Consider the following 110,170-nt stretch of genomic DNA (forward strand, 5'->3'; position numbering starts at 1 on the left):
CCCTGAGGGCGGGGATAGGGGGCACCGCCTCACAGCCCCTCCTGAGGGGGTTCGGATGGCTGCCCGCTGCCGCGGTCCCTCCATTCCAAGAAGAGGGCCAGTTGTTAAGCTCTGCTGGCTGGTATTTTTTGTATCTTTCGGCTTATATCCGCTCATAAAAGGTGTATTTGGGCCTTTGGGACGTGCTCTGGTGTGCTCTTGTGGTTTAGGGAACGTTTAGTGTCGTGTAGGTCCGTGTTGACCGGTAATACCTAAGTGAAGTAGGTCTGTTTTCAATCCCTATTGTTAATATTTCAGTCTCCCAGAAATGAATCACGTTATCTTAACAACAGCTACAGGCACTTCTCAAGCCAGTTGGGCTGGAGGCCTTGCAGTTTCAGCACTGCTCCTGAACTACCATCGAAACTTCCTGGGGGTCACAGCCATGCAGCTGCAGCATGGTACTTTGATGGGCACGCATCAGATGCACCAGAGTCAATAAAGAGTATGGGATTAGTTTGCGAGTCCTTCAATTTGTTATCAACATGTTGTGGCCCATTTTCCCCGTCTAGCACATGAAAGTCTCTCAAAGCCAAAGTACTTTTACGAAAGACTTCTTCCCCTCTCTTTAAGATTTAAATGCTCAACTGTGCTTATTAATAAGGCAGAGAATCCTAGAAATTTTAACTTAGGGACATGCAAATTCATCTTAATATGTTCCAGAGCTTTTAGCAATCTAGTTTTAAATATGTACTACCACAAAACTGTCACTTCATATTAGGCATTTACCTATTCAAGTTTGCTTATATTTCAAAGGGAAAGCTTATTATCCTTTTATTAATAATGGCATGATACACTAATCATGTATTTTACAAATGATATGTCTCCTTTTAAAAGTTCTGAATGGCCAACGTACCAAGGCTATTGCCTTCAAGATTAAATTTCACCACTTCCTCATTTCAGGTGTCCACTTGTTTTTTGACCACATCTAAATCAGCCAGCCACGAAGCCTCTAATAGGAATGAATTTGGGGTATATTAAGTTAAATAAAGTTTGGGGCATTTTGACTGCAGCTTGGTGTCCCTGTTACCGTGGAGACCGCTCACTCCCTGGCAGAAAACTCCATGTGTCTCAGTTGTTTTTGCTGGTGGGAAGTACTGAAAGAATGCGGACAATCTCTTCTAAGTGAAAAAAAAAAAACCCACAACTTCTCAGCATTTTCTTGGCATTTCATGTAAGTGACATCTTACTGGATGGGTTACCGTGTACAGCCATTTCTGGAGTACAAATGACTGCTGCTCTAGGATAGAGGAGCTGAACAGCTGCTCAGCTGGAAATGTTAACCTGTTCCAGCACTTAACAGCAGAAGGTCTCAAGGAAAACATACAAATTTGCCATCAGGTTTTTCACTTTATGACATGACATGAATAAAAGAGAAAATCAAAAAACCAAAAAGTATTCAATGTCTACATTATTATCTCTTATTAAACATCAGACATAGGAACTAAAGACTAATTTGGTTTTCTTGCTGACCCCTGCCTCTCTAAAAGAAATTAATGATCCTTTTCTTCCTTTGTTCCCCACGCGCTAATTGGGTATCAGAGTTCTCACTACCCCCTTGCCCACAGGTGCTAGCTGCTTTTTTCTCTCTGACAGTCTAGTCGTTCAGTATAATTAGGTTTTACTAAGAACAACTGTTTCTAACCTGTATGTGTCTTGGATTTTGCTGTGACTCGTGATAAAGTCTGAGCTGAATATTTTTATTTCTTTTGTAATAAGACAAGATTTACAAGGGAATACAATATTTTTATTAAATCAAGCAGTATATCTGATAACTTCAGGTATTCAAAAAAGAGTTTGCACACCTGAAAGCTTCTCATGGCTAAACCAAAACTAGTTATGCACCTCAGCACTCTCTGAAACGTTGCTTTTCTTGTATTGCAACAAGCAGAATCCTCACCAAGCAAACCCTTCAGTCAATCTCCCACTGTAAAAAGTTAGCTTTAGTTACTTTTAACCTTTAACACAATGTGTAATTCTATCAAGTTGGAACAGTTGGAGGGAATAAGCTGCCTCTCCCCTCCTCCAGGTAGGCACTGCCCCCAGCGAATTCCACCTTGTTTTAATTTCTTCCCCTTTCTCTCCCACAGTACTTGATTGCATTGTGCATTCAAAAGACATATCTCACTCATTTATCAGTAGCCATCGTTTGGATAAGTGTGGTAGAAGGAGAAGGACGATTAACATTTTAATTCCAATTTCTAGGATTGACAACTGTTCACAGCAAAGGGACAGCTTCTCACAGTTTTAATTTCTTTCTCTCGCCCCATACATATATAAATACCACTAATCCAAGTTAATGCCATATTTTAATTCACTTATTTTTAATGAAGATTTACTAAAGGATGGGAAGGAAGACCAGGCCCAGAACAATGTTTGTTATTTATCAGAGTATTTAGGTTTTTACTGCTTTATTGAATCAGTACCTTAGTACATAACCATTTAACTTTTAAACCTCATAAATAGAAACTTATTTTAGGATTATTTTACAAGAGTTACAGCATAATTTACAAAAAGCATTTGGCACAAATTCTGGTTAGAAAATTACTTTAATTGCAAATAATATGCTATTTGCCCTAAAGCTTTATACAGTTCCTATTAACACTGAGTTAGTTTCCTCACAAATGTCTTTTTGAAACCGTCACAAATCTGATGGATGAGGAATGAGGGCAGAGTCCTGCCAAGATTATGACATTTATTCCTTTGGCTAAATTTGAAAATGTGAAAGAGGTCTTTTTCTTACACGTTGTATTTTACAGCACTGCACCAGACAGTTGCTTTTCTTTTCCTTCTAAGTTATTTTAGGTAGCTGTAACACATAACTCCTTGATGTTTTTTAACTTCTGTTTCATTGGAATGCTAGCAAGCCCCAGCATATATATTCCTGGAGTGGGCTATTACTGCAGTTGTAATATACTTTAATAGAAGCATAAGCTTTTTTTGTCAGTGTAAATTTTACTATGGCCTGGAGCAGGAAAAGAGGGTATGTAGTATTTCTGCACTCTGACAGGTTTGATATGTAGGTAGTGGAAATACTTTAAAAGGAAGCAGACATCCTTTGAAGTGTAGACAAACGTCTCTGTAGAAAACCTAGACATAATACGATTGTAAATCTAATTATAGTAAGCTGTCTAGAAAGACTTCATTTCAGTCAATCAGTCCATTTTATTTTGGGTTTCATTCTATCAAGTAGCTGTAATGCCTGTTTAGTAGGATTCTCCTAACAAGGCATCCTAGTGCCTAAAGGGTCTTTTTTTCTTGAAAGGTGCTGTTTGGTCTTGTTCAGCTTTCTGCCTTACAAGAGTTGGAATCTTTTTTAATTATAAAGTTACAAAATCTGATATTGCTGGAATAAGCATTTGGGGGAACAGAATATTAATTGTAGAGAAAACATCATACAGAATTGCTTTCTTTTTTTTGTAAACCACTTTGAGACACGCATGCCACATGATTTTAACATGCAGATAGGCAATGAATGTGAAAAAGTGGATCCTGAAGCGTGTTGTCTTCACTTAGATGAGTATGAGTATCAACAATTTCACTGATGTAAACTGAATTAAATCAACTTTAAGCCAATATTGCTGAGCGCAGAGTGATTTAAAATGTGCGTAACGAAGCGTATAAAATCTCTTTGCTTGTTTTTCCCCTCATTACCTCCAGAACTATTGCTTTCTGCTCCCTCCGTATCTCACTCTAAAAACCTGGACCCTGTGTGACAAGGCCATACCTTTAATCACTGAGCGAAACGGCTGTTTTCTGGCAATACGGCTAACCCCCAGAGGGAAAGAGCAGATGGAAGTGGCTGAAAAAAGTGACACCGCAAAGGGTTGGTGGAAGAAGAGGTGAATGTCAGGAAACAGAAGGGAAGAAAGGACAGGAAGGAGGGAAGGGCCAAGGGAGATGGAAAATCCTGTCCTGCAGTACTGCGGTCTTTTGATGCTCCACTGTTACAGAATGCTTTCCCGTCTGCTTTTCAGGCAGACATTTTAAATGAATTCTGAAATGGCAGTATATCCTCCGCACATCTGTACAGCAGCAGTTACAGAGGTTTGGCATTTTTAGTGCTTCTGAAAGTGGCTACTGCCCCAACAACCTGGAAACCAAAGTTCCAACAACCTGGAAACCAAAGTTTTCTTTCCACAAGGATGTGAAGCACAAAGAGCTATGGAGCGGGCTTCCTTTCGTCACACCGCTGATGTCTCGGTCCTCACCGGAGGGCTCGGAAAAGTCGGAGACAGTCCCCTCTCAGTCACTGCTCAGTTTTTTATTTCTCTGCAAATATTGTCAGAAAATACTTGAATTTATGGTAGCTTCTGTGAAAGTCTTAGAGCGTGTTTCAGCATTGGAACCAAACAGGCATCAGACATCAAACTGTAAAGTCTTTGGTCATACCTGAACTGACCTAGACATTAACTGGAAGTTTACCAGGGAGGCTAAAGATTTTTATATCACATTACCTTTTGAATATTTAATAATTCTGGAAATAAATTACATATTGAGTGCAACAGAGGAGAATAAGATTTAATTTTTACTTTTCCTAGATTTAAATATTTAAAATACCTTAACTGTAGTTTGAAAAGTGGAAAGAGTCCACTCTTTCTTTAGGCTGTTCATACTTGGCTTTGAATTCCAGCTTATTCTGAGAATCCTAAAAGGCATCGATTTATCAAGCTCACATCCTTTTAATGTATAATCCAGCTGCTGTGAGCTGCTAACTAGCTTTTAAGTCAGGAAACTCTGGACTGTCAATGCCAATTATAGTTAACTTACGATGCTTCTGTGTTAACTTACTTTATATTTTTCCTGAGGCTTTAAGGATATAGTGCTATGCTTGGAGACACAATTAAGAAAGTCTGAAGCAATGTAACCTGTGGTTTTGTGTGTTTCTTTCATTTATATATATACCTATTTATATATGTATTTGTATATTATACACACAGAATCCCATGGCTTATCTTTGGGGTTTTTTATAGTATTCATAAAGTAGAGCTAACAATGATTTTTCTGGATCTAGCTATTGTCTTTCCTACAAAGCCTAGTGACACAACCAAAATTGCAGTGAACAACTAAAACGAGAACCACTACATTGTGGGCAACTATAAATAAAATCAGTGTTACACGGTTTAACTGTTCCTTCCTGATTTCTGGTTAGATGTTACAACAGTGAAACAGGATTCAAAATCAACATTTCTAAACCTACTGAGCAGTTACGTCATCTTAGTAAACATCTGATTTATTCTGTTCTTTAAATGCGAGTTTCATAGTTAACTGTTCCCAAGTTGCTGGAGATCTGCACAGTGCATTTTCCTGAATGTGAAGGAGCCACTAGGTGGGAGTATGTTATCTTAAAAGAAGGTTTGTCGATCCCGGCTGTTTTTATTTTGAAGGCGCTCTGCACCTCCCTTTTCCCAGCGTCCAGGAGATGCTGCAAAACCATCGACACCACGTCGAGTTGGTGATAGATTTGGGATTTTTCGATGCTCGTGTCCACACTGGACGCTGGGGAGACACTGCCAGCCTTGCTGCTCCTTCAGCCCAGGACGACTCAAGCTGGAGCAAAGCAGAAGTTACGCCCTCCAAAAAGCAGACCTCATATCCAAACAAGGACCACAAGCACTCTGCATAAGCTAGTTGTGTAGAAAGCCCCAAGGACCCAGGCTAAAAAAGATTCAGAGGACCATCTTACTAACATACAAGCTAATAATTAAAAAAGCGCCTTGTTAAAATATATCAAAAGCCAGGCATTTGCCAGAGAGAGAACTGACAGATGATATAGAAAGGGCCTTTTGAGGAAGACTAGACCATAGCAAAACTAAAAATATTTCCTTTTTTTTGCAGCAGTATTCAATATAAAAGTGATAGAGAAGTTTTCAAAGCAAGCCCATTCTTTTCTACAGGAAATACATCCTCACATTAGTCCTAAACTGAGGGGTCAATAAAAGGCATTTTAGGACTGATGAGTAAACTCAAAGAAACAAACTGACAAGGCTGTGTGTAAAGTGTAAAGAAACTCCAGGATGATATTGTTGGACTGAGAGGTGTAATGTGTAATAAATTTCTGAGGGCAGCCATGGTACTAGAAGGATGGTGCCAAATGAGCCGCTTTAAGAATTTCAGCACAAATTTGTGGAAACTGCAAAAAAATCTGATTTCCACACCAGGAATATCTGAGAGTTGTAAGACTGTAAGTGGAAAAACTGAACACAAAATGATTATTTACTGTCCCCTGTAGTACAAGAAGGGGAGGGACAGCTGATGTAATCATCAGGCAGCCAACTTAAAATAAAGTGCTATTTCATATGTCATAATTAATTTTGGCATAGAACCTTTTGGAGGCCAGACAGATAAGCTAAAAAAGGAGTAAGACAAGTTCACGTAGGGTGAGAGTATTAAACATGATGAAATGAATGCAAGCTTTAAAGCTGGAAGTCCGTGAATTGTTGCTTACAGAAATTTTTGAGAATGTGTCCAGACTCTCTCTGTACCGGTACCCTGTCCCTAAGTGCTCACTGTTGCTCATTGGTGGAGAATGATACGGGGCTGAACTGACCTTTGGATATTGCCAAGTTCATTCCTGTGTTCCTATGATGCTGAAAAATTTGGCCCTCGTCTATAAACTCAAGGGTCTTAAAGGTAGTTAGGTTGTTAACAGTGTCTGGTTGTCTTGCTGCAGGTCTGGATTGAGAGTCCAGTTTTCCTAAAGATTAATGGGAGTAGTTGTGTTCATAGAAAAAGATCTCAGAAGCCAGCTGAGGAGTGCATTGCCTAGACCAGGAAAAAAACTAGGTAGAAACACTGGTGGCAGCACAGAAGCAACCGTCTGTAGGCAGCTGTCTGAATAGATTTGAAGAACTACGAAAAAATAAGAAAGTTGCACCGTTTATGACCTGTAAGATTCTTCAAATCATAATTCAGTGTAAAGTTCATAGTGATCGGGGGTTCATTTCTGAACATCGTTATGAAATTTCCACAGGTACAAGATTTTGGGGAGGTCAGGGAATGCTTCATACTTAATCTTGCTCTCTATGAAGACAGTGACAAAGCTCCTGTTGATTTTAGCTGGAAGAAACATAACCCAATGATGCCGTTGCAATAAAGAAGCTTGGCGTACTATGTACTCAATTACTGAGAACCTGTCCTAATGGGTAATTTTTAAAGATCCAGTGCTAGTAAAGTGATTTGTTTTAAAGTAACTTCTCTTACTATTTTTTTTTTATTAGGATTAAATGTTTTTTTGTATAAACAGATGTCTTGCTCACATCCCGTGTTCCCTTCCTGCTCGATTATACAGTGAGCTCACAATTTATGTCACAAATCCAGTGTCTTTCCCATAAGAACGGACTGTTGTTGCAAGAACAAATTTGTATTTAATTTCAGGATTGAGTACTGTCTGTAAGAGAGCTTTTAACACAAACATTCCCCAAACTGAAAAACGCAAACTAGAAAGTTACTGAGGGAAAGTAATTTCTGTAACTGGTTTGGGTGGATATTTTCAGTTTGCTTGTAAAAAAACTCTTTGCAAGTCATAAAAACCTCCTTATAATTTTGAAACACATTTCATGACTATGCATCAGGTCTACTGCCTGTGCAATTCTCAATGCTTTAACAGTATTAGAGTTACTGGAATTGCTCAAAGACATCAGAAATAGAAACGCTCCGTTTCTCACTGGAATTTCAGTTCATTGGCCAAGCAGAATTACTGCTTTCTCCAGGCAAGTTTTTGAAAAGACATTATTCCCGGTCTACACCCTGTCTGTCAATACATGATCAAATTGTCATTCTAAAATAGTTACTTAGAACCACTCCGTTGTAGTTCTTACATACAGTGTGACCAAACCTACTTGCTGTCAGAAATTGGGAGTAATAACTAAAGGAAAAGAAAAAGCTGTCTTTACCACGTGATTGTCAGCACTAAATGGCTGATGTACTGGATGAAGAGATGTTACTTTTGCCTCTGTTTGTCAAGGCTGTGTCCTAGTTTATTACACATCTGGATTTCCAGAGGAGCTGAGTTTTGTGCACGTCCTGAGCTTGATGAAAGACTGAGGAATGGGACATGGTAATGTGACTGTGGATATCATGGGCTGCATCTTCACGTATACTTTAGGCATTGCAGCCTTACTCACTTGCCAATCTGAGGTGATTCTCAGCCCTGAGTGAGGCCTTCAGGCTCCTCTTCCAAAGCTTGGGAAGAGTTAGATACTTCGGGAAGGACTCCTCAGGAACCGGCAGAGCTGGAACCTGTGTAACCCGTGAATAAAACGAGGCTTGGGATGGAATTTAAACAGTCTGGGGCATATCTGCATGATTCAAAGCTCTTGCTTCAGGTGAGTTGGTATGACTGCAAAACAGGACAGGATCTTGCGGTGCTATCTGTTCAGGCTCCAAAAGCGACAGAGCTGCGATAGCATGATGCTGAACCAAACAGCCTTCTTCCCCTAGGGCTAAATGCAGTTCTTCACAGCCATGCTGTTTCTGGTTCTGGAGGCAACCAAGTCGTCGTTGGCGCCAGGCTACTTACACAGCGCACTACCACGTCGTTTAGACAGACTCGAAATGAATGTGGTTGAAACCAGGTGCCTCCCTCCTCCTGAGCATTCACTTGGAGCTACCTACAATCTTGTCTGCAAACAGAAATAGCAAAAGTTACTCTGTTAGATATCTAACTCTAATCTTTCCACCAGGGGTGCAGGAGACCTCTCATTATCTTCACACCCACATTTCTTCACTTTTGATTAGAATTAATTACTAACTTTTTACCTACTGTGTGGCAGTAGCAGACCCACCCCTCCCTGCGTTTCTGTGCAGTACTAAATGGAAATGTGCAGGTACTTTCTGCAAGATTGCAAGGAACACAGGTGCAAATCTGAGTCAGGTCTAAGACTATGCAGAAGCAGAAGGTAAGGTGGCTTGGCAAGTTTAGCAGAGCATAACCCTTCATTTGCGTGTATTCTTAATTATATAAAATAGTATACCTCCTTAGCCTCACAGAAAACTGGTTTCACAGGCAGGGAAGTTGCCTTCTGGTAAGGAACTATGCATTTTATTTATTTGGTATGTCCAATGCAAGGAACCCACAACCTTATGCAAATATTTACCGAGTCTTGCAGCTGGCCAGCAAACAGAGAAATTATTATTGTCCCAGTTATAGAAATGGGAAAGAATTAAAAAAGAGAAACTGTAGGCAATAGTTAGAGAGGTACAGTAGGTATCTGCTTTAACTAAAAGTGTGTGCTTTGACTGAAACAACACTGCAGCAAAGCAGCAAACCTTTGATCTAACCTGATAGTCTCTCCCTTATTTTTAAACCTGAAAGTTTTCTGAATGGCTGCAGTTTGTGTTGTGTCAAAGTCAGAAATGTCCCAATCTTAGCATTTCTAGTTCCTGGCTGCATCTAGGGATCTGGTTCCCACTCAGAACCTCACTGGGGCCCACAGACCATGAGAAGCGACACCCCCTCCTTGGAGGGGGCAAATACGCAGAGTCCAAACAGAGCCTGTTCCAACACAGAGTGGCCAGAGAGCCATTTTCTCCTTCTAATTCAAAGCCACAGGTGCTGCCTGACTTCATAAAAAAAATTCAATAATCACTGTCCTTACCATGAGATAAAATTAGAAAAGGTGAAGGGTAGCCACCTGTCCTGGTTTCAGCTGGAATAGAGTTCATTTTCTTCCTAGTAACTGGTACAGTGCTGTTTTGGATAGTGTGAGAATAATGTTGATACACACTGATGTTTAGCTGTCGCTAAGTAGCACTTAAGGATTTTTCAGTTTCCGATGCTCTGCCAGCAAGCAGGTGTACAAGAAGCTGGGAGGGAGCATAGCCAGGGCAGCTGACCCGAACTAGCCAAAGGGATATTCCATACCATAGAACGTCATGCCCAGTGTATAAACTGGGGGGAGTTGGCTGGGAGGGGCGGATCACTGCTCAGATATCGGTCAGTGGGTGGTGAGCAATTGCATCGTGCATCACTGGCTTTTTTCCTTGGGTTTTATGTCTTTTTTTCCCTCTCTTTTTTTGTTATATTCCTTTTCATTACAATTATTATTATTTATTATTATTATTGTTAGTATTTTATTTTACTTTAGCTATTAAACTGTTCTTACCTCAACCCATGAGTTTTACTTTTTTTTGATTCTCCTCCCCATCCCACCAGGAGGGGAGAGGAGTAAGCAAGCGGCTGCATGGTGCTTAGTTGCTGGCTGGGGTTAAACCACGACACCGCCTCACAGCCTTATCCAAAGTCTGGTGAGTCTCCTGCAGGATGGACTGAGAAGGTCCTAGGAACAGGTCTCCCAAATCCCCAGAAATGCTGTAACCGTCACATTTTTGCACTCTTTATAAAATAGTATTGCTATTTCCTTTCAAAGTGCTGCTCAATCAGGAAGGGACTCAAGGTTTTGGGTAACAAATGGCGATGTCTGCCTTAAAATTCTGGACAGGTTAATCAGCTAAACAAGGTCACAGAGTAGGTTTGTGTGTTTGTACATGGTCATCCACGTTTGCATGATGCCAGTTGCAGCCCCTGGTAACTAGTGGTCTCTTGGAGCGTGCCTTGGGACAAGGCAGGCCAGGGAGCACGACAAATAGCCACCACAGGTGAAGCTACGCTGTAGCGTTGAGGGAGTTTAGCTATATGGACAGGAGTCACAGTGTACCACCACATAGTCAGATGGACCCCAGCCCGTTTTATTTACTAGGTTACATTACAGCCTGTGGCATTAATGGCATACCTCTCAACTTAAGGGAAGGCAAGTTAATCCATTTAATCTCGGCCCTAACGTGCAATCCCGTCTCAAGCCCCCTAAACTCCAGCGGGGAACAGGAGAGCAGACACACCACTGTGCCCAGTGTGCCCAACTAAGCAGCATCTGAGTCTTCACAGGTACACACTTCTGCATTCACCAACTGGTCCTTCAGCACACTTAATGTGCCCTGCCCTTCCAAGTAAAGTAAAACTACGTTATCGTGCCTCCCGCACTTTCGCTGCCTTGTTCAGACCAAGCACCTCGTTGTAGGTGTTGTGACATAGTTGTAGGGGACCATGCAGCTGATTTGCTCCAAATCGCACGATCACAGAGCAGCCACCAACTGTCTTCCAATTCAGATATGCTATAGAGAAGAGGCAACTACTAAAACAAGGTCACAGGGCTAAATAAAGTTCACTAATAAACAGGGAAAACATTAAAAAGCTACAAAATGTCTTACAGAAAGTTTTCTACCCTATGAGACACAGAAACAGTAAACATAAATCACCAGTTTTGTCACAGAGAGAACTGTGGTACTGCAGTCAATATAATTCTGATTTAAGTCTCCTAAAGATCACCCCACTTCCCGCCCTTCTCCCACAGTCTCTGAGCACTCAGGACCATATCCTAAATGTTCCGTTGACTTCAGAAGCAAAGCTAAGCCACAAAACACAGCACAGAATTGATTTTTAAGAAATTATGCCAAAAATAGCCCTGAAATACTTTTAGTGATCTATTCCTACAGCAGAGGAGATGGTTTATTTTACCAGCACAGTGGTACAGACAGATTTCTGTAAGGCTTACGGGAAAGTGCAATGCACTACAGCAAAGAGCCTCAAAACTACTAAGCTTTTGTATCTTCGTTTCCCATCAGTAAGCCCATTCATGACAGTTAAGTGCTCAGAGGAATCGGGTCCTAAGCTATTACAAAGCATAAAGAGCAAATGGCTCCCAGAGTCACCTGAGAACTTTTTTTTTTTTAATTTCAGTGGATAAAGGAGATGCTAACTAATGACTGCCTAACACAGTTCTGTATCATTCAGTGGTGTGTGACGCTTTATTTAATGTGAGAACATGCAATAAATAATACAACACCATATCATTTCTGGAGATCACAGTTCTAATGTTTCTTGTTGCTGCAGCTTGCTTTCTAAAACCTGTCTGGACGATGTCAAGTCACACACAAGTTTAATTCCCTCTTCCCCACCCCCTCAGACTTTAACAAGTATTGCTATGATTTTGTTTTCATTAAAAGCCTCAATGGTATTTATATGTAGCATTCTCCTTCAGCACAGGAGGACCCAAAGGTGAAATCAAGCAGCAGATGACTGTTCACCACAAAATGAGTAATCATTTATGTTCCAAGCTAAAATAAATACAAACAGAAAGCTCACTGTTCTAATGTCTTCATTTAGCAACTTTTTTTTTTTCTTTTAAACACAGGTTTTGTAAAAACATTTCGAGCCTTGTGAATGGTCATTTTATTTTTGTTTGCTTTGGAAAGCCTGAAGTGAAACATCTATCCTTTTAACTTGATGTCTTCACTACTTGCCTTTCCCCGTGGCACAGGGGTGATGGTTATACTCCTCCATTACATACTCTGGTTTAACCACACAGCTTTTCAAAACAGCCCCACCACTAAAATGAGCTGCAGCTCTAGGTTTACACTCACCATCACCATCACTTACAGTTACCGATGAACAATTTCACTTCTAAGCACACACATTTCCGAACAGCTGAACTGCTCCACAGTTTTCTGTGTTTTTCTTATTATAACTAGCTCCTTCATTTCAATGGCATCACAGTTGAGCTCAAGTCTGAAATGCAATGCTCCACCTAGGGCAAGTGCTTATTTTTACTCAAGTAATTACAGAAAAAAGTTGACACTGACATTTACCAAAATATTTCAGAGCACAAACACCACCCGCTGAGCTGAACATCAGAATTCATGCCTGCTAGTCTTGTTTTTTCCCCTCAGCGTATGACTGATTTGACTTATGCCCGACTTTAACAAAATTTCCAGATCTCTGCTAGAATTATAGTTGGTAGGAAAAACTCCTAAACATGCAGCTGAATTTCTGTTCTCATGCCCACATTACTACTTGTCTTTGATGAAAGGATACAGCAAGACATTCTAGACCATTTCATAAGCTTAAAACTTTACGTGTTGAAGGAAAATTCTCTACTAATACATCTGGAAGTCTGCAAGGAACTTTCATTTCTTTCATAGACACCAATGAAAATCCCAGCTTAGTCCCACAGTCTAATCTGGATGCTTCTTGCTCAACAGCGTTAGCAAAGCAGGAGCATTGGTCCTTTGATATTGAAGCTAGAGCAGGAACATTTCTCTGCCTTCCAACAATCCCACTTATGATTTGGTTACTGGTCATGACCCCGTTGTTTATTGTATAAGTGAATCATAAGAATTACTGGAATTCTTATAAATCCCAAGTAAATAAAGGGGAAAAGAAAAGCCCACCTGTAATCAGACACCATGTAACTGCATGTTAATGGACTGTTCAGTGCCCTACTGGGATATGTTAGAGAAATGCTATGGCATTATACTCAATTTCAAGAGGCCGGTAGATGTTTTTAAATGAATAAATTCTATTTGTATAATTACAGTAATGACTACAGTTCATACCTTACGCACAGCAAGTAAAAAAACCACACTGGAACTTATGTAAATATTACTAACGTGTACACTATGAAAAAGCAATTCATGTTAATTAAAAAACACCTTAAGTTTAAAAGTTTACCAGAAACAGTTACACTAAGCATTGCAATCTTTGAAAGCAGAACAGAAGTTGTTTACAAGGATCCAACAGTAATTGATATCCAGCTGCTTGGAGCTGGGCTGCAGACTGAACGTGTACTGAAAGCTGGGCTGAAATCTCCTCTCGGTTGATGGCAGCAGCAGTCATGCTGCCGTTTCCTACGAGCCTGGAATTTCACCCCAGTCTTTACATTCTTCGTCGGTTATAGTGGAGCAGTGAGTAGAAGAAAGATGACTAGAGAGCAGCCAAGTAGACTCACAGTTCAAGAATCCAATCTTCAAGCAGCTGTAAGGTCTAGGGGAAGGAGAAGGGGGTTTATAGCACAGTTAAAATGAGTCTCTAAAAACTGGGAAAGTGGCCACTTCAGTAGCAGAGCTGATGACAGGATACTGAACACCACTCATAGAAAGAAGTAAATCTGAGGTTCAGTCCTTGGTGAAGACACCATCGTATTCGCCTTTGACTAGAAAGGAAGGCAAGCACAGCGTGTGAACGTGTAAGTGCATGTATCGCATGCAAGGCATTCCAGGAGCTGAACGACTTCTCTGCATACATCAAGACATTGCTAAGAAAAAAAATAGCAAAGTTTTTTAGCCCTCAAACAATTGGCTAGATGAACTTGATTTCAAATCCAACTTTACACATTCTTGATAAACAGAAAGGCCTCAACATTGAGGACGAAACATTTTTAGCACCAGCTGCTGGCTTGCAAGTGAATACTTATTCGCAAGAGACGAATATAGAAAGACACGTCGTCCTTCACCGAGAGGCATCTTGTTTTAAGGCAATATCAAAAATGACAATATAGCCACCACAGAAACTGCTCCAGTGATCCCTGATGCTTTATGGCACCCACACGGGTCCCATTGCTGAGGGAAGGTAGGAACTAAATTGGCGTCTGTCCTCCTCCTCCCCGCCATGTGCCCTGGAACGCTGGAAATTTCTGACATTTGTGTGTCACTAGTTGTCATAAAGCAAGCTAGTTTCTTCCTGTATCCTAAAACCCTCTGTAGCCGTTTATATTAGCCATACTAACCACCATCAGTAGCAAGGAAAACACTGAGGAATTGCTGTCTTTCCTTACCACTAACCCAATTAAAAAGTTGTTCAATACGGTAGCAAGTGTTTACGCAATTAATATGAATGAGAGATTTGTGAACATTTCCCACAAGGGAAATGACTGTAGCCAATCTGGCCAGATGTGCTCCTGCAGCACACAGCACCCAGCCTAGGGTTGGTTTTTCTTCTTTGCTATCAAAAAGACTCAGTTTACTTACTCTTTAGTGGAAATACAAGTATTTCAGGAATGGAGGCAGTAACTTCTGAATATACACGATATCTATCAAAGGAGGAGGTAAGCAGTTTGTTCTCAATATCCATCACTTTGTGGAACTCCATCACCCATTTTTATTAATAGTTACAGCACCTGGGTATGCAGCTAAGAAACTGAAGAACATGAAGGATATTACCAGAATCACTTATGGCTAAAGGCAAGGAGCAGAACTGCATCACAACCCTACTTTTTCATGATTTAAAGGTGTGTTAAAATGTACGAACTGAGATTTTCAGGAAATCTATTATTTGGCTTACACAGTAAGCTATGCCTTGTGCACTGTGTTCTAGACAAAGTTGTATTTAAAAATGGCACACAAGGTTAAGACACTTTACGCGACGCCGATGAGTAATCTGTGCTTTCATAAATACAGTAGTATACATCCTATATACAGATGCTGACCACGAGCCTCTGGGAAGGCTGTTAGCCAGCCATCCACAGAAAGAAGGGAATAAAGATAGTGGGGAGCGTGGTGGAGGGTGCCAAACCTAGGCAGACTATTGATGCTAATCCCACAAGCACTGAAGCAAGAACACTCCTCTGGTCCCGAATAATCATCTTCACAGTCTCACAGAACTGGAGGGGAAAAAAAAAAAAAAAAAGGAAAAGATCAGAGTTAAAGAGGAAAGCTGTAACCGGACGGCCGGAGATGCCCACTCTCTCCATTACAGACTAGGGGTTGCTGCCCCAGCTCTCACACGGGCTCCCTGGATCGCAGTACAGGGTGAAAAGCGAGCCTGGCACCGGCTCACGACCAGACCTTTAGCCCCAGCACTGCCTGCGGCTCCGAGTAGCTTCAGAGCATTTTAAGAGCATATTAATTGTCTTACGAATTCAGCTTCGCTCTCCTCGCCACCCGAAGCCAACAGAGGCCAGGCTACCCGCCTTTCCGAGCGGCTCCGCACCCGCGGCAGTGCCCGCTGCGGGGAGAACGGCCGTCAGGTGCGGCCGGGGGCGGCGGGGGGTACCGGGCAGCAGCTCCCGGGGGCCCGTGGCGGCGGCTGACCTAGTCCCGGGGAGCGGAGTGCCCGCCAGGGCCGGGGCCGGGGCCGGGGCCGGGGCCGGGGCCGGGGCCGGGGCCGGGGCGGGCAGCGCGGCCCCCGGCGCCGGCCGCCGCCTCTGCCGGCAGCTGCGCGCCTTGCCGGGCGGAGCGGCTCCCCGCGGGGCTCCCCAGCGCCGACGGCCGGGCCGTACCTTGTCGGTCTGGAAGCTGACCGGGGCTCCGTATCGGCAGTAGGTGACGAAGTGCTCGCAGTTGTTCCAGAGCAGGCTGTAGGCCGTGGCGCCCACCAGCTTCTCCGCCCGGCGGGCCGCCTCCTCGCTGCCCAGCACCTGGTCCTCGAAGAGCCGGTCCATGTGGTTGACCAGGATGCTGCCGCCGTAGGCGAAGTCCTCCACCGTGTCCACGCGGATGCTGGCCGTTTTGGTGATGACGCCCAGGATAAGCCGCTTGTTGGTCACCACCTGCTGGATCTGCCGGCGGTCGCCGGTGAAGGCGGGCAGGATGTCGGGCATCAGGTGGGCGACGCGGTTCTCGCCCAGGTAGATGCCGAAGTGGATGAAGAGGGTGCGGGGCACCTCCAGCAGGTCGCCCCGCTTGAAGCAGCTGGTGTCGTAGTAGCCGGGGGCCGCCGGCTGCGGCGGCGGCGGTTCCCCGCCGGAGCCCGCGGGCAGGGGCCGGACGTGGACGAGGAGCAGCAGCTTCTCCAGCAGCAGCGAGGCCGCCTGCGGCACCGGGTTCTTCATGGTCGGCGGGGGGAGCCCTCGCTGCCGCCGAGCAGCCCCCGCCGCCGCCCGGCCCCGCTTTTCTAGGCTACCGGGCGGGGCGGGCCGGGCACCCGGGCCAGCCCACCGGGTGAGCGGCGTGCGGGGAGCGCCCGCCCCGAGGAGCGGCCGGGCTTTATTGGGGAGCGCGGCGGGCGCAGTGAGCCCATCCGGCGTCCCCCGTCCCGGCCCCGGCGGCGGCTCGGCCCTCGGGATGGCGCGGTGCCCGCAGCCCGGACCCTGGGGCCGGCTGCCACCCGCAGCTCTCCCCCCGCCTCCTCCCGGCGCCGCCCAGGTAGAAGGGCCGGGAAAAGCGCGTTCAAAGCCCTTCACCGCCCCGGGGAGCACAGCGGAGAGCTCCCGGGGCCGCAGCCGCTTCGTTCGCCTTCCCCCGCCGATGGGACCTAAGGGGCTCTGGGCGCCCGCCCCGGCGGCCGCGCTGCCGCCCCGCTAACCGCGGGGCGAGGGGGGCAAGCGGCGGCCGGCTCGGAGGTGGGGGGGCTGCCGCGATGCTCGCTCGGCGGCGGGAGAGGGGAGGGGAGCGGAGCGGAGGCTCCTGAGCGCGCCTTTCTTCCTCGGAAGAAAACAGGTCTCCGAGGGAGAGAGGGAAGTCACATTTATGAATCAACTCGCCCGAAAGGTCCGCCAGCTAAGGCGGAGAGGCATTCCCGTCCGTTTTGTTTCATGCTAAGCCGTTATGTAAATGGATAAATCCTGGCAACAGAGCCCACAAAAGAGCAGCCCTGTCAGGTCAACAAAGCCGCCCCGTCTGAGGCCAGTAAGTTTCAGGAGCCGAGCAAATTCCCGCCCCCTCGGGGACTGCGGGATGATGGATGGGACAGACATTCATCTTACCTGGAAGAGTGGCAGGGGAAGGGGCCGCCCGCCCGCCCCCCTCAGCCGCCGCCGCGGCGGCTACAGCCTTTCACCGAGCCCCCGCCGCCGCCGCCTCGCCCCGACCCGCTGCCATTGACTTTTGTTCGTGCCGCAGGCGCTCCTGCTCCGGCGCTGGCGCTCCGGCTGCAGGGGGAAGCTTTCGCCTCTGTGGCGGGGGGAAAGCAACGCTGGAGGAGAAGTAGTTTGTTGGAGCATCTTGCCCCAAACTCAGGCTCTAAAGCTGCCAACGTGCCCGATCTGTCCTCCTGCAGGTTGGGGACGCTCAGGCAAACACCGCAACACACGCGACGCCAAGGGAAGCAAGAAGAGGAGCGCTAGTGCGTAACAGCTTGGCGCCTCTCCCCAGGCAAACTGTGTTGAAACAGCAAGTTATTTTTCCTTCCTCACTCACTTTAAACCCGGGAGCCTGTGGATCAAGAATGACATCCCTAGACCACCCTCGAGCTGTAGAACCCCTTTGGTCACACCAGCAAAAAAAAGAAAAGGTTCGCCATCTCTTTTCTTTCCATCAGGGAACAGCTCTGGTATGAATAGAAAGGCAAAGGGGATGTGAAGGACCCAGCAGGTTAGAGCCCCCTACCACCATGGATACTGAACCAAGGTTCAGGCAGGATCTCGTGCACAGGAAAGATCAGGCTTCTCAGTGACCCACAGCGAGTTTTCCACTCCTCAGCGAAGAAAATATTTCCGGGGAGCGGGTTACCTCACTGCTTGCCAACAAAAAATGATGGCCGATGTTGCCCTCCCATTTCCTCCTGCTTGGAGCAGAGAGCAGCTTCCTGGGAAACTGAAGATTATCCTCACCTTGCCTCATCTGCAAAGAGAGAGGCCCACCATAACCTCTTGTTTGGTTGCTGACTACAGGCCAGAGCCCCAGCACTTCTTACCAGCGTGATCAGGCATTTGGGATTTTCTCTGGAGAGTCTTGGCCAAATTTTTACGCAACAGAGGCTTAGCCCTCTCAAGCCCCCTACTTCAAATCACGTCACTTGCAAAACAGAAAATACCTTATAGATGTGGCTGGTGATGCTGGTAGCAACCCTGTGCATTAGCCACCAGGCACACGTAATTACATTATTAAACCAGCAACTTTTCAAATCCAGATGTTTAAATATATTTGGAAGGTTTGACGCTTTTGCTACCAGTAAGAACGGGTGGAGGAGGGGGAGCTTTTCTCATTTTTAAGTCGTGCGTTATTTTTAAGGGACAAGGGAAAAAGATTAAAACCCCTCATCATGATAAAGGGTCTCACCCGTTTGGTGATGGTCACAGTGGCTGGTCCAGAGCTGGAGCGTTGTGCCACAGCCAGAAGGCTATCAGAGACTCCACAGAACGTCCCGGCACAGAAAGGTTCCTGTCTCCCTCCTGCAAGGATAAGCACTGGTCCTGCCCTGTGCTGCCATCTCCAGAGCCCCCCTCCCCTTCCCCAAAGCTGTCAAGGGAGCGTCTGGATGGTCTTTGTTGAAATAGGTGTTAGAGATGCTTCAGTCCTACAGTTCAGATTGCTCTCCCCTGCCCAAAGGAACGTAGAGGAATTCAGCTGAACTCCCTGGCAGAAACAGACATTTCCCAATGGGATCTTTTACTTGGAAGCATCCTTTGTTTGCTTTCTTAATGCCAGTTAGCTTTAATCCCAAAATCACCAGGGTCGATTTCAAGTAAATCCGGAAAGGAAACCAGGATGAAACCGAAGAAGAGGAATCGCCACGAGGAGACTCAAAGTCTTACCGCATGGGAGGGTTTCAAAGAAATAAGGTGAGAGGTGTGACATTTCTGCAGTGTAATTTCCTCATACCTGAGGCACTAATGAGCCTCCTCTCTCCCTCCCCCCAAACCACTTGCTCGCTCTCAGGCCTGGAAACCCCAACCCCAACCGAACAAGCACAAAAGGCATTACACAGCAGAGAAGTCTGTGAAATGGCTTCGCTCCTCCAGCCAACACACACACCCAGTGGCAGCAAGTGAAATCCACCCAGGTAATGCTTCGCCAGTACCTTGCAACTGTTGTGAGCATTACTGTGTGCAAAGTACTCAATACAACATATCAAAGTCATTTCTGCATGAAACCATTCTGATTCTTGAAAGGCAACCTGCAACCCAACATTTGCTGCTTTCAAACCTTAGGGACTGCACTCCTATTGCTTTCAAACTGCCATGATGCAAAACAAAATTCAAAAGGTATACTTACAATTATTTTTCCTCTGCTCTGAAGGCGACAAAACCCCCATATTTTAGTGGAAAAATGGCTTCACTGGAGATGGCTAAACTGAAAATGCACTTTGTGCCTCAAACACTCTGGCACATCCTTTACCTTGGGTCACTTTTGTATAACTTTTGTACCCTTAATACACAAATTGCAGTGGGAAAATCACTTTGAAATATTAAACAGCAACCATTGACAAAGTATTTGTTTGGACTGTTAGCTGCTATAGAATAATTTAATGATAAACCCCATGATTTCTTTTCGAGAGTTAGGTGAGGTGCAGTTAGAAAGCTGCGAGAGGTAAGAGAATGCAGCCTTTGTTTTGTAGTGCAGATGAGCCACAGCACAAAAACTTCCTCCGTAAGAGGTGTGAGCCAGTTTCCATGACACTGAAACTCGTATATTAGATGGAACCTTATTTTATACTCTAGGCATTACTCTCTCTCTCCATCCTGCCGTCACAGCTAACGCAGTAGGGAAAAAGCAGGAAAGAAAGGCAATTGGAAGGGTAAGTTCTTGCCTATATGAGGAACAGCCCTGGTTTAACAAGCAGGCAAAAGGCATTTTTTAACTGACTGAAGTTAAACCAATGCTGACTGCATACATGCTCACCTTCGAGTACAATTTACGCTTTACCAAACCTTTCTCAATTACTCAGTCTCTACTGTAGATGAAGAAACAAATGCAGCTTTAACAAGCTTTCAGGTCAGCTGGGATTGCTGGAACAAGTACAGGTTCATGAATTCAAAACATGTTAAGGAGGTCAAGGAGAATAAAATCTTTGGATAGGGATTTTTGGAGGCTATAATTTGTGAGAAAAGTATCTGAAAAGCAATGCCACTTGGTTTAAGCTGGTGCACTGAAAGAAATAATGGACAGAAAACATGTTTGTGAAGGATGGTTTCACAGCATCCAAAAGGGCAATTCCAGAGATTAAAAGTAACGCCTTTGTATTCCCATATCCAATCCATTTGAACTGTAGCATTTTCAGCAAACTACAGCTTCCATTGTAGAGCTGTAAATGACCAGCTCTCTAGAAAACAGTATCATTTACTTTCTCAGTTTTTGTATTTAACAAAGACTAGGGACAGAACAGACAAAATCTGAAGGAAGAAGAGAACCGGCAAGACAATGCATGAAATTGCAGGCAAGTGAAACAACCCCAAAACAAAGAACCTTTGAACTAAGTATCACTCTCTTCCAGTAGAAGAAACAACATAAATGACTAAACCAAATTTATACTTTATAAATGTTTACTTTTATTCAAAAATTATTGCATACACATGTAGAGAGTCTCTTAAGCAGCATACTGAGTGAACTGCACATATTTACTGTAGCCTTTTTATCCTTGCAGGTTTGCTAGTGAGGTCTATCACTTTTTCTTTATTTCCTCTCAACACCTTTGTCTGTTTTGCTAAACTAATAGGCTTCCAAATTATTAACAAGAGTTTTCTAACAAACGATGACTGTAAACATAATAAAAGCAGCATGCCGTTTTCCCTTTGAAGTTAAGTTGGATATTTTTCTGCAATGAAGTAATGACTCATTTTTTACAACTAGACTGAATCATGCTGTATACACAGATAGTACTTACGACTTGCTAAGAGAATAGTATGTTTAGATGGATAAAGCGTTTGCTTATGACACCTTCAATTCACATGAACAAAACCACAGAAAAGGTGGGAACAATTCATTGTATAGTCCTCATTAGCAAGCAAGAGGCCAGGAAATTGATCATAGTGGTAGCACAGATTGAGATTTAGGAACAACTAACAGTTTTGGTGACAATTCAAAAAAAACTTATTTTCATCATTTTATCTGATATTAGTAATGTCTCATTTTGTCAGCACTAAACAATACAGTCCCCCCAAAATAAAGGAAAATATTCATTTCTGAATATAAAATGCCTGAACATGCGGAGTAATATTTCTATGGCTTCTGCAGAGGAGATACAGACATTTATTGGGCCAGAATTTCCACCTTGATTTTGTCCCAGGAAGTATGATACAGATTTTTAAGTCTCTGCTTAATCAGGTGAAGTAGTTTTGGAGTATCCTAATTTGAACATGCTAGTCATATTGTGCAGGAAGGGAGATGGGGAGGTGATAACTGCCAGTCAAAAGAGAGAAGGAGCACGCTGCATTCAACATGGTATTCCTTCACAGTACGAGACAGACCTTTCTGTGGGAAGTTTGTGGACCTTTCTGTGGGAAGGGCAATGCAAACAACAGTCAAATGAACTTAATCCAGGCAGGACTCTGCTGCACAAAACGAGGACTCAACAGCCCTGAAACAAAACAAGGTATCCCTCCACCACCCAGCTCCCCTTCCTCCCTGCCAGGACTGCACCATCACAAGATGGTGCCTGCTAGTGAGCAGGCACACTAGCTCACACCACTCTCCTTTCCTCACCTTCAAATTTATTCCCACGCCAAGATCTGCAATTTACTACTAGTCAGTGCTTTCAACCGATGGATTAATTAGTAAGAGATGTTGGAAATCTTAATAGCAAGGTCTGTCATTAATGGGACAGAGTGCTGGAAGTTTGGTGGATCACAACCAAAGGTCAGCATTTACTACCAGTCACTCTGTAACAGTAACAATTATTACTTTTCTTTATTGCCCAATGGGGAAAGCTGTTCCCCAGTACCAGACAGCGCTGACTTCACAGCAATGCGCAGCAGGTTACCCAGCCTCACTCTATGCACAGGACAAACACAGCTGACAGGAGCTCAACTATATCGGTCCATTGAATTTTCAAATAAAGATTGAGAGAAGGAAAAGAGAGATGGACTGAACAGGAGGTAATTTCCATCTTGGAACAAAGATTATCTTGTCTCAAAAGTTATGTTGCAATTTGATTAATTCTATTTTACAGGAAATAAATTAATTCTTCATCCAATGTATTATCTAGACAGGAAATGTTATCAGTCACAGACAAAGCTATTAGTCTGGTATTACTCAAAACATTTAGCTAAGCCTCTGAGAGATAACTGTCACTAATTTCTACTCTTTGACTTTAAAAAAAAAAAATCTCACTCAAGAAGCCAGTTCTTGCTTATAACATGTTTTTATACCACTCAGTGTTAAAAGCGTATGTATTAAACACCTGTTACTCTATCAGTGATTTTAAATCAGGAACATTTTTGATCTGGAAATCCAAAAGCATCTGTCCAAGTGCTTTGCCCTGTAAGAAAAAAAAAAAAAAACCCAAAACAAACCAACATTTCATTTTACTATCTAAATATACCACCTTTGTAAATTAAATTTTTAAAAATGGTTTAATAGGGTATTTTTCCTATAATCAGTGTAAGAATTCAGTGTTTTCTAAGTTTTGTGAGTATTTATCTCTACATATACTTATATATAAATTTTGGGTGAGTTTTATCAAGCCTTGGATTGTAGGTTATCCAAAGTTATATTTATCTTTTCCATTTATTTGGCTTTCTCACTTGTGAATCAATATAATTAAGTAAGGAAAACTATACAGTTGAGTTTTCAAGCATCTAAACCTGAACAGACTGAATAGTTTCTTCAATTTATTTGGTACCTAGTGCTAAAATAAATTTATTTTGGGTTCAGTTCTGCTATCTGATTCGTACATAGCATCATCTTATTTTGTGAACAGTCTTCTTGACTATGCTGAGGTTATTTGTACATGTAAGCGTTTCTCAGCCTATGGTGGCAGAACCGTGCTTTGCTGTAGCCATAGGATTGCCACATTAAGGGATCTCCAGGTTTAGATGTTTCAAATATTTAATACTCAAATTGTACACTTGCAAAAAAAAAAAAACACGTTAGTTTCAGATTCATGTAATGTTGTCAACACAAAAGATCTCCATCTATTTTTCTCTTTCAGATTTATATTAATTACCAGTATTTTAACTATAGGAGTCATAGGCTAAGCTAGAGGAGTTGTCGTACAGTTAATGGTTCCTGTATATACAACAAAACACGTAATCAGAATTGTCTAGTAAATCTGCATTCTCCAAAACGTGACAGCCTTTTTGAGAAGCTAACTTTGCTGGTGCATCTGAAAACACAGGTAGCACATCATAAAGAGCATAACTGATTTGAAGACTCTCTTAATAGTTTCTTGTACACATCTTTTTCACCAAATATTCTACATCAACTTTCTACTTCCCTATGTTGTTTTCAAACCTTAAAACAATTAAGTAGATAATGGGTGTTAACAGGAAATTAAAAGGAAATAAGGAGTCAAAACGAAAAGCTTACAGTTCCAGCCCAAAAGCTGGTTATAAAGAGACTGTGTAATACAGTTATAAAAGATAACTACATTAAAATCAATGCTTTGATACATACCTGTGGGTCACTTCTTAGGGATGCTATGCCACCACCACCAAGGGAATTCTTCAGAACAAAATTTAATCCATGGATTCCTGGCAACTCGTATCTGTAAAATAAAATCTACACATTGTTTCTCAGGAGATTTTGTAAGAAATACTTGTACAGGACATCAAGCAAAAGACAGTGTGGAAAAATTTCATGCTTCTGATGGCATCCCACTGCAGAGTCAAGCCTAAAAGTTAACTGAAGATTAACCCAGAGCCTTCCCTGCCTTCTTGTTCCTTCCCCTTACTCCAAATCAACAGTCCTTACTAGTTTTAAAGTAGGACCATAAAGTAATCATCCTCCTCTTATTCAACGTCAAAACTCATTCAATGGGGTTGTTTTCTACATTTTTTTTTTCCTAAGAGTTAAAGCCCATATAGAAAGCTCCGTAGGCAAGAGGCTGAAGATCCAATATGAAGTCAGAGAACACAGTGGGCAGAGAGAAGTATTTTTAATATTTCCTGGTTCTGATACTGAAAAATACAATCGCTTAATTCCTGGAACTCACTTTGCTAACAAAGGCCACCAGCTCATGTGGAAGGCATCCTCTTTATTACTGATAACTATGAGTCACTAGATCAAACTCTTATGATCAACTACAGGTAACTTTATAACAAATGAGAAGTAGAGCTACATTTCCACGCCTTCTTGGAGCCATGTACTTTGTTCAGATAAAATTTTACTTTATTGTGACAGACCTATTTTTCTGTTCCACTGCCACTGTAAGCATTTTTCCATCCTTGCTTTTGACTGGTGCAGTTCCAGTTTGGAAACTTTTGTAGAAGTTTGGCAAATGCCTCTGTGGTTTCCTAACAACGTTGTTTCAAATTCCATAAATAGGTCTACAGCAAATTTCCATTTGCCTCTCCTTGCACAGTTTTTCAGTGTTTTGTCATCTTCCTTGTATTCTTCTCGTTTTTCTTTGTTTTTGCTTTCCTCCAATATTTTCTCTAAGGACTCTATAGCTTTCCTTTTTTCCGTAGGAAACGATTTAATCAGAGCATCAGCAAGACATGAGGAATAACGGAGAAATACGATATCCAATTCTTGCTCTGTCTCCAGATGTCTGACTGCTGCAATTTAAATCATGCTTTCTCCAACACCACTTACTTTTCTTTAGTCACCTATCTGATCTTCATCTGTTTGGGACAGATTCTTCAAATCTGTCCTCTGAAATAGCTAGAATTTCTTGCAGTGTTCCTGTACTGACAACTTTGTCACTCTGAGGTTTATCTTTTTCAGGTCCTTTTTAGCATTGTGAAAATTATGGCTGTTGCTGATATTCACAGCTCTGTATGCCCTTGTACCTTGGGCGCATGACCCAAACCTGTCATGGAAGGAGATGATTCTGCTGAGCAGCCTTAGCAAACACTTTAGTTCTTGTTATGCTCTTGCAAGCTGTAGTCACGGAGTGTCTGCGCCTGTCTCCCAGGCAAGGAGTTTTCACTGTTCCTTCTACTCTTTCATTACCACACTCTACTTTAGTATTAACATTATTAGTTGTTATTAAGAAGACAACTGGTGTTAGCATTCTGTTGACCTTCCTTGAAAACTAGTTGCCAGGCAACATTATCATGCTTAAAGGTAAATCCATTGGGAAGGCAGGGAAGTTCAATTAATCCAACAGTGCTCTACTAGACAACAGGAATATGAAGAATAAAGCAATTTCCACAATAAGTCATCTACATAATTTACTAAATTTAATAGCATAATCAACTACATAGCAGGATCAGAGGACCCTACAAAATTTTCAACTAAAAAACTTAATACAAATTACCAATAACCATATACCATGAGAGCTAGAGGTCTACCAAAATACTACACTGTAAATTTTACTCTGAAAAACTGGCAAAGACTTCCAGGCAGCAAGCGATTTCAGAATTGGCAGATCTCTCCACAAGAACTAGACTAACGGAATATGTATTCCAGAAGCTAATACCTCAGCTCTCAAAAGAAGTTTCATGAAAATCAATCATTTGAACAAATAAGGAGAGAAACTGAAAAGCATACAAAAGCAGAAGCAAATGACAAAAAGGGTGGAAGAATTTCATTTCACTTTCTGCAGTAATTCTGGCAGAGGGTGTATGCAATACAAGCAACAGATCTTAATTTGGAACGTTACGGAATGGCACGCTCTGTCCTTTGAGGAAATTTTTACAGTGAGATACTCTAGCTAAAACTAGGATTACAAAATAATATACAAAGGTCAGCATTTTCTATATTTTAAGGCCTGTTTGAAGCATCTGAGCATCCAAAATATTTCTGCACAAAAAATACACTACCACAATAAAAAAAAGAAAAACCACTGTAACCTTCATAATAGTGTTAAGCAGCAACAATACATTAACCAAAATGTTGGCATGCATTTACCCAGCATAATTAAACAATTTAAGTTTAATTAACTGAGATCTAAAGGAAAAAAATATTATCTAATTGTACAATTCAATCAAAAGTTTTAAGAGCTGCTTTTAAAAAGCACAGAAAACAAATAAACCCTTCAAAGAATACTAAGTCTGTGACAGAAACCAGTAAAACAAGGAAAATTCACTGTTCTAGCCGAACTCCTATGCTTATGCACAATGGGGTGCCTACTTAACTACTTCCTTTAAAGTGCTGTCTGTACATATTCAAAGAAGTCAGGTTTCCCTGTGAATTTCCTGTTAAAATGCTTGGAAATAATAATGGTACAAAAATTACTTAATGCATTTAAATCAAGGAAAAGATAGGATTCCTCCCATCAGCGGAAAGCAGGAACTGAGTCCACAGGCTTAAAGAGGTGTTTGCATGAGATATACTGCAGAGAAGTATTTTTTTTTCCCCCAAAATAAAGATACGTACAAAAAAGCAATCTAGAAGCATCAGTATCCACATTTCTTGTTCTTCAGTTCTTACTAAAAATATCCCGTAAGAAGATACCAGCTGTCATATTTTTATTTCCAACCATATTTCAGAAGATAGAACTGGCAAATTCTCACAGGGTAATTTTACTATCCTTCTTAAATGACTGACCTAATACCATTGAATGAAAACTTTCTTATTCCATATCTTAAGATTATCAGATCTGTGAAGAATGTACTCTACATAGCGGGGGAAGCAATCACATAGGTTTGGGGTTTTGGGGTATGGAGGTGGTTTGAAAGACCATCTTTTGTTACTATGTTACCTGAAAATCTGGAAGTTTATGAGTTTTCAGTGTTCTCTGTCAAAATAATCCCTCCTTTTCTCTCTTTAGTACACCAATTTAATAGCTTTAATGAAAAAGAATGAAAGGCAACTGGCTGACAATCTCTGTTCTGTAGTGAGGCAGAGCCATGGTTGGTATGTTTTTAGTAGCAAAACTAATACATATTTTTTAACCACTCACAATTTAAATACAGGAAATGAAGGAAAATGAAAGAGTAAGATAGCTCTTTTTATGACAGTTAAAACTAAAAAAATAAACAAGTAATTTAAAAAGAAACTATACAATCTGAAGCACATGAGCATAATCCTTATAATCCTAAATATTTCCACAAAAGGATTTATTCTTTTTCCCCAGTAGTTTTTCAATTCACTCACAGAGCTCCATTATCACATCATTAAAGGAAGCCAAACTCAGGAACAGATAATCTAATTAATAAAAATAAATTGGCTTCATCGAGACACAGCAAATCTCAACTTTTATTTATGAACATAAACAGCATTAAGGAACAACAACGAATCAATTTCTAGAAGTATCATTAGGAGGCATGACATTTTTTATTTCTTCCCTTCTCTGCTCTGTTTCAGAGGAAATTCAATTAAATTTCTTGGTATCACAATTTATTAAATACGTAGATTTGTTAGCACTTATGAAACAGTGGGTGAGATCTGCACTGAGCCGCTTATGAAGACAAAGAACGGCACTTACAACTCAAAGATCAGGGGTTAAAATAACTCCAAGCGCTCTCTGAGCTTTGAGCTGCACCTTTCTGACTCAAGCTTTTTGAACAAGCAAAAAGACACTTAACAGTTTATCCGTTACCCATGGAAATACATGATGATTTTGGCAGAATCTCCGTATTTGCAGAATAATTGACTCTGTATCAAAACAGGTTTTAGAAGACTGAATGGTCTGTTGCAATATTAAGCTTTTGTTTGTTTTTAAAGAGAGAAAAAGATTTAAAATCTGTTGACTGTCTTATTGGACATCCTTAGGAGAATGAGCCCTATTACCTCATGCTGCAAGAACAGTATATGTCTCATTTGCCAGTCCCCAGGAAGGACCCTGAGCATCAGCCGAAGATACCATGAAAACAAAAATGTTATGTATGCTGTCTGCTGGCAGAGGATATTCTTTTGTAGATGAATACCAGGTAAAAATGTCCTGTTTAGGATGTATTCTCTTTCATATTTTAAAGAGGGAAATTAGCTGTGGTTTCTTCTTTAAAGTCTGGCTTGGTATATGGGGCAAAAAAGTGGGTGAGAGTAGGGTACTCAAAGGAATACTTTCTCTAAAGGGAGTGAATTTCACAAAGATTAAAACGTTTTGCAGAGATAGGGATAGGATGAGGCATGTTTCTGATGGACAATCAGGTAAGTTTGGGCTCCAGTCTATACTGGCCGTGTGAATGTCTTTCAGGTGGTGTTTTAGGGATTTCAAACTCCCAGTTCTGCAGTGGCTCTGAGGCTTGGGAAGCTTCAGTTACTAAGGCTCCTGCAGTCTCCAAATGGTTCAAAAACAATGGAAAGATACACTTCTCAAAGGACATTAGAAGTTATTTCTATTTTGTAGAGACATTCTGTACTGGAACAAAACAAAGAAATAGCCCCAACACTAATATGCTAATTCTGGGAATTTAAATGCCTTCACTAAACAGATGCACTGCCTTTGCCCAGCTTCAGGAGAGGCCCAAGTTCATGTTCTTTTTCAATGACTATTGCTCAAGTTGTTATTTAAAAAGGCAAAGAAAAATACATAAAAAATACTGAAGACAATACACACAGGTTTGCAATATTTATGTTAACATACTTTAAGATAACTTCTGATGCCATCATGTATCTACCGTACAACTGTGGACTGAGCAGCAAGCGACTCACCTTGTTACTAGTTCTTCTTCGGGTTTTTCTTGCTCTAAAATGTGTTGGAAGTAATTCTCCAAGGCTTGAGCAGTTAAAGTTTTCTTTAGGTATGGATAGTAGAGGGGATGCCGTGCTATCACACCTGTTAGGTATAACTGGTGTTAGTTGGAATAGGAGCTGTTAAAATCAATTTGTATTTATCCTTTCAAAACTGATTTAAGATCCTCCTCTTAATTGAAACTGTACATATGGATCCTCTTTAATGAGTTCCTGAATAAAAAACAACAGTATGACAGCTTTCCCTCTGTCAGTAGAGAGGTAGTGTGGAGCATGACATGAAAGAATGCTCCCAGACTAAGTGATTATTGGACTTTTTCTGGCTGCAAACAGTCCCTGCCACTGAAAGACATCTAAAGAACAACATCATCACAACAAACAACCCACAGGCAGTTCTCTTCCCCTAAATGGTTTGCAAGACTTGGATAAGTAATTGCAATTAACCATAACAAGGCACGATCAGTGACTGAAGGTTTGGTCCTTGCCCCACTCCTTGCATGAGATCCTGATGTAAGTGTGAGAAATCACAATTCCATTTTTATTGCTGTAAATATGCTTTCATAAGCTTTAGGTAACTTTATGCTGAAGCTGAGGTTCCACAGCAGGATTAGGAAAGCAGATTTGTGTCACAGGGATCTTTTTTGTGTGGACTTCAAAGCTAAATTAATCTTAGAGGTCAAGTTTGTTGTTGTTATTGTTCCTTAATAAAGCAGTAGTGTCTTTATATCTGAGGAAGTCTACTAGCTATGCATCATTCATGATTTGGCAATGCTACATTGAAAAAGTAGTCAACCATGGGGAAAGAAAAAAAAGAAAAAAGAAAAAAGAAAAAAAATCAACATTCCTTCATTCTTCAACCCAAAAAACAGTTTCACAAACAAGGACAAGAAAACTATATACCTAAATATAAATGAACAAAATTCATCAGTTTTAGCATGACAGCTAATAGCAAATCAAATCCCAAACGCACCTTTAATTCATACTGAGCTTTGAACACCACACGCTCTCATCTTCCAACAAGTAAGAGAGCCAATTGTTGCATGCAGAAGTAAGGAATAGAAGGAATTATTAAACAATGCAAGAAGCAGCACAATCAATGTAAAGAGACTGCACACTGAATTACACCATTTGGATTAACAATATAATAAAAACATTCTCTTACACGCAAGAACAACTTTGGTATTTCCTAACACTGTAAATGTTTTAGCCATATACATGTTACAAAATTAATGTATGGCAATATTATACATGATCAGACAACCAAGAGATTATATTACATAGCACATACACATGAAGGAGTAGCAACTAATGTGTAAAGGAAACCTTAAAAAGGCACTTCTTAACTTTGGGGAGCTCGACTTTGCAATCCTAAACAAAGATCTTTCTTCGTAGTATGACATGCGAGTATTTTTTCTTAGTACCTCAGATTTCAACAGCTGCTAAACAGAAAGCTACAGATATTTCATTAGGAAAATCCTTGGTTTATATGGATTATTTTTTGTTTCAGCACAGAGACAATTAAAAAAAAATAAAAAGTGATGTGAGAGATTTCAAAAAAATTAAGAAGAGCACTTGATACGTAACTTTTATGTGAAAATCTTACATCACTTCAGAAAGCAAGAAAAAGAAAAATACCTATGTTTGCAGAGTTGCCTTTGTCTCCACTTCTAGTATAGGCAAGATCTTCTAAGCAATAAGTGTGTGGGCCACTTGGCAGATCTATACAATATAAAAATGAATACATTTTAATGATAGCTACAAATAATAGTACATTTTGAAGAAGTAACTGTCATTTCAAATGTATACTTTCTGCATTGTTTGTAGTACTCTTGAGAACATTTCCAAAGCTTTCTTCCCACAGGAACACCTAGAGAACAAGAGGTGAGGCTGGGGGCCAAAATTATGAAATTGATCCCTCCTGCTCCGTCTCCCAAATCCCTTTTACCTTTCTACAGCCAAATGCTGTGCCAGGCATCCCCTCTTCCACCACCCTTGAATATGAAAATTCATCTTGGTCTTAGCAATGTATCTCTGAAGGAGGCATAGCAGCTACTTGTAATTTCTTGACTAGCTGACAACTTTTGTCCCTTTAACACACAGGTATCTCTGCTTCCAGTGCAGGTGGAAAATACACGTAGTTGCTACTGTCCTGATAACTCTGTAATGTCTGTTTATTCTGATAATGTCTGTAGAAAACAGTCAGAATTTAAAATTCCTTTTCAAGACAACACGTCTCTCACTTTCATACGCAGTGTTATAACAGTTACTTATTCAGCTGCATAGAAGAAACCCAAGACCTCTTTTTCAAATTACTGATTTTGTAAATATCTTAGTATTATGTAAGAAAAGGTCATAAATGGTCATAAACGCATGCTCTATAGGAAGCCAATCTTAATTTTTTTAACTTGTCCGTGTCTGAGTATTGAACTTTCCAGCCTTTAGGAACATAAAGATTGTTGCACTTCATTGAACAGAGTTCATATTAAGTATTATTTGTATCCATTTACATATCAAAAAAGCAAACCTACTCCTACCCAAATCCAGAAATTCAATCTTGTGGGATCCACACAGTTTATACGTGAGGTTTGATGGTTACGTTACACAGCACAGACCTCCTGCAATCATTGATTACTAAGAGTAGTAGGCTGTCACCATCTAGTTTCTGTTCCCCAAAGCCAGAGATGAAGTGCTCACTTTGCCACCGAGTTTCAGTTATTCGCTGATAGCAGCATAATACTGAAACTTGAAGTGTAGGTTATATCCCAGTTTTTAGGCAGTGAGAATCTAGTAATTTCCAGCCAGTTTTGCTTCTGATCCAACTTCCCTACGGCCATATCAGCTCTCCCGGCATCCCTGGCTTTTCAGCCCCAGCATCTCTAACAGACTCATCTATGCTCCTGACTCACAGTAGACTTCTCACCCCTCGGTTGCCCTCTCCTCTGTCCCCCTCCTGTCGTTTTCTCATCCTTCTGCACACAAGTGGCAGCTCTTCCCCCTCTCTCTGCTCCTTGGACACCAGTAGGGGGAACATTCAGAGCAGGGAAGCAACAGCCTTCCTGCTCTGCTTTCTGTCACGACTTCGGGTGCAACAGCTGCTGGTGGCAGCCACAGGAAGCAACTGACAAACGTCCAAAACATTTTTTTTCTTTTTTTTTTTGCTTTTGGTAAAACATCAAACAATTCAGCCCTGGGCACACGCTTGTCACAGAAAATTTCAGTCTAGTGTGTTAAAAAGTGTCAAATTTAAAGGAATTGAAGAGAGGGTCTTGTAAATCAATTATGTTGGACAAACTTCACGTTGCAAGACACAATGCAATTTGAAAATGCATCAGTCTATCTTTTCTGTATTGTTATTGCTTCTGCTGAGGATACCAAACTATTGTGCTGTTTTTGTGGTTTTGTTTTTAAGTTCAGGGAGTAAAAGACGCAATACTAAAGATGTTACGCTCTAAATGCTGGCCAAAGGCAGACTGTATTAAGAAGTGTAACTATACCGGTTTAACTTCACCCTCAAGATGAATGTTTAAATGAATGTTTAAATTATACTTAAAAACAAAATTAACACTGTGGTAAGTTCAAGTATGATTTAAATTAAAGTGCACCTACTATTAAGGCATGGGTAGATAATGCACTCCATGAACTGCATCAGGTGATTAGGTAAACCCCGCCTTAGCCAAATCATCATGACCTTCAACTCCTTCTTGCCCACAGAGAATTGCTGACTCCTCAGACATGAACCAGGCTGACCTAAAGAGCTTTACCAAAGCTGGGTAAGAAACTACGTCCAAATCCTACCAGCTGCAGTTTTCACTGTCTGTATCAGAAAAGGAGGCTGCAAGTCTATGGCAGTGGCAGCTGGACAGATCCCAAAAGTTCATTTGGGTATGGGGTAGGAGATATTGTGGATGACAAAAATGCCTCACTACAACATGACACATAATTCGTATAGTGTATCTTAGTTCATGGTACTTATTTGGTTGAAACAGATCAGGCAACACCTACAAGAGTACCTTTGCTGGCACATCTGAGTGACAATAACAGGGAAAACAATAACAAAGAACTGGGGGCTCATCGCAGAAACCTCTTCTACTGGCACAGCTGGATCAGAAAGAGAACATCTACCCACATCCCAAACAACAACGTATCAGCATTAAACTACTGTATTGGGTCTGGCTGAGATGGAGTTAATTTTCCCCATAGCAGCCCTCACAGTGCTGTGCTCTGTATTGGTAGCTAGAAAGGTGTTGATAACACACCAGTGTTTTGGCTACTGCTGAGCAGTGCTCGCACAGCCTCAAGGCTGTCTCTCCAACATTGTCCCCCCTCACCAGTAGGCTGGGGGTGGGCAAGATCTTGGGAAGGGACATAGCCAGGACAGCTGACCCAAACTGACCAAAGGGATATTCCATACCATATGACATCTACTCAGCAATAAAAGCTAGGAGAAGGAGGAGGAAGGGGGGGCATTCGTTATTTATGTTTGTCTTCCGGAGCAACCGCTATGCGTACTGAAGCCCTGCTTCCCGGGAAGTGGCCGGACATCGCCTGCTGATAGGAAGCAGAGAATAAAATCTTTTGGTTTGCTTTGCTTTTGCATGCAACCTTTGCTTTTGCTTTATTAAACTGTCCTTATCTTGACCCACGAGCCTTTCGTTATATTTTCTCTCCCCTGACCAGCTGAGGAGGGCAGTGATAGATCGGCTTTGGTGGGCACCTAGCGTCCAGCCAGGGCCAACCCACCACAGTCCTTTTTGGTGCGCAACGCGGGGCTTGACAACAGCAGTTTTGTATTAAGCGTGCTATAGCTATAGTAGTTATTCAGTGGCAAGCTCCTGTGAGGGTCACAGAGTTTGTTGGCTGCACTGCTTATCTCTCTATTTTGCTGAGCTTTGGAACATGTTTATAGAAATAATAGCTATGTGCTTTGCCCTGGCATTGATGGCCTCTCGGAAGATCCCTTTGTTGTGGGATTGCTGCAAGCTGAAGAACAGCAGGTGCCAACTGCTGCCAGGACAGTGCACTGGCAGCAGTATTGCACAAACCAAGACTCCTTGGCTCCCACCCATGAGCTGATTCATCAACGAGAGCGCCAAGGAGTGATCAGCAAGACTCACTCACCTTTTAATAGTCCCATATGGCCAGTGCAAAAGTCTGATGGAGGGTGGAGGTTAACAGTACACTATCATGGCCTGAACGAAGTGACACCACCACTGAGTGCTGCTGTACCAGACATATTAGAGCTCCAATATGAACTGCAGTCAAAGGCAGCCAAGTGGTATGCTACAATTGACATGGCCAATGCGTTTTTCTCAATTCCTTTAGCAGCAGAGTGCAGGCCACAGTTTGCTTTCATGTGAAGAGGTGTCCAATACACCTGGAATCAGCCACCCCAGGGGTGGAAGCACAGCCCTACCATTTGTCATGGACTAATCCAAACTGCACTGGAACAGGGTGATGCCCCTGAACATCTACAATACATCGACAACATCATCGTGTGGAGCAACAAGGCAGAAGTGTTTGAGAAGGGAAAGAGAGTAATTCAGGTTCTTCTGAAAGCTGGTTTTGCCATAAAGAAGAGCAAGGTCAAGGGACCTGCACAGGAGATTCAGTTCTTGGGAAGAAAATGGCAGGATGGATGCCATCATGTGCCTATGGATGCGGTCAACAAGATAGCAACCACGTCTCCACCAGCTAACAAGAAGGAAACACAAGCTTTCCTAGGCCTTGTGGGGTTCTGGAGAATGCATATTCCAGGTTATAGTCAGCTTGTGAGCCCTCTCTATCGAGTAACCCAAAAGAAGAACTATTTTGAGTGGGGCCTTGAGCAACAAGCAGCCTTTGAGCATATCAAATAGGAAACAGCTCGTGCAGTAGCTCTTGGGCCTGTCTTGACAGTACCAGCTGTGCAAAATGTACTCTACACTGCAGCTGGGGAGCATGGTCTCACCTGGAGCCTCTGGCAGAAAACATCAGGAGAAACCCGAGGTCAACCATTAGGGTTTTGGAGCCGGGGGTATCGAGGATCAGAAGCCCACTACACCCTGACTGAAAAAGAGATACTAGCAGCATATGAGGGGGTTCAAGCCGCTTCAGAAGTTGTTGGTACAGAAGCATATCTCCTCTTCGCACCACGATTGCCCGTGCTACACTGGATGTTCAAAGCAAACATCCCCTCTACACATCACGCAACCAGCACTACATGGAGTAAGTGGGTAGCACTGATCACGCAAGGAGCTCGACTGGAGAAACCCAACTGCCCAGGAAGAGATCATGGACTGGCCAGAAGGCAGAGATTTTGGAGCACTGCCTGAGGAGGTGGCTCATGCCCAAGAGGCACCACCATATAATGAGTTATCAGAAGATGAAAGGCGTTATGCTTTGTTTACTGATGGATCCTGTCGTGTGGTAGGAAACCATCAGAAGTGGAAAGCTGCTGTGTGGAGTCCCACACAACAAGTCATTGAGGCCACTGAAGGAGAAGGTGAGTCAAGTCAGTTTGCAAAAGTGAAAGCCATCCAACTAGCCCTAGAGATTGCTGAACGAGAAAAGTGGCCAGTACTCTATCTCTATACTGACTCCTGGATGGTGGCTAATGCCCTATGGGGGTGGCTACAGCAGTGGAAGAAGACCAATTGGCAGCGCAGGGGTAAACCCATCTGGGCTGCTGCATTATGGCAGGACATTGCTGCCCAGGTAGAAAACATGGCTCTAAAGGTACAGCATGTAGATGCTCACATGCCCAAAAGCTGCGCCACTGAAGAACATCGAAACAATGAACAGGTAGACAAGGCTGCCAAAATCGAAGTAGCTCAGGTGGACCTGGACTGGGAGCGTAAGGGTGAGCTATTTGTAGCTCGATGGGCCCATGAAACATCGGGACATCTAGGGAGAGATGCAACATACAGATGGGCTCATGATCAAGGGGTAGACCTGACCATGGAGGCCATCATGCAGGTCACTCATGAATGTGAAACATGTGCTGCAATCAAGCAAGCCACACGAGTAAAATCTCCCTGGAATAGAGAGTGGTGGCTGGGTTTTCGAAATGGCAAGGCCTGGCAAATTGACTATATTGGACCACTGCCACGAACACGCCAAGGCAAGTGCTACGCACTCACCATGGTGGAAGCAACTACTGGTCGGCTAGAAACATACACTGTAAACCATGCCACTGCCCAAAACACCATCTTAGGCCTTGAAAGGCAAATTTCGTGGCGACATGGTGCCCCAGAAAGAACTGAATCAGATAATGGGACTCATTTCCGGAATAACCTCATAAACTCCTTGGCAAAGAAACATGGCATTGAGTGGGTGTATCACATCCCCTATCACCCACAAGCCTCTGGAAAGATTGAGAGATATAATGGACTGTTAAAGACTATGTTGAGAGCGCCTGCTGATGGAAAGCAGAGAATAAAATCTTTTGGTTTTCTTTGCTTTTGCATGCGACCTTTGCTTTTGCTTTATTAAACTGTCCTTTTCTCAACCCATGAGTCTTTCGTTATATTTTCTCTCCCCTGTCCCGCTGAGGAGGGGAGTGATAGAGCGGCTTTGGTGGGCACCTGGCATCCAGCCAGGGTCAACCCACCACAACTACTTTAATTAAGACCTAAAGTTTTATAACATACATCGGGTTGCTGTCAAAGATGAGCCAAAAGAGCAATTCTAGTTTAGTCTGGCACAACTGTTCTTCATTGGTAGTAAGTCATGTGTCGTGGTTTAACCCCAGCCAGCAACTAAGCACCATGCAGCCACTTCCCCCCCGCCCCTCCCAGTGGGATGGGGAGGAAGATTGGGAAAAAAAGGTAAAACTTGTGGGTTGAGATAAGAGCAGTTTAATAACTAAAGTAAAATAAAATTTAATACTAACAATAATTTAAAAAATTATAATAACAATAATAGTAATTAAAAGGAATATAACCACTAAAAGAGAGAAATAAAACCCGAGAAACTACAAGTGATGCACAAGACAGTTGCTCACCACCTGCTGACTGATGCCCGAGCACCGATCCACCCCTCCCAGCCAACTCCCCCCAGTTTATATAATGAGCATGACGTTCTGTGGTATGGAATATCCCTTTGGCTAGTTCGGGTCAGCTGTCCTAGCTATGCTCCCTCTCAGCTTCTTGCACACCTGCTTGCTGGTGGAGCATGGGAAACTGAAAAATCCTTAACTTAGGATAATCACTACTTAACAACAACTAAAACATCAGCATGTTATCAACATTATTCTCACACTAAATCCAAAACACAGCACTGTACCAGCTACTAAGAAAATTAACTCTATCCCAGCTGAAACCAGGACACATGGTAGCATGAAATTTGAAACGGTGAAAGCATACAATGAAAGAATTGACACAGGAAGTTTTTTTTGAGCTTGATGCTCACAGTCTTTTCCATGTTCACTTCCATGAAAAATGCAAGCAGAAATGTGCCATTGAATTTGGCAGAAAATATTAAAGGGTGTATTTATTTAACTGGGGAATATTATTTTTGATTAAACATCTCCATTGAGAGAGGATCTGAAAATGTCCAGCTAAAGCTCATTGTTCATTTTGGACAAGACTACCACACTTCATACACCACAGAAATCACATTATTTTTAATAATTTAATTCAACACACAATTCAAGAAAAAAATGTGGTGCTTCTTCAAAGGCTGAAGTATGACAATGTTTAAATTGTATAAGCTGTAGAAGTCTTTTCTCCATCACACATTTTACACAGTCTTTGACAGTCTCCCTTTATACAAAACCAGCTCAAGACAGCGTTCTGGTGTTCTCATTTACTATTACCCTAATTGATTTATCTTTCATGATCTGTTTATCAGGAAATTGTTTTCATTTAATAAACATCTTAAATCTACAGAAGAATTCCCTTCAAAGCTAGGGCAAATGGTAAATTCGAATTCCACCCTCCCAGAACTACATCTAGCAGCATTTTTGAAATCCATTTTCACATATTTCTCTTATCTATTCAAAGACAACTAACAGTCCCTCACACTTGAGATAACCATGAAACTAAGAAAAATACTTCCCTCCTTACTAAATGCTGACAGAAAATGTTTTAGCAGAAGTTACTCCTTTTACAGTCTAATGCATCTGTCTATTTCTCATCCATGCTGACCACGCGTTAAACCACAGAAGCAGGTAAGTATTTAGTCACATACAGAAAACATTGCTATTTACAACTAAGGGCAAAAGTTTAGAGATCCTTCTCAGGGGAAACAACCAGAGGAGCTCTGCTGTCCCTCAAAAGTGCGGTTTTGCCTGAATAAAGCCTGAAGAATTCAGTACTTAAATGCTCATGGCAGGCACCTCAGAATGTTTTCTCAAATGATAAGAAGGTAATGGGAGGTCTAATAGGTTTTTGTTTCTCCAATATTTAGCATTGTAGCCACCTTGAAAAAAAAAAAAAATACCAGGACCTTTGCTAACCCCTTTATTAAACAGAAAAATGACTTCCTATTCCTTAACTCGCCCAGTTTGATGGTGCGAATCCCCCACTGCCCTCCTGGGAACTCCCAGGTATTAGAGAGATTCTGGTGTGACGCCAGATTTGCAAGAGATGTAAGAGCTGAAAACATACTTAAGAGTTTTATTTGTTTCTGCGTGACACACAAATCATCACGTTGGAGAGATGTTTGAGTAGACAGGGAAAATGAACTCATGCATGGTAATCAGGCATCCAGTACCAGTGACTTTCCAATGACAATAAACACAGTCATATGTGTATTTCAAAATTTCTCTACATGATACAGAACATTCCCTGCTAACTCATAGTTAGTCGTTACACTATTCTATCACCAGTTTTGAGAAATACTACTCAACTATATATGGAATCCAGAATAAATCTTAACATATTGGTGCCTTCACAGCATTAATTTTTTGAGTATACACAGACTTAAATACCTGAATTACTCTTTCAGACTTAGTGTTATTTTTAGAAATATTTCTAACAAGTGATCTTTAGGTACAGTCACCTGATTTAGGTCTGAAAATATCTATCCACAGCTTTAAATTAATTCTCTCATTTCTCTGGTGAGCAGATTCTGTTTGGACCAAAAGGGAATTATGAAGTGTGCTATACGTTAAGAAATACTGTATCTAGTTCTGCCATTAGAAAGAATCTAAAAATTTTCAAGTGTCTAGCACTTTCAATAATCTGTAACCTAGTACCTAGCTTGTATGAACAACTCTGAACACTTCCTTTTCATTGCAGACATCCTGATCTGCTCCATTCAGCTCACTGGTTTGCCCTTCTCCAGTTTCTTCTTTTCTTTCTGCAGAGAATTTGGTTAGACAAGTCTAACAGCAACACAGGAATTATCATGCTGGATCATTAGCCTAGTGTGTTTTCTTTAAAAGTCACCAGTTTCAGGTTGATCCCATCCTTGTTCATTTTGTGAAGGCTGCTGTACGGAATAGGGCCAAATTTTAATTATCTAAATGCTAAGCATTCTGTAAGTCTGTCCTCTCCATTCTGAACAGAATTATTTTGACGTAAGGTAAAACCAACTATTTCCAGGATTAACAAAGTAAGATTGCAGTATACTTTGAAACCATGTTTCAATTTCAAGCCAGCATTCAACTGTCTTCAGTTGTGGCTAAGGCTTAGGTTTTTTGAATAACAATTTACTTATATGCTTGTTATAGTCTCAAATAAATTTTATACTGGGTGATGCTAACCTCCTTCCTTCCAAGAAAAGTAGCTTAAGTGTTTTGCAACAAACTTAAAAATATATACTATAAAGAGGTAAAATATATTTCACAGACAAAATCTAGCACATGATTTTCCAGGCAAAGACAGTAAATGATACATTCACAAATAAGAAGTTGAACATACCTTTCAATTCACTGCTAATCTTAGGTGGATCAAAAGAAACCACCTCATCTGATGTAAACGTGAGATCCTCCTCAAATGTCTCAACATGCTGCCCATTTAAAAATAGGTTGATCTGGAAAAAAATACGCATTTTCAAACCATCAAATTAGAAATCCAGTGCAACATGAATAAATAAAGCATATTTCTAATTACGTATTGATCTGGCACATTTTCAGTAACAGCTTTACGTATAAGTTTCTGTCGCTCCCTTTTAAAAAGTCACAATAACAATAATGATCCATTATAAACCTAAAAGAAATCTTTATGTAGGAAAAAAAACATAAAAATCAAAGAAATGCTCTATCCAGTTGGGTATGTTTTAAAGGAAGACAAATCTCTCTCCATCTCCCTCTACATACAGCAGCACTACATGGAATTTTGTGCCACAACTCTTGACAGTTGGATCCCAAAACTTGAAAGCTTCCAGCTCTTCCATGATATAACTCCCTTTTCTTCTTAATATCACTGTCTGTATTAATGACAAACTTCTCTTTGGATCCTGTATTCATCTTCAAATAAGTTTTGTGAAAGCAACTTATAAAAAATAAATACTGGATATTTTGGGTTTACATTGAGATGAAAATATGAAATAAAAAAGTGCCATGCTGTTCATCTTGCATGATGAGCTCTCCCTACCTGCCCCTCCCCCAAGAAATCTGAAAAAATACATAGTCAAGCGTGCTATTTCATTAGCTGATTGGGCTATTCACTTAAGATGTAAGCAAAGGTTTCTCTGGTTAAATCATATAGCACAATCATGTAGAAAAAATTAACTGCATCCATTTCATCTGTATTGGAGGACTCCTAGTACTAAAGACTCAGACATACAATCAGGTTACACTGCCACAACAAACAATATACACCAACTTAGCTGCAGCAGTTATCAGTGCTCAGTTGTCCGCAAATGCAAGATAATCCTACTCAGCCGTCTTTCTTAAGACTGTTCTTAGAGAATTGCTAATACTGACAAAGGCCTCCAATGCTTATGCAAGAGGAAGATTAAAAAAATAAAAATATTTCAGAAAAGCTGTTCTTGCCTTCAGTAGGTTTGCTGGAATTTTTCTCCCTAGGGAAAAGTTTTAGGTTACCTTTTAAACACGATAAAGCACATATGGAAAATAACTACCGTTCGCACTGTAAAACCACTGGTGATCTATGATAAAAATCAGGACAATTGCATAAGAGCAGTGGAAACAACAAACGAGATATTGAATCCAAACTGACACCCAGAAAGGTGTTATTAAACACAAAACAAAAGGACCCACTGTGGCAATGTTAACATATCTGAAAATCTCCTTATGGAGTTTTTTTGGTTTTAGGTCAAATGCTGAACTAGAGCAACTAGATTCTTTGTAACTGAACTTCCAAGCTAGAAAAGCAATTAATTCATACCTTACTTTGTAATCTCTAGCTAGACCATTGTTGTTAATACATGGCTAAAACTTTGAATCAAGGACTTGAATCACTTACACCACACTTTTACGTAACCTTTAATATTACTGCAGTACAACAGTGATAGGTCACATGGCGTTTTGTTAATAGTGTACCAGTGCATTCATCAGATTAGTTACACACAGCAAGGATTTTGATTTTCGGTATTGAAAAGAGTAGATGAGACACTGCTTTCTTTCCCTGCTAAATTAGGTTACTATTTAATCTCAACAGCATTTTACCAAGTCTGGAACACAGTGCTAATTAGTAAGTTTATTTAATTTGATGAACAAAACAGTGGTAGACTACACTTCCATAAAGATAATAATTTCATATTAAACTTGGCAAAGACAAGCCATTTGTATAAAGAAAAATATAAGTGACAATAAAAATAAGTACTTGAACTTCTTTAAATGACAAGAAGGGTGGGGGTTTTTTTAATGCTTTTCCACTATGCACAGTTTATAAACTTAGTTTTAATAACTAAATAGTATCTCCTCTGTAAAATTAATCTTAAATTATTTCCCACTAATGCAGAGTACTACTCAAAGAAAAATGTAACATGTGGGCTTAGTTGTGCTAAGCATTGTATGCATGTTAAAAAATGAAAATGAAACTCCTTTTCTGAAATGCTTAGAACACTTAAATTGATTGCTGACAATTGTTTTACAAAGCTGGTTTTTTAATCAATTGGGTTTTGTTTGTTCCTCCCCCCGCCTTTTCACTTGCTGCCTGTGCTCCTAAGGCTTCCCTTCACCATGCTAAGCAGAAGCCTGTCACAATACCTGTGGTGTAACACAGGCCAACGTTCTGGCCTTCGGCCACTTTCTTGATGATGAATGAGTGAGAAAGCTCTTACTGAATGCAACGCATCATTATTAGGATGCCTTGGCACGAGATGCATGCAATAGCTACAAGTCAGTTAAAGGCCTTGGAAAAAGAAAGGCATATATGCAGTTTTGTCTGCAGTCTCCACAGGATAAATTAAGTATCTGATGGCATTCAGAAAAGCAGAGACCAGCATTTATACATCCAAACATTTTACGTTTTCAGTAAAACTAGTTTCTTCAAGTATATCTTGAAGACTTCAATCTAAACAGAGGCACATGCATCACGAAAAAGAAGTAGGGCTCTAGCTCAACGTTTCATCTTACACTGTAATTTCTCACGTAGGACTGCCTGGTCATCTGAACCATCACTTATCAGACAGAAAGAAAAACTATTGTTATGAACTGAATAGGGACACAGAGATAGATCTCAGTCACAGGCTCCTCCATGATACTCATCACAATAGTCGCACAGGCTTTCATAATTTTACAGTTTTTGCAATGTAGGCAAGAGCAGAAATTACTACTCCTATTTTTATAGACAGGATATTTGGAAGGAAAAGGCCCAACTCTCTGGGTAAAACCTGTGTGAATCAGAGGGAATTCCCTGATTTTAATACTTATTTCCAGTAGTATATACAAAATGTGGATGCCCCAAAAAGTCAGAAGACATGTCCAGGTTCACAAGATTAATATTCAACTCTCTGAACACCCAATTGCCTTCTCTTTAAAGAGGGACCATTAACTTTCAAAAAAATATATAATTTTCATAAGCACTCTTTGCAAATGCAGTAAAAATAATTCAAATCTGCAATTCTAGGAACCTGAAAAGAGAAGTTCAGTTTTGATGCAAGATATTTCAAAATTCACAGCAATTAAAATGCAAGGTTGGCAAGTTCAACTTTTGTAAAACATTCTGTGTGAATAACATTAGTCTCCGGGAAAATATTTTTTAATCAAAGTTACAAGAATACTTCGCAGTTTTAGGTCTCAAAGTCACCGAAAAATGCCAGAGTCAGCAGAATTTTTCAAATGACTTCAAAGAGAACAGAGCATGCTTTAAGCAGTAAATCTTACCTGAACATTGCTTTTGGGATAATAGAAGAAAAATGGCCTCAAAACTGGAGACCTAGACACATAAAACAACAAGCATAAATGCATTTAACCACAAATTAATGAAAATGACAGATCATACATCTTTAGACTATTCATACATCAGACAAATACTTGGGAAATTAAAAGCTATTTAGCCATGATTAGCAACGGTTTTCCAAACAATTTTGGAAAGCCTGAGAAGTGTAGAAATTCCTTAAATTTCTTTATTAAGAAAGTAAGATTTTGTTTAAAAAAAAAAAAAAAAGAAAATTTTACGGGGGGAGTAGCCAAAATACCAAAAATATTTTCTTGACTAAGGATGCATTTCATGACACTGAAGTCTATTGCACTGTCATTAGCCCCACGTTGATACCTAGGCTAGTCACACAGAGCTACTAGAAATATCTCTACAGTTTCTTCCCCCATCTCCATGTGCAAGACAGACATATCGAAGTATTTGCTTAGGGACAGGAAAGTTTTAGATGCTCTCATGAATAAGTATGGAAAGGTGAGCATATAAATCACCAGCAGATTTTAGCCGTGTCTAGAAAAATACTGACTCAAACCAGGATTTTTTTTTTTTTTTTTTTTTTTTTAAATATGCTCAACATTATTCTGTTCAGCTCACCCACATAACGGGTTCATGCTAACATTCTGTGGGATGTTCTGGGACATTTGACCTCACATTTCTAGGTGGTACATACACAAATTTACTGTGCCCATATTCCAAACTAACAGGTACAAGAGAAATCTGGTCCAGAAATCTGCATGTATTAGCACATGCTTGAGCTACTGCCCTGCCATAAAGTCACATTTAAAATTTTCTCTACAGAGTCTTTGCTTATTAAGCAAAGACATTGTTATGAGCTGATCAGAGACTTATGTAACTCATATTCAATAATTCAATAAAGAATTCTACTATTTGCATACATATCTTGGAGCACTCACTATTATCTTGTTATCAGTTATTAAGCATAGTGTGCAACGGAAAGACTTCAGTTGCTTCTGTGGTTGCTGCTTCAAGGTGGGGAAGCTTGTGATGGTGAGTGGCAGGAACACTACCATGACACATTACAACAAATTAATGATCAGGAGTTAACTTACACTCTGGGGCGCCCTCCAACAATTCCAGTGAGGCCGGGTGCTGGAAATGGAAATCAAATTCACAAAAGAACTGTTAAAGCCATCTTCAAAACACTAGAGCTCATAGCTTACTGTAGCTTGAATTGTTCCTATAATGCACATTTAATAAATACTGGGAAATATCTAGCAAATTACCTATGTTCCCATAAATTAATAAAACTGAACATTTCACACAACAGTTAAAAAGGCAAAACATGTAAAAGGTACTGTGACTTTTAACAAAAAAATGAATTTGTTTCAAAATGTGTGAAGTATAAACTAAATCTTTAGGTTCTTCTTCCAAATATTTTGTATACCAATGCCAGTCAGGCAATACATTTGATAGAAAAAGAACTTAGCTTTGGGTTTTTTGTGGCTGTTGTTTTATTTACTTTTAAAGACAGCAGAGAAACAATTCTGACCTGAACCATGGTTTGTTTTAATATTTGTTTAATATGACTTTGCTTATCAGATTAACTGTTTCAGGTTAACTTGCACCTTTCTCTTTAGCATTTTCACTGGCTAACTTGGCTTTTTTAAGGCACTGGGTACTGCAGATCCCATTCTCTCTCTGATACATCGGTAATTTAGGGGCTTAAGTCACTAGCATGATCCCAGATTTGCAGTAAGTCAGCACTGTGATTAGACTCTTGTTCATTCTCAATATCAGGTTGCCAGGCTTTACTACCATTAAGCCCATCTACCCAGCTCAGTATTTCTGAAAGAAACAGTTCTGTTCTCCTCATCCTGACCATAGCTCCTCACCCTTCTTTCTGGGATGGACAGCATGCATACATGATACATCAGAGCTCCATATAGTATTGCAAGGGAAAGAAACGGTAAAATGCATACATTAAATCGGTCTAGGAATTAACAAGTGTGTTAAGCAGTCCCTTAAAAACAAATGCTGTGGAAAGCTGCCCACATGGTGTATATACCCAAATTAATCCTGGCTAAAATGGGCTTCACGCTTCCTCCAGGTGTGAATTTTCTCTGTGCTCCAAACAGACTAAAAGCCATGTAACCATGCTGTTGTGGTACTAAGCTCACACTGATAACCTCTACTTCTCAGCAGGCTCTTTTAGTTTGGATTCAGTGTCTTGGTAAGGTGGACACGTACCAGTGGCAGCACAGATGGTACAACACAGCATAGATTACAGAGTCTTGCCATATTCACATTCATTGGAAGTGATTTCCCTGAAATAGTGGTTAACAAGGCGTTTCAACGAAGTTTTTGAAGAGGGATGCTGTTACGTAGTCCTTATCTTGATCACACTGCTCTATAATCGGAGACACATTTGGAATCAACAAAACTAAAATTCAGTGCACATCTGAATGACCGATTCAGAGATGGTAATTACAGTAAATAAACCTAAAGTTATGGAAGAGGTCTTTTGGCTAAGGCTAGTCCATAACCACTCTGCCAGCTTGGCCAGTGTGCTAGTACAGTACTTGCACATTATAACTAATTCACAAGGTAAACAGACTTCACTGACTACGTTTTTAGCCAGAGGCTGAAAAAACAAACCAACCAACCTACCAACCTCAAAACATAGCAACCTTTAGAAGGTGCTATAGTTGAGAACAATTGGAAGGGATTAGGGGTCTTAGTACTAACTCCCCCCCTTTCCCAAAAAAAAAGCCTATGATGTTTTTTAGTACAGGAAAAAAATAATGCCTTCAACAACAACAAAAAAACCCCACAACCCACAAATAACCACCTCCCTACCTAGTAAGTTCTCCTGCAAAAAATGTGGTAGTGGATAGAATGTGAAAGAATCCCTTACATCAGTGTTATACTATTTCAAATGATTCAGTGAAGATTCAGCCCTATACATACTACCCGTGCACTCGTTCAAGCAGAAAACTGCCATTCAACATCAAAACCAACTGCAGTTATTTTACTGAATTATGCGCCTAGTTTGTTTATTTAGGTTGTTGTGGGAGAAGGCTGGATATGGTAGGTCATGTTGAAAATATAGGTTCATAAAGTTAGTTAATTTAAATTATCTGTGGATTGTCACATGGCTCCCTTCCCGCTAGGCAGTTGAACTGCTCATTAAGGATACCAGATTTTTCGCCGACATCAATTTCAACTTCCTGAAAGCTCTCAAAAAAAGGTCTTCACTTGCCTGCTCTCACACAATGGAACTTGGCTCCTACAACAAAGCAGTTCTCTAAACACTGACAAGAAAACATTCATCTAAGAAGCAAGCACTGCTCACACCTCAAGGCTACGATAACCTTCTGCTGCTTGCTATTACTGGTCTTGCAAAGTTCTCCAGCACAAGCTACTGTAACAGCAGATCTGCCTCTGGAGATACTACAGCTACCCCTGCACATAAACGCAATTGCAGCAAACCTACACCAATATCCCAGTTGCAACGTTATTAATTTCTATCTTACGATTATTCAATCCATTGTTTATGTTAACATAAGTCAGATGCGAGCGCTTGCACGTACAATTTAATTTTATCTACATGCAATTCCTATTTAGACTTCAGGCAGAGAAGATGAAGCAAATCTTAAATTGATTATTGCTTACAATCAGTGATTTGTTATTTGTGTAAACAGCACTAGAGCACAACACCTCACCTCAACCCAGGGCTCAGATCCCCATTACATTTCTCCAGTAAAACTGAAATAAGGCAATGAAAAGTGAAGCACAACCAGGTAACAGTGGGCTTGTCACTGTGGCCAGACCTACTTCTGCTAAGTTGTGATCTCCTTAGATCAACTGTTGTCCCAAGACACTTTCTTTAAAAAGATCTACTCCTGCTGTACTTCATGCTTATTTTACATTGCCTGCTTAAATATCTGTGCAGATGCTCTCTCTCCCTCCTTTCTGGAAGAAGACTTATCTTTATCTACAACATGAATAATTTGTCATACTTGTACAGAGTATCAATCAGGCTGCAGTATCAAGTCACTAAGATTATCAGCTAAATTGAAGCTGTTGATCTCCTTTCCCAGAAACATTACATGACCACTTTTTGGTATCAGAGCTCCATTCATTAGTTCCTCAAGGCAGATAAAGCATCACAAAGCACAGTGTGTCATCCTATCTGCCACCAGGCACCCTCCTGAACAAGCTGCTTCACTTCAAGCTGACAAACAACTCACCACTATCTGCCAGCTTCTGTGGTTCAGAATGGCACAAAACTGATGCACTGCAAAATGAGCTGAATGCCTTTAAATTGGAGACCTTCCTTTCAATCTACTTATATTCTGCTCATGTTCATCTATAGGTACAGTATTTGTCTGGTGTAATCATCACACCGAATATCATGATACTTATTTTCCTTCAAGTGTATATGATCCAGAAGCCCACCATTTCTGAGAACATTTTCCCTCACAGTGCCTGGGGACCTAGCCAGATAACCACAAATTCTCCAGGTGGCTGGGCATTCAAAAGCAGTGAGTCAGTACTGGGGATTACACCACTTGAATTCCACTGATTTCATTAACTCCTAAATATATGGCATGATTGGAGAAATGCAAGGCACTAAGTCCACGGAATTTACTTCCTTCTATGTGACTAAGCACTGGTATAGGACCTTTCCTTTGGATTCTGTGCTTAGATGTTTGAATCTATGCTGAATCTACAAAATAAAGAAATCAATTATTATTTAGCAATTCTCTTTGGTTAATCTGCACAATTCTTCACACAGTCTTAACCTGTCTTTTCATTTTATGACTCTTCCCTCTAGCCTACTTTCAATCTTACCCATTTTCATATTCCATTTTTCACCTTAGGAAAAACAAGCGATCATCCTCTGTGTGTACATGTATGTATGTTTATATTTGTCAGGTTTTTTCCATTGTGTTCATGATTCTTCCAGCACACCTGCAAGACCCCAAATTTTGGGTCCAATGGCAAATTTCATCCAAATCTGAAGGATGGAGAGGAATCACAAGAATATCAAAGCACTCTAACACCCCACAACCACCACCCCCCGTGATTTGGCAGCAGTGTAGTGACAGATGTGCATGTAGATAATACAAGGTGAAGTCCACTCAAGATACACTCCTTGTTACAGCAGTTCCACCATTTCTGATCCTCCATGTATGTTTTCTGTCCCCAGCTGCCTCTCAGTCTTCCCCCCCCCCCTACAAAACTCATCCAAGGATGGACTTGCAAATACCCATGCTTTTAAAGCTCAGGTATGATATGCTGGAAGAGACAGCAAGTTTCTGATAAATTTCATGAACAGTGGTAGCAGGCGAACAAAAGAATACTGGGAAAACCAATGTTGCTCTCAGTTGGGGCTGTCACAGCTCCCCCCCTCCTCATCCTTTGTCACTCATTCTTCTCTCCTCCCCTGCACCAGCTCTGGTGTTCACACAAGCATTTCAGGGAGTGGATCCACTGAAAACCAGCCCTGGCAAAAAGAATGCTTAAAATCGGCCCAAACAAGCACCTATTTCAATATGTAGAACCACCATGTTCTAATACATTATAATCTATGCCATAGATATGACACCCTGTAAAATGCCCCACGGCAGGAAAAGCTCCAGTTGGAACCTGCAATTAACCTATGAGATGCAAACTCCCAGCAAAACAAGCTTCATTCCTTCCAGCTCTCATAATTCCCCACTGGATTTTCTGATGGTGGGAGAGCCTTATGTTTTGCCTCCTTAATAGTCCCTCTTTCCTATTAAAATCCTACTTTAATGGCCACACACAATTTTGGCTTATTACTTCTTATTCTTTAATCTACTTCTGTCAAAAACCAAAAATTTCTATACAATCTGTGTATTTTTCAACAGAATAAAACTATGCAATAAATGAAAGAAAGATGCTAGACTGCATGAAACATTCTGTAAAATGTTTTGGAGTAAAAAAGCATGAAAATGCTCTGACTAGTGGAAATCTAAAAAGCTTTAAGTACTTGAAATTCAACAGGTGACACTTCTTTCTTTGAAACTTCACTGAGTTCCAAAATAACATGATGTCTCTTGCTCACCAACTTACAGTTTTTGACCCTAAATGGTTTGTCCCTTATATTTCCAGTGACTGAATTACCTCAACCAAAAGCTTATTAATCTATTTACCACGTATTCTAAGGAATGATATACATGATATATTTATATATAAAAAAACCAGCCATCGAAGCAGTCTACTTCTCAAGCATTATTTTTTTAAGTGATTGAACCAGACAAATCTGAAATCCAAGGTTTTATACTCAACAGTTCTTAAAATATAGTTGAGTAGAAGTACAAAATACATACAATCTTTGTTTACAGGGGTCAATTATACGATCTTAATTATTCTATCTATGTCCTCTGAATACAGCAGATAAACTATCTTCTGCAATATTATTCTCAAAAAATGAGGACTGCAGTAAACTGTTAGAACAAGGACATTTCTGGAAGTATCTTCCAACACGCTTAGGAGATCAGTCATAATATTTACATATACTCAAGCACTTTAAAATCTCAAGTTGTATTAACCAGCTGTCATCTTAGTGTCAAACTCCGGTCATTTTAATGTGAAATAAGGGTCAGCACATGATTTCAGCTATTAGTAAAACATTTCTTAGCTACTGAGCCCCTATTAAACTATAGATGTCGGTTTCCCACAGCAAGGCTCTTCTTGAACCTCTTCTACACTGCATTTTATTCAGAATAAAATATCTGAATTAAAGAAGACAAAATAAATACACTGCATCAACACAAATTATTTAAATGCTAACCATATGGCCGACCAGACCGTGTATAATGAAGATATTTTCACTGAGTAGTACAAACCTGGTCTGTGATTGCTAGCTTTCATGAAGTGAGGGTGAATTTCTGTAGACTGCGCAATGCAGAACTGCTGCAGAACTGCACTGAACTCCCACAGGCTACTACAGATTTAAAAATCTGAGTCTGTGTGTCTAGGATTCTTCGCTGCCCAGTATAGAAAAGCTCTCTTTATAGAACAGGAAAATAGCTCTGAAGACCCCGCTATTAAGACTGAACATTACAGACACATTTAAAGTTTTTATTTTTTTTCAGGAGACTATACATGCACAAAACCAAACTTGCTAGTTGCTGTTAAAAAACCTGGCTATTATCAACTTTCAAAGTATTGAGAAATAAACAGAAAGCATACTTTTACCAATTGAAAGTTTAATAAACTCAGGTGTTAATTGTAAAAAAAGATAAAAAGATTGGATTAGGTGTGTTTGTCTTTTTTTTTTTTTAAATACCTTGTATCCCTTTAAGCCCATCACAAGAGCATAATCCAAATGAAAACTGATTAAGTGTTCCAACAGGCTAACTAAATACCATGCTCAACAGAAGTTTACAGTAAAAGCCTTCCTTTCCAAACAGAAAATAAACAACAAACCACTCTGTAATGTATGGCATTATATACAGTAACTTCAAATTCTTCTCTGGGCTTAAGAATCTCATCTGCAATTTTAATAACACCTCAGAAAACTTCTGTGCAAGTACGCTCATGTGCTCCACTGGTCTTCAACAAAAACAATGGGAATGAAAAAAGTATTAGAAAAAAAATGTTAAGGAATAGCTATGAAAAGCTCAGTCTTTCACTCTTGATAATGGAAGTGTTTTAAAAGATGCCACCTTCCCAAACTTCTCTCTTGCAGGTCTAACTCCTTGTCTATATTGCAGAGCACAAACACACATATGCTTCAGCCCATTCCAACATATAGGTAGCACTCCTTTATATTTTCTTTCTGACACAGAGGATGAGATCTCATAAGAAATAGGGAATTTCACATCAGCACACCACCTTGAGATGGTTGCCTTTCTGCTGATTTTCAGAAGTAAAGATCTACCATAAATGGGCTGGTGGTAGGGAAATCAGCACTCTCAAACTGATCAGAAATTATACAGTGCTCTCCTTTTATGAGGCCTAAGTTTTATTATCCTTTACATATACAAATACACAAAAAATGTATCGTATCCAAAAATGTTTTGAAATAATCAAAGCTGCAAAATGAGTCAAAAGTTAAGAAATACTGACATTAAGACTTTAAATTCACTAGAAGAGCTAAAAACCACATCTCTGACACTCAAGACATAACATCCTAAGTTTTAAGTCTCTGTTATGAAGCATTAGGAAGATCACTCCTCAACAAAATTATTGTAATATGCTTTTTAATCGCAGGAAGAAAAAGAATTTCTTTTCGTCTTACTGTTCTTCCCTGCAGTCTGAAAAACAAACTGAAAACTCCCTCAAAAAGTTTATCAGGCAAATAGCTCAAAGAATTTTGACTCAAGTGATTTAAATTTAGTCTAAGTGAAAGCCACCAAAACTAGGCTTTCAGTACTGGCTATTAAAGAAATTAATACCTCTCTTACTTACAAGTTATAATTCTCATATTATGATACTATTACCAAAATAAAACTGCCTACCAAATCTAGCTCAGAGCTCCACAAGTAGCGACTAGCAGGCTGAAACAACCTGATGAAACATCAAGAGTGACAGTGCTGCTGGATTTCATCTCAAAAGCTGCAGCTGATAAACACAGGTAAATCTAAAAGCCTAGGTTCGGTGCTGCCTCCCTCTCAGATGTATGAGTACTGGAAAAATCCCATGGACCAGAGCAGGAGCTCTTAGGACTCCCCACCCTTATTCTGAACCATCAGATCTCCTTTCTCTATCCCTCTTCTCTTCTACTCCCCATTCCTAAATTTTAGCCAGCCTGGTCCCCTTAGATATTGGTGGAGTCCCTCTCTAGCATTTCTTACAGGGAAAGCAGAACCAAGGACTCTGATTCAAATTCTTTTGTGCTTATTCTTCCTTCCACTACCTCAGGAAACAATCTGTAAAGCAGACAGAATACTCTCCAATGTTACTAGACATTAGAAAGGTTAGTCGATTGTGTTTACACCACTTGCTAAAGATTCTTGGATGAAAGGTGCTATAGAGAAGATATAAGCTATAAGAAAATCATTATCTGTACAACTGTCCACACATCACTTAAGAGTAACAAACACCAAACTGCTATTGAGGTGAAAGAATATAGTTAAAAACAGTACTTCACAATCACTAGATACAGTCCAAGCAGAAGAGCAAGACTGCTTTTTTTCTTTTTTCCTTTTTGTCTGGTACAGACCGAATAAGTGTTCTTTGTTTCTTAAAGGTCACTCTCAAAATGTCCAAAAAATAATGGAATGAAGTGTTTCAGTTCAGGTGACATCACCCTGCAAGTCAACAACTCCTCCTTTCTCCTTGCTGCTGGTTATGAAGGATTTATAACTTGTTCCTGCTTTTCCTCAGTTTTTCATTAAAAGAATACCCAAAATAAGAAAGCAGGGTTATTTTCAATCACTTTCATAGTCATTGCCTCTCCTGGAAGAGAACTAACACAGGAGAGCTGGCAGAGGAGACACGACCAAGCTGGCAATCCTTGAAATGCAGGACTTTGTTGCTTAAAGAGTGCCTGTGTTTTCATCGGGAAAAGCCACACACGCTTAAAACCTCACTTGGTGTGCATTCCTACAATTCCTACAACCGCCACCATTTTGGCAGAACAAAGCCACACAAGGTTACATCATACATGGGTCTATGTGGGATGTGCAAAACCACATCTGATATGCATCCTCCATTCATGTAAGAGACAGCAGCCACAGCTATTTTCACTCAACACCCAGCATGGAAAAGTGGTGCAGCACTGTACAAAAAGGGACCTCAGGTGCTCATTGACCAGAGCACTTACTCAGGGTATGGGAGGTTCGAGTTCTGGGTTCTTCTCTGCCTGTGGACACTCCAGCCCTCCTGTAAGAGTGACCAAACTCCCATGGGGCATGCTCTGCTTCTCGCTGAAGCTATTACACTTTGGAGAATAGTAATCATTTGCAAAAATGGCCCAGTAAAACAAAGGGGGAGGAAAAAGCTGAGGGAGAAGGGGGCAGGAAATGAACATCAGGTGCTGTTATTAGAGAATTCACCTAGGACAACAACAATCATCTTGGTTCTGGCTTCTGCTCCCAAGATCACTTACACATCTATCCGATACGAGTTTTAATTGAAGTTTTGTCTATGGAGCTACCTGTTTTAAGACAATTAAGCAGCAAGCATTCCTTGTTCTGCTCTTCACAGCAAGTTCTGGCAGCCTACACCACTGTCAGAAACTAAGCATCATTAACCTGATTCGGTTATTAGTACAGCGCCAATTATTGTTTGGCAGTATTGTGCAATTGGTTTTGTTTGGTTTTTTTTTTTTGCTAAATCTCACTGAAGAAAATAAGAAAAAAGAAAAAAGACCCTTCATAACCACTGTCTTAAAAGTATACATCAACAAGCAGCCTACTAAGCATTTAGATCCCAAATCTGACCCTTCTCTGCATACACAGAGTTTATCTGTGCAGGTAATATGGAAATCTACCACACAACAGCAACTGAAAGAAGTGACTGTATGAAGCAGTCTCAATATGTCTTCAACAAATTTTAAAAATGACTATTTATGGGGTTGTTCGAGCACTCGGCAGCATGTCAGTAAACAGCTCTGATACCCTCTGACACTAGTAATTTACATCACGGAGGCCAAAAACCTTGTTGCAGTCCTGTACCTGGCAAGCAAAAGTGCTATTTATCACCGGATGCCCCAGATGATTCCAGGAATATGCTCTTTCCCATTGCTGCTCATTAGCAGTGGTTCTATGAATTGAGACAGATTTTTTTTTTTTTTGAGAATAAATGCTACAGGATGTTCTAAAAAGTTTAAGCTGTTCCTTTAGGAAACAAAACCAGCACCCCCACCATGGTCCACGCAGACTGCCGAACCTGATTCTACACAGGAACGCATCTGTTTCATCACAAAGAGCCCTGATAACATGAACTGAAAGCTTGCCAACCACCTTAAGCACAGATGTTCACATATTCTGGTAACTTAATTTCAATACTGGGCATACTCCACCCAACCCAGGTAGCGCAGACTTTTCACTTTTTTCATTCTGTGAAGAACGGTGATGAAAGGAAAAAACTGAAACCTTAATAAACCTAGCACTTTCAGACTTCAAACAAGGTTTATATACACAGAAGTTGCTTTATGAAAGAGGCACAGATTACGAATTTGGAGAGACAAGTATACGTCCACTAGCTTTGGATCTTACAAATAAGTAATTGTTTTAAAATTCACCCAGCTTTCTTTTGTTCAAAAAGATATTTTTCTAGGGGACTGTCTATGCATATATAAAATAAATAAGTATATATCTTTACTTTCAGGTATGTTACATAGTCTACTTGAATAATGAAAAAGGAGAAACTATTTCAATTATGAATCCTTAACTAATTATAGAAATGGTAGTTTGGTGCAACTGTGGAAATACCATCTTTCGTTCATTAGAAAAAACAGTCTTTAGAAACAACTTACATCTATGCTAAATGCTGACCTACTAACCAGCCTTCAGAATTGCAAAATCTTTAAAAATTATCTCAGTGAATATTCCTGATTAGTTCTACCTGATCATATTCTATCTTGGGGGGGGGGGGGGGGGGGGGGGGGGGGGGGGGGGGGGGGGGGGGGGGGGGGGATGACCATGCACTGACCTTACTTCTATAAACACAACTCTAAAAAAAAAAAAAAAAACAAAAAACACCCACCCTGCATTAACTGTATCTCTGCTACCATTGTAAAGACTACAACACAGAACGTGCGCACTTCCATACAATTTTGAATCCACTGAAAATAAAATGTTGATTAGTTCCTTAACTGCAAGGCAACACCTACCCACCCCTCCATTAATCAGGATTATAGATTTCCTATGGAAGTTGAGAGATTCAGGTTAAGCTCATGTAATTTAATTTTGAAGATCTATGTAAATCCTTGATATATTCTTCCATAAGATACATAGAAGCCATTACAAGATATCTGAGTTCTAGTCCTCAAAATAAGCTGTCCAAATTTTAAATGGATAACGAAAGCGGGAGGAGTATCCACAATGTAAGCAGCAACTCACAACATATGAATGTGCTACTTACAATTGAGATGGATACAGTGGTGACACTTAAGTGACTTGGGAGGAGAACGGGGCGGGGGGGGGGGGGAGAGTTTGCTCAAAATAATCAAACAGTAAGTCCTCCTAGAAAGTGAAGAAAGAGAATCCAATAACACTTACAAAGAACAAATGTGAAGGTTTTCTTTGAACAAACATTTGATAAACAACAGAAGCATAGATCATTTCATACTAGGTGACCCTTATGCAAATATTTAAAATACACACTCAAAACTAAGACAGCATAATTAAATCCCAGTATTTTGACTTTACCTCACAAGTCAATTAAAAAATAAATCTTGCAATAGTTGCAGTACACCACAAATTCATACAAAACCAAATGTTAAAGACAGATTAATTTGAGGTTAGACTTAACAGTGCAGGATCAGAATTTAAGTTGGGTAGTTAATATACACTGTGAATAAAGAATTAGATGCAGGTCGTTAGCATTCTCACTGCAGTATCGTATTAAAACTTTTCGAATTATATCTGAAAGTTGTAAGTACCTACACAAGCAGCTACACATTGAACAGGTCAGAAGTACAGTAGTAGCTATAAAAATCCTTTGCAGTAACATCAGATAACTAAGTGCTGAAGAGACCCTTCAAAACCCTCATGCTGCACAGCTCTTCATAAACTGCAGTGTTATAGCCGGACACCGTGATAAATTTTTGCCAGCTAAATAACATTCTTAATGTTTATTGCCAGTGAGATCTAACAGCATTACTGAGTTTTAATAACACGATAAAACAGAATAAGACACTGTCGCACATCGGTGTAACCACGGGTAGGAAAACAAAGCCAAATGAGGAAAAGGAAAAAAGGCAGGAAGGGACAGTAACAACAACGGAAGGATAAAGAGTTGCAAAGGAACAAGAAGGTGGACTTCCAGAACTTTCATTTTATCATTTTGCTAAGGTCTGCAGGTCCCATTTCAACACCAAACATAGAAACATCACTATTTCACTACACACAGTGCAATGAAACTGAACACGACTAAGTCTTTGGGTGCTAGTCATGCTCAGGGGAAAAAAAAACAAAACAAAACAAAACAACTAACTTTAAAATTGTTAGAAGATGATGTGAATATTTACCCATGCCAGTTCCAGCTGGTGCAATCTCCCTGGAGAAGATTTCTACAGCTTCTTTTTGCTTATGGTGTACAGCAAGCCAAATAACAGCTTCCCGAAGACCCTGCTTCAAAAAAGTAGACATTAGATTAGCTTAGATGCACAACATCATCTAAATTTACCAAATATTGAAAAATAACTGTAGCTCAGCATTCAAGTTAAATCTAATGGAAATGTTTAGTGCTCACTGCCACAAACTACAGTTTCATTCAGTGACTTTTCATCCAGCATCACTATGATTTTCTGTTAACATTTCATTATCTTTTTAATCTTGCTACCAGGAAATCAACTATTCGATATTTCAGACTGCTAGGACACCGTGCTTCTCCAGCATTCTCAAAGGATCAAGTACTATAACTAATAATACTTTGTAAGAAACTAAATACTTGTCTTCACTCTCAGCGGAACTGGCAAACAAAAGTTCCTCTAAAGTGCACTGAGAATGCCTTGGGGTCAAGTTAGAGAGCCAGGTTCACTTCTCTTAGCATGAAGAAGCAAGCAGATCTGCTCATGGAAAAGAATTCAAACCTAATCCTTGGGAGTTAAATGGGATAACGGAACTTGTAAAAGCCACCAAATTTCCAGGGAAGACAGCAGACACTCCTCTAAAGGTAAACCCAACCAGTACTCTGCTCCCTACTCTATAGTCAACTAACACACCTGTGCTTGCAGATAAGCACTGTCACTTATTTTACTTCTCTAAAAATCTCTTTTCTGCCACTGAAAGATCTACCATGGGAATCAATACACTGGCAAAAGCCTTAGAGTGAACATTAGGTCTCACTGAGGGCAAAGACGATTTATTCAAGAACTTGCATCCACCAGTAAGAACCACCTTTGGTCTACCTTTGAATCTCTAAAAATGTGAAACCTGCTCAAAATACAAGTCTGTCCCTAAGTCTCTCTTACTTGTCCCAAAGCACAAACACAACCATTTCCGTCATACATATGAAAAGGAACTGCACAAGGTCTCAAAATCTACTGGTCAGGAGTTTCTCACACAGAACTACTCCAAGTATGGAGTTCTGGAGCAAGGTAATTCTTCTCTCCGGTAGTCAGCTCTCTGGAAGTGAGCTTTTTTTGTTAATGAGCACAAAGAAAAGTTTCTAAAGGTTCTTTGGTAACCTTACGTGAAATTCTTGGCTTACTTAAATCAATGTAAAATTCAAAAAATGAGGAGTTTGACTACAAGATACTAGGGGATTTCTTCCAGTGTTTATGTGCTTTTTTATGTCAACAGGAAAGGATGTACTTCATGAAAACATGAAAAACATAGCAAAGTTTTGGGGTTTTGTTATTCTACAGAGCTCAGAGGACTTCATAACTCTCTAAATGCCCTGTCTAAAGAATTCTTGTAGATCTGGTAGCTGTTCTACTAAAAATGTAGAAAAGTAAAGGAAAATTGAACATATAGGTACTTAGGATACTGAAGAGGACATTTTCCTGGAAGAAAGGAACAACTGGATTTTGGAAGATCCAAGCCCTTCTGAACCTGTGCCAGACGTTTGTTATACCAGGAAATGAGTATACACGACTAAATAACCCATTTTTAGTTTATTCCAACCTTTTTCTTACATATAATAATTTCTGAAGCATTTAATAGCTTCCCTCCCAGGTAACACTTTTAACAGATTTTAGCAAAAAGCCTATTTCTTTACAAATACAGAAACCAGTGACGTTTCTGAAAGCACGAGAGATTAAAGGAAGGATATAGATGCTGCTAGAATTGAACAGTCCCAACTTCAAAACGCAGGGGTTGAGGTGTGGAGCAGAAGGGACATGTGTTTTTGGTCAGATGAAAAGAATGGAGCCATGACTCCTTGAAGGAGTCCTCCCTCCTCTGGGCTAAGAACAGCATCATCCTACACAGCACCAAATTTTTTATGACTTAACACTGAAAATACAGAGGAACCTTTCTTCATGCTAACAGCATCTTTCCTCTAATACATAGAACAGGAGAGAAAAGATAAACACCTTGAAGTTGTTATTATATGCAGGCAGTTGTTAGATGAATTAAAGTTGTGATCAAACAAAACCACGTCTCATCCTTCTTGCTGTGTGTTTTGACGTTTATTCACTACCCAAAGTTGAATGAGTGTCCCTGATTCCAAGAACTAGAAGTCATGTCAAAAACAATTCTAAAATTACTTGAAGCAATTGTCCATTTACACAGCTGGCAGTGAAAAATGCTAGACTATTATGCCTAACAAAATATAAATTTACTCATTAGAATTCTAGTAAATTTAACAGTATCATAACAAAACAAAAATATTTTTTAAATATTTTTCCCCCTCTCAAATTTTAAGACTTGACTAAACATTTTAAACTAAACAAATTTTTTCCTCTTCAAAATAACCTGAGAAACTACATGCTAGATCTGAACTCCTAAACTGCCCATCTTTTAACACATCTCCTAATTCTAGTGCTACTTATTTTAATTGCCCATGTTTCTGTAAAGCTGCATTCTTTAAAAAGATTACATAAACCAGCAAATTGAATATTAGCTTTTGAAATACTGATATTTGTATATTAGTGTCCTGGTTTCGGCTGGGACAGAGCTAACTTTCTTTTTAGTAGCTGGTACAGTGCTGTGTTTTGGATTTAGTGTGAGAATGATGTTGATAACACTCTGATGTTTTAGTTGTTGCTAAGTAGCGCTTATCTTAAGCCAAGGACTTTTCAGCTTCCTGTGCTCTGCCAGCAAGCAGGTGTGCAAGGAGCTGGGAGGGAGCAGAGCTGGGGCAGCTGACCTGAACTAGCCAAAGAGGTATTCCATACCATGGAACGTCATGCCCAGTATATAAACTGGGGGGAGCTGGCCGGGAGGCGCGGATCGTGGTTCGGGAACTAACTGAGCATCGGTCAGCGGGTGGTGAGCAATTGCATTGTGCATCACTGGTTTTTTTTTTTTTCTTTCCCCCCCCCTTCTTTTGTTGCATTCCTTTTCATTACTATTATTATTATATTTCATTATTACTATTGTTAGTATTATATTTTACTTTAGTTATTAAACTGTTCTTATCTCAACCCACGAGTTTTACTTTTTTTCCTTTGCTTTCCTCCTCCTCACCCCACTGGGAGGGGGAGGGGGAAGCGGCTGCGTGGTGCTTAGTCGCTGACTGGGGTTAAACCACGACAATTAGTATCATTTTCCTGTGTCTATACAGTACATTTTTCCCAAAAGCAATACTGTTGAACATGTCAACATTCGAAAATCTCAGGTCAATTTCAGGAATTTAAGTAAGTTCAGCAATGTAGGAACATGGATTTATTTCCTAGTGGCAGCCGCTGAAATGGTGTTTATCATAAATGTTGTAATACGCTGCATCAAGCGTTCTGGCTACTGTAAGAGTATCCCAAAGAGACCGTTACGTTAACAGACTACTAAATTCTCTATTCCAACTCAAATACATGACAAAGCCCCAACATGAACAAGTTCACTTATGCCAGTTTATACCAACGGAGGAAAACTTCCTGACTTCATAGCTGGTGATCAGCTAAAACCCAATAATGAAGGGCCTTCTTGTTTTAGTATGTTTAAACCTAAGTCCTAAATATTCATGAAGTTGAAAGATGATTTTTCTCTACTTCCTATTCTAGTGGCATATCCACACAGAGGTAATCTGAGGTACCGTAATGGTAAATATAACTGCTTTCATCTTTCTTAAGTACCCCTATGTAGACATACTCACAGGGAGACACAACCAGGTCATTTCTCAGTCTCCAAGCTCCCAGCCTGAAAAACACCTGCCCCAATACTATCATGTAGGAAATCCTGCAAACTTGATTCACATTTTTATTAGTTTATCTTGATACCCATGTAGGCAAACCCTAAAATAGAAGTTTAGTAGAGCCAAGGTGGGAGAGGTTATATTATTCCATCAGATCATCTATCACTGAAATGACAGAAATTTCCTTCTATGAATAGAGAAACAGATGTCCTGATCAAGATAATATAAATAAGAAACCAGTTTTCCAACTGAAAAAAGTTTCACTAGATTGTTATAAAAATTGTTGCTACACAGAAAATATGCAGCCATACCACAAACTCAACAAATGCCTTTTTTTTTTTTAACATTCAGTGTTCCCAAAGCTACCAAGAGATTCATTAAATTACTACAAATGATAATTAATAGGAAAAACTCTTGCAGAAAACATACTTATACATTCACTTCTGTTTCCTGGTTCTATGTCTTCAATATTCCATTTAAGTTCTAGGTTTACTTACTCGCCCACAGATGCAAGATACAATGGTCTATGAAAATAATAAGCTGAATTCTATTCTGGGTGGGTGAATCCAGTATAAAACCTGGATATATAGACTATTTTGAAGTCATTTATCTTACAGTATCATAATTAACACAAAAAATAGCAAAACAAAGTTATACTTCATCAAGTCTTAACAATGTGTTGTAAACTGGTTAACAAAGGCTTAGTAGCAAACTAACAGGCATAGCACATACAGTTTTTATAGAGCAAACTCTAATACCTGATGTACTATTAATAGATACCTTTCACATGAAACACATCCAGTATTTCTAAACCACGAACTCACTGACACTGTGACACTGTGTCCTGGTTTCGGCTGGGATAGTTAACTCTCTTCTTAGTAGCTGGTACAGTGCTGTGTTTTGGATTTAGTGGGAGAATAATGTTGATAACACTCTGATGTTTTAGTTGCTAAGTAGCGCTTATCTTAAGCCAAGGACTTTTCAGTTTTCCATGCTCTGCCAGCAAGCAGGTGTGCAAGAAGCTGGGAAGGAGCACAGCCAGGACAGCTGACCCGAACTAGCCAAAGGGATATTCCATACCATAGAACATCATGCCGAGTATAATAAACTGGGGGCAGTTGGCCAGGAGGGGCGGATCGCTGCTCAGGCATCGGTCAGCAGGTGGTGAGCAACTGTCTTGTGCATCACTTGTCTTTTCTTGGGTGTTTGTTCTTTTTTTTTTTTATATTCCTTTTCATTACAATTATTATTACATTATTATTACTATTCTTAGTTGGTAGTGTATTTTATTTTACTTTAGTTATTAAACTGCTCTCATCTCAACCCACGAGTTTTACCTTTTTTTTTTTTTTCCTCCTCCCCATCCCACTGGGAGGGGTGAGGGGGAAGCAGCTGCATGGTGCTTAGTTGCTGGCTGGGGTTAAACCACGACACACTGTCATAACCCCTTCTTCCTCCTCAACAGAAAACCACAGAGCAAGAGATATTAAAAATTAAACACCACTAGGGTTACTCAAAGCTGATTCAGGTCCCTTTCTTGCTCATGCTGGGCTGCTGCTGACAAAGCAAGCTATCACAGTGGCAAGCAACAACCACGTAACAGGCGAGGAAGACTAAGAAAGGAACAGAGGCAAGCATTTCTTGATTTCTCAAGGATACTTTGTGTTCTCAGGAACAGTCAATACTCCACACAGCAGCTCAGACTACAGTATATAGGCCTACATAAGCCTGGGATATACAGTGATTTCACAGTTGCAAAGGCAAACCTTTGCACCCAGTTTGACAGACCTGTGAGAATCAGTCCAGCCACACCAGACATCTACACTGAGCTCCAAATATTGTTCAACTTATCCTGTCTTAGTATTCATATACATATTTGCTTCTCCTCTTTAAATTTAGATGGTAAAATCTTCAAAGCAGGAACTTTTTTCCTTGTGTGTTAATATACTGGCTAACATAACATGGCTCTGCTTTTGAGCACTGTTATTTGCAACCCAAACAACCATGTCTAATTTTGTATGGAAAGACGTGGTAGGAAAGGTTGTTTCAGAGACTACATTATTCCTACCTGAAGCCGCAACAGGCAGATGTTTTCCTTAGGAGTCTATGATTTTGTATTTTAAAATGGAAAAGCAAACCCCACTCCCCACCCCTTTTTCTCAAGCTACTACGGCTGCTTTCCAGATGAAAACTTCTCTGGTTAGTTTCTTCTAAACTGTTGGAGGAACCGGGTGAAGGGGGAAGGCAATAGAGCAATTTCCTGTATTTCAGCCTCAACTCTCACGTCCTATTTCAGGCATGTATGGGAAGCACGTACAATGGAGATAATGCTCTATTTACTTTTAATATAAGACCTGGGAGTTGAGGCTGGAAATACAGAAAATACTACAAATACTCAATTTCATTTGGAAAATTTATTTAATGTACTGTAAGCAAGGCAAACCGAACAATAAGGTAGGAGAAACTGCTCTTTTTCAAATCATTATTCACTCTATACAATGAGACAGAAAACTTTCTATGTAACAATCTAATTAAAGAATGTATTACAATGCATAATCATAAGGAGCTTGTACGAACAGAACACAGACAAGTTCAACATCTGGAACATCAGTTCCTATGTTTCAAAATCTTGATTCTGCAGTCTCAGTAAGACACTTAACATTGCAGGGTTTATGGTCCTAAAACAAAAAAGACCACATTATAAAGCTGGTTCCTCAGGAAGAAACTCTTGCTGCTGTGCAGAATGAAATTGAAGCTCAAGCACTAAAATGAACAGCTGCAGATACAACTTGCCCAATTTCTAAGAACACTTAATTTCTGTAGTAATCTCCACATCATGTTCTTGTTTCCTATACATACAAATTGTCAGCTATTTTAAGAGTTGGCACTCCTAAGATCAAACTCAGAGCTGAGTTTTGCCACGTGTACCTTAAGAGTTTTGCAAGGCTGCCACAGACAAAGAAGAATTAGATGCTACTGTTTTGGAACAAACTAAACTGTCTAAATATTTAAAGTGCATGCAAGCGAGGACAAGATTTACAGTCGTCTTCCTTTAAAAAAGACTTTCATGTTCTAGATTGGGAAAACAGACCATGGATATCACAGCTGCAGTGGCTATGGCCATCATTCATATTATTACATACGAATTTATTAAGTCACAAAATACGATGCCGAATTATGTAGTGGAAGATTGTTTCACAAATAGTACTCACAGACAATTTTAAAGTTGCACAGGCAACAATAATTCTGCCATTTCCTGACTCTGCAATCTTTATAATGTGGTCTTTTAGAGTTACACCTAATGCAATTTAAGTCTACATCGTAAGAACTTTTGTAAGAAGATATTTCTTTAGACTAACAACATTAGAACAGACTACAACAACATTTTTGTAAGACTTTGTATCAGTGCTTCTGGACGACCCAATACTGCAAAGACCTTGTCAGTGTTAGTTTTGTACACTAAGTAGTGACACTGAATTCTTTGCAAGATGATGGGGTGAAATTCCCAAGATGATAGCGACTTCCTTTAAAGTTGTGGAAAAGATAACAATATGGAGAGATTACAAGAGGTCAGTAAAAGTTTAAGAACACTCCACTGAATACTTACACCATCTATACTCCTTCTAGCATGAGGTCCATATGTATCTTCAGACCCTAAAACCTGTATGTTAACTGCACTGTAATCTTCATACCCAAGCTGACTGAAAATAAGACGAGTCCTGCAACAAATGATTTTTTTTTTATTAGTAAACTGCCTCAAAATGATTATCTGAAGTAGCCCTGTGTGGTCCACAGGAGTTAGCTCTGTCATGTAAACTGGACTATGAATACACTAAACAAATATATCTGAATACTACAAATCAAGCGATTACCGACAAGGAAGTTATGCCTCTGAATTTATCCCTAGGTTTCAAATTGACCCTTTGTTTATTCAAATTATTTGAAAGATGACAGGCAAAGACAAATAAATGGATTTCAGCTCTTACTCTTATCTTTAAAAGAAAGACAGCTTGAAATGTAATTACAGTATATGCAATTTTCCTGGTTTTCATACTGGTAATTCAGTTCTTAACTCTGTTTCTGCTATAAGGCATTATGAACTACCAATAAATACATGAAACTACCTCATTACATCACAGGCACCAATGAAGAAAAAACAAACTGAAGAAGGAACTTTTATTCAAAACTTAAAGGTATTTATTTGGGATTAATGAACATACAACTCAAATGCCAAAAAGTAGATAAAGATTTTAAAGAGAATGTTTCTTCATTACTCGTGCCTTTCCAGTCTGGCACTGAAATCCCTCAAACTCTTTCCATTAGGACATTTCCACCAAAAGCACATTGTGTCAAGAGTGCCAAGTTTGTCCAATCACAATTAATAACGGGGATGAACATTACCTTCTTTTTATACACCATGAAAACACACACTGCTTTAAGAGAGCAGGAATTAATACTATTTTTTGACAAATACTAAATTTGGATTAAATAGACTGTTTGCAACAACTCTTGGAAAACAGCCCAACTCTCAAGTGCTAAAACTGAAAATGACTGCTATAGTTTTAAAAAAAGAAAAAAAAATCATATGAAGTCCAAAATCCAAAAAAATCACAGTAAAAGAAGCCAGAATAAAGTTTTAAAAGAATCCAACCGTTGCAGATTGGAAAAATAAGTTAAATTCTGAAGCACCTAAACTGGTTTCCCAATAACCTTCGCCTGGCACCCTTCTAGCTGAATAAAAGATTTTATCAGTTGAAACATTGGAATTACATTAGGATGAGAAAAACATTTTGCATCAGTGGAACATTTTGAAGACAGTTAATATATCATCATCATTGTAAACATTAGCATGGTACCTGACAAATGAAGCAGTGTACAGGACTTAAACACGAAATGTAATTTTCTAGTTGTTGTAAAGAGATGAAGGTGGTCCATGTACCACAAGTGAGGCCATCTTTATTTTGATGACCACAGAAAGACAGATACTTGATTTAAGGTATCTAAATTTGCAAACCGTGTCTGTAACAAGTTATTTTAAGTTACTCATCTACAAACATTACAGTCAGATATACTGGAGTTCAAAATATATTCTATGGGTAATTTTTAGCCCTTTCATGTGTCTTGGTAACGCAACAGAGAACCATCAAAAAATAAAAGGACACCAAAGACTACTCCAAAGAGACTTCTTCACACACATACTGCCAAATGTCTCCTGCTTTCAAAAACAAATAAACAAATAAAGGAGAAGCATGCAAGAAAGAAGTGAAAGAAGTCATATCACAAGCTGCCAAAGCTGCTTAATGTCTTAGGCTGCCAACTAATTTGACCTGTACAATCGAAGCACCTTAAATTTGTGCACCTTGTTCTGTACTTGTTGCCATTAGACTACTGGGCAGAATTTAGTCTAGAACAGACTGGAAGCTGGCTACCTGAAAGATCATGTCCCTACAACATTCTCTTGCAACAGGAGTTGGTGGAAAGTGTGAAGTCAGACCTTTCCTAAAGAGATGTAGCTGCTGGTAGAGCATTCTCTGACAGTGATCAGAATAGCTTAACTCTTATTCTATATCTGGGTTGACATACACAAATCTTTCGAACATGCTGAATAAACAATTCCACACATTAAGACTATGTTTGAGATCGAGAATATATTGATGGGCAATACTGTATACTGTGATTTTTAACGCACAGAACAAGCCACAGCTGCTCCAGGCATGCCTCATGGGCTAGAGCCCATTTATCAAGCCAGTTAACCAGCCTTTGGCTATCTCCCATCAGCCCTCTTCTGAGGATTACTCAGGACAGCACAGCAAGCAGGCTGAATTAATCTTCTAGTGGTCACAGAGGCAGCAGCACCACAAGCTGTTTCAATCAGACAAGATTCACGTAGTCCAGTCTGAAATAATGTTCAAGAGCAAACATGAAAGGGAAAATATACAATTTTTTTTTTAATTTTTTTATTTTTTTTTTTTAAATAATCACCTAGCTTCCAGAAAGATTGCTTTTCGGAGACTTCCGAGTCCCTGAGTCCTTGTATTTAACAGCTCTTGAAGGGTTTTTTCTTCACTGATTTTCTCAGTAGCTCTTGGACACATACACTTTTAGCATTCGCACCACTCTGAAGAAAGGGATTCCATAACTTAATTACACATGCCGTATAAGCCCACTCATCTGCTATGTCTCTTTGAGGGAAGTCACACAGCTCCTCCTTCATCACAGTGCTGTACATGGGCACATGAGCAATAAGTCACTCCAAGTCCACAGTAAACCCTGCATTTCTGGCAGGTGTCTATCCTAGTGTACTTGCTGCATGGGTCTATAATAGGATGGGGGGGAAGTTTTATATAAAACATGGCACAAAGAGACAGATCTCAGAATTAGAGAGACTGGGGTAAATGCTCAGAGACTTCCGTGAGGATATGGAATTATATTTAAGAGGAATCCCTCCTCGCCCAGATATACTGGCATGACAATATGACTAAAGGTTTATCAGTCCGCCTTACAATTGTAAAATTCTTCCAGCAAACAAAATAATTCGTCACATTTTACAATGTACTAAGATAATTTTGTTTAAAACACAAACTTGGTAAACTGCCTACATTTCATAGCACTAAGATTTTTGATAAAAAGAAGTTCCGTGAAAATCAGTGAAAACCAGTTTCACAAGGGTTTCTCTCTGGCACCTAATAAATTTTAATCTGAATCACAGCTTTTCCCTCATTAATTTGGGTTTCTCTCCACTCTCCAGCCATCTATTTTCAACAATATTTGAGACCTTTCTCACTCTGTCAAACATAGCTGAAGTGTAGTTGTATGTTGAAAACAGGTTTCCTAAACAGGCTACTTGAAATGCCCTCCCAATTGGAAGATTATAATCTTCTAGGGTTCTTACAGTTGGTTGGCAATCCAATATGGTTGCCATTGTATGCCACAGTTCTATTTTCATCTCTGAAAAGAATAAGCCAAAACCCCTTCCAAGACTCAAATACTAACCTTTGCAGAATACTTTCCGCAGTGCGTTTTCCTTTTTGTACTGCCTTTGGGCCTCCCACTGGACAGACAGCAGTAGCTCTGAAGCCATCAAGGTAAGTAGCATTTACCTAACGATAAAGGGATTATGAAATTACACAGGATTCAGTACTGATATTCTATAAAATGCTCTCTGACAATCATTATCCATACATTAAGCAGAAGTGGAATAGCAAGAAACCATCATCATAATCATCACAAAAATTTACTCCATTTAAAATTCAAAATTCTATTAGAGGAAGATTCAAATCTGCAAAACTGTGACACTCTGAATCACTTCTCATTGTCATCCTTAAATTCTCCTATACTTATCTATTTTGGTACATAGGAAACATTCTGATATTGAAAGGCTGAATAATCTACCACAGTGAAATAGATCAGACATAAGTTTCCCAGAAGTATTGAAGTAAATGTGGAAAACTATCACATACACACACATGCACACACAAAAGAACATGCTATACATTGCAAACACTTAACTAATAAGCATTTTACTAGACTTCCAGTGCTATCGCTGCTTTACTTTCATTGTATTAGAGCTCTGTTATGACCATAATGCATGGCCATAAATGGTAGAAAAGCTTTAATAGATATATCTAAACTAAGCACGATGAGCATTTTCAACATTTGTTACCTAACAGAAAAACAAAAACAGAAATTGAAGAACCTGGTAAGACATTCAGCATAACTCTCTATAAACAGAAATGTTTTTTCCTACAGTAAATTTTCAAACACTTCAAACTTTTAAATGTTCCAAAAAACAGTGTTTCAGCTATTTATTTTGAGAAGCTATTTCACAGGTAATGTATTTCTCATTATTTTCCCTGAAATTTACCTTATATCTCACTTTCTCGTATCATTGTTTTACTAACTACACCTCACTTTTAACGCAGCAATTAAATAATTTTCCTCTACGCTTACTGTAAAGCTACTGAAAGATGTAACACACCCTTAAAATATTTCTAGCTTGTTATAATGCCCATTCAGTCACTTCCTAGCCAAGTTGAACATATTAAGTTCATTTCCTAAAGATTACTTCTAAACAGGTGTGTAAAGCATATGCCCATTTATCACTGACAGCCAATTAAACAGTTTCAAAAAATAGAAATATTTCACAGGAAGTCTAACTTACATATTTTAGAATATCATTACGCTGTTTTATATACAAACCATAAGATATATTAAAAAATATTCCTTAACACATACATTTCAAATGTCCTACTTAAGACATGATAATAAATAAATATAAAATAAATTAAAACTTATTTTTATTTTACTGCTGTGTAAAAAACAAACTGTCATTCTGTTTTGTTTATTCCACTTCATGGTTCATCAACTGAAAAATCTCAAATCTCAGTTATTTCCTTTAGATACACAGAAGTATGGAAACGTAAAGTCAAGAACAAAAACTGCAGGAGGACAAGGCTGCTGAAGAGAACAGTCACTGAAAGTTGCTGAGAAGAAGCAAAACATATTCTGCTTCAAACCGCACATTCGGACCAAGGAAGAAAAAGTATTTCCTGCTTCATACATTCACTGTCTTCTGTATTTGCCCATATCAAATTCTACTATTTACTACAGGAATAATAAAAGCATTAGCATAGCTATCATTTGATTGATGGAATTTGATGTTTTGTACAAAAGTATACTCTTCATTCTATGTCATTTTTAGGAATTACTTCTAAATCTACTTCTCCTTCAGTTATACAATAATACCGTAAGCTTGATTTTTAAAACTAAACATCTTTTAGAAATGTGCTGCTAATTTATGTTTTAAGACTTTTTCGTTGTTGTTTCAAACACAACAAAAACATGTTTTCAGATTAAAAAGACACAGTTATTCCCAGATGCAGATAATGCAGACACAGATCACTTTGAGAAAGGAAATTTGTTGTTCCAGCATTATGTAACTAGAACACTTGAACTAATAATTAAAATTCTGAGGAAATGCAAAAAGCTGACAAGACAATATTGTACTGAAATTGTAGGCTGCCTATCAAAAAAAAAAATTAAAAAAATCAATACTTCATTATATTAGGTGAAAGTTTAGAAAAATGTGTTCAGATTACACTCCCACAATACTTTTAAAATATCAAACCCCTTCTTCATAAAGCTGATACAAACATGATTACTAGAAAGCTGACCGAAGTGAAAAACTAACTAAGGGCATCAGAAAAGAGACCTGTGGTATACTACTCGATTCTAACAATGCTTTGTCAGTATGCTTCAATTATGGAGCCTTTAGAGAGCTCTTCTATTCTGACTTTACAGCTCACCAAAACCAAACCTGCTTTGGTGATATTATTATTTTACCTTCGAAATACTGTGTCTTTTAAAAAACTGAAACTCTATCTTATGTAAAACTGGTTTTAAAAATGTCAGAAATATTTTTAAAATGCAGTAAAAAAATTCAAAGAAAAATTATGCTCAGACATACATTGTATTATTTAAATAGAAATAGTAGCACAATTCCCTGCTTAGGTTAACTCACTTTTGATATGGCTGTGCTAAGCAGTTAATTGCTGATCTCGACCTTGCTTCTGTAAAAGTCAGTTTTGCCACTAGTTTAAACAAGAAAAGGATCCAGCCCTATTGGTACTTCACCAGAACTGTATTACCTTAGCATCCATTCAGGGAATGGGGACCACTAGAAGACTATAGTAACAAACATAAAAGTTCACAATTTTACTAGAAGTGCGGGTTTCTTTCAACAGAATATTTCAGGAGACTATCAGTCTCATTCCTAGTTGCTCTCTTAACAAATGTAGTTACTCATTATTTACCTTTGAAAACTACTTGGCAGATAAATTTCACAATGAAATAGAACAAAATTAACACACCAGTCTAAAAATCAAAAAGTATAAAGGTGTTAGTGGGCTAAGATGTTTTAAAAATTATGATTATTACTATAAAAGAACCATCTCAGCCTTCTCTGGAGGTTTGTGGATAAGCCTGTTATACAAATTAACATGTTTTTATGTATCAAATAAGATTTGTCTTTTTTTCTTTTTCCCCTCTTTCTTTTACTCTCAGGGCAGAGAGGATGAGGATTGTAAAGTGGTAACAGTTTTTGGCAGAAAGTATTTAGTATTTTCTCCAAAATATAGAATTTTGTAAATCAAAAATACCTTACACTCCACAGAAAGAGATAATACCTTATAAAATGTTGAAGGAGGCAATCCTTTTGCTCCATGAACTTTCACTGCCCCACCGTCAAAACCTATAGTGGTTTAAAAAAAAAAAAAAAAAAAAAAAAAAAAAAAATCAATATTTAAGCTTCTTCAATATAACTTCAAAGACATTCTTTTGTGATACATATTAATCAAATGCACTTAATTAAAAAGCAAATCATTGATAGCTGTACTGCCACAGAAGAGAGAATCTTTCACGAAACAGTCCTCCCTGCCTTAGAAACACAAACAGCAAATTGGTGACTAAATTTATAACTTCAATGAGTCTTTTAACAGAATGCTTGAAATGTTTATTCATGTACTAAAAAAAAAAAAATACTTAACACAGAAAGCAGCCTTAGGACTTCAGACCCAATAGTTATTTTCCACTTAACAGCCAGTTACCGCACACACACACAGAGCATACAATTTACTGTAGTTGGCTGGAGTGGACTGCAGTCCTTCACTTGGTAAAGAAACAAAACAAGAAAGATGAGAAACCAGTGACAGCTTATTTGCTGATAGCTTAGTAAGTGAAGGGATAACTTAACTTTAGCCTTCTTGTCAATAACAAAACCAGAACAGTCTGAATGTATGTTCCAGGGCAACTACCATGTTCAGTATTAGGAATATGAACGCCAAAAAGAAACTGGAGAAACTTGCTGTCATGGCATCAGGGTCAAGCTTGAACTAGAGAAAATCAATAGGTGCAACTCCTTGAAAATTAGTAGTGCAGGATCAGCACCTCATGTCAGACAGACAGAATTACACTGTAGCTCACCTGTACCTAACCTGTGCTTGCAAATATTTAGGAAGCAGTTCAAAGCTTTACATAAATCCTCTGAAGAGATCAAATCAGAACATATCTGAAAAAGTGAATGTGACTAGCAGAAATTTTACATGTCACTCAAAAAACATCACCACTCTCTCTGCAAGATTGACATAAGGTTAATTTAACTCTCTCAATACAGAACAATATCCCTACAGTTAGGGTGAAGATCTGGAAGAGTTTCATGTTCCAGGTGAAAGAGTAATACAAAGAAAAAACCTGGCAAAACAAAATGCATAGCATCCATTGACAAAAAGAAAAACAGAAGCACCTCTCAGTTCAAACACTGCAAGTAAATGCAAATAATCCAGCAGGACAATAAAATTGGCAATGTAAACAGCAAAAATAGATAGCTTGCCTGTTTTTACTGGTGTACGTGTCAAAGCACTTCAAACTAAAAATATTTAAGAAATCTGCCCATTTTCCATCTGTTATATTTCTAAGAGGGCTAACTGAAAGTTCATGTGAAAGTTCATTTTAAGTTCAAACATGTCATATCGGGTCATTTGCAAGCTAAAAGTTCATAGGAAGGTTAGGGTTTCTTTTTTTTTTTTTTAAAAAAAGACTAGTGGCTAAGAGCAGCAAGCTGGCCTTATCAGACTGCCATTTGGTTATGTTACATGAGCAGAAGGTTCACTGTACAATTTTATGGTACTTTTATTATTGAAGCAAAATATTTTTGATGCTACAGTGTTTTGAGTTTTATCACAGTAAGTTTTTAATTTGAGATTTCAATTGTTCTAAGCTTTATAAAGAAATTCGGCATACTGTCACAGATAAGTTCCATTAGAATGAAAAAGGATACATAACACAGATGCAGTAAAAAACAAACTTCAAATCACTGTAGCTAAACATTTTTTTTTCAAGCTGCCTTATCCAACCTACAGATCTTCAAATCTGTTAAGCCTGGACTTTTTTGTTTGTTTTGCTTTTAAAGCTAAATTCAGAACATACGTTATATCCATCTTTAGTCTACTGGCTGTTGAGAGTTTCGAGGATAGCAAATGGACTTTTTCAAACAGAGATTCTCTCGTGGAAATCCTGTACCTAAGCACGCTTCTACCACTTAAGATGATCCACCTAAATGTCTAAGAAAAACATCATTACCAAGTAGTGCTTTGAAAGTCACAGCTTTCCATTGCTACTAACATTTCAAATGCCATGTACAAACCATAGACTTTTTTGAGCAAAGAAACTGAGCTGCAGTTTAAAAAAAATACTGAAATCACAGTGGAGCTGTCTCAATGTTGCTCACATAGAATACGTAGTTTAAAGACTTGGTAGGTGCAAGGCATACATTAAAAAGTAAAGCAAAAGGAGTAGTGATCAAAGATTTAAATTAGTCAGCCAGCAAGATAAATAAGAGTATGGTTAAAATTTCTAAAGGAATTCCTAGCAAAAGTCCTTGAAAAAATCAGTTTAATACAGTATCACACTCTAAGGAACTGATTTAACAAGAAATATGCAGAGAAAATATGCAAATTAAAGTAACTGCTTTAGTTTGATAACCCAGTTCATTGACACAGATCTCTTAACATGTAAGAGGACCAACCTGGAATTTCGGTGATGGAAACTTTGGAAAAGTCACATGTGACATCTGGTAAAAGATAGCGCTGAGGATTGCCCAATTCATACACCAACTGTTCAGCTACAGTGCCAAATGAGATTAATCCCCCTGTGTCTGGTGGTTTGGAAAGAATAAAGTCTCCTTCAGAGGAACATTCTACAATGGGAAAGCCTATGTTGTGCCTAGAATATGAAAAACATTGAAAAAACCCTATGAATACAAAGGGAAATGGAAAAGAAAAATGAGTAACAACATATCAGAATTTTATGGTAATGACTCATTAAATAAAACTGATCAAGAGTTATAACATATCTGGTTGTTTCTGCAGAGACATACACAAGAAAAAGCACTGAACAAACTGCTCAACCAAAATAACAGGAGGATGCATTTTATTCCCTGGCAAAGGAGTGCATATATAACAACAGATACCAGCAGTAAACAGATAGAAGTGGAGAAGGGAACGGAGAAGGACACTAACAGAAATGGCTGAAGTAAAAAGAAGCCAAAAGAATTAGAGGACTATGATTAAAGAGGTAAATTCAGAAGAAAAACCATGATGGCTAATTCTAGCCTAGTTTGGCTACAGCAGCACACACAGCACGAAGGTGAAGACATGTAAATAGACCCTGCACTCTGGATTTGTAAAAAGGCAGTCAAAGCAGAAAGAACAGACTGTGCTGGAAGCCTCAGAGATGAAGGGAAGTAGGAAACAGGAATAATCACACCCATTAAGGACAATTTCATATGTTAATAATAAGTTATACACAGAAAAGTTATAATCAGAAAACAGAAAGATACATGAAAGTTAAGATCTTCAGCCCAGAACAATAATAAAGGACAGAATGAACAGCAAATTATGAGGCATAGCAAAAAGAAAAGCAGTAAAACAGAAAATTATAGACATGTTTGTACATGAAAATATTCCTCCTCCTTTCTCACAAGAGTAATATACAGAAAGCGATAAAATAACTCATAGTAAGAGGCACATGCTGGTCATTACAGTAGCAGGGCAGAATTTTCAGGGTTATGTGGATGAGATCTAGATATCTGCTTTCCCAGCTAAAAGGCTTTTATTTTATTTACAGAGAATTTGAGCAAAAGTAATGACTTAAAAAAAAAAAATTTGAAAAAAAAAAATTTAGAAGTACCTGAAAATTAAAAGAGCACCTTAATATTCTTCTAAAAAGGCTACCTGGCTCACTCCCCTCACAGGAAGTTGGAAATTTGTGCACATAAAGTGTCCCAGAGACACAAAAAGAACACAAAAAGAGGAGTTAAGGAGATGCAGCCACTTGCAAAAGCAATACTGTTCTAAAAAGGTCCTAATAATGAAAGGTGGTGAACATCACCATTCTCATTAAAGTCGATGACCTTCAGGTCCTTCATACATACTTAAAATCAGTCCATCCCTGAAATTAATTATTTTTGGGTGCTAGTGGTAACAATGTGCTGAACATACAACCAAATTGGTTATCAGCAAAGGTTAGATGAACATAGTTTGTATAACATAAATCCACAAAGTTTTGAAGGAAGTAAGCAAAGAAACCAGTGAACTCTTAAGTGACATTTGTAAAAGTTCATGGGAGTTTGAACAGATTCCTTATCATTGGGAAGCTTGAAACATAACCCTGTTATTTAAAAAAAAGGATTAAGAGACAAGCTCTGTTACCAGAGATCAGCAACTTTAATACTGATAGTGTACAAAACTTGGAAAGTATGGTAGCTGGAGGACACCTAGAAAAGCCCACATCGAATCAGTAAAGATTATACTTCATGAGACTGGTCTTTGAAACTATTTAAACCACTAAACAGATAAAGGGAAACAAAAAACCCCACCCTGGTGAATACAAAGAATTGCATGAAATCAACAATTTTTTTATACAAGTTATTCTAGGGGGGAGGGTTTTGAGGGGAAGAGGAGGGAGAAAAGATAGTGGCAAGAAGTATGTAACATTCAACATTTTAAAGTGTGACGCAGAAAAAAAACTAACACCCAATACCCTCTCAGTTCTTGGTCTTGAACATTAATATAGGGTAACAGACTAACACATGTAATTATCCCAATTTTACAGGTAAGGACACACATACAGGAAGCATCATGATTTGCCCAGTGTTACACAGCAGGATCAGTGACTGAACAAGGCTAGAATTAAGGAGCTTTTACCCTCTTGGTGCCATGCTTGTGAGCTTTGAACCTACCATCGATCTGTCTTGTCTTAAGGCAACAGCACCAGGTGCCTTGCTAGCAGCCTCAACACAGCTTATTTGAATCACTTCCCCGAAAGTGAAATCACTTCCATCAAGACAGATTACGCAGTGCAGTCTATCCCACTGCAGTGACAACTGCTGCAGCCCACTTTGATCTAAGTCATCAGCACATGCAACTCTTACAACACATTCCTGCACCTACTCCACAGTGATCTTTGTTTTGAAGGAAGAAGAGGTAAACTGTAGACACTCAATTTTCTACTCTGAACCACTAAGTCTACTAACATCGATTAAACTTCAGTTTGCCCAAGCTCCACTCTCAAAAGACACGAACCATTAAAAACAAAACCCAACAACAATATAGCAAGGCAAAGAGAGAAATTTCACCCCCTAAAATGGTTAAAATCTGGCCAACACTTAAGTCATTAAAAGCAGACCAATCATGGAAGACAGCAGATAAACAGTATCAGTATAAACAACACTATTATTCAGGTCCCTTAGTATGCAAAACGAAGGACAGACTCTGATTTTCCTGTTATCTTAGGGCCATCAAAGTCAGAGGATCTTTATGGTGGAATTTTTTATGCTGCCAGAGTAGCTGGAAGGAGACCATATAGGTACGAATGTACTTTCTGGAACAGCTTCTAAATAGCCTTTAAGGTTGAGACACATTTGCTGTATGAAAAAAGACATTCAGCTCTTACCACTTGCAGCAAAGTGTTGACCGAAAGCTTGTAAGAAAATTGTATGAAGACGACATTCTAACACACACAAAAACCCAACCAAAACAAAAAACAAACGCCCCCCCCTCCCCCGCCCCCAACCAAAAAAAAAAAAAAAACCACCACCAAAAACAAAAGGGGGAAAAACAAAAGTCTTCCTAGGACGGGCATGCTGACATAGGACACTAGTACATCCTAGCATGATAAGAATGCTTAGCTATATTTAAACCAATCTGAAATCCATGACCCAGAAGGTCAATGAAAAGAACATTACAATCAGTAATGTTGGTCATCTCTCTAATTGTTACTCTGTTTCAACTGTTAGTGAAGGTATCACGGAAGACTTCTTGCCTTCCTCTGAGATAAGCATGAGGGATGTTTCCTCCTCAATGTACACCACCACCTAATGAACTTTCCTGAATGCTCAGTTAGTTGCAGATGTGTTTCTCCCAGGTCATGTCAACTCTAAAAGCTTTCCTCACTTTTTAACAATTCAAAACATAGAGACGCAATGAGTTGGGCAAGAAGCCCCTGGATTCCATCCGTATTGTAACTGGGTAACTGGGAAAAATACATACATCCTGTACTACCTCGTAGCAGATGCCAATAACAACATACATTAACATATGCATGCTTAAGAGAAAAATGTATTTTGTATATTGCTAAAAGACACTACTTAAAATTAATTTTCAGCTTGGAAACAAACTGGGCTAAGTCACTCCTATGGCATGATTCAGTCAAGTGACAGCTACTTAAACCTGGCGTTAGAGCTCCCTAGCAGCAATGGCTACCTGGATGGGGTATTCTAGCACATACCACAGGTACTATGATCACACCATCACCTTGATCTGCACTTCCACTGCAAGAAGTAACTCTTTGCCCGATTCACTAGTAGGTTTTGCTGAATGAATACACACCATATGACATCCGCTCTGTAACATGCTGACTTTATGCTGGCCACAACCCACAGCCAAGTTGTAATTCTGTACAGTGTAGCAGGGGAGTTAAACCACAGAACTAGGAGTTTGAACTTGAGCAGCAACTACAGTCATGGCATCCCAAGTGGCACAGTGGCCAAGTCGCACTTTTCAATAGTAAAAGAATTGCATCAGTTCAGTGATAAAATCCTCTAGTAAGATGGGGCAATATCAAGCAATGTAAACAATTCTGAAAGGAAACTACTAAAATGAATTCTAATTAAATTATATGATTGTGTAATTAATAAAATACAGAGATAAATATGAAAGTACTGATTTTAAAACATTTTGAGCAATTCTTTTAACACAGAGTTAAAATACAGAAGTAATATACATCAGCTTGTGAAAGGAGATGACAGCTAACATTCTTTTATCCAAAATGTCTGTTTTGGGTTGCATGTTTGGTATTTAACAATTAAATAAATTACATGCATTAGTAAACCAGAGCACTGAATAAATCCAAGCTAAGATTAAATCTCAGAAAAACCCCCTCCAAGTTGGGGCTAGGTGAGGAGTTAACAGTTAAAGCAGGTCCTCACTGACTACAGCACAGGGGTAACAAAGTTCCAAAACTGGTTTTGCTGCTGAAGCCACCTTCTCATCAACCACCTACAGCTGCCGTCCTACTCTAACAGGAATCAGGGCTCTGAAACTGAGTCTCCTGTCAGTTCTCTGCCTGCCAACGACTTACTCTTGGATTAATTTTTTCCATGTAAAATGCTGGGTTTTATTCAGTTTTGGCTCTCAGAAGTGTTACAGGTTATGGGCATGTCACAGGTGATAACATGAACTGTCTAAACAGAGATTTCCTCTCTGTCTACTCTGGGACAATGCACTCTATGTAGCTATGAAGATAGCCTTCCTTCTTGTTCTGCCACAATCTTACACCATTTGCATTACAAAAAAAAGTAAAATCCATGATCCTGGGTCCTGTTTGGCTCAGCGAGAAAGACATTGTCTGAGATAAAACAGGTATTTCTTCCCTCATAAGGTGCCAAACTCCTCAAGTATCTCATTCTGGCCACTACTGGTAGACTGAGGAGATTACTGGCAACAAAAGATGGGACAGTTAGTGTAGTACATTTACTTGCAGGGGAAGATGTTGCAAGAAAGAAAAACAAAAAAGCCATAGCAATGCATGTGACATGGGTGAACCAGGGTCCAAGTAGGCTGTGGTATGAACTTTTGGCTTTACGGCTAATGCAGTTTCCTGGGATGTGACTCAACAAATGTCACGCTGAGGAGAGCTCTAAGCCAAGCTTCTCAACTCCCTGGGCATGTATTTTAACTGCAATGCTATTAGGCAAAAAGTAGAAACTGCTACCACTATTAGGCAAAAAGTAGAAACTGCTACCACTTCTAGCAGTGTTTTTACAACCAATTCAAAACTGCTAATATGTGTCAGGCAAGATCAGCACAAACTTAGGAGTAAGGTATATGCATCTCTTTACACGTAGGTACTAACATGTTTCCTAACTTCTGCTGCAACTCTGATTTTGCCAAAATTTATTGATTTCATCACTTATCTCCTCTGACTAGGGCATTTCAGAGTATGCATTGTATGTAAACTCTTAATGCCTATACAATTTCAGGCCAATCAGACAGGCTGCCTGGTGTTCTCAGCTGCCTGGAATAGAGGGTGCTACAGAGAAAAAGGCTTTCCACATTGCTGATTGGGACTTGCATGCTGGATTCTGTTCAAGTCCCAAATTAAGCAATCTGGATCCAGCCCTTAAGAGACTACAACTATTGACTTACCCTTTTGGTCCTCCCAGGCCAGAGGATTATGCAGTCTCAACCATTGCACACTCTTGGCTTAGGGCAAAATGTCAGTGTTTATCATCTCCTCAAAATGATTACTCTACTGATCAGCATTACTTTATTCTCTCCTGCATTTCAAAACAAAACAAAACAATGTACTCATCACCCACTGGCACTAAATAATAGTAAGAGACAGCAATGTCTGGGGTTAAATGAAAATTAAATACTGAACTGTGCATTATCAATATAGTTCTGTCATCACGGTTTATTTTGACACATTGCATGAACTCCCTATTGAGTGCTGTGCACTAGACATTAAATTGGGAGCAGTGATGTATTATCACTACTTCTGACCATCTGCTGACATATATTACTACACAAATAACAGAAAAGGAGCCTTTTTTTGATAATTTACTTAAAATCAGTCATTTAAGAACGCTCATTAGTCTTCTATAAACTGTGAACTAATGGTTTCTTGCATTTTCTCTGCTAAACATCAGAGAATCCACACAAGGGGCAAGTCAAGCAGCCTTCCTCTCACTGGAAAAGTAAACAGCATCTATCCCCTCTACCTGTCTGCCTGTTTTCATGAAAACTGGACAAAACTTTACAGCTTCAAGATTCCTGCATTTAAGTCAAATACATTACGGAGGTACACCCAGCACAATTAAAGAAATCCCAGTGCCTTAGGTCAGCAGACAGAAATCAACTAAGTCTAGCTTCTATCAACTGAAGTAATTAGAGAGTCACGAGTTGGAACATGCACTTTACTTGTTTTACATTAAAAACTTATTTTACCGAGACAACAAAGAAAAAGAAAGAATAGCTTAGGTTTTCATAGCTAACCATTCAATTGCCACAATATACCCACATGAACATTCCTGAGACTTAAAGCACCCTTTTGCAGTGGAACTGAGTTCCCAGAAGTGGCCTACATCAAACATTTCAAGAAAATTTAAAAAAAAAAAAAAAAAAACCACCAAAAAACTAAAAAACTATGTTGGATGAATGAAGTGGGTCCAATCCAGTGCCTCAATACTCAGAGACACGGTAATATATGCATGGAACGTGAGCTCTGACTCTGACTTGCCTGGCTTTACTTAGTTTAATTTAAACTGCTCTTGTTTACATAGTTAATTATTTTTGCTTATGCATACTTGCCTGGCTTTACTTAGTTTAATTTAAACTGCTCTTGTTTACATAGTTAATTATTTTTGCTTATGCATAAGCTACAGACAGATAAGGTTTATAAGCCTAAAATTTGACAAATTCTTCCTTTTTTTGTTTACAAGTTAGAAAAACTCATACCCATCAGTCCTTCTTAGCAGTACACTTACACCTTTTTCAGCAGCCAAAGACAGAAGAGCAACGTAGACTGCTGTTCTCATGGAGAAAAAAAACCCAAAGACAGTCAAAAAATTACCTAAGTCTAACCACAACCAAATCTACCCTCTGCAATAAGATGTGAGGAAAAGAGAGAGATTGCCCTCTAGTGTTTACTCACCACAGAACAGCATAAATGCTGTGAAAGGTTTTCTTAAGCTCTAGCGTAAAGGTCCACTAAATGTTTGCAGAGCTGAATGATAATTATCATATTATTATTGTGCGTTATTATGCAATGAATTATCTTCATGCATTGAAAACAGATTCAGACTGTCTAAATAACAAAATCTCCATGCCATCAAGTTTCTTTAACTTAAGGAGTCAACAGGTTACTACTAAGCTATCAAATGGAAAATGCATTTTTCTGCAGCCCAAAAGCTTTCATAGTATTTCCCCTTCATGCATTTGGGCCTAAATATAGTAAACAACTATTTATCCGGGGGGGGTGGGGGGAAGCAGCGAAGCTCTCTAACAAATCTCCTCCCCTCCTTCCTTCCCCCTGTATCCTAAATGGATGTGCTGGACCACAAGTCCACTTTAGTCAGTCTTCTACTCTGCCTCTCCAAATATAAAATTAAAGCCCACACGTTATTTTGGTTTTGACTAATTTTAGGAGTTTATCATACAGGCTGACATGTAATATGCTTTTATTCCAAGAATTTCATGAATTAAATGCCTAAGACTTTTTGAATTTGCAAACAAAAACAGTAGTTCTAAGGCACCACGATTAATTCTTTAGTAGACTTAATCTGAAGGTAAATAAATTACTGTTATATTAGCACAGATACAATCATACATAATTCTGAAGTATGCGTGCAGATTGATGGGGACAAGGTAACAGAGCAGTGTTGGGTGCTAACCTTCTATATTCTTTAGTAGCCGTTCAAGTCAGCACCAGTCAGCTCTACGCCACAGGTCTACTATGACTTTAGACACAGTTATATGATTTTTATATACACATAGGAGTATTAGTTATGCATATATAATGTATGTATACTTGTCTGTAAAATTAGCTACTCCCACTCCAGTAGCTCATAGCTTCGTATATCCAAACTTCCTTTTTTTTTTTTTAAAACCAGACTGCCATTTCTCACAGAAAAATCCTTAAAAATAAAGAACTACGAAACATTTTAATAAGAAAACCAGTATTCTGGTTTTTTCTTTCATTCTTTTATAAAGCGAGGTCATTTGGAGTCACAGTTACAAGACATTTTAAGAAGTTTCATGATACAGCATAATAAAATCATCAGGAGATACATCAGAATAGGAATAAGATTAGCAGTTACAAATTTCCAAACTAAACAGAGAGTCTCGTTACTATAAATGCTCTCATTTGATTTCCCATTGAACACAACAGTGAAAAGCAAGTGCAGTTTGTTCAGGGCTAGTAGCCTTCTAATACGTGAAAAGAAATGTCTGACCCTGTTTCTTTCAATGCCTTATGTGCCTTCACTTGTAAATGAGCAGTGTTCAGGAACTCAGAAAAGCAGAATACATTTTTCAGGATCACGCTCAGAATCAGAAACAGTCACTACAAGGAGGAGAAAAAAGCTTGGCAGCCCTAGGGAACAAACTCAGGAGAGCGGCTCTTCAGATCGCAGGGCACAGCCTCCTGCTGGTTCATCCACCTGGACTACAGGCTGCCCCTGGTGGCCTCCTTCCCAGGGTCAACTTGGGAGCAGGAACATGCCCGATGAAAGCCACCCTTCTCTCCTGCATCTCTCCCATCGCTCTTCAGCCCTTTCCTCCATCAGGTAAAGGAAGCACTGCTTTTCTCATGACACAGCACAGGACAAGATTCCTCCCTCCCATCCCAAGGAAAATAGGAATAAACTGCAGCCAGAATCACTCATCCTATGCAAAATGCATTCCCTGACTATTAAACTACTCTTAAAAACAAGTTGGTCAAAAGCAGGCTACATTAGTCCTTCCTTGCCGTACTTCTCAGCAGGCAGAAGGACCTACCTACGTGAAAGTCTAATTCAGCAACGCTGAACACAAGACACACACATAGCTTTTTGGAAGGACTGACAGCTCAACACATTTGTGGAGATCAGCTCATACAGCAGGAGAGGACTGTGGCATACACTCATCCCTACCAAAGCAAATTACGTAAAATTTGTGACTGAACAGTAGGCAACTGATCTAACTGAAGACTGATGAAACAGCATCCAAAGTATGTCTTATACTTTATAACGTATATATTGTATATATTGTCTTTTCCATTACAGTCATACATGAAAGGCAATAACAAATCTTTCCAAAAAGCAGATGATAAAAAAGGAAACAGGAAAAATAATCTAAAAGAAAAAAATCAAAGGGCTAAAATTTTTTTCAAATCATCTGCTTCTTAAGTTAACAAAGAAAGCCCCCAGTTGACCAGAAAGAAAAACTGCAATAGGGAGAACAGACCTTGTAGAAGACTAACATTAAGGTGGAAAAATATCAAGAGGCCCATATGGTCCACCCCCCAAGAATAAAGTAGAAGCAGTTTCCACAAGACAGATATAGTAGGAAACCTCATCTTTGGTCCACTACAAAGATACATGCTGATGTCACGGTTACCTACCAGTCTGGTACTGCATGCCAATCAGTGAATATTCCACCCGTACACTGAGCACCACATTCAATGAGATGACCTGCAAGGCTGGGAAAATGGCATTCAAATAACTCAATAGTCTGTAAAATCAAGTTTCACAAATCCAGCTTTAAAATATAATAGTACAGTGGAAATAAAGCTAAATAACAGAACATGTTATTTTTTTTCCTCCACAGGCATCTAATACATTTATAAATTACACATTAAATATAACAAGGGATTCTGAAAGATGAATATAAGAAGAGTTGAAAGGAGTAACTTTTACATGAAGAATCAAATTAATTTCCTGAAAAAAAATTATTGAACCTAAAAGATTATCTGACACCAAAAAACGAGTTTCATTGGTCATTTCAAGAAGTCTTGATCTGAATTCAGTATCTTAGCAGTCTGCACTGTGTGTAAATAAATATACAAAGCCCATTTTTAAATCAAGAGATCTAAGATCTCACTTCCAATGTGAAGGACAGAATGTATTATGATTATGTATTATGATTTTCAGATCTTTGATTGTGACAGTCCATAAACACTCAATAGAATCATGGGGAAAATCCTCATCTATCATCCCCAATTCACTGGAGCTGGAGTTTCCACGTTTATTCTCAAGCAACAGGAGGTCCAAGCATACTACTACTAGGTGTACTCAGGTTACTCAAGTAGTCACTCATTTTTATGGACTTCAACGCAGCCAGATGATGCAGAAAGTTAAATCAGGCGACAGAATTTTACCCTATGCTTTCTGCATCAGATTCCTAACCTTAGGACTTACAACTAGGGTTTGCAAATGGGAGTACTGACACTGAGCTTCTGCAAAACCATACAAGGATGCTGACCTCTGATTGAATCTCCTTCTGTGCATCTTTGAGGATAAGACCTGCTACCATTGCAACTATCAACAGTGATGGCCAAACAGAAAAAGCTGGGAATCACTGGTCTGTACTGTAAGACTTCACCTCTTGACACAAAATGGACAGGAAGAGAAAGTTAAGCTGTTAAATAAAATCATTCACTCCTTTCCTCATTTTGTTATTTTAAGTTGGTTCCAGAACGAAGTTGCTATAATTTCAATTCCAAACAAGAGAGTATTAAGTGAGCCTTAAAAAAGAATCCAAAACCTAACAAAAGCATTCAAATAAATGAATTGATAATATGCAACATCACTAAGTGCTTAAAAAGTTCTGTTATCCTGACATTATGATATGAAATATAAATTTACCCATTTCTTCTCATATCATTTACCTTCCCGCAGCCAGCAAGTCAAATTCATCCCTATTCCAGCCAAACTAGAAGAAAAATACAAATATGTTACATATATAGAACTTTCATACAGTACAGAAAACTGCACATAGTATGTTCACTGCTTTGAGTAACAATGCATTAGATCTCTGCAGTTAAGTAAAAATAGATCCAAAGAACAATAACTGGCAGGCGCTGTACGTGGATTTGAGTTGCTATACAGTAAGTAAGTAGAAAAGCTCTGATGTATTTCAGTTTTCCTCTTATTAATACACCCAAACAAATATAAATTCTCAATGTCACACCCTCTTCAAAAAAATTGGAAGTGCAATATTCATATTATTCAAAATTTGCATAACCCAGAGGTTTAACAGTCCAGAACCTATTTGTATCATGTAAACAAACCACTATGTTTTTTCAACTTTTGAAAATTATCAGTTCCTGGAGTACTACCAGTCATCCTTAAAAACTGGAAGTATGTTTTCTGTTTAACTAGAAATTATTTTTCTCAAGTTCAACACAGTGCAAGCAATATATTCATTGTTTCTTATTTAGAACTCAGCAGAAATCTCCCTAAAACCTTTCAATAAATTAGATAAGGCCTCTCTGGAGTAAGTAATACACACCGAGAACTATTTTGAGAATGTAAACAGCTAGGAATAAAATAACAAGTCATAATGGCAATTATAAATGGGAAAGTTTAATTCTAGATTAGGCAATGTTTGACATGCATGAAGTCAGAAGAGTATGAAGTTTCAGAAAGGATGTTTGTAACTAGACACTAACTCATACCTTTTTTTTTTTAAATACACACCAAAAGAAAGCTTCCATATTTCACAGTGCGTGGTCATTCACAAAAATGTATAATCTATTCCAAATACTTCAGAAAACCACATAACCTGCTTGTATAATTTGTTGAAATTCAAGGACTTTGAGAAATGTTGCATTGAAACTTAACTACTTAAAATGAAACTGCTTACCCATTTAAAAAGACCAGTGGTTTAGACCACCTCATGTGCCCCCCCCCCAAAAACCACCATGAGCTCTACTACCGCCACCTTGTGGTAAAGAAAAATATACTTGTTTCTTAACCTTACAGACCAAATTTTAAAGGCGGGGGGGAGTAAGAGTGAAATACTGGTGAAACATGGGAAGACTTCCTTAAGTTCACCGAAACGCTTTTCAACTTCATGATACACAAGTTCATAAATATCCCTGCTGTAAGTTTAGGAGAAGTGAAAGTTGGCAACTTTTCATGCATGTAAGGAAAAAAAAAAATTAAGGTGCTCATTATTTTTAATTTAGTATCTACATTTTCATAAGGAGCAAAAATTGTCTGACAATGATTGCTGAATATTCATTCACATATGTTCATTATCATATGGAAATGAACTTGTACTTACAGAATGAATGAGTGGTCCTAATACAATCCCACTGTCAACGCATCTACCCGTCACAACAATATCGGCTCCAAGGTCAAGAGCCCTGCTTATTGGTCTTGCGCTGAAGATGACAAAACACAGCAATAAGTACTTCCACTTTTTAAAGCAGCATTTAAAAAAAAATCAGTTCCCTGCCACACACAGGATAAAAATCACTTAAAAATCCCGTAGGAAATCAATGAAATCAACTTTAACAACCAATTCGTCATTTTGTATATACAACAAGAGTATTTTAAAAAGCAGTCATCAGAACACCCTATCAAATTCATGTACCTAAATGACATAATTGAAACACTTGTCTTGATGCTCATAGAAACTGTCTTGAACACAGTATAGCATAGAGGGTCACTTCTATTATCAGTAACAGAAAATGGTGTTTTTCAGAGATTCGCTACTCTTATTTCATTTGTAGATGACTGCATAAAGACCAATATTCTTCACAGGGAAAGCTTGGTGACTTTGCCCTCCAATTTTAAACCTTTCAGGTCAATTTCCAGAAGTGTTTTTAGAACTTGCAGTATCAACCAACTGCAAGAAGAGCACCGTGCAGTCATTACTTTTGAAGAAACTCAGGCAACAGATTTTCCAGATTGGTCAGGTAAGAGTTGGCCCAGTCAAAATTCGTCAGGCTTGAAAATACTCACTCAGGTGAACCGCTTGAGTTTATACACTTTAGTGAGCAAGTTTTGATCAGAGTGCGTGGCTCCTAGCTTCTAAACCCATGCTATCTACTGGATCCTTCTATTCTTCACAAAATAGGCAGCTTGGAAACACAAACCATGTAAACCATGTGCCTTGAAGAACAAAACCAGGAGCAGTGTTTTTCCACAGTTTCTATAGACTTAGGGCTGTTTTTGTCAAGAGGTAAGTTAGAAGACACAGAAGTTCTCTTAGTGAGGTAAACATAAAAGTATGTATTTTTTTTTCCCCAATGCTACATGAGCCAGAGGATACTAGCTAAAACAACAAGCAAATATACAGCATACAGAAACAATTTACACCTCTGGGCATAGCGTTAAGCAACAGTCACAGGTAAAAAGCACAAATGGGGTTTCTGCATACATACATACAGGATACTGATAGCAAAACTGTGTAACTACCTTTAAGAAGCAGTAAATAAAGCTGTTTGGCTCTTTTTGTTAAAAATGCACGCAAACTCAGTCCACAGAACTCCTAACAGCCCAAATCAGGAGGGACAGAAGAAACACTTCAGGATCAATACCCCAATGCACATTTTTCAGATGGAGTTTACACACTTGAATCAAGACTCAAACTGTAAACATCATCAGATTTAGGGAATTAAAAGTGAACTATCTACAGAACTTACAGATTTTACCCAATACACTCTGATGTTGACTTGTTTTACAAGTGATTATAAATTTATCATTTGCTTTACAAATAAGCATCCACTGCTGATGCTGTCAAAGAAAAACGTAACTTAAAAAACAACTAATTTAAGAGGATGGTAATAGCTTTACATTTCAATGCAACTGAGATTAAGGGGCCCATAAAGAAATACCGCTTTTATTAGAAAATGAAGAGCAAGAGTCCACTGTTCTAGCATCTGTTAATGAAGCAGAGACAGAGGTAACGGATTTTTAAAATGCCTCATCCTCATACTAGCCTGCTTTAGTCCTCTCTGCTTTGATCTGCACTGCTTTTTTAATTCTTGAATAAATCATGAATCACCAGAATTGGAATGAACACTTTCTCACAATTACAAATCTTAAACATTATTTCTTAGATTTCATTTACAGTTACTCATGATCTGCAAATGTTGCAAGTCAAAGTTTAACAAACAGAAAATCCAGTAACAACAGAAAACACTAGAGACAAATTTAAAAAGACTCATCTATTAAAAGGTTCTTATTTTACAGAGAAAAATACATGCTGTGTTAGGTACAGCCATACCCTGCTATCTGCCAGTGATGCATTTTTGGAAAGTGCAATGATAATGATAAAAGAGAGCACACAGCAGTCTTTCCATAAAGATTAATGTAAAAGAGGGGGGATTGTGTGCACAGACTTTAGAAATACACGAAACAGAAATACAGGAGGGATATATATGACATGGAGGATGGAAAAGCAAAAACAGGATCACCAGGATCATCGACTGGAAGAGATGTTGGCTTTTGGGAACACCTGACCATCATCCCATTTCTCAGTCCTTCACCTTTGATAGACTTGATATACATTGATTCATCTGAAGAAGTTGATGGTGACAATGAAAATGTGACTGTTCACAAACAGGTAGCTAGAACACCTCCATTTAGAGATTTATGGAAGGCCTTTAGTATCATAAAGGAGGCAAGGGAGATCTTTCAAAACAGTGATCTGTCCTGGAAAGCCAGCTTCCAAAACTTCAATGGTACAAAGCCTGACACAATTCAGTGCAGCCTAACAGAACCTCCTACAGCACTCAGAGTGTGCCCCAGTACTTTAATTCCTTGGTTGCACTTCTTTAGTGACAACATCCTAAACAACTGCTCCATGCAGCAACAGCATACTCCGCATATGAAAAAGGATTTTTGCAATTGTTATTATCAACATAAAACTATTTTGGCGCGAACTAAAACCTGAGGATTCACAGGAGATGTAATGCTAAGGAGTCACAGCTAGCAAGGTTCTAAATTAAAAGTTTATTTCCAAGTTACAGATAAATTTTTTTTTTCTGGTTGCCTGAATAATGCAAAGGTGAGCCTCACATACTCGGTGGTTCTACCTGCAAAACAAACTGATTTCATGTAGTCAATGTGTTAAAATTGTTTTTCCGTAATAAAAACAACTTGTTAAAATAACTCACCCAAGATACACATTCATGCTATGAACAGTCTCTGGAAATTGTTTGCCACTCTCTAAATCAGTGATACCAGCTCCTTTTAGGTTCTCTTTCTGTTAGAAAAGAAACAAAACACCAAATCTATGAGTATTTTGTAGTATCTACTGTAAGCCTTTTATTAGTATCAGACAGTAAATCCACTTCATAGCCACTCTAAGCAAAGCATAATCATTAAAATTAGCAACAATACAAATCAGTTGAATGGCTAAAAGCCCTAGACACACTTTTAACCATAGTTTTCCAGCACACAGAAAAGTAAGTCAGTCTTTAAAGAATGCTAGCTCATTCACAGACGATCAACTACAATGAACTGGTATATTCCCTAGGCTTCTAAACTGTCTTTAATTGCTGTAGGACTGAATAAATCAAACCCTGCAAACAGAAATGTGTCTGCCATAATGGCAACGGTGGTGTGGCCAGAAAACAAGGCTAATTCTGCAGCTCCAGGTGATACTTAGAATATATTGTGTTTCCAGAGAGAGAGGTAAGGGGGTTGGTGTTTCTGACAATGTGTTAGGCAGCCTGGGAAACCAGTGACTGCATAGACTCAATGTCTAACGCTAGTTACAGGGGGAATCTATAGTGAGGAAAAGAAACTTCCACTTTGAAATAATTTGGTATTCTGGTAAGGATTGAAATCCTCCAAACCACAAATAACATTTCCTAGTGTAATTTATGATGTTTGGTATCAACAGTAAAAGTTGCCTGTAGACAGTAAAAGCTGTCTCTTTTTTGTTCCTGTAAGTTATGTACCGATAATAGCATAAAAAATAATCCATTTCAGATTAGAAACGTCCGTGCCAAGCTCAAATAATGACCATTTCATTGTCGTACGAGTAATGAAGTTCTGAACCACTGATGCTAAAGTAATTTCAGCAGGGCAGAAGTTTCTTGAAAGGAAGTCCAAGCACTGCACGTAATTTGCAAATAAAGATTCTTACTTGACCATCTTCCACATTCAATAGCATGCAAGGAGTAACAGAGCCTATGCAGATAAATAATTTTCCAAGTTACAGGCAGAGATTTAACCACAGTGCAAACCTATCCCCTCTTCACCACTATCAATGTGTAAACTGTTTTCACAGTATCTTTTCAGGTATGGCCAAGGCTTTTTGTGGAACCAGACTTCATACATAAAGCGTCATCCTTTAAGTCAAAAAAAGCCATATATTTTATCTCTAGATTTCAAGGGTTTTTTAAAATATTAAAACTTCAATCCTCCCACTTAACACTACCTCATTGGCCATAAACTAATTACTTAAAAACAGAAAAACAGCTACCTGTAAACAAAATAACAACAGGTAATGCCTGTAAACTACTAAAAACAGCTAGAAGGGATGAATATTTGAACACATGGTAACTACACCACATTTAAATTTAAGAAATTTAACATTCAGGATTGTTTAGTTTAGACAGAAACAATAAGTAACAGCACATCCTAGCTTCTCCTGAAGAGCAAGCAGACCTTAGATCAGATTCAGTTTGCTTCAAAAAGATAAAGGCAGATCCACAGTCTTATAAAATTCACCCCCATCACACACCAAATGCAAGATGTGCCAAGAATTGTTCTCATGCATAAAAAAAAAAAATAAAGAAAATGAAACAACAGTTTTTAGATGTTTTTAACAGTAGAAGGCCACTGCATAAAGATACACAAAATAAGTTCCAACAGGACAGTAAATGCCACCTTCATGCTATGTAGACTCAAATAATTTCCACAATGCTACTAAGCCTTGAGACAAAGTAAAATACCTCACTCATTAGGTCATCTCCAGCAACAACAGCTATTTTCAAATCAACATCTGCTTTCTTTGCCACCTCCTGAAGGGCAGCTGCACAAGCCAGTGGATTAATTCCACCAGCATTACTGACGACACGAACACCTAAACAAAAAAGACAAATTAAGTTCAGCAGCATCAACAATCACTTGTATTTTAAAAACTTAAAGTGTGCTGAAACACAAGCAAAATATCATCTTTGCAAGGTGTCAGACTTCTAATCAAGTAAAGTACTAGAATCACATTAAAATATGTGAAAGGATCAGAATAAGTCAATGCAAAATTGTTTACACAAAAATAATTGTTATAGATACTTCTCATCTTTCCTTCATGCATGGAAGGAGAAAGCGACCAAAAAGACATACATGATGAAGCAGACAGATAGTATCAAAACAACTCCTACACAAACAGTATTTGACACCAACAGTATTTGTCATTCAAGCATCCATGCTCTCCAAACAACTGCATTTTAGCAAAAATATGCATCTATCTCTATAAATGCCAGACTGTGTTAGCAAGGTATTGGGTACTTAGAAGTAATTCCCTTTGTCCTCTCAAGTGCAGTACAGCTTCACAGCTTTCTAATGTAAACAGAAAAAGTTAAGTGATATTCTAGAACTATATGGGAATGTTGAAAAACTTTTAGATTGCACTGAAAACGTCTAGATCTCACATTTTAACAAAGATCTGTAAAGCGATCTTCCATTCACAAATTAAAGCTACAATAAGAAATACACAGAGATTATAACAAACATTTCAAATTAACCCAATTTAAATGTCACCATCAGACCTGCACTTCACATCCATTACGATGGGACTTTTGCTGATGTTTAAAACATTATTCCTATAGGACAGCAAAACGCTAGGGTAAAAAGCGGCTGTTTACAGTAATAGAAGCCATACAAAACTCATCTAAGCAAGTGAACTTAACATACAAACTCATGCAAAGAGTAGCATACCCTTCCTGTGAATATCTTTTATATAGGGAGCCATGGCAGCAGAGACAAAATCCGGAGTGTAACCTAAAACCTGAAAGAATTAAAAGCTGTAACCCTTTGTTACTGTTAAGTCAACCCAACCCCTTTTCTTGGTTAACAGAAAAGAGAAAACAGGGAAGAACAACTAGTTGGGTAATGCTATAGAAAAGGATGTGAATGCTTTTACTAGATGAAACTGAATATATGAAAATAAACAAATACATGCAACTAAGAAGTACACAAAAGCAAACGTGTCCCCATAACCTGACACATCTTAAACGGACTCCGAGTGACTCGGGTCGGAGGAGAGCTCGGGAGGCACCGGAGCCCACCCGCCTCACCGCGGGGCTACACCCCACCCAGCCCGGCCCTCTCGCTGGGGCTGGGGCAGCAGCTCCCGGCAGCTACTTACGGGAGACCGGGCTTTGGCGGCCGTCAGCAACGACATGGTGATCTCGGAGAGATAATCGAAGACGAGGAAATCCAGCTTCCCTCCGTACAGCAGCTGCGGCACTGGCGGGGCAGGGAAGAGCCCGCCGTTAGCACCGCGGTACCCCGGCCCGGCCGCAGCCGCGGGGCAGGGCTGAGGCGAGCCGGGCCGCCCCGCCCCGCCCCTGCCCTTGGTGACGGCCTCGCGGGCGGCCCGCCCCGCCCGGGCGTGCGGCGGCAGCCCCGGCCCGGCCGCTTACGCAACGGGGCTGTTTGCGGCGCTGGCAGCCGCTGCCCGCCCGGCGGCCTCGCCAGGCCTCGGTGCCCCAGCGACCGCCCCCGCCGCCCGGCCGGGTCTCCCCGCCGCCCCCGCGGGCAGCCGCAGCCGTCGCCGCCGGCCCCGCGCCGCCGCCTACCTGCGGTCGCCGTGTCCCCCCAGAAGCCCGAAGCGCAGCCGATGCGCACCGCGGAACCCGCCGGGGGCTCGCAGCCGGCGCTGCGCCGCCTGCTCCAGCGGGGCGGGCGGGCGGCGGCGCCCAGGAGCCGCGGCCCCCGGAGCCCCAGCAGCGCGGCGCAGCTCATGGTGGCGGCGGGCGGGCTGGCGGGCACCGCCCCTGGCTGAGGCCCGGGCCCGCCCCGGCCCGGCCCGGCCCAACCCGCGGCAGCGGCCTAGCAGATTGCTGGGGACGGGCCGGGGGCGTGGGGAGGAGGTTGGGAACAGGGACGGGAGAAAGTTTATAGAGCCCGAGTTTGCTGGGGAAAAGGACAGGGGCTCCGGGAGTCCCCGCTCGGCCCGGCTGGCCCGCTTTGTTCAGCGCGTAGCGCCGGGCAGCTGAACGGCTGTGGTGGCTGCGCTCCAGGTCGTGCCTAAACGCGGCGTCTGGTTTTGTTCTGGCCCACGCCGGACGTGGTCAGTGGCAGGCGGGCTTGGGCTGCCGCCTCCCTCAGGTGCTGCAGGGTTGGCAAGGGCACCCGTGTCACTCCTGAAGCGCCACGCGTGGGGTGGTGGGGTTAACCTGAGAAGTGGAGACGCCGTTCGGGGTTGTGGCAACGTCAAAAGCATGTCAGATAGTCGGATTATGAAATTTTCATGAAACCCTTTCCTCCTCCCCTAAATAAAAAATGCGTTTATTAAAAAATAAGGCTTTCTGTGGGAGTTCACGCCTCAGTTTTGACAGGAAGGGTTTCTCAGGTCCCAGACTGAATTTCTAGTCAGTGGACATGAGGTAAATGTCACCAAACTGGCAAATTCCCCGGTATATAAGGAGGAACGATTTCCCAGTCCTGAAGTCTGAATCCGAGGGCTGTCTTTGAACGTCTCCACGCAGGGCTAGTCACGTAGAGGTACTTCAGAGTGACTCCCTGTCTAGAGAAAATCCACGTCGTTCGTCTGATATGACAAGGACTGTGACTGAATTGGAGTCTTACATGCTGATGCGATGCAATAACTGCTAGGTCTGCCTTAACACATACGCTTTGATTCTAGGTGGTTTTCAACAATCTCTTGCAAATGAAACATTTCCAAAATTTGGGGTCTTTGCAGGAATGCTGAAAAATACAACATTCGGTGTGACGCTGACGATGCTAAGTATATGATGATGAGAGGTGGTTTCACTGATGTAAAAAGTAGCCGTGTTGAAAATATTTAAATAAGTACTTTTGAAAATTGTTGATAAAGCGTCCAATTAGACTAATTCTAATTGCAGTTAGAAACGATGCAGTTGAGAGTAGATAGAAAATAGTCATGCTGTGATCTTAGAATTTGGTTCTTTATTTAGGAAGGTGCAATGTTTTCCTGTTGCAAAAAGGCCGTAAAGCACCATCTTCTAACCTTCCAAGTGCCTAAGAAACTATGAACAATTACTGTACTAAGTTACTGAACAGACAGAACCAAGGAGGTCACAGAGAGGGAAAAGTTGGTTCCCTACACATAGAGAGGACCAAACTTTTGATTACTAAATTATTAAAGTTTTTAATTATTATGTTGGAAGCTTGCAGGTTTTGAGTCCCTATAAACTGGTAAACATCCAAATAATCACAGTGGGGGAAAAAAACATGTTATGTATACTTAGCTAACTCCAGACAGCTTTGTCCTAAACACACCAATGTGTATTTATTGTAGCTCCTTAAAGTAAGCTTTGAAGCAAGAACCTGAAAGATCACCGCCTGGTACAAAATACAAAGCTATCAGTATAGCCATAAAGACAAACGCTTTCTGTAGTTAAATTTTGAAGTGTCTTCCATGTGCGTTTCAATATGGAATACACTGCGGTAAGATTCCAACATACTGTAACGCAGCAGGAAACGTGGCTCATCCTCGGCAAGTCCTGCAACGGTCTCAAACCCTGTGGTGAAATTCAGATGCAGTTTACCTTGGCTGAGACTCCATAATCAACATGCTCCAGTCCTCACTCACTCCTGCGCTTAAACATACCCAAACCCAATGCCACTCACTCACAGACGCGATCATTCACAACCCGCGCATGTAAGCAAAACATTTCCTGCACAAAGGGGGCTGGGCCGAGATGTCATGCCGCAAAACTGAACCTGTGGGCGTCAGAAGGCACGGCTGCTCCAACAGAGCGACGCGGAGGCCGGTAGAGGGCTGTGTTTCACCGCCGCCCGCGCCCGCCCGCCCGCCCCGCACGCCGAGCCACCCCCGGCTCCGCACAGCGTCGCCTCCGGCCGCCGGCACCCCGGGGCTGGCTGCGCCGTGCCGGGCCGGGCCGTGCCGTGCCGAGCGGCCAGCGCGTTTGACCGTGCGTTTTACCCGTGTGGCGATCTAAATGTTCGCACGCGCACGTGTGCGTTGGTAGAACGGTCTTGGAATCCGGAAGGTGCTTCATGCTCTTAACTTCTTCCAGATATTTTTGTGGCGGGGATTTTGACGGCGACTGCTCGTGGTTCTGCGATGGGCTGGATCGTGCTTTGCCAGAAACCGTTTTAAAGCCCTTAGCGAGCATGAATACAATTTTAGCAAATTTGCATATGGATGTTTACATGTGTGTGAGAGAACTAATATCCAACATGTGTAAGATACTAAGACAGTGCTGCAGTAATTATTAGTTCAGAGCCTATTGTTTCATACGTGAGGTTAGGATTGTTTTGATGAAAACAGAGGCAAGTTATTTAGAGGCTCTTTTCCAGGTAGGCTTGGGAAGTAATGTTCTGTGATGGTCAAGTTGTAATTTTGAGATTTTGGCCTTTATGTGATTTAACAGATTTTAGAAACAGTTTATTGCCCTTTGAGGACATCAGATGGCACTGTGTGGTTGTCGGTGAAGCCCAGAAGAAGCTACAGTCAGTAACAACCCCATGTGAAATTCATACATGGAGGTGCTAGTAAAAAACTTAATGTATTTTTGGCCTATGTAGGGGATACGGGTCAACAATAATAGACGCCATACCTCTGTCGCATGGTAGGAATCGACACCCACTGGCTCCATTGCTTAATGTACAACTTTTAAGAGTAAGCCAGATTTTTAATTCATCTCATAAATTGTGACAAGGAAGGGGAAAAAAACCTTCTGGCTTTAATTTTTATGCTGGAGAAAGAAAAAGGTTACAGAGTAAAAAAATAAAGAATATAATTTTTTTCCTGTTCATGGTTCAAATGTAGGTCAGTCTGAGATTCGGTTTCCTTCAGTGACCCTAAATACTTAGATTTACTTTTATTGTGGTAGTGCCATTAATGTTTCAAATGTAGGCCTGTGCTTCCCTCCCTGTAAAGAGATTTGTGCACCAGCATGGAGCACAGATGATGTGTAAAAGAAATGTGAAATTCATTCTTCTACTACCGTCATCCTGAATTAATAGCGTTCAGAGCTAATCCTGGAAGTCAGGGAGGACAATGCAGAGTACATTTTCCCAAAGCAAATACACTTTCTGTCATTATTCTAGGATTTTTCTGACAGTCAGGCTTCCTCTGACTGCTTAAAAAAGTACAAGCAAAGTATTTCACAGACCAGGGTTTTATTGTGAAATATATTACATTTTTGCTGTGTTTCCTTTAATGTCACTTTAAATAAGTTCCTCTCCAAACCAATAGTATCAGCAGATACCGACAGATATTTTAGTTTATTGAGGAGGCCCTGTTTAGTTTATTGAGGCTCTGTCCTCTCAACTAATTACAAAATATTCAGCAAATATTTGAATTTATTACTTATCTCATTCCCACAAATTAGTGCATCTCTTTGTTTAACAAATGGAGTTCACCGCTCTTGCCCTCAAGGTAAAGCATACATTGCAATCTCTCTTTTGCAGACAGTCTGAAAACCAACCTTTTCTAAGTGAATCAACAGTTGAAAATGATCTCTGTAAATCAGTAAAGGGAGAGAATTTGCCATGTTGCATCTAATACCCCTATATAAGGCACAAACAACTCACAGCTCAATAATGATGTTTAACTGATCCCAGCTCATGGTTTGGGGGTTTGTAGTATTTTAGTAGATTTTTAGCATGTTCAAGTATAACATCCTATGCTCTGGGACTCGGAAAAAACTCAGTTGTGACAATGCAATAATATACGTAATCTTCTGAACTATATTGATTTTGTTCCTTTGTAACACATTTCTGTTGTGTTTAGGAGATATGTTCTCTCTTAATTCCTTAACATTTGAACGAAGTTTAAATAAAATCTGAAATGTATGAAAGGAAGTAAGCATTAAAAAGACTGTAGGATTTTTTAAAAGTAAGATAATAGCTCATTCAAACCATCAAACATCAGGCTTATGGACATGAGGTATTTTCAGATGTACTGTAAAAATGAGGTGTCTTGATTTTTGGCCTTTTTGATTGTTAAATACTTTTGAAAATTTGTTTGTAATAATATTTGAAATCAAAATAAGAACTATGTATTAAAGCAATGATGCATTAGCTACAAAAAAAACCCTTGGTTATTCTTTGCAGAAATCAAAGGGTCTTTTACATTGCTATATGCTGTAGAAAAAGTACTGGAAAAAATGACCACCAGAACATGAGTCACAAACCAAATTACTTTTATCAATCATGCATCAGTGCAGTTTCCCTGCTTAGATTTAAAAAAATATAATATCCCATCATTATTTAAGAATACATTCTGAAGTGAGTGAAATTTCTGTATTCACAGCATGCATGCAGCAAAATATCCCATGAATTCTTTCCAAAATGGAAAGCCATAGCTGACATTTCATACTTTTCCTCAGAAACAGAACCATTTACAGCCTGTATCTGAACAGAAGCATAGTGAATATCTGTACTGGTTTCATAAGTGAAAAGAAACAAAAGCCTCTCCCATGTAGAGCAACTGAGAGTCGATTCTTGCTGACTCATGAATCCTTCAGGCATTTCACTTCAGGAAGGGTGAGGAAGAAGTCTGTTGCACAGAGTGGACTATCGGATTGGCAAAAACGTTGCCATTTACCTTTTGCCCAAGTTTTGAATATTGAAAGAGAAAGAGAAAGATGAGTTACAAAACTTCTTTTTTCATTTTCACTTTTTTGCTTGTTTGTAAAGCAGTTGGTTTTATAGCACACGTGCAGCATAACTTCAATTAGACAGCTGCTAAGTCATCTTTTTAGATGACTTTTTAGACAGCTTTTTAGTCGTCTCTATTTCTCATCCTAACTATCACTCACTCATTGATTGACCTAGCGAAGGGGATTTTGCCCACTAATCTGTATAGCTTACTAGTAGTACAAGCAGGGTAATGCATATTGATGATGGATTGCAAAGCAAAGTAGGCGATTTTTTTCAATATTTACTTTTGGGGGGTTTTCAACATTTATTTTTGGTATTTATTTTTACATAAGAAAATCAACTTCTGGAGTATCTGAAAAAAAAAAAAGGCAAGTTCAAGTCAAGTCCACTGAACACTTTCAGTTAAAACAATAAGAAAACCCCATTGGAAATGTTAAAATGCATCACTGTAGCATTTCTGAAATGGTATGGACTGATTTTTCAAGTTAGACTCTTAAGGCATGTAAGTATGAGTCATAAGTTTAAAAAACAGTTGTTTTTCCAATACAGCCATAAGAATACTGTGATATTCAGGAACTAATTTACAAACACAAGCATATTTCTTCTGATTTGTGTTTCTGAGGGAAGATTTACCATGAATAATGGGAAGGTGTTGGATAGTCTCCCAGTGGCTGTTTGACAAAAATGCTAATCAAAATTGAGTTGAAGAAAGCTCTCTTAAACAAATAATGATTCACCTTTACTATCTACTCAAAAATGGCAAGAAAAAAGTAAACTGACTTTGAGAACTCTTCCTTCTGCCTGTGCAACACGAATTGTTCCTCATTTGTTGCCAAATCAGCAAATAGACTTACTGGAAAGAAAAAACTGACCAGAAAATCAACACAGTCAAATTATGTTGGACACGTCTCAGGGTACAACTAGATCTCTAGCACATTTGTTTGGTAAATGGGTCAGCTATTTTGCAGTCAGGACCAACCAAGACAAAATGGTATGTAAGGGAGGAAAAATACTACATAGCCATTCCACTAAGAATACACGTTGTTTTCAACTTAATGAAAAGCAGGAATAAGTTATTTCTAAGGTGAAACCATAGAAGAAAAGAGAAGGAAGCAAAGATATGAAAGGATTAATTATTCAAGGCTAAATCATGACCATGTAATCGGTAAAGCAAACAAAAAAATTGTGAGTTTCAAATATTTACATCTACTGCTAAGAAGTACAAGAGGTTGTAACCAGAAATACAACTAGGCAACACTTATAAATGCAGTGTACAGATACTTGGTAATCATCAATGCAATGTTTAAGATCGATTCCTTCATGAATGTAGATCTATACAGTGATAATTTTGTGTTATCGCTGTTAACTCTGAAAGAGTTTCAAACCTTTATGTACTACTATTAGTGATAAAAGGGAAGGGTATGTTCTTTACTCTGTTAAAGGATGAGGGATACCTGGATTGTGTTATGTGGTTCACCTATTGTGTCATGAACATTACATGCCCATCTGCATTCTTGAGTGTACAGCTGTGGTTGAAGCTGGGCCAGTTATTTTACAAAATTCATGCCAGCAACCTGCTCACGCTATATAATCGTATCTAAGGGAATCCAGGTGGTGCACAGCCACTGAAATTGTACCTCCAGGATCCTCTGGACCCTGTGTCATTCTCATGCCAAAAAATAACCTGCAGCCAATGAAGCAGCAAAGCAAGCTCAAGCAATGTGTGGGCAGCAGTGGCAAGCAGATTCACGGGTAGTTTCCTGAGTCCATGTTAACAGCACTAATGAAGCAACGATAGAAAACACAAGAGCAGGTAGACTTTTACCCAGTTTTATTTACTTTGTTTTCACTCTTTAGGAAACAGAGCTAACCATGTAAAAGGTGGATCCATGTCCTATTTGTATCAGTAAGGACAACGGAAGCATGTTCAGCACATGACTCTTGAAGGTAATTAATGCCAGATTTGGAAGGGCAAACTTCTAACATTGGTCATCCTTTGGAAAGACCTTTTGGCAGCCTGGCAGGTAACTCACTGGTCATCAGTACAGTTACTCAAAAGCTGACTCTCCCATGAACAGTGCTACAGCTTCACATAAGTGTCCCATAAATTTCGTTTTTAGCATCATAAATGCTCAGATTTGCTTCTGGCAATATGCGTCCGGATCCTCGAACATGATGGTAACTTTCTGTTTGACCAGGTGTGACCAGATGAAAAGAGGATATACAGGTCAGGAACTCTCCACGTTTCAGGATATAATCATGTCTAATTTTGTAACAGTATAACATCTAGCTTCTATAGAGTGTTTTTGTCCATGGATTTTAAATACCTATTAAGCAAAGTTGAAACATCGATCCTGCTGTACAGAGGTGAAGTCATTTGCCTGAAATCACAAAGACAACCAGTAACAACAGATCTAGCAGTGAGCCCCAGTCCCACTATTCTTTCCATCATTTGGTCAAACATGTATTGAAGTCAAAAGCCTCATTCAACATTGTCTCATCACACATGATACTGTACAGACACAAAAGCAGGCTTTCTCTGGAGAAGCCACAGCCTAAAGATCAGGTGCAGGGCATGAGCAGAAAGCTATTAATGCTATTAGTACGGATAGCAAGCAGAAGCACATACATAAAATAATTTGGCTGGGATAAAGCCTGTAGCAGAAGAGGGAGCCTGTCAACCAGTCTGGTAGGTGTATTGAATAAGGCAGATTCTGACAACATTAGTTGACCAGCAAGGAAGCTTTGAGTAAAGTTGTTCAAATGGACTCCTTGAGTTGAAGGATAGGGAAGATTCATGCTTTCATTGCCTGTGAGAAATACCACAGGCCTCTTTTCCAGATATGCCACTGCCCAACATGACTTCATACCTTTCTCTGCCTCAGTTTTGTCATCTGCAGAATAGGGAAAATGATGTTGATTCTCTTTGCAAAGCACATTGAAATCTGTGATGGGAAAGTACTACGTAACCGCAAAACAGTATTTATTGTTAGGCTGTTGATAGTTGTTACACATAATTCAAATAGCTACCGTGCCTTTTTCTTGTGCTGTTTGAGTGAAACTTCTGCCAGCCCCATCCTGAAGCCATGTGTGAGTTTCCTTACACTCCTGTTACTAGAACTAGCATCTCCATGACTTGTCTCACCTTCCTGCCTCCCCTGAGACCTTCTGGGGGGAGCAGTGATCAAGTGGATAAGTGGGAAGCAGGTTCTGAAAATGGGAGGAGTAAGAGATGTGTACAAATTCTGGGAATCCACCTCAAACCCCTACCCCACCTCTTCCCGCCACCTCCTGGTGCCCGCCCCCAGCTTCAGGCTGCTCACTTAAACTGCTGCTGCCCTGTGCTGGGTTGAACATTGTCAGCTGCTGACTGCACGACTGCACCAAGCAGTCGGCAGCACCCGGTGGGACAGACATGATGTTGCTGAGGTTGCGCAGCTGGGCTCCCCTGGGGCCTCTCCTCTCCCTGCTCTTCTCTACGAGCATGGCGGTAAGTGAACAGACAGTGTTAGAAAACACGTCGGTGCAGAAAGCGCTGTTGGAGAAAATTCACTGAAAGTGGTCTTCTTTCTTCTCTTCAGTACATTGCTACCAGGGAAAACTGCTGCATATTAGATGAACGATTTGTAAGTACCTGAACGATTTTCTGTTATCTTAAGAGTCTAGTTAAAGCTTTCCTACGCTGATTAACTACCATTATCACTTGATCCTCATCATTTTCGATACTTATTAAATGCACTGTGCTTAAACCTGTTATTTATTAATAGCTGTATACGCTTGGTAAAAATGTATGGGAGGCTGCACTGTTGATGAAAGCATATATCCAGAAGATGCTACAAGTAATAGCATGCACTGTTTTCTTGCTGTGTGTGCACACAGTGTGAAAGTAAACTGCCTTTGTAAATTCAAGTACAGCAGACAAAGTGGCAAATGCCTGCCCTTTTTTATCCACAATCATTTATATAAGCAGTGCCTGAAAGTCCCCCTGCCCAAATATTCTGCTCTCCTGTTTTTGCTCCTGAAACATTGCCAATTATTATTCTTTTCCCTTTAGGGTAGCTACTGCCCAACGACCTGTGGCATTGCAGATTTCTTTAATAAATACCAACTCACTATCGATAATGAACTACAGGAAATGGAGAGAATTTTGCGGCAAATTACTAACTCCACAGTAACAGCAGAACATTTGATTCAACACATCCAAAGCCTCTATCCTCCAGAGAAGCAGACACTACCAAGTGAGAATATAAAAATAACTAAACAACTGAAAAATATAATTTCTGTAGTTTTCTTGTTTTTTGATTTGCCCCAATTGCAATAGTTTTATACCTTTGTCTGTTTTACAGATTCAATTGATGATTTTACTCGAAAGTCCAAGAAAATAATTGAAGAAATTATCAGATATGAATCCACTATTTTGTCTCATGAAAGTACTATACAGTAGGTATCTTCTACCTTTTATATCACTTGACAATTCAAATCGTTTTCTTTCTGTTCTTTTATCAAGTGTAGCTAAGGCTCCCTCAGAAAGGTCTTTTGTGCTCATGTGGGCCATTGTGCCCACACGGTCATTAGTAGCTGCCTAGCAAGGCACAGAAGGATCATGAGGATCTGATATTGCATTCTCTGCTCATCTGCATCAGCCATTAATTGTGCGAGAAGTGCAAGATAAGAATGCCAGGAAGCCTGGCGATATTTTTATTTATGTTTCTTTTGCTGTGCCAGCTACTTCTAAATTTTTTTTCATGACCTTCAGAGATTTTGTTAATATAAGTTTGTGCTGTAATGCAGACTGTGTGGAATATTTGTACAATCATTCACTCTGGCTAATTTTGCTGCATATATCCATGAAAATCAGCTCAGGTACATTGATATAAATCACAAGTAACTATAAACTCAGTGGTAGTTTTTTGTAACTGACATTGAAAATAAAATTGAAAACATCATTAACTTTTCTAAATCTTAAGGATATGTTTTTTGACCTGAATGTAGAAAAGTCTACACTTCTATAACATTATATCAAAGATGATTTAGGCATTCTGACACTTGCAGCAGTTTATTTACAGCATTTATGTTTTACAAATGCATCCATAATTAAAGAGGAATAATTTATCATTTACTTCAGGAGAACAAAGAAAAACTTTCCATAGAGTTATATTCATACATTAATTACTGGTTTGTGTTTTGCTGATTAGAATCAAGTCAAGTTTTGCATAAGGTTAAGTGTGTGCTTTCCTATTTTGGCTAGTTTCCTCAACTTTAAATATCAGTGCTAATAGAGGCACCCCCTTTTACAGGGGTGTATGTAGCAGCATGCTACATAGGTGAGGCATGTGTGCAGGGAAATGTGTATTACATATTCAGAAACAGCTGAAACAACAAGCCATTTTTATGTCTCTCTGTCCAGACAGTTGACAGATACACATATATTGAACAGCAACAGGATCACACAGCTGAAACAGAAGATTGCCCAGCTTGAGTCACACTGTCAGGAGCCATGCACAGACAGAGCTGAAATAGAGGAGACAACTGGAAGAGGTGCGCAAAATGCTTCGTGTATGGTGGAGGGTTAATTCAGTTACAAGTATCACCAGTTGGCATCACAGCGATGAGTTATTTGTAATCTTATGGGCCATAGATTTCTGCAAAGATATATAAGATTGCAAGTTATGAAACTAGTGCTTGGATCAATATAAGTGCTAGGTAGATGCTCTGCAAACAAGGCGCTCAGATGGAACAGAGGTCTCAATTGCTCCTTTGGCCTTTTTGGCCAAAATATGATTATCCCAAAATGTATGCTAAACATGAGGCACATGAGTAGAGTTTCCATGGACATAGGACAAACAGAAGATAACTCATTATCACATTTCTACTGAGTCACCTGAAAAAAATTTAATTATTCCATTAGCTCCAAAAGTGCCTTTTTTGTTGCTGTAGAAATTAATGCAATGACTATATTTTACATTTAAGTTGCTTAAACTCTGTGTGAGACTAAATTCCTCCTCATTTTACAGAAGTCCTGTGACCTTCAGTAGAATTTTTTAGGGCAATGACATTGAAGTATGGGGACTAAATAGCTAACTTTGCAACAATGACATTTAGATGAATTCTATTTCTTGCACTAAGAAAGTTACCATATCAAATAAACATGAGGATAGAACTGTAGCTAGATTAATAACGATCCTTTGAATATCTTTACTTCAGATTGTCAAGACATTGCAAATAAAGGTGCCAGAAAAAGTGGTCTTTACTTTATCAAGCCTCAAAAAGCCAAGCAGTCATTCCTAGTCTACTGTGAGATTGACTCATATGGCAACGGCTGGACAGTATTACAGAGGGTATGCCACTTATGTATTATTGCCATGAGCAAGCTTATTGCATCAGCACTGTTTTTGTTTACCTACAGAAGATACATATCTTTTTGATTGAGGTTTTTGATTTTGGTTTTGGTTTTTTTTTCCCCCAGAGACTGGACGGGAGTGAGGACTTCAAGAAAAATTGGGTTCAGTACAAGGAAGGATTTGGACATCTGTCTCCAGACGACACCACTGAATTCTGGCTGGGCAATGAAAAGATTCATTTAATAACTACGCAGTCCACTCTGCCATACACCTTACGAATAGAACTGGAGGACTGGAGTGGCAAAAAAGGGTATTTGCTCATGATGCTTCTGAAAAAGAAAGCTTAAAACCTACTGCTCCCACTACTGCTTCAGTTTGTACAGCTCTCTGAAGAAAAGATGAGCCCTTAGACCTGCTAACATGCATAGGACACTGCTTTGGCTCCTGAACTCACAGCTGTGACAGCAGACACCATGTGTGACTTGTTGCCAGGCACACGTGCGTGTCTGAAGGCTACATGCTGGCAGCGCTAGTTTATTTGACAGAAGGAATCTCTTTCTTCTCTTCAAGTTTCTTCACAACTTACGCATCTTATGGATTAGATGATTATTGTAGGTCCCTTCCAACTGAACCTATTCTATTCTATTCTATTCTATTCTATTGTTTTCTATTCTATGTATTCCATTCTCCAGGAGGGCTTACTATCCTTGCTATTTCTTGAGACACCCGCTCCTTCTTCCCACCAAGAATTTCCTCATGACCTACGTAAGCCTCAGCATTATGAACCTGGGAGATATATATATATGTGTGTTTATATAATGTAGATCTTTCATACATCACTGAAGACTAGTAGTCAGAAAACATGTCTCATACTGGAGCACAGAAGTTGGTTGGATGTGTGTCATTTAACTGAGGTGCACAATCATGCAAAACCAATTGCTTTTCAAATGCTAGGATGCCATAAATGCCTTTTCTGCAGTTCTAACCCCTATGTATTTTTCATTTGTGCCTGTACTGGGAATGCAGCATGCTCATATTAACCATTCTCCTTTGTTAACAGCACTGCTGACTATGCTGTATTCAAAGTGGGAAGTGAAGACGACAAGTATCGACTGACTTATGCCTACTTTATCGGTGGTGAAGCCGGGGATGCCTTTGATGGCTTTGATTTTGGAGACGATCCAAGTGACAAATCCTTTACCTATCATAATGGCATGCGGTTCAGTACCTATGATAATGACAACGATAACTTCGCTGGCAACTGTGCTGAGCAAGATGGATCTGGATGGTGGATGAATAGATGTCATGCTGGCCACCTCAATGGCAAATATTATATAGGTAAAGTATCTTCTAAATAGCTATAACCCAGGACACCACATTTCAGTGACAAAGAAAAATGGGTCACTTTCATTGAGTAAGTTTTGCCGTCTGGATTTCCCAAAGCTGGCGTAGCCCATTCTTTGCAGTAACTGTTAACACCAGCAGTAGGAACTTATGGCTGCTCTCCAGCTCAAAGTGGGCAATCAGTCCTGAGAGAAGCAAACTAGGGGGAGAAGGGCAGTGAACGGAGCCTGTTAGCACGCCCAGGGATGCCATGGAGGTGTTAGTACATGAAAAATGTATGGGCACTTTAACTATTTTAGAAAGCAACTAACTGTTTTGCTCCAACTGATATTTTTTAGGTGGTGTGTACACATCAAAAGATGCTAGTCCATCTGGATATGACAATGGCATTATCTGGGCAACGTGGCGTGACCGGTGGTACTCCATGAAGAAAACTGCAATGAAAATCATCCCATTCAACAGACTGTCAGTAGATGGACAGCAGCACAACTTGGGCAGCGCCAAACAGGTTCGACCACAGGGCCAAGGAGATATTTAAAATGACAACAGAACATAGTTATCATGTCAGACACTGAGCATGGACTGCTGAAGTGTTAAGTCCACTGCATCATAGAGAAGTTGGCTTTGTTTACCATTTTGTCACAGAAATATTTGTACTTTGATTTTAGTATACCTTCCACATTACTGTTTCTTTTAACAGATAGATAAATGGATAGTCTCGTGATCAGAAATAATCGCTTGCTTTCATGTGTTTTAAATGCTACATTTTTTATTTCCAGCTAGTATAACTATGTATGAACACTATCAACATGTCATTATAGCCTTATGTACTTCTTTCTTTAGAAGAACATTAAAATGCTCTCTTTTTTTTCTGTTGTAGGTTGGAGACTCGTAAAGGGACAATTTCACAAAGACTGGTCTGAACAGGGAAAACAAATCTTTTATCACTTAGACACTGAACTTACCTAACACTACACAGTTCAGTTTTGACTATAAAACACCGTTGACTGTAAAATGCCTAAGCCTCTTCCCTGAGCAGTGCTTACCTCTGTACATGGTTATTTTTTTCTGTACAATTTCTCAATAAATTTTTGATTATTACAAAAAATCTGAACTTGTATCTGTGCTCTGCTGTTGGCAAGACAAAACAAAGTAAACTTTAAGATGGTTGGAAGGTTACTTTGATCAAACCTGTTCGATTCAGTCATTCCTGAATTGCATGCCCGTAGTTTCTGATCTTTGTTTAGAAGCAAGTGTTGGAGCTATTTCTCCATAAAATGTGGCTTGTTTCCAAAAGTTTTCATTCTGTTTTCTGATGAAATTGATTTGTGACATAGATCAAAATACATTGCAATGTGAAAAAGGCCTAGTTTACTGCTGAAGGCTACTTAACTGAGCTTACCATGAAGTAATGAATACATTTTCAACCAGGATGTGTTAGGAAGTATACTATCAATGACCAAGAACAGATATTTTACTCCAGAGCATACATATTAACAAGTTTCTCAAATATTACTCAAAGTTTCATTTGCTATATAGCACATAGTATTACACTGTACAACTATTATTCCTGAATACCCCCTTTTTATTCATAAATATTTAAAAACGAATCTAACATATCTAGTGCCATTATTCAACCAAAAAATGTTAAAAATTTGCAGCAGAAATTAATTGTATTTTGCTTGTGTTTTCTTTTTCTACATCTGGTAATAATTTTCCATGTGATCCACATAAGCAAACTCACAGCACAGATCAAGAACAGCAAAGAGTTTGCGATGCTGTCTGAATGTACTCACTCAGAATGTCTGATGAGTGCATTTGAGGAGTGCATTAGCAAATCAGATTAGGTTTGTGGATAAATTGCTCAATGAAAAATACACTCAGAGCTAGAATATATGCGTATATCTCTATCTCTATATCTCTATATCTATATCTATCTCTATCTCAAGTTGTTACATTAAGAAGTGAAATATGAAGTGTATTCTGGTCTTTATTTTTAGCTACTAGCGAGAGGCCAGAAGTTCACCTGGTATTTCTGAATAGCACATTCAAATGCTTTATTTTAAAGACAAGGAGACATTACAGTAATAAGACAGATCTTAAAGGCAGTTTATGCTGCCTCAACACTTTTCCAGTTTTGGTGCCCAGGTCTCTAGCGAGGCTGCTGCTGAGCCTCTTTCCCTGGATCTGAGTCTCCATAGCATGATAAGCTGCTGTCCTCTTGTCATTTTTACTGAGGTTGTTTTGACTTAGTTCAAGTTTTACTCTTGGGCCAAAATCTAAGAGGAAGGCAGGTTTCTCAGGAGTAGGTGAGAAGAAGCCATCGTTAGCACAGGGTCAGCATGGGGTTAACAACTGTTTGGGATGAGGGACAACCCCTCCACACCACTGAACTGGTATATTTGCATGGCTCTGTGGCACCCATGCAACCAGCCATGCTGCGTGGCTCACCACCAGCCTTGACACCTAATTCCTCACCAAGCAAAGCAGTTTTCCTGAACGTTTTGTGCCGTGAGGCCTCTCCTGTGGTTCCTTGTAGCTGAAGCAGTATGTATAGAGAGGCCTGGGGGAAGGATGCGAGCTGAGGGTTGGCAAGCCCAGTCTGATCCTGGTTCTGCAAACAGCCACTTGAGTGGCATTGGCCAAGTCCCTTCCACTTTCTGTCTTCAGTTTATCCCACCTATGGCATGACTTTAAGGTTGTTATTATTTATATATTTGCAACAGGGAATTAAAAAATATTCCTTTCCCCTCTGTCACTTTGATGTCTGTATCCACACTCTGCTAGGTCTGAACTGTGATTTGCCTCTCCTGGTTTAGCTTTTGGCTGCAATGATTTATTTGATGACAATCTGCTGTAACTACACACATTTCACTGGTGTGAGCTGGCATTTTATGGGTTGCTCACCAGAACTAAGATTGGCTTATTCTTCCAGTTGATTTGTTGATTGGTGCCCTAAGTTTTCACAAATCATTTTAACCTCTTTGGAGAGGACTATCTTCTCCAGTGGTCAGCAGGGTCAGAGCTATCAAATCCAAGAAGCCTGATCTTTCAAAGAAGTCCTATGCCAGAGTTCATCAGGGAGTCTGCAGGATCCCAGCCCGCAGTTATATTCTCTGGGCCCTGAAAGAAGACTGGCAAGACTCATGCCTTTTGGAGCTCCTTTCTACTGTTACCAACCCTCTAACTATCAGAAAGGGGCCTGAAAAGATCTCCTATTTCTTCTGACTCTTAGAGAATAATCCTCTCGGTATTATTTTTTACAAGCAAATACATTGCAATTTGACTTAATGCCCCTATTTTGTGTACTGAGAGGTCATATTTCTCTGTTCTAAATCAGTCTTTATCGTACATGACCCTCAGACCATAGCCTATAGTGAAAGTCATCTGTATTTAGGCAAGCCTGTCCCCCTCTGAATTTATAAAAGTTCATTATAGGATTTGGTGGCTACAATGAGTTTGCTTTTCTTTCATACCTTGTGGTTGCAGTCACTCTTCCAAAGACCACTGTAGCACAAAACAGAGGAATCGGGAACAGAAATACTTTCTTTTGCATGCTCACTCCAAGGCAAAAAAAAAGAAAAAGTGGACAAGGAAGGGATAGAGGTAGAAAGAGGCAAATAAGGTGGACGGACTGGAGGACTTGCTGGGTCACTCGGTCCCTGGGACATTGCATGGGGAAAATGTGGGACCAGATGCTGGGACTGGCTAGTAACGAATTCACAAGAGTTAAATAGTCTGAGGAGCATATGAAGAGGAAGTGGAGCCTAGAGCTGGGGCTGAAAGAGAATAGAGTCTAAGGCAAGGTATCCAGAGGAGGGACATGAATAAGCAGGTAAGAGGAGGAGAAGGTACCGCTTGGAAACTGGTGGTGGGGACTGGCGGTAGGACAGGAGGCAGGGGCAGTGCCGGGCAAACAAGGGCTGGCTCACATCTAGGGCACACAAAACAGAGTTAAATCCCAGACTCCCCGAATATTACTGTGGCAACCTGCCAAGAGCAGGGCAGCTGAAGTAGTGAACTGCACTTCTGTCCTTTGATCATGAATTAAAGTTAAATCCAAAGTTTATCTAGCTCTTGGCCTTTAGCCTTTCAAACAAACACAGGGAGAAGTGACTGGATCATTGCAACATGAAAGCAAAGGTACAGGCTGAAGGTCAGGCCCAGATTCAGCCCTCAACTGGAAAGCCTGAGGAGCTCCTCCTTCACCCCAGCTTCACCCAGCAATCCCCCTCACATGAAGCAGGAAACCCCTCTTAGCTTACCTGTTAGCAATGTTTATGATCAGTTATCAGCTTTTTCCAGTCCCTCTAGCCTTGGTGGCCAAGTTTTACTTGGACCAGAGCTTAAGTTTTCTGTGTTTGAAGGTCACCAGAGAGCTGCACCCTCCATCAGAGTCAGAGGAGGCCTGGCACATGCTACTGCCGTGTCCAGTGTTACACTGGTAGCCGGTACCTGGGACACCATCTAGCAAATCGCTGCATCCTCTGTTAGCACGAAAAGTCAGAAATTCTTCTGCTTGATGTGCTCTGACTACTCTTGATTTTTAAGGCCTGGTAAATTACAAAAATAATGTTCAGAGATTATTGAAGATCACAAAATCAAGCTCTTACAAATTGGGAAAAGCCAGAGCTAAGGTGACAGGTCACATCACATCTGAATTATGAAGGATGCTTTAGTTGTTGCATAGGTTGCAATGCATGTAGTGACTAAGACCAGGTGGGGCACAGATGTCTCTTACTTACAGCTGATACCCTGCAGAATTAGATGCTATTCCTGCCCTCATCATTCAGTTCCTGTGGGACCAGAGGCAAGACACTTGGGTGTCTCACAGCTGGTTGCTGGATGTTCCTCCTGAGCCCTGGTGCAGGCACAGAGCTAGAGCTGCCATCAGTGGGATCTGCACATATGGTGTGCTCTGAAGACTCAGACTATCAAAATGGATCCCAAAAATTAATAACTACTTTTTGACTTAACCTTCTCACTGGGCTTCTGCAGCTGTGAAAAGGGGAAAGTCGTGCCCAGGGAATGAATGTTTCTAAAGCACTGGGGTAGCTGAGTGATGAGCACCATAGGAAAATCCTTGAAGCTTTAAACAGTCTGCAAAGCATCATCATACAATGAAAAGAGTGTACAGCTCTGGGCAGCTGCTTGCCTGTGGAGCACCATGCATGCTCAATGTGAGGAGGAACAGGTTTGGTGGAAGAAGCATCACACGTGATCCTGCGGTAAAGCAGAGTCCACGAGTGTACACACAAGGAGAGCACATGAAGGTTGTACCTGCAATTCTTGTGTTCCTGAGCATGGAGGTCCTAAGGTTGTGATCTTTGAGCAGAGTTTTGTATCCATTGTGGAGGCTAAATCAGAGCTTGTTAGTTTCAGTGGGGGACTCTCCGTGGCTCCCAGTATATTTTGGATGAAGCCCATTTTACTTTGTTCTGTAAAATAATTAATCCTAATCCTGCAAGACTTCCTCTTATTGTGGTCTTTCCCTCCTTTAAGCATTTTATTGTCCTCTGAACTTTTTATAATTCTTTCACAGAACTGCTGCAACAGAGTGAACAAAACTGTGTAGGACTTGGAGTGGGGAAGCATCACCAATCTTGCCCCTGCTGAAGTTAGCAGCTGAGCATTTTGGTGTGTAACTATATTGATTATCTGCTTTGAGTTCAGGAGCTGCCTTACGGACATTTATCAACCAA

The 110,170-nt window shown here is 39.7% G+C and overlaps 3 protein-coding genes across 3 annotated transcripts; 1 reads left to right on the forward strand and 2 right to left on the reverse strand.

Moving 5' to 3' along the window:
- Positions 1-13,267: 13,267 nt before the first annotated feature.
- LRAT (lecithin retinol acyltransferase) lies at positions 13,268-16,643 on the reverse strand. Its single transcript, XM_050896113.1, has 2 exons — positions 16,092-16,643; positions 13,268-15,473 (listed from the first exon to the last, which is right to left on the reverse strand). The coding sequence occupies exons 1-2, from the start codon at positions 16,641-16,643 to the stop codon at positions 15,321-15,323; spliced, it is 705 nt and encodes a 234-aa protein (XP_050752070.1). The 3' UTR covers positions 13,268-15,320.
- A 4,363-nt stretch (positions 16,644-21,006) lies between these two features.
- LOC127015575 (uncharacterized) lies at positions 21,007-91,908 on the reverse strand. The gene is made up of 20 exons (XM_050895587.1): positions 91,743-91,908; positions 91,310-91,410; positions 90,880-90,949; positions 89,895-90,025; positions 88,107-88,195; positions 85,265-85,364; positions 83,865-83,908; positions 82,599-82,676; positions 72,964-73,160; positions 70,568-70,632; positions 67,377-67,483; positions 63,991-64,102; positions 56,617-56,716; positions 44,552-44,591; positions 43,430-43,481; positions 40,056-40,167; positions 30,847-30,930; positions 29,173-29,296; positions 24,085-24,175; positions 21,007-22,948 (listed from the first exon to the last, which is right to left on the reverse strand). Exons 1-20 carry the CDS (start codon positions 91,906-91,908, stop codon positions 22,874-22,876), a joined length of 1,938 nt encoding a protein of 645 aa, XP_050751544.1. The 3' UTR covers positions 21,007-22,873.
- Positions 91,909-100,198: 8,290 nt separating this feature from the next.
- Positions 100,199-105,568, forward strand: FGG (fibrinogen gamma chain). Its single transcript, XM_050896156.1, has 10 exons — positions 100,199-100,273; positions 100,365-100,409; positions 100,838-101,021; positions 101,130-101,223; positions 102,191-102,321; positions 102,988-103,121; positions 103,250-103,434; positions 104,185-104,462; positions 104,807-104,976; positions 105,349-105,568. The coding sequence occupies exons 1-10, from the start codon at positions 100,199-100,201 to the stop codon at positions 105,361-105,363; spliced, it is 1,311 nt and encodes a 436-aa protein (XP_050752113.1). The 3' UTR covers positions 105,364-105,568.
- The last annotated feature ends 4,602 nt before the right edge of the window (positions 105,569-110,170 follow it).

Source organism: Gymnogyps californianus, chromosome 4 (genome assembly GCF_018139145.2).
Source record: "Gymnogyps californianus isolate 813 chromosome 4, ASM1813914v2, whole genome shotgun sequence".
Taxonomy (NCBI): Eukaryota; Metazoa; Chordata; class Aves; order Accipitriformes; family Cathartidae; genus Gymnogyps; species Gymnogyps californianus.

Excerpts from the sequence above, each read along its gene's own strand:
- LRAT (XM_050896113.1), bottom strand. The coding sequence starts at position 16,643 with ATGAAGAACCCGGTGCCGCAGGCGGCCTCGCTGCTGCTGGAGAAGCTG. Across the intron at positions 15,474-16,091 it reads TCAGCTTCCAGACCGACAAG|TTCTGTGAGACTGTGAAGAT; the intron begins GTACGGCCCGGC and ends TTTCCCCTCCAG.
- LOC127015575 (XM_050895587.1), bottom strand. The coding sequence starts at position 91,908 with ATGAGCTGCGCCGCGCTGCTGGGGCTCCGGGGGCCGCGGCTCCTGGGC. Across the intron at positions 90,026-90,879 it reads AAAAGATATTCACAGGAAGG|GTGTTCGTGTCGTCAGTAAT; the intron begins GTATGCTACTCT and ends TTTTTTGTTTAG. Across the intron at positions 70,633-72,963 it reads TTCCATCACCGAAATTCCAG|GTTTTGACGGTGGGGCAGTG; the intron begins GTTGGTCCTCTT and ends AAACCACTATAG.
- FGG (XM_050896156.1), top strand. The coding sequence starts at position 100,199 with ATGATGTTGCTGAGGTTGCGCAGCTGGGCTCCCCTGGGGCCTCTCCTC. Across the intron at positions 100,410-100,837 it reads GCATATTAGATGAACGATTT|GGTAGCTACTGCCCAACGAC; the intron begins GTAAGTACCTGA and ends TTTTCCCTTTAG. Across the intron at positions 103,435-104,184 it reads GACTGGAGTGGCAAAAAAGG|CACTGCTGACTATGCTGTAT; the intron begins GTATTTGCTCAT and ends CTTTGTTAACAG.